At 47.3% G+C, this 116,721-nt stretch overlaps 9 protein-coding genes, 2 long non-coding RNA genes and 2 other non-coding genes across 19 annotated transcripts; 7 read left to right on the top strand and 6 right to left on the bottom strand.

The window, feature by feature from the left end:
• Positions 1–1,428: 1,428 nt before the first annotated feature.
• Positions 1,429–3,070, bottom strand: LOC115395511 (beta-crystallin A1-like). The gene is made up of 6 exons (XM_030101087.1): positions 3,037–3,070; positions 2,674–2,735; positions 2,444–2,562; positions 2,211–2,352; positions 1,983–2,125; positions 1,429–1,576 (listed from the first exon to the last, which is right to left on the bottom strand). The coding sequence occupies exons 2-6, from the start codon at positions 2,710–2,712 to the stop codon at positions 1,429–1,431; spliced, it is 591 nt and encodes a 196-aa protein (XP_029956947.1). The 5' UTR covers positions 2,713–2,735; positions 3,037–3,070.
• Positions 3,071–7,867: 4,797 nt separating this feature from the next.
• unc119a2 (unc-119 lipid binding chaperone a2) lies at positions 7,868–18,260 on the top strand. Of its 2 annotated transcripts, none has more exons than XM_030100721.1 (5): positions 7,868–8,236; positions 16,568–16,681; positions 17,498–17,597; positions 17,678–17,850; positions 18,087–18,260. In XM_030100721.1, the coding sequence occupies exons 1-5, from the start codon at positions 7,948–7,950 to the stop codon at positions 18,197–18,199; spliced, it is 789 nt and encodes a 262-aa protein (XP_029956581.1). In that variant the 5' UTR covers positions 7,868–7,947; the 3' UTR covers positions 18,200–18,260. The 2 variants fall into 2 exon arrangements, with proteins under 2 accessions (XP_029956581.1, XP_029956582.1); XM_030100722.1 differs by having other exon boundaries at positions 7,869–8,236; positions 17,507–17,597.
• A 2,581-nt stretch (positions 18,261–20,841) lies between these two features.
• On the bottom strand, positions 20,842–27,637 carry slc13a2 (solute carrier family 13 member 2). The gene is made up of 12 exons (XM_030100330.1): positions 27,536–27,637; positions 24,306–24,434; positions 23,488–23,624; positions 22,723–22,982; positions 22,471–22,648; positions 22,280–22,402; positions 21,989–22,198; positions 21,781–21,881; positions 21,565–21,680; positions 21,283–21,444; positions 21,066–21,203; positions 20,842–20,985 (listed from the first exon to the last, which is right to left on the bottom strand). Exons 1-12 carry the CDS (start codon positions 27,635–27,637, stop codon positions 20,842–20,844), a joined length of 1,800 nt encoding a protein of 599 aa, XP_029956190.1.
• Positions 27,638–28,759: 1,122 nt separating this feature from the next.
• emsy (EMSY transcriptional repressor, BRCA2 interacting) lies at positions 28,760–37,796 on the bottom strand. 4 transcript variants are annotated; one of them, XM_030100716.1, is made up of 20 exons: positions 37,570–37,796; positions 36,083–36,191; positions 35,747–35,846; positions 35,555–35,629; positions 35,234–35,409; positions 35,002–35,157; positions 34,599–34,858; positions 34,293–34,530; positions 33,969–34,196; positions 33,667–33,816; positions 33,198–33,371; positions 32,973–33,109; positions 32,480–32,677; positions 32,192–32,390; positions 31,932–32,096; positions 31,149–31,304; positions 30,922–31,076; positions 30,259–30,843; positions 29,806–30,174; positions 28,760–29,726 (listed from the first exon to the last, which is right to left on the bottom strand). In XM_030100716.1, exons 2-20 carry the CDS (start codon positions 36,186–36,188, stop codon positions 29,544–29,546), a joined length of 3,810 nt encoding a protein of 1,269 aa, XP_029956576.1. In that variant the 5' UTR covers positions 36,189–36,191; positions 37,570–37,796; the 3' UTR covers positions 28,760–29,543. The 4 variants fall into 4 exon arrangements, with proteins under 4 accessions (XP_029956576.1, XP_029956578.1, XP_029956579.1 ...); XM_030100718.1 differs by having other exon boundaries at positions 29,806–30,171; XM_030100719.1 differs by having other exon boundaries at positions 32,480–32,653.
• Positions 37,797–39,946: 2,150 nt separating this feature from the next.
• LOC115395561 (rho guanine nucleotide exchange factor 12-like) lies at positions 39,947–63,191 on the top strand. Of its 2 annotated transcripts, none has more exons than XM_030101148.1 (36): positions 39,947–40,597; positions 46,264–46,355; positions 48,381–48,479; positions 48,633–48,682; positions 48,762–48,819; positions 48,906–49,135; positions 51,493–51,609; positions 52,146–52,271; positions 52,471–52,569; positions 52,639–52,749; positions 53,568–53,666; positions 53,746–53,788; positions 54,109–54,214; positions 54,388–54,525; positions 54,636–54,668; positions 55,482–55,596; positions 55,689–55,794; positions 55,876–56,094; positions 56,239–56,383; positions 56,459–56,622; positions 56,698–56,844; positions 57,323–57,408; positions 57,495–57,620; positions 57,743–57,857; positions 57,993–58,093; positions 58,216–58,293; positions 58,359–58,434; positions 58,528–58,695; positions 58,768–58,855; positions 58,929–58,994; positions 59,104–59,198; positions 60,929–61,168; positions 61,244–61,447; positions 61,521–61,738; positions 61,870–61,942; positions 62,057–63,191. In XM_030101148.1, the coding sequence occupies exons 1-36, from the start codon at positions 40,566–40,568 to the stop codon at positions 62,068–62,070; spliced, it is 4,077 nt and encodes a 1,358-aa protein (XP_029957008.1). In that variant the 5' UTR covers positions 39,947–40,565; the 3' UTR covers positions 62,071–63,191. The 2 variants fall into 2 exon arrangements, with proteins under 2 accessions (XP_029957008.1, XP_029957007.1); XM_030101147.1 differs by having other exon boundaries at positions 56,456–56,622.
• A 274-nt stretch (positions 63,192–63,465) lies between these two features.
• Positions 63,466–64,259, bottom strand: LOC115395562 (transmembrane protein 136-like). The gene is made up of 2 exons (XM_030101150.1): positions 64,068–64,259; positions 63,466–63,968 (listed from the first exon to the last, which is right to left on the bottom strand). Exons 1-2 carry the CDS (start codon positions 64,255–64,257, stop codon positions 63,466–63,468), a joined length of 693 nt encoding a protein of 230 aa, XP_029957010.1. The 5' UTR covers positions 64,258–64,259.
• Positions 64,260–66,392: 2,133 nt separating this feature from the next.
• On the top strand, positions 66,393–72,052 carry lrwd1 (leucine-rich repeats and WD repeat domain containing 1). The gene is made up of 13 exons (XM_030101223.1): positions 66,393–66,442; positions 67,461–67,547; positions 67,629–67,863; positions 67,943–68,062; positions 68,213–68,359; positions 68,441–68,533; positions 68,676–69,023; positions 69,136–69,250; positions 69,330–69,647; positions 69,802–69,874; positions 70,216–70,466; positions 70,635–70,891; positions 71,224–72,052. The coding sequence occupies exons 2-13, from the start codon at positions 67,468–67,470 to the stop codon at positions 71,374–71,376; spliced, it is 2,190 nt and encodes a 729-aa protein (XP_029957083.1). The 5' UTR covers positions 66,393–66,442; positions 67,461–67,467; the 3' UTR covers positions 71,377–72,052.
• A 600-nt stretch (positions 72,053–72,652) lies between these two features.
• On the top strand, positions 72,653–82,902 carry bckdk (branched chain ketoacid dehydrogenase kinase). Its single transcript, XM_030101224.1, has 11 exons — positions 72,653–73,058; positions 75,243–75,311; positions 75,392–75,502; positions 76,737–76,784; positions 79,046–79,165; positions 79,293–79,391; positions 79,578–79,651; positions 80,007–80,135; positions 80,263–80,352; positions 80,472–80,627; positions 80,701–82,902. Exons 1-11 carry the CDS (start codon positions 72,792–72,794, stop codon positions 80,843–80,845), a joined length of 1,308 nt encoding a protein of 435 aa, XP_029957084.1. The 5' UTR covers positions 72,653–72,791; the 3' UTR covers positions 80,846–82,902.
• Positions 82,903–86,848: 3,946 nt separating this feature from the next.
• LOC115395630 (uncharacterized) lies at positions 86,849–87,398 on the bottom strand. The gene is made up of 2 exons (XR_003932302.1): positions 87,298–87,398; positions 86,849–87,209 (listed from the first exon to the last, which is right to left on the bottom strand). It is a non-coding gene; the product is annotated as an uncharacterized LOC115395630 (long non-coding RNA).
• Positions 87,399–88,190: 792 nt separating this feature from the next.
• Positions 88,191–89,052, bottom strand: LOC115395856 (uncharacterized). Its single transcript, XR_003932333.1, has 3 exons — positions 88,968–89,052; positions 88,607–88,816; positions 88,191–88,498 (listed from the first exon to the last, which is right to left on the bottom strand). It is a non-coding gene; the product is annotated as an uncharacterized LOC115395856 (long non-coding RNA).
• Positions 89,053–95,328: 6,276 nt separating this feature from the next.
• trnam-cau (transfer RNA methionine (anticodon CAU)) lies at positions 95,329–95,400 on the top strand. The gene has a single exon. It is a non-coding gene; the product is annotated as a tRNA-Met (tRNA).
• Positions 95,401–98,741: 3,341 nt separating this feature from the next.
• On the top strand, positions 98,742–100,952 carry LOC115395506 (GTPase IMAP family member 9-like). 2 transcript variants are annotated; one of them, XM_030101080.1, is made up of 3 exons: positions 98,742–98,812; positions 99,050–99,130; positions 100,010–100,952. In XM_030101080.1, the coding sequence occupies exons 1-3, from the start codon at positions 98,806–98,808 to the stop codon at positions 100,867–100,869; spliced, it is 948 nt and encodes a 315-aa protein (XP_029956940.1). In that variant the 5' UTR covers positions 98,742–98,805; the 3' UTR covers positions 100,870–100,952. The 2 variants fall into 2 exon arrangements, with proteins under 2 accessions (XP_029956940.1, XP_029956941.1); XM_030101081.1 differs by lacking the exon at positions 99,050–99,130 and having other exon boundaries at positions 98,769–98,812.
• A 3,130-nt stretch (positions 100,953–104,082) lies between these two features.
• Positions 104,083–104,154, top strand: trnam-cau (transfer RNA methionine (anticodon CAU)). The gene has a single exon. It is a non-coding gene; the product is annotated as a tRNA-Met (tRNA).
• Positions 104,155–116,721: the final 12,567 nt, after the last annotated feature.

Raw genomic sequence — 116,721 nt, 5'->3', positions numbered from 1 at the left:
CTTTTAGTAATATAATCTAGTATTTATGTGTTTATGTTCATCAGCAAGGTTATCAGCAAGGTTATATACATATATAAGGCAAGGTTATATATATATAACCTTAGGTTATGTTTTATATATATATATATATATATATATATATATATATATATATATATATATATATATATATATATATATATATATATATATATATATATATTGTATATATATATATATATATATATATGAGATAGAACCAATTATCCCAAGTTAAATAGATAAAACTAAAAAAACTAAAAAAATTTTCAAAGGACATTAAATAACTCTGTCGTGGTCTGTTTCTTGTGTCGTGTGACTCAGTTATTCCTTGACGTCAGACATTCACAGCAAAAGGCTTTTCCTCAGTGTTTTCATCAGAATTATGAGAAGTGGACGTGGATATTTCTCTTGGACTGTGACTCCATGCAGCACATTTTTAATCTTCTTTAAACAGTAGTTTTCAAACCCTGTGATTCTTTTCATAATTCAAAGCTTCCATAAATTCTAAAAAAGTTTATAAAGCAGTCTAATTTTCAACACAGAAAAAGTGTGATCATTCCAAAACAGTTTGTGTCCTTATTTAAATTAACTACTGACATTTTTACCCTAAAGTAAGCATTAAATAAAAAACAATAGGCCAATTCTACATGACCTTGATTTCATTTTAGATTTTCTTTTGCATTTTCACTTTCATATTGCAGATTATTAAGACTGATATGTTTGGAAAATTTTAAACTCTTTCTTTTTAAAATGTAATTCTGGGTTTAGAAGAGTTTTGAGGTATTAACAAATGTTCCACTGCATCATTATTGTGTTTCTTTGGAAAAGGGAGTTCCATGATGAATGTTCGTGTTAAACTGATTTGTATAAAGTGGGGTGTTTGCTGCTCCATCAGTGTATGAAAACCGAACGCAGGCGTGAGTGAGGCGCACGTCAGCATCGTCAGGCTCTCCGTCTCTTTGCTCATTCTCTTTATTCATCGTCTTGAACACAGGCAGTCATGGATATCACAGTTACAGCAACACTCGATGTGGTGTTGGTGTCGAAGACACTGACGACGATGAAGATGATGATGACGATGCCATCATCAACGGTGGAGATGAAAAAGAGCAAAAAAAAAAAAAAAAAAAAAAGATGTTTTCACCAATCTGTGGCCGGCCTCGGAGGAAGAGGTCTCTCTGTCACACTGATTCAGCTTTTTCTTTCTTTCCTATTTTCTGTCTTTCTCACATCTTTCATTTTTCTTGTGATGTTTTCTTAGAAAAAAAAATGCGGTGCTGGTGAACAGCTGGCACCGGTGAGCACCTGAAATCCAGTCCCAGGTTCTGGAGGTCTGCAGGGGCGGTCTGCAGGCGCGGGGGTGAGGGAGGAGGGGGAGGAGGGGCGGGAGCTGGCGGGGGGAGCCTCTCAGTGCTGGATCCTCCTGATGGACTGGATCTGGGGAGTCTGGGAGTGGGAGCCAAACTCACGGTAACACTTGTACTCTCCTCCGCGACAGTCGCACTCCATGATGTACTGGTGGCCACGGTAGCCAGGGTACTGGTAGCACACGAAGCTGCAGACACACACACACACACACACACACATCAGGCATCAGCTGAAATTACGGAAATTTACAGCATTGCTGGTTTATTTCAAGCTAAAAAAAAATATCAAATGCATGCAAATAGCATTAAGACAAGCCTCATATGTCTTAGTCATATAGAGCTGTGGTCATGAGGGTGAAAACTAGCAGCGTTGACCACGCCTGGCCGAGACAGTTCAGGATATTGAGGAAATTCCAAAGAACCCCAGCAGGCAGAGAGACAAAGCTTTACTCCAATATCATCTCAGAGACCTTTGACCTCTGCGGTATGAGCCAAAAAACACCCTGAAGATGAACTGTCAGGTGTGGAGATCAGTTTGGAAAAAGGGTTGAAATACACCAAAGATACGAATCCTCATCGTGAGGGAAGACTTACGCTCCGCTCTGGACGTGCATGGATCCAACCTGGTTGTTCATCCAGCCCATGGCCTGCAGGGAGGGGTAGTCGTCACACAGCTCGAACTGACGGCCCATCATGTTCTCCATCTCGAAGACGGTCATGCGGGACTCCTTGTGGTTCTGGAGAGAGAACAGATCTTAAGCCCGACCCCAGTGATGACCCCCGCCCCCCCCCTCCCGGTGTGGCGTCTCAGGCTGAGCTTACAGCGCAGCAGATGGGCCTGAAGGAGATCATTCTCTCGATGCGGTAGGAGTTGCTGCCGCTGTAGGCCTCGAAGCGAGGGTAGTCTCCCTTCTCCAGGACGAACTGCTGGCCGCAGAAGCTGGAGTGCTCGTAGCCAACCCAGCTGAGGGACAGTCAGGAAATAAAGCGTGCTCTTTAGCCCTTTATGAGACAACTGAAGTCTTCGAGTGAAGATGAGATCTCTGGACACCTACGCGCCACACTCGACCTTCAGGGAGCGGATGTTCTCCATGCCGCACTCCATGATGTTCTGGCAGCTGGCGGTGAACTCCATACGCCTGCCCTGGAAGAACTCCTGGTCGTACACGGTGATCTGCCGAGCACAGGGGAGCGCACGGCTCAGTATTCACCACAGCGCGGTCCCGTCTTCTCATTCGATTCAACATTTCCCCGCGATTATGGGAGTGTGAAGCTGTATGCTCACCTTCCAAGGGCCCATGGGCATGGGGTTTATCTGAGCCATGTCGTCTTCTGTCTCTGCAGTGCCTGCAGTGAAAACACACCACACACACACACACACACACACACACACACACGCACACACACACGCTGTCAGGAGGAAAATAACAAATCAAGCCACTATAGAAAAACTATTCTGACTCCTGTCGCCTCTTTTCATTTCATTTACTCCAAGCTGCAGATGAATTCTAAAACGTTGAGTCTTTCACTTTTTCTCTCCTTCATTTGCCACTAAAATGATAACTATTCCTCCATCTTATCCAGGCGGTTAACGCTCTCTGTTGTTGTGGATATATTCCTTCAGACTGAATCGTGTTGTTGGACCTACCTAAACCGGTGAGCTGTGTGTCGCAGGGTTTCACTGACGGGTCTGCGGTGGCAGTGTGTGTGGGGGTATATATACACCCCCGGGCGGCGGGGGCCGGGGGGCACGCACGCCCGGGCTCGTGTCAGCACTTTGCTTTGGACTCCATTGTTCTGTTTTCTGCGAGCCACACAGGGGTTAACGGGCAGACACAAAGAGGGAACGCCGCTGCAGCGCCGCGCAAACCCCTCCGTGGCCGCTCCACACGTTAAAAGTTAAAAAAAAAAGAAAAAGAAGCAGGCCTGTATGTGGATCTATTATCACATCGGTTTGCATAAAGTGCAGTTCTGTGCGTAACTGAATTGATTATTCAATGATTATCAAAAAGACGTTTGACCTCAACCTGGAACATGTAGGATGCTGAGAAACTCCTGAAATTAAAAAGAAAAAAAAACCTTTCCTTTACCAGGTAGGTCAATTAAGAGCCAGGTCTCAATTCCAATGACAATCTGACTAAAAGGAAGCACGGTCATCCTTTATTGTTGTTTGTATATTTGTGGAATTAATGAAGAAAGTTTCAAGATCTGTTTCACATGATTTCTGTCATTTGCAGAAAAAAAACTGGGTAACACTTTACTTGAAGCCCCTCTTTATAACACATTATAAGTAGTTATAAACACTAATACATGATCACAATGCTTTATAACTCACTATACAGCAGTATACAGCATAGGATTAAGGTTAGGGTTAGGGTTAGGGTTAGGGTTAGGGTTTGGTCCTGGCATTGTGATCATCTATGAATGTTTATAACTACAGCTACACATGTTATAATGGCATTATAATGCTTTATGAATGTACTTATAATGTGTTATGCAGGGGGGCTTCAAGTAAAGTGTTACCAAAAACTGAAACAAGGAGCGACTAAAGGAGGGGCCGGTGATCCGTGCTCAGGAGGAGTTTTCCCAACAGAAGTTTTGTGAATGACTTGAAACCAGCGAGTCTGTAGAAATGAATGCATCTCCAGACTCACTGGTCCGTCTTTCGATGGATGATCAAATTATTTTCTCTGGTATTTCATGTGATCATGTAGTTTCATGAACATGGAGGATTCCTGTCTACATGTTCTACCTGTGCATGCACGTTTTCCCAGAGTGTGATTGTGTGTTGGGGTTTGTGTTTGCCCTGTGGCGGACTCCAGGGTGCAACCTCGGTTTGCTGGGATTTGCTCTCAATCATTTTGGGATGAAAACCCTTCAACTGGTGCATGAATGTGTCTAAAAGTGTGGTGGGCCCAGGACTGAGCTCCTGCGGTGTCGAGGGACGGATCAAGGTGTTCTTCCGCTGCCTGAGAGCATCACGGAGAGCCTTCAGCACCGTCTTCAAGCTCCACCCAACGGCGCCCCGGACCCTCTGCATCAGCCGGTCCAGTCTGAAACACACACTCATAAAACACCCTCGGCACGGTCTGACCCGACCTCCTCACAAAATAAAGAGTCTTCTGACCTTTCCGTGGAGGCCATCGGTGTTTACGGTCCAGCAATCCCACTTATTTGGAATGTTCCATCAAATCAACGGATGTGGACTGAGGTCGAGGCTGAGGTCGAGGAAGTCCCAGAGAATACGAAACTGAAGAAGTCTGACCGTGAAGCTTCAAAATCCCTGAAACATTTTCTGAATACATAGTTTGTGTAAAGTTTTGTTGATTGAGTTTGGTTGCACTGCAGGAGAACTCCCCGACATGAGGGGCAGCTGGGACTCTCTCCTCTGCACGTCTGTCCAGTTTTTACTTGTGAATGAATGCACCGGCTGCTATTTTAGGAAATTCACTACAACTGAATAAATCAACCATAAAGGTTAGCGGGGGGCGATGGCACCAATTCAGAGAGCCGGCTGGCAGCTCTGGCAGAGCGTTGGCATCGAGCTCCACTTGGCTCTTCACTTTCAGACAGCTGTGAGTAACACATGATTATTAAACCGGACTGTCAGGCTGTCAACAACAACAGCCAGCAATGTTTTTACACACCAAATCCTGTCTTGACTTTTAGGTTAAAAGCTGAGTTTTAGGAAATGACTGTTCATCAGGGCTATAATGAGCAGAGCGAGCAGCTGACCGCCGGTCCTGCTCTCTCCTCCTGCCACCGCCAACAATAAACATTTAGGAATGGCCTCCTGAGGTCAGCACATTGTCCAGACTCTATGTCTGTGTCTGTGCATGTGTGTGTGTGCGCATGTGCACGTGTGTGCTTGTTTACTTGCATAACCACAGAATTTTCTGAAAAGGTTTCAAATAACATCAGAGAGAACAACAGAGAGCATCACCTGCCACAACGAATGTCACCGTATTTAATGTTAAAGTGGATTCAATGAAGCCTCAGACAGTCCGTCCAACCGTGTGTGTGTGTGTGTGTGTGTGTGTGTGTGTGTGTGTGTGTGTGTGTGTGTGTGTGTGTGTGTGTTTCTGCTGATGGCAGCAGCAGCAGCTCAGACGTAACAAAGGGTCGAGCAGACTCAGCAGGCCGGAGTGAAGAGGCTACAGTGACCATATAGCGGACTCTGAGCGAGTGTGTTCAGACATCACACACACACACACAGACACACACACACACACACACACACACACTCACACATTACCAAACCTGATACCACCTGCTGGAAAGTAGACTGCAGCAGCACGTGTGGAGTCTGACAGAAACACACTCAAAATGCAGGTGTAACACTAATTACAATGTAAATCAGTTTAGAGGAGATACGTTTTATTTAGCATGACTCAAATTTCAATCATCTGATGTAAAAATGTCTGATTTTTCATGGCAGAGAAATCAAATTAACACACAGCTTCTGGCAGTACAGATGTCTGCATTCTTTCTCCACAGCTACAAACAGTCTGGTTTCTTCGTTGACTTTGAGAGCAGAGGACCAACACTGGAGCCGTGCTGCAGTGAACGCAGGCTGCCTGCAGAGTGCAACATTTCTCCACAGGTCTCTGGGCCCTACAGCAATGTGGAGAAGGAAAGAAGGCGGTCATATTCACGGTGGAACCCTTGACGACGCGCGGCAGACCGTTGAGCTGCCGTGGAACTCTTTGGACCTGCTCGCCTCTGATCACATGCTCACTTCTCTGAGCTGCCGTCCTCAGCCAGGACACCGGTCCAGGCCTCCGGGCCGCTCACGCCGACCCTCACTGCAGGCTTTCTGTCTTTAGTGACATATTTCTTGTTGCAGGTGCTGCTAAATATAGTCAGAGTCGGTTTGTTACTGGTCTGATCAGACGTTGCCCTGCTGGGCTGTGGAGCAGTCATATGGGACTGAGTCATGAGAGAGAGAGAGAGAGAGAGAGGCATGTGTGGCAGAGCTATTTCCATCCAGCTTCTCATGGAAAAATAATTCTTTTCCTGAAAATGTAAACTGGGGAAAATACAACTGAACGGATGAGTTTTATCGAACTAATTTCATGAGTATGTTTCAGTAAAACCCCGAAGTCTTTATCTAATGTCAATTAAAACATTTGTTGAAACAAGACAATTCACTTTTCTTCTTTTTAAAGGCTACAAATCACTTCTTTTTTACTTCATTACATGAAACCCCCTCGCCTTTGGAAACCTACAGCTTCTCAAGCGACATCTCAAAATCTAATGATAATACTATTTATGCAGCAGACAATCATATCTTTTGAAGGTAAGCTCTGAGAGCAAATGTTGCCATTTGTTCTCGCTCCCTTTGACTCATACACAGGAAAGCTTCAATACTGAGACGATGGAACATCTAAAACATTTAATAATAATGAATTTCAGTTTGCATGTGTCGAGATGAGGATGTGTATGTTGTTTAATGTAGCTTCAACCCTTCTTCGGTTATTTGAATGGGGATTGTAGGCTAAAATAAAATTCCTGCCACTGTTCTTTTGTGTCGAGTCATTTCATGTCCAGTCTCTCTGCCTGTCAGGGTGTTCTCTGGCTGTGGAGGTCCAGAGTGGCTCCAGTGGTGGATGGCGTTAACCTGCTGGCTCGTCGGCTCAATACACCATCTTGTGGAGAAATCTTGCATTGCAAGAGCAACTTCTTGTGAGGAGGAAGCTCAGCTGAGTTACATTAAACCAAAGTAAAACATATTGCCTTATTAAAATAAAATTTAAAAAAACCTTCCAGGAAATCGTGGCATTTAATTGACCTTCTTGTGTGGAGTTTATGGATGTACATTAAAAGAATAATAATAAAAAAGATGGGCTCAAAGCCAAGAGCTTTGCACTATCATTAGAAGTCATGCACATATTTGCAGCGTTTTGAATGAATCAACTGTTAGTTATATTATCAATTAAAGCTCGCGCGTCAATTGAAGCGCAATTTCTGCGCGCAGCAGCAGACGAGGTGGGGGGGGGGGGAGGGGGGGGGGGGGGGAGCGGGGGGGGGGGGGGGGGGGGGGGTAGACATCAACGACCATCTGCCGCCTCTGTTTCAGTTGCAGACCCGGCAGATTATTTCCCACGAGCAGCCCGGCTTCACTGGACACAGCTGCGCAGAAAGACGGCGGAGGAGCGCGCGCTCTCCGCAGACTGCGCGAGGCGGAGAGAGAGAGAGAGAGAGAGAGAGAGAGAGAGAGAGAGAGAGAGAGAGAGAGAGAGAGAAGAGAGAGAGAGAGAGAGAGAGAGAGAGAGAGAGAGAGAGAGAGAGAGAGAGAGAGAGAGAGAGAGAGAGAGAGAGAGAGGAGAGAGAGAGAGAGGGACGGGGCTGTTCGCGTGCACGCCGTCTGCAGAGGAGACAGACCGGGATCATAAAGACGAAGCGGATTGGAATTAAGCACCGGATAACAGACAGCGGCTCTGCATCCTCCGGTGAGGGAGGAGGAGGAGGAGGAGGAGCGGGGAGGAGGGGGCCGCTGCTCGGTGTCTTGGAAGCTTTGGGTGAGGAGAGGAGGAGGAGGGGGGAGGAGGAGCGGAGAATGAGCTATTCCTGTACCGGCAGAGGCAACAGCCAGGACCCATCAAGCGCTAAGAAGCCTGCCGGCGGTAATCCGGGCAGAGACGCCGGAGGCACCGACCGCGGAGCAGACGGCACGAGCGACGGCAGCGGCAGCGGCAGCGGCAGCCCCCAGCGACCGGCGGCGATGAAAGTCAAGAAAGGCTGCAACTCCGCCGAGGTGGGCGTCCCGGTGACCACCGAGGAGGACCTGCTGGCCAGCGCGGTCATCTCCCCGGAGGACGTCCTGGGCTTGCAGAAGATCACCGACAGTGAGTGGCCGCCGCCGCCGCCGCCGAGGCTCGCGCGGTGACTCAGGGTCCGCGTCACGCGCCGCGTCCCCTCTTCTATTGAGCCCCTCTCCTCCTCTGAAGGACGCGCCGCGCACATCTTCCCCACGCCGGCATCCCGCGTGCCCTGTGACCCGTGGAGGTGCCAGCCCACCGCCGCGCGTGTGCGTGCGTGCGTGCGTATTTGCGCGCACAGACGTGGAGGTGGATGCTGGGTAACGAAACATGTGCAGCCAGGCTGATGCTGCTGGATCAGTGTGATGTTATTGAGATGCACAGGGATTGAAGTTGGGATGAATTTATTGGTGTTTCAGCCTTCTCTCTCTCTCTCTCTCTCTCTCTCTCTCTCTCTCTCTCTCTCTCTCTCTCTCTCTCTCTCTCTCTCTCTCTCTCTCTCTCTGAGCAAACAAAAGAGAATTTTACATTTGACAACAAATAAGAGATGGACTTTATTGGTCACTTGATATTTCATCCAATTAAATTACGATAGACCTGATTAGCAATTAAATGCCAAATAAATCTCAGATTAAGTCATGTGAAAACAATCAAAATAACAAAATTCACCATTTTTACCATGTAATATGTAATAACTTCCAGAAATGTAATCATTTTAGCCATTTGAATGTAATAAAAGCAATGACTCAATAATGTGGCAATGATATAATGAAATAGTAAAACTTCTGACAACCTTGATTGAGAAATTGCTGCATCCTGCTGTATCCTCAATGATTGGGTGTGAAGATATGAATGTTTCTGATAAGAAAACTGCAGAAAATGTAAAAAAAGGCTATGATTTCCCAGAAATGCAGCCATATTCATGTATTATTACAACATAGGATCCACGTTCTATATTTAGAAAGGACTTTATAACTCCTTTACTTGGTAGAATGCTTAAATCCCCCCTAAAGATTGACTGGAGTTCAGCACGGCTGCTCTCTGATGGGTGTGTTTCAAAACTGTCCCGTCACTGTTTTTCACATTTATAAGAATATGTTCCAACAAATTGCACCAACTTGATCGTGAACAGGACAGTCGTTCCCCACCTTTATTTTAGTTCCTTCAGTTTATCATCGCTGATTCAGAAACAGCATGAGAAGAAATGATAAATACTATAAAGTGGAGGGGATGGACCGAGGGGAGGGTGGAGGTGGAGAGGTCACCATTCCGAGCAGCCTCAGCCCTCATGCAGCATCGCTTCTCTCACTTCAAGTAAATGTGCTTAAAAGTAGCATCAAGCATGAAATAACCCGTGAGTTTGGCCTATTTATAATGTTGACATAAAAAGATGTGCTGATTTGACTTTGCGAGCGCGGCTGTTTTGAGTGAAGCGGGCCGCCGCTGTGACGCTGCAGGAAGCTGATCAGAACTCTCCCCTCCACCAGCAGCAGGTCTTAGTTAGCTAACAGGTGGCAGAGAGGCCATCGGGCTATTTAAAGGCGGCTGTAATACCGGACTTACACAACCCAGTGGATAACATGCAAACACCGGAGGCCGTTCTCACGGCTGCTTTTCATCAGTGTCTTCACTGAACTCAGCAAGACAGAGAAACGGCTGTGTTGCTACTCCCTCTCTTCTCATTTCCTAACGTTGCCCCTCTGGTTCAGTGTCATTGTTGTGTTCGTCTGTGGCTCCTGGAAGAAGGTAAAGCCGCCGTGATGCTCCTTCCTCGTCCACTCCAGCGTAATCACAGCTTACCCAGCTCTGGGAACATCCTTTGGCTGCACTTGCACCAAAAACTCTTTAATTCCTTTATTTATCCTTTAACCCGGTCGGCCCTTTTTAGAAACGGGAGAAATTTCAGCCGTGCGTGCACGGTGGAAGTTCATCTGTGTGTGTGTGTGTGTGTTAGTGTGTCCAGCTTGCGAGGGGACGCAGACACGTGCACTTCCTAATCGTTCCGTCTCCCACGCCGGGCCCCATCACGCTCTTGGAAACTCTCGCCTTCCTGTCTGGCAGCGTCGCTGCCGCAGGCGAGAGGAGGCCAGCGCGAATCACCACGGCAACGCGGATGCACGCTGGAGTCACCACGGCAACGTGGAGCATCTCCCCTGGGTTGCGAGCGGCGGAGCGTGCGTCTCGTTCTCCCACACGCCTCCTCCTCTCCCTGCCGTCCTCGGCGGCGGTGTGGGTGTCCAGGAGGACGGGGATGGAGCCGCATGCCGCCGCTCCCCGGCGCCGCGACTGGCTAACAGACACAGGACCACCTGAGAGCCGCCGCTGTTCTGTTGGTCTTTTCTTTTCTCTTGCTATTTTTCAACAGGATCCAAAAAATATAAACATCCTAAGTTGCTGAACCTTCTTAAATCTAAACCAGGACTCTTAAATCTGAAAAGTGAACATCCAGTTTTGGAACGCAGTGTTGGACGTTCTGGAGATCCGTCCTTGTCTGTTGGTGTGAAAGTGACGGTGTGTGTCTGTGTGTTGCTGTCTTTGGACAGGGTCTAACCTGCCTTGGCCCATGGGCAGCTGGGAATGGCTCCAGCAGTCCGTGAAAAGACACTGATCGTTCATGGTTGTTCTGTTTATGAAGGAGAGAACGTTTCTTGTTGGGTTCTCACATTTCTCACCGGCGTGGAGACGCCACTGATGATTTTAATAATCAAAGCCGGCTGCTGAGCCTGATGGAGATTTGCTTGGACAGAACAGACTTTCTGCTGTGTTCGCTCGTTTGAGCCAAATGCTCTTAAGCCAATCCTAAACTTAATCTCTGGCGGCCGCCTGGACGGGGAAGGCTCCTCCGGTTCTGCTTCACGCTGGTGTGTGATTAATCAGCTGTGCTCAAAGTATCTTTTTGATGTAAGATTGATTACCAGGATAATTTCAAATTTTGGACCAGTCACACTTATTCAAACCACATTCCCTGGCGGAGACTTTGACGGCTGGCCAGCAGTCTCCTCCTCCAGCAGAATCTGAGGCGCTCCTGAAGATTCTTTAAAAACTCCTGAAAAGTATGTTCTACATAAACATCACTGGAGAACACTCAGTAAATATATAACGGCCACAAATTGTTTATGTATCTGTGGATGGCTGGATGAACAGGTGCAACTCAAATCCTGACGTATTTCATACTTTTTCGTTCAGCTAAGTTTATAAGATGTGATACAGCATCCCAAAATATTTAAATATATCATAAGATTATATTTTTCCCTATTTCTTTGAATGTAAGCCATATTTATCACAGTCAAAACAAAAGAAAATGCTTAAAATTCACAGTTTGTATATATTTATGTGTATATTCAGCATTAAATTTGAGGATTTCACTTCAAAATTACAACTGGTAAAATGAAAAAGATCGTTAAGCGTAATATTTCTCGATTGATTTGATTTTTCTCTGCGAGCATTCTAACAAACATGACGATTTGCATTTGGATTGATGAAAGGGTAAACTCGCTTTCTCAGGCGGAGAGCTTTAACGTCAATTAGCATAAGTCACACAGACTAAAGCCCGAGGCCTCCCCATCATTTCAGCACATTTACGGCGCCGTCAAGGCTTTCTCAAATATCAGGTTTATAGAAGACCTGGAGGATGCGTCTTCGAACCTGACCTCACGGTTCAGGGAGTTACAGACGCAATAAAAATGTCATATGTTGGTTTTGCACAAATATTTGTAGTCAGTGTTTTGAGTACTTTTCACCTAAGTGTAGTTCAATTAGTTGCCATGGTTACCAGACCTCCAATCTGGAATGGAAGCCTAGGATTTATCAGTATGACATTCCGTTGCCACGGTTACCATCAGGAGGAGTTCCAGGGAAGATTTTTAACAAACTTCAAGCTTCACAGGACGTCTGATGTACCGATGGGGTCAAAGGTAAGGCCCGTGGACCAAAAGTGACCGCATTAGCACGGAGCGATGCTGGTGAATTTAAGGGAGCATGCACAAGGCTCAAGCACTTCATTAATCTTTTTTCAAGAAGTTTTATTTCACTATGATGGATTTTTTTCGGAAAAAAGAATATTAAGCAGAAAGATTTGTACAGTGTTCTAAAAGGACTCGATACTGAGAAACACAACAATCAGGCAGTGGTCAGCGTGCAACAATGACTTAGCCGTTTTATTGACTTGGCTTCTTTAAAAGTCATTTCCTGTTTCAGAAGCAGCGCTGGGCCCGGCCGCTCACACGGCCGGTCGTGTGATTGTCTCTGCGACTTGTGAAGTCTGTGGCGTGAAAGTCGAAGAACCGGGTGGCGGTGTGTCAGAATCAACTCGATTTGATGACCGCGATGCACGATGGGCTCAGACAGCCCACCATTCGGCCTGCGCTGCTGCGGCGGTTTGCTGGTGCACGTCCGCTGCGGTAAACAGCTGCATGCTGGGAGGTGGAACTGGGGAGCAGGCGATCAAACCAGGCGGTGTGCGCTCCTCAAGATCGTTGTAAAATGACACAGCTGGCTCATGTAATTATGGAGGTGCAGTTATTGTATCATTATTTCACTGAAACACGCGAAGGAACAGCCAGGACTGCTCACAGCCTGAATGTGGCGCACCACATTAAAATGGCCAAAAACCTCCAGAAAACCAGAAGTGAGGATCTTTTTTTTTCTTTTAAAGCTCCTTCTGGTCTGAAACAAGATGTGTCATTTGTAAGTTGAATTAACATTTTGCACAAAATAAAATGAAAATCTAGTCAGGTAGATGTGTTTTATGTTGAGAATGTTTATGGAGAAATAAAAATACACACACAGCCCAGTTTTATCTCAAATATGTCAAATCTACAACGAGCCCTGGACCTTTGACCCGGCGGCTGCTGGTTGAACAGTCAGTTTGATCTGAAGCAGCTACAGATTTCATCTTATTCTTCTTGCCCCCCTGCTGTTTCACCCCCCCCCCCCCCCCCCCCCCCCCCCCCCCCCCCAGTGATTAGTTGGACTAAACCAGATTAGTCCATGTGAACGGCGCGGTTCCTTTGCCCGTCCGGTCTTCCGCTGCGAGGCCTTCAAAGCGTTTGGCTCATTTCTAATTAGCGTGCTCAACTTCTCGTCATTAGACACGCAGCTCAAAGGTCAAACGCCTCGTATTTATGGCGTTGTTGTGGTCGTTGAGGACTGCTGCTACTTCCTTTCTGCGCGCTCGCCTTCCTCCGCCTTCCAGAAGATGTATAAAATGAACGTGCTGTGAGGAGGGACGGGTCTGCAGCTCAAGCGGGGCCCTGAACTAGATCCCATTATCGGCGTCAGCTGTTCTTCTCTCCATGTTGTGTTTATAAGCCTTTAATATGGTTTGATGGGCCGCTGGTGAGTTTGAACCCTGAGATGCGTCCTGTCCCGGTGCTAACTGGGTGAGCGGCTAAAATGAGCCCGGCTCGGTGTATTTTCGCCACATCTGGGTCATTTTGGTCCAGTGTGTTTTGAACTGACCCAGTGTGGCTCTGAGCCGGTGGTCCGACTCTCCTGCAGCCCACAAAGCGCTGAACGGTGGAATCGTTGGCATTTTCTGATGAACTGTACATCTTCATCCAGGAGATGTACGTTTATTGTTAACAGTAGAGGATGCTGCTTTTGGGATATTTATCAAGATGTTTGCTCGTGCAGTACTCTTAGAGTACCTGAAGAAACCAACGCATAGGGAGAACATGCAAGCTCAGCACACAGGGAAGCCTGGAAGCTCAAACTGAAAATATTCTCACTAGTTCGTGAGTCTTTGTCACTGTGGCAACACAACACCGCGCAACAGAATTACAAGGCGCAGCTTCTTTCAGTGTCGTAAAAATGTCCTTATCGTCCCTGTCATAAAATAGCGCAGAAAATAAAAACACAATTTCAAAATACGAGCCAGAAAACGGAGGGCAGACGAAGATTACAGTGCCATGTGGTGCAGTGTTTCACCGTTAATGCTCCTGACCCCTCGCAGACTGTTAACATGTTACGCTGAAACTTCCGGCATTCAGGATAAAAGCCGTCTTTTAATCTGACGGTCTTTGTTTTGAGCGTCTGCCCGAAGGCAGATGTTCATGACGGATGCTGGAGGAGGAGGGCTGTGACCGTCCGCAGACCCTCGGAAAGGCTCCGTGGAGCAGCGTCAGCAGCTGCTCGGCTGTTCTTCACAAACAGTGACGGCAGTTTGAAGACGGAGCTTCTTCTGCAGGTGTATTTTGGTGATTATTTACTGGAACTCTTTTTAAACGCAGCTACGCCGACCGTACCTGCTTCACCACTAAATCCTCCCAATAAACAACCGTAAACCATGGACACCCGTTGTTTTTTACTTTTATTGGGAAAGTGACTGTATTTAGTAACTTTGGCATTTCCTCATGTTTTGTTTATCGCTGTGCAACGAGGACATAAATACAAAGTTAAACTGTTTGGTTTCCTTCCATTCAGTCCACCTGATTGAAGCATTAAAAATGAAAATGAAGCATTAAATATACATCTGCCCACACGCTTCAATCAGTCATATTCAGAGAAATGTTTGTTGTGTGGCAACTTTTCGAGCTGAAGATGATTAAATGTGTGTTGTTTAGTTTTTTCTGGATAAAGGCCCTATAGACGGTTGATTCTACAGTAAAGAGGACCGCAGCAGCCTGAATTCTGCTTGGATCAAGGTTTTCTCAGTGTTCTTCAAACAGAAATAATTACATTTTGCGTAATATGTTATTACAAATACAATCAGAATACCTGCAATATGCAGACTCCCCAGGTTTCTGAATCAGACCCAGCTCACTTCACCATTCCAGGGTTGAAGAAGCGCTTTAGCAACCACCGAACAGCGCCGCCGTGTCACCTCAGCATCTTAGCTATGCATTCGTGTGTGTGTGTGTGTGTGTGTGTGTGTGTGTGTGTGTGTGTGTGTGTGTGTGTGTGTGTGTGTGTGTGTGTGCCATGTGCACGTGCAGGTGTTGCACAGCGTTGAACGGGACGCAGTGGCGTGTTCCGAGGAGCCGAGGTCAGCGCTCAGACTGACAGAGGAGCAAAGGCACGGCGGCGTCACGGCGAATCAGATCAGGCCCGTCAGGAGCGATCAGCTCCCGCAGTGAGAGGAGCTGACAAGGCAACGGCACCGCGGGCCGGCCGCCGCCACCGCCTCCTTCTCCTCCTCCTCCTTCTTCTTTTGGGGATGCTTCATACATAAACATGAAGAATAACATGCAGGGAGGCTCGCTGTGACGGATCCCTCCGAGGGAGGACACAAAAACAGACAAACGCCACATCCTGTTACTGTTAAATTAAACTGAACAACATTTTTAGGCCATTTTCCAGATTTCCACCATGTTGTTCATCCATCCATCTGTTTTCTGTTACAGTTCTGAAATTCCTCTTTGTTTGCTGCTCAGAATGACAGTGATTCAGTTTAAATGTTTAAATGGAATAATCGTTATAATTTGATGAATCTTGTTTGTTTGTAAAAGGTAAGGGAAATGCATTTGTGGGATGAGCAGCAGAGTGTGTGTGGAGAACGGCTTAATCTGTCGCGATCCACCAAACGCAAACTTTCTGTACGTTTGTCCAAACTCCTCCTCTCCGTGGCCGGTCGGCGCTGATGGACGCTGGGATCAGGCGGCGAGCAGGAAGTGTCTGCTCTGCTCTGCCGGGGAGCGTAATGAGGAGCGACACTGCCGGGGAAGGACAGGAAGGATTAGCGGAGTAAAAATAACTTCACTTCTCTGTCTTACTGGGTGCTTGTGTGTGTGTGTGTGTGTGTGTGTGTGTGTGTGTGTGTGTGTGTGTGTGTGTGTGTGTGTGTGGTTTCGATGAGGAAATGGCGTCTGGCCCACAGGTTGTCATCAAGATTCACGTCTCTAAGTGTTTTTAGTGCTCCTGCCAGCTGCTGCTCATTTAGAACGGACTTTAAGGGGATTTTCTTCATTCTTACGGTGTTTTTTTCTTTTTCTTTTTGGCTTAAATTCTTTGGTATGTGAACATGATTTGTTTGCAGTCATTCATTTAAAAAACAGCTCGTTCCTCTGTTTTCCTCCTTCTGAGGCGTGAGTCCTGAGAAGGGAGTGAAAGTCTGCCTGCAGGTTCATCTGGAGTCCCCCTCCTGCTGGATGGAGTGATTTCTAGTGGTAAAGATTTACATTGCAATCAGCTGATTCCCTGACTTCTCCTCCGAACATGTCATGAATCAGACAGAAAGTCCTTAAACAGGTGGATTTCTCAGTCTAAAGGTGTAATGTTGGACTGGTCACCTGTCCAGGGTGAATCCTGCTTTACTCCTTACTTCACCGGGACTTAATAGGAAAACTCTGATCAGCTTTAGTCTTCAGTCTCTGTTGTTTTTCCAGAAAAGGTGCGTCGCTCTTAATCACGTTTCAAAACCCTGCCGCAGACGCTTTCTGATCCGCCGCTCCTCTTCTTCTTCTTCTCTCTCCTTCTCAGATTATCTCTGCACCCCGAGTGAGAACATCTACAACATCGACTTCACCCGCTTCAAGATCAGAGACATGGAGACCGGCACGGTGCTGTTCGAAATCACCAAGCCTCCGTCTACAGGCCAGTCCCTCAGACATCTGCTCTAACACATAAGCAGCTCCTCACCGGGACGAGTCTGCAGAGGAGACGAGGATTTCTGGTGCAGAGAACAGAATAAACAGAAACTCATATGAATGCTCTCCAAAAAACACAAATTTAATTATTTTTGACATCAAAACAATACATGAAATAACACAAAAAGTGATTCTGAAGTCCTGAGGAGTCCCGTCGTCTCTCAGTGATTAATTCCTGCGCAGAACTGAAGAGCTTTTATCTCCCAGGAGAGAAAGTCTGGCTTCACTGGAGAAATTAAAAAAAAGATTGCCTCCAGAGAACTTTAATCGTCCCACAATCGTTCCTTAATGTTTCACAAGATAAAATCTATCGTTTTGGAACCAATTGTTTCTGTACTTGTGGTGCGCTCTTTGTGGTAATCGAACATCTTTCACTGTGAGACGTGAAACTCACGACTTCAGAAAGGACTTCAAGCGCACGGTTGTGCGTCAGTTTGTGAGCGTTTGCTATGAGTCCTCGTTATTCCGTGGAAATGAGATGGGAGGCACCGGTCGGGTTGTGAGAGGGTGTAGCCGCAGGATCTGCCGCCTCCAGCATTTCACCCACATTAAAAAAAGATCACAAACCTTTGCTCTTTCTCATTTTACTCTTTACTGCGTGGTTCGTGGTCGTAAAGAGCGATATAAACCTCAGTTGTTTTAGTGTTACTTGATTTTATTTGATTTGATTTTGGGAACATGAGTTCAATCCCAGCGTATCTGATCGTATTTTCCTTCCCTTTGTCCTTTCTGGGCCGCCGTACCAAACTGTGTTTCCCTTTAGACAAAGCAGGAGACAAGCGGGACATGGACCCGAACGCCGGCCGCTTCGTCCGCTACCAGTTCACTCCGGCGTTTCTCAGACTGCGGCAGGTCGGCGCCACGTAAGTGAGAGTGTGTGTGGCCTCGGTCTCGAGGGCTCGGTGACCGGTAAAATTAAAAGCGTGCGTCTGCGTGGGCTCAGGGTGGAGTTCACGGTGGGAGACATGCCCATAGAGAACTTCCGGATGATCGAGAGACATTACTTCAGAGAGAAGCTGCTCAAGAGCTTCGACTTCGAGTTCGGCTTCTGCATGCCCAGCAGCAAGAACACCTGCGAGCACATCTACGAGTTCCCGCCGCTGTCTGAGGACATCAGTGAGTCCAGACACACACACACACACTCACACACACACACACACACACACACACACACTGACCGGGTTCCAGGGCCGACAGCAGATCGCAGCTCTGCGTTCGACTTCAGCTCTGTGTATCCTGTGACCCTTCTCGACCCCCAGTCTGGCGCTCTAATGGGTTTGTGATGTGTGTGTGTGTGTGTGTGTGTGTGTGTGTGTGTTTGTGTGTGTGTGTGTGTGTGTGTGCTCTCGCAGTCAGAGAGATGGTCCTGCATCCCTACGAGACGCAGTCCGACAGCTTCTACTTTGTGGACAATAAGCTGGTGATGCACAACAAAGCAGACTACTCCTACAACGGCGGCACGTAGAGGTGGAGGCGGCGGCGGCGGCGGCGGCGGCGGCAGGAGGCGGGCGCATCAAAGGACTGACCCGAGGGGGGGCGGGGGTCAAAATTCACTGGTGGAGGTTCACATGCTGTCAGTCCAGTCGTCTCTTTCTCTGCATCTTTCCTCCTGTTGAGAGAACAACCTCCAAATAACAGCAGCACAAACCCCTGAGCGTGTGTGTGTGTGTGTGTGTGTGTGTGTGTGTGTGTGTGTGTGTGTGTGTGTGAGTGCGCGTGCGTGTGTGTGTTATAAAAGTGTTTTTTGTAAAATGATAAACCAGCAAGAGATCATCTTTTTCCAGAATCTCGGACAGTTTCATTGTGACGTGGAAAAAAAACAACAAAAAAACAACAAAAAAACAAAAAAACAAGTCAAACCAAACTCTTGAAGTCTTGATAGAAACTATTTTTTTCATTCCTGTTGGAGTTAGGATTTAGGAACAAGTCTGATGTCGGGAGACGTTTGTTTTTAGTTGCGTTAGAAACTGTTTGTTTCTCAGATTTGGTGAATGTGTGTGTGAGTGTGTGTGTGTCCTGTCTTCTGTGTGATCGTGTGTGTGTCATTTTGAAGCATGAGTTCCAATCTGGAGGATAGAAAACATGAATATAGATTTAAAAAACACAGTAATCATCAGGTTTGCAGTCCTCAGATAGTTTTCCAGAACCTTGTCGGCTCGTTTTCTGCCCGGTGGGTTTCGTTCTGTCTGCAGACTCTCCGGAGTCGTCTGATCTGTTCTGACTGTTCATCCTGTTTCCTCAAAGCACAACGTTTCTGAGCGAGCTCCTCCAGCCTCGTGTTGCCGTTTGGAGACTTTTCATAGGAGGAAAAGAAAAAAATAAACTTGAATATGTTGTTTTTAAGGTGGAATCACACTGAGAAAAGAAGACAGTGATTGGTGAATGTAGCAAAAAGTCGTTCAAAGATCAAACCAATGTTTAATGTTGTTTTCATGTAGGTTTTCGTGCCGTTTCTCTCTCTGTGCTGTCGACTCTTTCTCCTCGGGTGATCTTTGAGGCATTTCTCGACCAGGCCCTCTCTGGACGCCTCTCCCCTCTGATCACAGCGAGGCGAGACGCGTCCGGCCAGTTTTCCTCTCCGCTCCTCCCCAGCGGCTCTGCTGACCGGCTGAAGGAGAGCGTCACACACCGGGAGCCGATTGTTTCAACAAACGGAAGCAGATGTGTAGAGCAGATTTATGTGCGGCTGATTGTGACTCACGAATCATTTTGAACTCATGTAAAGTTTCTGACGAGACAAATGTTGGTGCGAACTGAGCCAGAGAACAAAATAAATAAAGATTTATGGGACTGTTTTTGAAATACGGCGCCGTTGTGGAGTGTCTCTGATCGGACGCTCGGTTCATCGCTTCTGCCTGATCTCCAGAATATGAATGACTCAGCCGAGCCCGCTCTGTCCTCCATATTTTCCCTTTACCACCCTCGGCTGTGATAAACTTGATAGAAACGGGCTTGTTGGCAGCGTCTTATCTCACAGTTATCCTTCAACTAACCTCTCATCTGCTCAAACACGTTCTCATTGATCCCCGCATCGCTCCCGGCGTGTTTAAGATGGACCCCGGTTAAACATTACAAGTCCGGTCGAGTGCTGATGGTCTCACACTCTAAAGCAATGGTCCCATTGTACAGAAGCTTAGGGAGGAAACCAGACGTCGCTCACAAAACAGATATTCTGTCATTTAAAATAAAGCGTAACAGTCAGAAGGCAAGCCAAATATCATATTATAAATGTATAATCTATCAAAACTGGCTTTTTTCACTAATATATAAAAAAAAGTAAAAGGTTTTTATGGTTTTGAACGCCAGCATTCCTTCATAACTTGCAGAGCAGACATGGAAACAACACCAGCGTTGTGGGTGCCAGGAGGTTTATTTCTTAAACGCAGTGCAAACAGGCTGGAAAATATGTGGGACAATATTTGCTTTTAATTTTTTTGTCTACCAACCTGTGATATCATGATCATTTCTGGGTTTTTGTTGGAGATACTCAGTCACTGGAAGACAGTCTGTTGCTTAAAATTGAAGAAAGTGACAGAAAATAAAATAAAATAAATGGATTCAATAATAAAAAAAAGAGCTTAAAAAAAACTATTTGTTTTAAATGTCTTAAAGAACTATAAATGTGTTTAAATTGTGGGGTGAGGAATATAAAGTGACAGTGGTAAAAACACGGAAAATAAAAAAAGAACACATGCAAAAAAAAAAAAAAAGAAAATTCATGGTCAAACAAAATGAACACAGTAATAACTTAAATTAATTTATACAATTATCATTCATCCAATTTACATTTATACAGTAAATACACTTTCTCTTGCAGTCATCATGAAATTAAAAAAAAAAAATCAGTCAAACACAAAGTGCAGTGTCTCATCTGTCAATGATAAATAGCGACAAGGAAGTAACCTTGGCTTTCAGATCGATATCAAACTGGTAATCAATTTTTTTTGTTCTGTCACTGCAGCGACATTCGGATTGTAAAGTTTTCTGTGTGCGACAATCAAGACGTATCAACTCCCAATCAGATTCTGCTGAAACTGCAGCACCGAGAGCAACACGGAGGTGAAATACTGAAGAATCCGACGCCGTTCCCGCGTCTCCCTCTCGGCCTCATTCAGGCCGCGTTGAGTTCGTGTCCGTGAGGTTCGCCCACTGGGGGAAAGTGCCCATATTAAACATGGAGAATCCCCAGGTGTTGATGGCCAGGTTGGTGGTCAGGATCCCGATGATGTTCAGGAAGAAGCCGGCCTTCACCTGGAGCGGCAGAAAACGCAGGTCGCACTCTTTACTCCCGGCGGTTTCAGATGAGGAGTTAGCGTTTGCACGTCTCTCACCATATCCAAGACTTTGAGGTCGCCGTAGGAGAAGGCGATGGCGTTGGGCGGCGTGGCCACAGGCAGCATGAAGGCCAGGGAGGCGGAGATGGTGCAGGGCAGCATCACGTACAGCGGGTGGAGCTCAATGGCCGTGGCCTTGGGCGAGAGGTTAGCGGCGGTTAGCGGCGGCTTCGGCTGCGAGGGCGCGGGTTTAGACGCGCGAGCGTGGGCTCACCATGGAGGCCAGGATGGGCAGGAACAGGGTGGTGGTGGCCGTGTTGCTGGAGCACTCGGTGAACGTCGCCACCAGCAGGCAGAGCAGGATGGAGATGGCGGCGGGGGGGATGCTCTGCAGGGGCGTCAGCTTTGATCCCAGCCACGTGGAAAGTTTTGACACCTGCATAACACGGTAAAGTTTCAGCCAAAGCCCTTCAGCGAGGTTTCACCGCCATGACGTGTGTGTGTGTGTGTGTGTGTGTGTGTGTGTGTGTGTGTGTGTGTGTGTGTGTGTGTGCACCTCGCTGCCTTTAGCCAGAGCGTAGCCTCCCCCCAGCAGCAGGACGATGTTCCAGGGCATCCGCTCATGGACCACCTGCCAGTTGAGCAGCGGCGGCAGCGCCTCCACCCTTTTCCCTACGAGCCCCAGCGGGGGGGGGGCGACGAAACAGTCATTAGTTTGCAGAGGCCGCGGCGTCCGACGGGACGAGACCGCCGCTACAGCTACGCCTCTCACCGTTTTCCTCGTAGCCGTGGTTGTTGAACTTGGGCAGCTGAGACGGGATGACGAAGAAGAACAGCGCCATGAATATGGCGACGGTTCCGTCTGAAACAAACCTGGAAGACACGGCCAGCTCAGCCGGATGATTTCATGACAAAATGCTACGTTTTGGAGCAGGAATATTCAGACTGCTGGTTTGGAGCTGTGGCGAGGAGACACTCACGAGCGCCCCCGGTTGAAGAGCACCGTGGCCCAGCCGTCGATGAAGCCCGGCTCCCTGGTGAACCACAGGATCACCAGCAGGATGAAGATGAACAGCACGGCGACCTCGGCAAACTTGATCCTGCCCAGCTTGGCGTACTCCTCCTTCATCACCGCGTACGCCTCCTTATCTCTGTCGGACTTCACGCCGCAGCCAAAGCTCTTCTTCAGGCTGAGGACCAAAAACACAAAGACGCTGCCGACTGAATCCAAAAATACACAAAAGCACAAAGCGCGAGGACGTGTTGCTTACTTGAAGCCCAGGAACATGAACTGCAGCCAGATCCAGGAGAGCACCAGCATGAGCACCATGTTGGGGAAAGCGAAGCCGAACCAGGTGGCGAAGTTGATCGTGTCGCCATTTTTAGGAAAGATTCTTAGAAGAAAGAGAGAGGAATCAGTACCCGATCTGGCTCTGGCTGTGCGGGCCGTCTGGCCTCTTACTCGTCGAGCTGGCCCTTCATGATGATGTTGGGCGTGGTGCCGGTGAGGGTCGCCGTGCCGCCGATGCTGGCAGAGTAGCACACGCTCAGACTCATGCCTTTGGTCAGCAGGTCGTACTTTGCCTTGATCGTTCTCCTCACCTCCTCCACCGTAGGATTTGTATGGTACTCCATCACATCTGCACACCACCCAGTTAAAGGTTAGCCGTCGGGAGCGGGGGGGGTCACGGGGTTGGACCGCAGCTCCACTCACACTCTGGGGGGTCCTCGTCCGGCACTTGCATGTCTGGCTTTCGGTGGTGCGCGTCTTCACTCTTGCGCTCGGTGACCTCCAGTTCGAAGCCGTGGTTGTCGGCGCCGGCGTCCCGGAGGTCTCGCTCCTCCGCCCGGAGCTCCGTGGCCCGGAGCTGCTGCAGCACGGCCTGGGCGATGGGCAGCATCATGGCCGTGGTGGCCGTGTTGCTGATCCACATGGACAGGAAGGACGAGACGATCATGAAGCCCATCATCAGTCTGAGCAGAGCGAGGGAGGAAGGAGGGAAGGGGACGCGTCAGCCACAACATTACGACCACTGACTCTCACACAGCGTTAGACAAAGGAAGCGGAAGGGGAACTCGCACTCCTGGTCATAATGTTAAGGCTGCCGGAGATTAAAAAAAAAAAAAAACATCTCCACCAGCAATGACTGAAACAAAAGCAACTGAAAAAATCTTAATAAAGTAGCATTAGCTTTAGAAGGTTTAGTTTGAGGAAAAATCCATTTATGTTGACCCTGACGGCTGGAAGTGGAGCGCAGCCTCAAGAACGCCACTAATGGAAAACAAATCAAGAAAATTTTAATGAAAGCACATCTGAGATGCAAGGGTCTGTTTTTTTTTTCTGTATGACACTTTTACTGGGCTTGTCTTGGATGTGGATATGCACACAAGACTGCAACTCGTCCTGTTCTCTATTGTCACAGCTCTTTGGGTCCAACAAGCCGCCACTGGGCGGAGCGATGAGGCGAGGCTCTCTTACAGCGCAGGGCGAACACCAACCAGCAGCAGGACTCGCAGGGCGATGCGTTTGTGGAGGTTCCAGTGCTCCACTGCGATGGCCACCACCAGTCCCCCGACGAACAGCATGTTGGTGTCCTTCAGATACTCGATGCTGACCTGAAACAAGATCCAGCCGGGTCCTGAACCGAGCCTTTAAAAGTCACGTCTGTGAAACTAGCTGCACAGTGAAGTGCTCTCGCTGAGTCTTAAGCATTCATGTTGACTCTGTTACTATTTCACTTGACTCCTGTTTACTGGAGGATGAGCTCCTGATTCTAACTAAATTTTCTTGACGGCCTAAGAACCACATCGCTCACATCTTCTATGCTTTTCCAGCAGTTTTTGGACTGTCTGATGTTTTTTCCAGATGATAGAATATTATTTAGTCATCAGGTAAGTTCTGTAGACTCTGTGAAGAGAACTTTTGCTATGATGTATGTAAGTTACCATGCCGCTGAGCTTCTCCGTACAAATATAAAACATTTTATAAGCAATAAATCTAAAAGTGTGGGATAGGCTGCTTCAAATATGACAATAAAAAATGTGCCCTCTGCGTTTTTTTTCTGTTCAACTTCAATAATCCTGTTTTACTGGTCATAAATTCTTTTTTTTTCCAGATCACACTGCTCTATCAAAGAGAATAAATGATGAGTTCAGCTTCTTCTGCCGGCTCGCGTGAGACACGGAGCCGCTGTCGGGACTTTGCTCTGGCTTTGTTATCAAAGGCAGATGTTTCAGATATCAGGAACAATAAGCTGAGTCACAGTGAGCCGAACGCAGGGGAACCGGGACCCGTACCTCCCCGGCCGTCATGATGCCCATCATGGGGAAGAGGACGACCGGCAGCAGGGCCGTCACGGCCAGGGGCATGCACTCCGTGCACCAGTACAGCGCCATGAGGGCGATGGCGTAGCCACATCTCGCTTCCTGCACACATACACACACACACACACACACACACACACACACACAGACACAGGAAATCAAAGGCATGAGGCAGCAGATGCAGACATACAGTCACAACACTCACTGAGCTGCCCTGACTTCTGTTTTGTATATATATTTTTTTTAAATCTCTGGCGTCTCTCTCCAGAAGGCAATAAAGGGTTTTCACATGCAGATACCGCTGAGCCGCAGCCATAAAGACGAAGTTGCTGTGGACTTATCTCCAAAGATAACTCAGGTTTCTCTGTCAGAAGAAGACTGCTTAACGACCTGACACAAAACCTTACATAAGTCTGGGAAATAAACTGTCAAACATCTGGAACACAGTTTATCTTTGACACATTTCTTGTTTTGAATGATTTTCCAAGTACATCACTCTTTTAAAGAAGTTCTAGATTTTGAATTATTCCCGCTTGACGTGTTTCTGTTGAACAGATTTTTCAGTGAGATACTTTGCAAATGCGGCACAGTGGCGCAGTGGTCGGTGGTCCTGCCGCACATCGAGAATGTCACAGGCTGAGGTGGAGTTTGCATGTTGCCTGAGGCCCCGAGGTTATGATGTGAGTGTGTGTGGACTGTGTCAGTCAGTGATGGACGGCCCACCCCCGGCTTCAGGGATCAAACCGGGGTTCTCCATCCTACGTGGCTGGTCCACTTATGTTGAACGACTAACCTGCTGTGCTCCCATAAGCTACGCGTTAAAGCTCCGCCTCCCGACCAATCAGCTGTCCTGGAAGATGACTGCCCAGTTGGACACCCTGGTTGTTGACCTCTCATCCATTCATCCATTCATCAGAGGCAGCGTGAAGAAACTAAACCCTGTCACTTTGAAGTGTGATTTTGAACTTTTTCTCGACTTGTTCCCGAGTCCGTTTGACTCCACCGTGGCTGTATCTGAATATATAAACCTGAAGGACGAAGACTGAAACATCTGTCGCCTCATAAAGATCAGAGATCAGAGATCAGAGCGCCATCTGCTCATATTGATCAAGTAATTCGTGTTGTGTGTGTGTTATGTGTTGTCTCATGAATGTACACATAAGCAGAGCGTGCAGTTCACTGCCAGTCTTCCTTCCTGGTCTCTGCTGAGCTGTTTTTGAATGATGTGTGAGAAAAAGCCGTCTGCTGCTCCTCGGTAAAGTGAGTCTGTCCATCTTTAGAGCCACTTCACGGAGGAAAACGAGACCAACATAATTAAAAACGAGCAGTGCTTCATTCTCACTTCTCATGACTTTTCCATGTTACGTCTCAGCCGACTCTGAAGCAGAACAATAATTTCCCTTTCGGTTGTTTGTTGTCTCACATCAAGAGGCAAACAGAGATTAAATGTAATCTACTGCTTAACAGCTGACATGGAGTCATACACAGTGACAGCTCAGATTAAAGACGGGTTGGCTAATTATCCCTGATAAGAGTATTTATGATATGGGACAAAGCTACTTCGCCGTCCTCTCACGAACGGAGAATTTTCAGTGTGAGTCAAAAACAAAAAGCCGTCTGATGTCTTGACCTCAAGTAAAAATAATCTAAAGAAATCCTAAAATTCTATTCTCAAAACAGAATAATTAACCAACTTCTAGAGTTTTGTCCATCTCTAAAGCACTGAAACGGACTTCATCACTTCATGACTGGTTAAAGAAAACACACGAGTGTGGAGAACATGCAAACTCCCCACAAAAAGCTGCTCCTCCACAGACAGCCATACTGTGAGACAGCAGTGCGAACCACTGCACCACTGCACCGCCTTTACATGAAATGAAGAAGGGGAAATGACGAGTATCAATACTGTAGATACCAGCTCTGTTTTGGTTCTCATGAGAGAAGGTGACTAAAAGACTTCAGACAGGCTCCATCTGTTCACCTGTGAGAAAATCTCCAAAAACACCATCATCCTGATCTTCACAGCGACATTTCAATCATAATCAGTGCAGACAGGAGCGGCAACTAGTCTGCCACTACTGCTATTAAATGCTTGTTATGGTGATGATTAGATTGTGCATGTGTAATAACGGAATCGACTGCAAATAGGCTTCATTCAATCAGAAGTTATTATTATCGTGACAAGTTGTTGTCGAGGTACAAAGTGTTCTGGGAAATGTTCTGCGATCTCATTCAGATCACAATCTAAGATGTTTCCTAAGCACAGAGATAAAACGCTGAGTTTCAACAGCGTCCATCTGGCCGCGGTTTCGACGCCCGACGCCCTTCAGGGTCGACTTCAGTCGTGAGAAGAACATTCGGACGCCTCAAATCTCATTTTGTCCGTTTCAATTCAACTCAGTCTACTGTCACTCTAACGTGTCAAACACATTCCTTTGATCCTTGACTTCATTTTATTTCCTTTCTCTCGATCGAACTGTAAAGAAAGTGAAAAAGCCGACGAGTCTGATCTTCGGTTCCTTCAGAAGTGACGCAGCGGGATGTTCTGTCTCGTGGCTTCACTGCTCGCTGCCCAGGTTCCCGTTTTCTGGCGTTCAGCTGCTGACTGTGTGCAGTCGTGTTATTCTGTCGAAACGTCTTCTTTTATCAGGGGCCCTCTGTCCTGCATGTTCACTGTATTCTATTTTACCACGCTGCCTGAAATCTCTTCAGTTTGTTTGGTATCCCACAATTCTTCACTTCAGTGTGGATTGTTTGGATTTTTCATACATGGAGAAAAGTAAAATGAGTTGAGGAAAAAAAAATAAAAATTTGCAAAGTCTTAAAAATACAATAAAATTTAATTACAGAGATTCCTGACTCGTTTTATTTGATGAGCAACGCTTTTAAAATCTATTTAAAAATAAAAAAAGAAGAAAAATATCAAATTTTAATCATAAAATATAAAATATTTTATATTTATAATTTATAAAAATATTAATGACAACTGATTTTGCCAACGTGAGACTACGGATTTCACTCATACTTTTAATTCATTGCAACATATCTGTATCTATTTATTATATATTAATATCTATTTATTCAGCCCAGTCACTGCTGACTTATTTGTTGTTGTCGAACACGTGTTTAGGAGACAAGCTGGCAGATTCATGAAACAAGTGAGCAAAATGATCAGGAACACACACACACACACAGACGCTCACCGAGGTGGGATGGACGAGGGGCAGGGGGAGCAGCAGCAGAGGAGTGAGGAAGATGATGAAGTAGTTTCTGTGGTGCCAGAGCCAGGTCAGGAAGGGAGCCATGATGCTCTCTGAGGAATCGAACCAGCGATCCGGAGGGGAGAAGAACCGCTGTCCCGAGGAGGAGGTCAAGCGAGGTGAGCGGCGGAGATGTTCTCCGCGGGGAGCATCCAGGCTGAAGGAGCGACGGGACCTACATGTGTGTTTATCTGCGGCCGCTCGTCAAACATTAACCCGATTAACCCGAAGAGATCGCACTCCTCCACAGGAGCGAGCCGGAGTTAATGGCAAACGGGGAGAGGTAAAGGTGATGAGGAGGGGGGGGGGGCAGACGAGGAGACGCGACGGACACACACACACACACCTTTTGTTATGCATGAGGAGAAAGCTCAGCGGGGTTTAACCAAAGGTCAGGAGCCACGGATGAACTGGAGTTCACCTCAGCCGATCGATACCGGGTCCGGCGTCAGGCGCTTTGTGACGAAATCAGCCAGGAAGCAGCGGCAGCGTCCAGGAGCCCCCCGGTACCGGACCAACTGGACTTATCTGGATCCCACTGACGTCAGTACGCCTGCGTTGGACCAGTTGCTTCTATCCTGAGAGACCTTCAGGTTTCAGAGTGACTTCCTGACATAAAGCGCCACTAATGACGTTCTTTTGCATCATGTCACATATTCGAACATTTACATAAAACGGACATGTATAATCGCACCTTTGAGGTGCGACTTCCAGTGTTGCATGTTTAGGTCAGTAAAGCCATAAAGATCGGCTCCTTGCTGGATTAAAGTATTACATCAAGCCTTTATGATCTCATGCAAGGACATGGCCGCAAACTTTCACTTGTTTTATAACAAGTTCGTCCGCTGCCTGCAGATAAGAGGCGACTTCAATCAAGTCGTAAAATGCATCGCAGCTCAGCGCACGGCGCTCGCCTCGCTCACACACAGAACCCAGAGGAAGCCCGGACCAACATGATCCATCGGTTTAGATAATATGAACTGGATGAATTCCAGCAGGTTTATGACTGGATGCTACAGTTCATGATGGAAGAGGACGTGCAGAGGCCCCGCCCCCTCCACTGGCAGCGCGCAGGACCCCATCCGAAACAACATTAATAACTGGCAACAGTGTAGCGGCCAGGAGCCACGCCTTCCACGAAGGCGCCTCACGGAGCCAACAAACGCCTTCTTCTCAGCTGATTTATTGTGCAGATTAAACGGTTTCTCTCAGCTAGTTTTAAAAAGTAGAAAACAAATGCATAGTTCAAACACGCTATGCAAAAAACAAAGTGTACTTGTTGGAATTCTCACAGCAAATTTCTTTTGTTGTTGTTGTTTTGTTTTTTTTTTAAACTCCAGAACGTATCTTACAAAAAAAAAACAAAAAAAAACAAAATAAAGATACAGGGCTTAAAGTTTGCTTGTTTGTTTGTTTGTTTGTTTACACTACAGTTACAGTGAGCAGTAACATTTCTTCTCCTGGAGGACCGTTCTCATCTTCAGGCCTTCGTCTGGATCCCTCGCGTGTCGGGGAGTTCTTCCTGTTCGCAAAGTCAGTCTGAAGAAAATACAGTTCATCTGATGATAAAACTCGTCCTTTGAGCAGAGCGTGAAGTTTCCCGGCCTCGATGTTTCTGAGAAGACGTGCGGCGGCTCCACACCGAGCCCAGGTATCTCATTTCATACATGTGTAAATGTCTGGCAGGTAACAATAAAAATATACTGAACAGGTGTGTTTGGAGGCTGCTTTACAGCGTTTTGAGTCTTAACTCGCTCCCACGGTCGGCAACAACGGGGAGGGGGGGGGGGGGGAAAAAAAACACCCACGTGCCGTCAGTCGTGGGAAGAAAAGAAACTAACACATATTTTATACATACAGTTTTAAAAAGACAACAAACGGCAACTGTGTCGTCCGTTCAAGCGAGTCCTTAGTCGGCTTGTTTCAAGTAAGAAGTGTGTGTGTGGGGGTGCTACGGTTGGTCGGGGGGGCTGGCGGCGGCCGCCTCGTCGTTGCTGCTGTCCACCTCCTGCTCCATGGGGCTGTCCTCCTCCAGCTGCTGGCTGGTGTAGTTGGTGATCTCCAGGAAGCCGCTGGGCTCCACCACCACGTTGGACTGGCTGGAGTCGGGCAGGATGGAGTACTGGGGGATGACCTGCGGGGGGCGCACTGCGGTCACTTCACCGTCAAAACCCGCGAGACGCACCGGGCAGCTTTGAGGAGGCGGGAATTACCTCGATGACCTCCAGGTCCTCCTTGCTCTGCGCCACGCGGCCGAACGGCGGCGGCTTGGCGTGGGAGTGACGCACCCCCGCCCCCGAGCTGCTGATGAACTGGCCCGAGTCCAGCGTCCCCGACACGGCCCGGACCTCCAGCGCCTTGCCCAGCGGGCCGCAGTCGCTGGACGAGTCCACCACCATGGGCTCCGTGCTGGGGTCGATCTCCGCCTCCATCATGGAGATCTTCAGGATGTCCGACACCGACGGCTTCTCCCCCGCCGGCCCCGAGCTGGACTCGGGCAGCAGCTTGGCCGCCGCCTCCGAGTGGTGGGAGCCGCCGAAGGTGATCTTCGTGACAGTGGCACTCTGTGTGATGATTGGCTGCTGAGAGAGGAAGAGGAGGTGAGGAGCCGTGATGCGTTCAGGAAGGCTGGGAAAGCCCGGCGTGGGTCCGTCTGCTCTGCTCACCTGGCTGGACGCCATCTTGTCGGTGCTGACGGGGTGGTGCGCCTGCAGCGGCGGCGGCTGCGACGTGGGGGCGTGCAGGGGCCTGTGGAGGGAGGTGGGGGCCTGCTGGAGCTTGGGGAGCTGTGGCGTCAGCGGGGGCTTGGCGGGCGCGCCCTGGGCCGGGCCGGGCGGCGCTCGGTCTTTGGGGCTCTGCGTTAAGGCCTGCGGTTTGGGCTGACTCGGCTCTCGCAGCTTGGGGATCTTCTTGGTCAGAGGAGGCGTGGAGGGGAAGGAGGAGGCGGAGGAGGAGGAGGAGGAGGAGGCGGGCTGGCTGATCTGAGGCTTGCTCTGCAGCTGTGGGGGCGGAGGCGGCGGCTGCTGGGCGGAGGTGGAGACGGAGGCGTGCCGGCTCTGCTCCGCCTCCGCCTGGCCGGGCGCCGGCGGCGGCGGGGGCGGCTGGGCGCCGGCGGAGTGAACCGTTTGCTTCCCGGGATCGGAGGCCTGCTGGCCGGAGCGGTAGAACAGGCCGGTCTGCGGGTCCAGGGTGTCGCCCTCCAGCTCGCCCACCTCCAGCGCCGCCTCCGCCTTGCCGTGGCCGTCGGGCGGCTGCAGCGAGACAATCGGGAGTTTACTACCAGTTCAAAACATTAAAAGGCGGTTAATCGCGGGGTTCGAGGCGCTCACCACGTGCGAAGCTGCGGCCGCCGCCGTCGAGACGGCCGCCGGTTTGGTTACCACGGTAACCTGGCTGATGCTCTTATAAGGCTTGGCCGGCGGCTGGCCGGACGACATGGCCGGGTTGTCGTCCTCCGAGGCGGCTCCCGCTCTGCCGGCTCGACCTGCCGGGGGGGGAGGAGGGCCGGGGTCAGGAGGGGACAGGCGGGACGGCTCGACGTGGGCGGAGCCAGTACCTGCCGGGGCGCAGTCGGCGCTGGGCTCGGCCTCGGACGTGGAGGGGCGGGGGGATTCCGGGGCGGGCTTCCTGTCCGGGGCCAGCTGGATGGGCACGGCCATCTGGCTCAGGTCGATGGTGTGCTGCCGCGGTTTGGACTCGCCTTTCTCCTTCACTGCTCCGACGGAGACAAAAACACTCCTAATCATATCTAAACTCAGAGGAGGGGGTTAACTGGAGAGTCTGGAGCCGCAAAACACACCGAACCTTTAAAATGAGGCTAATTTATGAAGTGTCAAATATAGCTTTAGACAAAAACTTTATCTTACGCTGCATTAACTACAGTTCAGAATAGTGAACGTTTTATTACATTAAGCTATTTTGGCACCTGACTTTCACAGTTCTACTCCTCTTTTCAAGGTTTTTTTTGGGCTGAAAGTGTTGAATTTTTAGCAGTTTTAACTATTTTACCTCTTTTAAAGCAGTTTGGCAGCTTTTTATAAACCTTTTCAATTTTCTTTTTTTAAGAAATTCTGGACATTTCAGGATTTTTAAGCCGTTCTATCACTTTTTTCCCTCCATTTCTTGTGGTTTTGCAATTTTTTCCAACCTTTTTTTTTGATATGTCTAATCTCTGTATCTCTTTTTGTCAGTTCAGATGATGAATATTCTATTTTTTTGATAAACATTAACACATTTTTTCTCATTTCAGCTTCAGCAAACGATGAATATGATCCACCGTGTCCCTCACAGGATTCTGAAGTTTCATCAGAGCGTCTGCGGCTGAAACCCGCCGTCTCACCCGTCTGCTGCAGCTCCAGCAGGGCTTTGATGGTGGAGGTGGCGGACTGCGCCTCGCTGGCAGACACCTCCTGGTAGATGATGGTGGGGCTGGACTCCACAGCCACTTCCTGCTCGGTCCAGTCCTGCTCCCTGGAGGACACCAGGTGTACTACAGGCTGAGCCTCTGAGCGGAGGGAACAGAGGGAGGGATTTTTTTAAGCTCTTCAAAGGAATGCGTGTTTTTTACGCTGTTTCTCCGGCGTGTGAGAGGAGCTGTACCTTGAGCGCCGCCCTGCGAGACGTCGCCGGCCTCCGTGAGGCCGCCGGCGTCCTCCTTGGCGGAGCCGTCGGGGCCCGGGGCCTGACCCTGACCCAGCTCCGCGGAGCGCGTCGCCTGCTGCAGCGTCTCCGTCACCAGCTGCCTGGTCTGCTCGCTGACCACCGCCGCCTGGAACACCGGCTTCGGCTTGATGAGGACCTGCAGGGGACGGGGGGACGGGGACGTGAGGAACACGGCGCTCCAGGAAACGCAGCGCGGCGCACAGAGGGGGGGGGGGGCTTCCTCACCTGCGTCTTGCCCTGCTGGCCGTAAACGATCTTGGTGGGAATGATCTTGGTGGCGGTGGACTGCGAGCCGGAGCCCAGGCCTTTGGGCTGCGTGACGATCATCTTGGTGATGGGCCTGGAGGCGGTGATGATGGCCGGCTTGGCTCCCTGGACCGCCTGCAGGCTCTTTTCGCCCTGCGGCACACACACAGCGACATGCTTTGTAAAACACATCGCAGAGGTCGTGTCAGAAGGTTACATCAAAACAAGACAATCATTCAACAAACTCCCAAAAAGACTAATTTATCCTTTACTTCAGATGATGGATCAGATTTATCTGATATTTTTCTCCAGTCTGGTAACAAAAAGGAGTATACTTCACATATTACCCTCTTGCTCTTTTACATTTTCACTTCCTTTCTGGAAACTTTATATTATTTTTTTAATTCCACACATTAAATGCATTAAAAGTCATGAATAAATCTGATCTGAGGTGGTGTGGCGTCTGACTGACCCCGGCGTTCAGCAGCGTGGTCACCACGTTCTTGCCCGGCAGTCCCTGGATGGTGGCTCCTTTCCCGGTGGTTTTCTGCACCACGATGACGTTGGGTTTGGACGTCATGGGGATGGTGGTGATTTTGGTCGTCGTGCCTGTAAGAAAAGGAGAGAGGGTTGACATTCAATCCGGGGATGAAAACAGCGGAGATGCCGCGTGGTGCGGCGCCGACGGCGTCGTCACCGGACACGATGTTGCTGCTGATTATCTTCCCGCCCAGAGTGGCCAGAGATTTGGGCACCACCGTGATGATGCTGCCGCTGGTGGTCTTGACGTAAGTGGTCCCGCCGCCGGAGGCCGATATCCTGGCGCCGATGTTGGGACTGACCGTGGGTCGAGTGTAGGTGGCTTGAGTAGCTGCGCACGAGACGAGACAGACGAGGTGATCGAAGTGTGGCAGACACTGATTCATTTCTAACATGAGTATTACATGTTAAATGAGTATCGAACTCCTGAATTAAAAAACACCTGCGTCACACTGAGCAGGGATTTTCACTCTTTTTAAGACTTCAGAAAGTCAACAGCTCAGTACTGAGAACCTGTGGTTGAATTAAAGTCGTTCACAGCCTGATAAGCAGATTTGATCACAGAGAGTCGTCACATTCCCTTCACTAGACTTGATTTCGGGGGTTTGGCGTTTCCGAGTCCCGACCTGTGGGCTGAGTGACCAGCTTGGTGGTCATAATGGCGCCGTTGCTACTGACGACCATGATGGGCGAGGAGCTGCTGCTGGACAGCGCCACCGACGACGGCTTGGGCAGGATTTTGCTGGGCTGCACCTGCTGAGTGATGATCTTCACTCCTGCACACACACACACACACACACACACTGAAGGCTCACAAAGCAGGATGCACACTCTGAAAACGCAGGATGAATAGAAGAAACTGTCTGGATACTTTAGTGTAACGATCAGTTTGGTACAAAAAGGAGGAAAAGCCCGAGGCGCCGCTCACCGGACTCCTGCTTGATCTGAATGGTGGGCTTGGCGCCCGGCGGGGTGCTGCTGCTGCTGGAGGTCTGCGTCTGGCCGATGCCCGCCGCGCCTAACGCCGAGCTCTGCTGCAGCTGTTTGGGCGACTGCTGCTTGGGGAACTGGGCGAGGATCTGAGCGGGCGAGCCCACCAGCGTCTTGGCCATGGGGAGCCTGGCCGAGGCCACCTTCACGCCGGCGGAGGCTGCGCCTGCGGCAGGAAACGGCGGCGGGAGGCACGGTGAGACGGGGGTCCCGGTAAAATCACACGTTGACACATCAAAAAGGCCGCGGATGAGCGTCTCACATGATGCCATGGTGGACATGACCACCGAGGGCGTCGAGGACACCACGGTGGTGACGGCGACGGTGCTGGCAGACGGGCTGCCGGAGCTCGCCGGGAAGACCACCGTCTGCTTCTGGGTGGGCGTGGTGAGCATGGAGGTGCAGCCCAGCTTGGACACGGCGGCGTTGTTGTGGGCGTGGGACTTGGAGAGGATGTTGGGCACGAAGTTGGAGCTGGGAGACGTCGTCACGATGATCACCTGGTGGGAAACGGGAGGGTGAGTCTGGGAGACGCGCGGCACGGCGATGCGACAGGACTGTCACCCACCTTCTGCGTGGCGGTGCTGGTGGTCTGGATGGTGGGCTTGGTGAAGGTGATCTTCACCGGGGACAGGTGGGGCGGCAGGGAGTTGGCGATGCTCTGCATGATGTTGCTCATCTTGGGGCTGCCGCTCACCGGCACCGTGATGTTCTTGGAGACCGGCGGAGACACTTTGGAGACCTCCTTCAGCATGACGGGCGAGGAGCTGGAGGAGTTCGTGCGCCGTCGCTTCCGAGGCTTCTCGTCCTCGTCAGAGCAACTCACGCCTGAGAGGACAGGAGTGAATAATAACCCCATTGGGTGAGAAAACTTTTGAAATTTATCCTTTTCTGAACTACAGTTTACCAAAGCAAATCATGTTCTTCTGATATCTAAAGCCGCCAGCCTCGGCACAGTCACTGAAACTCACTTTTCACGTAGACCGTGCTCCCGCTGGGCAGCACCACCACGTTGGACGAGGGGCTGGGCGGCCGCGGAGACTTGACCGTCGCTCCGATGGGGCCGCCGGTCGCCGTGGCGCTGGTGGAGGTGCAGGTGGTGCTGGTGTAGGAGTAACACACCACCACTGCGTGGAGGGGAGAACACATTCGTCACAGGCCCACCCACTCACAGCGCGGTGCTCGGCCGTCCCCGACCCTCACCTTCCTTGTTCCCCGTTTCGGCCGGCAGCAGCAGGGAGGCGTTCTGTGTGGCCGTGGTGCTGGCCACGGCGTTGGCGGTGACCGTGAAGGCCGTCTGGGGGACCAGCCGCGGCATCAGCGGGACGAGCCGGCGTCCTTCAATGGACCACTCCGACGAACTGTTGGGACCCGACATGCTGGAGAAGATCCAATGAATCAATCAGTATTCTGGCTCAAGACTGACTGATCTACAAAAAGCAATTTCCTCATAATCATGTTGCTGAATGTGGTGGAAAACGCGGCACACGAGTGGCGCTCAAGCACCATCAGTTCCGCACGTACTGGTATGCGATGGTGGTGAGGCGCTCATCGTTGACGGCCCTGCGGACTTCTGCACGGTGACGTTCTGTTGAGATCCTGAAACGACGACAGACGGAAAACAAAGAGGCTCATTTGTACATTTTCCGTCCTTTTTTATGACTGAAAGAATGAGTGTGAAAAACATTTGTGATATAAATATATATTTTTAATTACCCAAGGATTTTTGTGAGCTCCCCCAGCAGGTCTTTCTTGTCCTTCGTCAGGTCTCCTTGGGCTCGCAGGGCGCTGATGACTCCGGCGTAAGCCTCCAGCTCTGGAGGCAGAAACACACATGAGGAGTCCAGACAGCACTGCAGCAGCTCAGAGGCAGGATTCTCACACATGCAATGGTCTGTGTGTGTGTGTGTCTCCCACAGTTCACACATCTGATAGCTCCATGTTGTGATCCTGGACGGAAACTTTCCATGACTGTGACGAAACAACAAATCCATCCACGCTACTGATTCTCCCCCCGTAGACACGTTTGCTTCCCGTGTCCCTCTGTCTCACCCAGTTTACGGAGAATCCTCTTGCATTCGTCTCTGCCCAGGTCGAGGATGGTGGGCCATACCACCGGCATGGTACCAGTCAGCACCGGTTTCTCCAACTGAATCATGTGCTGAATGATGGGAGGAAATAGAAAAACACACTGAGATCACACTTCTTCCTCTGCTACATTCTTATATCTCACTTCCAGAGAGCTCATTTCAACCGTTTAGTTTCAAGTAATATGGCCAACTTATGTTTACGTTGAAATTCTCATGTTTTGGCATTATGCTGTGCAGGAAGCATTCATACTAAATGCTGCAGCCAAGTGGACGAAATCAAGTGTGACAAGGGTTTTTGATGTAACTTAATTGGATTTGTGTTATAGCTGTTTGGCTTGCAGAGAAAAGCTGCACTCGGAGTTATAATTATCATTACGTATTCATCTTCTATGACAGTTAATCTAATTCAGGGTCGCAGCGCACCGGAGCCAGCCCCCGCTGTCTGTGGGCGAAGGCAGGTCACACAGTGGACAGGTGGTAGTCCGTCACATTACAAACACAGAAAACCTCTCTTGTAAAAGGTTCTCACTGAACTTGTCCGCTGTTTGATTCACTGATGCTGGGTCTTTGCCACGCTCACTGTGTGTGACTTCTTTGTTTTAGCTTCTACCTTTGTCTATAATATTTACCTAAACATATTTATCTTACATACTGCACTGTATGGAGCAGGAACAGCGTAGAGGCAAGAACAGTATTCAGTGGGATATCATTCAAATTTTAGATTGTTAATAACAGAAGTCAACACTACATTTGCTGAGTGCAAAGATGCAGGTTGTCTCTGTATTCAAGTAGTTGTTGGACAGCAAAGAAAGTCACAGTCATCAGGGTTGGTAATAAATATACCAGAGCAGCGTAAACGATATGAACCATCACTACCACGATGTGATGAGTCGTCTTCTTTGAATTGAATTTAAAAAAAGAATGCCTGAATAAGCCCGTGTGTGTGAGTGACCTGGCTGGTTCCAGCCTATAGCTGTTTACAGTTAGCAGTACCCGCCCACCGGGCCTGAGGGAGGACAAGGCCGAGCAGACCCACACAACTAATGACATTTTCTCACATTGAGGAGCAGCCGCGTCCACAATGCACGAGCCCAAAGCACAAGGAGACACTGTCGATTGTACACGCACGTCTGCTGTTCTTGTCAGGTTTGGGCGTTTCAGTGAAAGGACGGAGTTTAGCGCGTTGCCTTTTGTGGCTCCAATTCTGACAGTAGAGCGAAAAGCGGTTCGTCCAGCCGGCTCGACGTTTTCATTCCTTTATCTAATGACCCGCTGCGATGTGAAAACACACAATGCTATCAAAACACCGCAGTAAAAATGTCCCAAGCATGGCGTCAGGATCGAGCATCGATAAATGTACATGACATTTTAAAATCCCAAATAATCAACCTTTGTGAGAGCTGTTGTTAGCTTAGCTTAACCTAGCTCCGAGCCCCATCAATGTCTTACCGTCCGTTAGCAGGGCGACTTTAGGGCCTCCGTAAATTCCACATGGAAGCAAACATGGCTGATCAAAAGACGTGCAGTTAAACGATCACATCGTGTTTTGGATTTCCAGTCAAAAACGTGAAGAAATTTTGAGCCGAACTGTTAAAAATCTCCCGATCCAGCCGGAGATGTGGCAGTGTTTATGTTATCCGCTGAGCGGCTACAGCAGCTAGCCTGTGGATGGAGGGTTTTCTTCTTCGTGGTTCAATATTGGTGTGGCATCCGCTGAGTAAGTGGTCTGCTGCCAACTGCAGGTGGAAACGTGTAACTGCAGGTGAACTCCAATCAAATGTTGCTATCATCAAATCAACATCATGTGTCATGTGGTACTGTAGAAATACCGCCAATCAATGTAAAAAAAAATCAATTTCATTTGTTATTTTATTAAATAGTTATATTTCACATATTTGTTGTGTTGTATTTTTGGATATGTGTTATTGTTATTATTGTTAATACAAAATCTGTGTAACTCAGATAGATAGATAGATAGATAGATAGATAGATAGATAGATAGATAGATAGATAGATAGATAGATAGATAGATAGATAGAAAATGGCTTTACTTTAGCCAACCAAAACATAGAGGTAAAAAAGGCTTTTGTTGAAAAACCACAAAGAAGTAAAGTCATAAAAAGTGATTTCAAGTGACCTGTCAAAAGTTATATGTCAGAACCACTTCAGATTTACCACACAACCATGATATGTCACAAAAGAGACTCCAAATATATGTGAAAATAGCTCATAAGAAACAATGAAAACCCACCTAAAACAACATTATTTAAACTGACCAAAAAGTACTCTGAGTTTAGAGGCCCGCTGAAGAGCTGCAAAGAAGAAAAGAAATATTTAAAATGCATGCTAAGCAACTACAGAGATGTAGAGTGGGAAAAGTATGGTGCCCCAGAAGATCCAAAGGCACAGCAGCAGCAAATGCCACAGCACAATAGCATAGTGCCACTGAGCAACAGCAAAGACACAAAAAACAAACGGCGAAAAGTCACAACATAACAGTTTTACTGTTGAAATGACCACTAAAACATAAATTTACGCAATAGGGATAAGAATATAAGGTCATATATATGCACATAACACATAATAAACATGGGGTGCAGGGACCACTCCTGAACATCACTCTGTGGCGGTCTCAGTCATTTCCTATGGCATGGTCTTGCTGGGGCAGCAGCATCTCAGCTGCTGACAGGAGGAAGCTTGATCGGCTGATCAAGGTCGGCTCTGTCGTGGGGTGTCCCCTGGACCCAGTAGGGGTGGTGGGAGAAAGGAGGACAGGGTCTCCCACCCCATGCAGGACACCCTGAGGGCCCTGGAGAGCTGTGTGAGTGACAGGCTGTGTCAGCCCAGCTGAGTGAGAGAGTGTTGCTGCAGGTTCTCCTCCCTGCTGCCATCAGACTCTACAACCAAACACACACCACACGTTCTTCTAGACCAAACACACAACTCACGCTCTCCTAAATGTCAAAACAATCTGCACTTTAATTTATCAATGTGCAATCATCCATCATCCATTCAGCTCAGTGAAACTCCTGTGTAGCTGTATATAGCTTTTGTGTTTCTCACATTTTTCTGTTATATTTTACATATGTGTCTGCCTTAAATGTATATTTAAATGTGTGTCTAATTTATATCTGTTAGTGTATATCTGTTGTTTATTTAATTATTTATTTAATTATATCTGTCTTAGGCTTATATGTAAATTATATTTAATTTATATCTGTTAGTATATATATGTTATTTAATTATATCAGTCTTAAATTTATATTTAAATTATATTTAATCGTGTCTGTTAATTCATACCTGTGACTCAATTATATCTGTCCTAAATTTATATTTAAATTTTTTTTTTTTTTCTATGTATGGTTGGGCAATTCAAATTTTCAAATTTCACATTTCTATTGTATTTATATTTCTTTTCTCTGTGCTGCTGAAACACTGCAATTTCCCCCTGTGGAACAAATAAAGGACTTTCAATTTCTATTTCAAAAGACTCACCAGAAATCTTAATAACAAATAAATTATAACTACATTTATAATCATGTAAAAGTCAACAAAAGAGTTTGAAAATCACAAATGTGTTTGTAACAATTAGGTAATATGAATGAAAACTAGTTTGAATGGCGATTAAAGCTTTGTGGTGTGTTGCCTGGTTTTGCATTAATATATTCAAAATAATTAAAGAACAGTTTTGCAAACAGATCCGAGGTGAAGTCCAATAACCTTGACGATTTAGCAAACTCCGAGGCGGCCCTGAACGCAACAGAACGGAAGGTGGGTTTTTCCTCCACTTTTTTTTTCCTTCTTCTTAACTCTTTTGGGGAGGGGGCGCAAAGCATTTCCTTTTCTCCTCATTTGCATCACACAGCGGAGAAACAATCGAGGCAGTTTGCAGGAATTAGTGATCTTTAAAGTGCGCGGATCCGGAGGATGCAGCAGACGTGCGTCGCCGCGGCGGACTGCGCAAACCGCCGCTCGAAAAGTTCATTCTGGGCTTCAGCGGCCAAACTTTGACGTAATTCTTTCCCGGATCGCAGGAATGGGCAGGAGTATCATCATGGAAACATTTCCCAGGGAGAAATTAGAAGATTTTATCATCTCTGAACTTGGACGTATTTTTAGAAGTTGAGAAATGAGCGCTTCGCAGCCCGCTTCGCAGCAGTTTCCACATTTCCCCATCTGATGCAAACTGCGGCTGTTTTTTTGAGATGCATTCACACCCCGAGACAAAAATACCACTTTTCTTCCACATGTCTGGATGTTAGACAGCCCCATCCGTCAATTGTGTTTGAGTTTAATAGGACTTTTAGAAATCTTGATGGTGGATGTATCGTGGACATGGACGAGGAGACGAGATAAAGACGCTGCTTTGATTATTAACAAATAATCAGATTTTATGACAACAATGTTAATCGGGTGAAGTCCTCGGAAACACACAGGGAAACCCAATGAGTGGCACACAGTCGACACTCACTGACAGGTAGGCCAAATGTCCTATTTTCTATTTTTTTATGTGTTTTAGCACCACGCAGAGCTCAGTTGTAAAACAACCAAATTTAATGTTTCACGTGTTATTAGAAAACACTCATAAGTATCTCAACTGGAAATTACATCACAGAATACAGATTAGTTATTGGTGCAATACGGCTCCAAAATTAATCAATATAGAGCTTCATACTTTCCTCTCAGTTAGGTTTTAAAACTTTTTAACAGCTGGCTGCCCTCGCGACCCACCGTGGCAGGAGCCTATGGACGTTTGAGAATAACATTTAAAAGGGTGATTAAAGTACATTTTTAAATCTAATTTTAGTCATTATTTCCAAGCCGATTTAAATACAAGGATGCCGTGATTTAGTCTCTCTCGTTTCTGATTCAAAAACCATGCAAAATGCAAAGAAATAATCAAAATTCAGATTTTGCCTTTTTGGTAATGGAGTTCGGAAAGTCAAAGTCCTAACAGGACAGGGCTGGGTTTTCTCCCTGTTTTCCCAACAATGTGGTTGGCACAGTTGAGCCTGTAGGGGGCAATTTCCTTTCATGACATTTCTTTTTTTTTTAAAGGTGCCCCCCTCATATATTTCCTGAATTAATAACTTCATTTCTTTTTCATTGAGTCCAGGATGAAGAAGAAAATGTGAGCACATATCTCAGAAACACATAAGTGTTAATTCAGAAACAAAGCTGACACCTAAAACATGCTTTCATTGACACTATAATCATACAATCAGTATTTTCATTTTTTGAAATCCAGAACTTTACTCAACATCACCTTTTAATCTGATCACAAAAAAGAGAGCCTCGCGATAAGAAGTGACCTTTTTAAGCATACTTACGAAATCTAACAGTTTCTGTTTTGTTTTTGAAACAAGCTGAGCTAATTTGGGAAACCTTGTCTTTATATAAGAATCATGTGATGTGGATTATTGTGAAAACATCAATAATTGACTTTGTGGTTAGATTCCATCCCACTAAGTCACTTGTATATTTTTACGTTCAGCCGTCAGGCGGCTCCTTTGATGAATAGCCAGAATAAAAGCACACATGACTTCCTCAGAAAGTCAAACAGAGTCATTTGATTTCTGGAGCTCCAGCCTGCAGAAAGCGCGCTCTACAACAATGGGCCTCTTCTGTGTTTTCATTGCAGGAACCACATAAAATGGGTTCAGTTCGAGAAACCTTTGACAGACTTTCTGCATCGATCAGCCTCACATGGATGAATTATCTAAATAAAGAACTCTGTGAGCAGACACAGGTTTATCAATGATCCAGAAGTCTTTCAGCATGACACAGAAAGCACAGCACAAGATGCAAATTATTACCATTTGAAGAAGTTAATGAATCAACTGACTGAGCTCCTCTCGGAGTTGGATTAAAAGATAAAGGAACATTGTTATAGACACAATTTTCTCTATGATGTGATTCAACCGAGCGATGTTTCTTCAGTTTTCAAAAGGTTTTTAGTGTGAAACAAGAGCCTCCGTCTCTATGAAACCTTCACTCTCCTCCCAGTGGACGTCCTTCAGGAAGCCTTTTTTCAGTGCGCAGCACCAGTCGCTCATCATTTGACACCAGCCTCGTAGCTTCTCATAAGATGAGAGCAGAAGCCATCAAGGTTATGAGGCTGGCGTCAAACTACGAGCCCCATAACACTGCTGGCTGCAGCCCTGACCTTATGAAACTGAACGAATGTGAGCGGCGTGAGCTCGTTTCAGGGACCTGCACTGAATAAACTACAGCGTGTTTCTGGGTCGATCAGCTGGTTCCACAACACCTGCATGAGGGCAGACTCCGAAGTCTGTGACAGGCTTATCTGAAGCAGAAAGAAATGAAAAGAGATGGACTGAACCAAAAAAAACGTGGTGTTCCTGATGCGTCCCCCCAAAACACAGTGAGTGTGAAACCCAAAACTCTGAGAAACAAAGTGTCTGGAATATATTTTTATTTCTGCGATGCAGTTTCTGTGACAGCTTGTGTAAAAATGGAGCTGCTGAATAATTTACTATCAGTATTTCTTCCACTTTTTTTGGATTTCTTGTTCACCAACAATATTCTTGAGTTAAAATTCACCTCACTAATTGCTTCTTTAGCTGTGAAATCTTTCTGCGCCCTTGACCCTGATCACAGTTTGATTGCCTTGAAGTGTTTCTTGCTTCATATATCTGAAGTTATGCAGCTTTTGTTGGTTCTGCTGAACAAAATGAAACACATGACTGTGAATCTCTCCATGCAGGTTTTTTTCCTTCCTTCTCTCTGCTGAGCTTGATGTGGTCTGAATCCCTCCTGAAACAACAGAGAGGCTCCCGACTCTCTGTGAATCCATAAATCTTTTCGCTTAGGCGGTTTTGCTGCGAGCTGACTCGGCTTTTTTATCTAAACAACACACTCATCTGTGGATTCGGAAGGTTATTACTCAAGCCTATTTTGTGTGTGTGTGTGTGTTTTCACATTATTCGAGGTGTTGTTGGCGGTTTGCTCACGTCTTGGACGTTGAATCTGAGAAGTTTCTGTCAAACTTGGTGGGAGTTGACTGCTGTGGTGATGGTTCCGTGCAGTTGCTGGCATCACGCTGTGGTTTTTCGCTGAGCTGGGTGTCTTCCCGCCCGTCGCCGTCCCGCCGGCCCCCCCTTCCTCCAGGCGAGATGGACCCGGACCCCGACAGGAAGCGCTGACTTCACCGTCAAACAATGTGGTGGCACATCAGAGCGGCGGGCCGGCCAGTCAGGGGACAGACGAAGGCTCGGATCAGCTCCGGTTAACTGATTCTCACTGCACACACAGGGAGAACATGCAAACTGACACAGGCCTGCGCCTCCGTGTTTTATACAAAGTAACTCAGTCGCTTTAAAGCAGATTGATAAGCTCGATCGCTCCATTCTGATTCTGAACTGTCCTCAGACAGGATCTAGTCTTCCTCTGATCTGAATTCAACTTTCGGGAGATTCAATGTCTCATCTGACAGGAAACACTCCAGCGGTCCATATTTAGCACATTGTGCTCGCCGCGGACTTCCTGGAGACTTTCCCGTCATCCACAAAGTTTAAAGGAAGCAGACACTGCAGGTTGCTCGTCCTGATGAGCTGCATTCTCCTCTCAGATCGCTGCTCCATGTGCAGATGCCTGAAAGATCTGCTGTATCAATGAAACGCTTCGCCCTGCAGGCAGACAGAAAGAGGTTTCTCAGCTATGGAACCTCTGAAACGTGGCTTTTCGTCTTCTGATTGAAGTGGGATTAGATAGAAAGTCAGTGTTTTCTCACAGGAACGGCAGATATCAGCGGGTTTGGTTACCGATAGTGAGATTCGCTATCAGATAAGGCTAAAGCCGAAATGTTTTGTGTCTTTTGCTTCCATAATAAGTGGAGAGTTCTTCTATATTTGGAGTTTGAGCTTGATTGTCGTCGGCGCTGCGGCTCTCCAGGCCGCCGCTCTCACTTCGCCGTTATCTTCCCAGAGGAATCGTCTGGTATTTTTGGCATCCCGGGGCCAGAGTGGACCGCTGGTGTTCTCTGGTCCCGCTTTGATAACGACGCACAAAGTAATTGAAGAGAAACAGACGTGGATCCCGGCTGCTCGGACTGTGTGCCAGTGCTCACAGGAACTGATAGGTTCCTCCTGAAGCTCCTGAGGGTGAAGAGACTCTGGCATGAAGAGCTTTTATTGTGCTCTTAGCACAAAAGTAAATGCAACAGTGTTGTGCTTTTATTAAAATGTTTCCAATTATTAACTTTTTTTTTTTTTTTGCACAAAATTCAACCTCAGTTTTTCATTCATCGTCTCAGTTTACAGTTTGCTCAGAAATAATTTGGAATAATAAAGAGATGAATAATCTGATGGATTTTTACTTTGGGAATCAAAGCTGTGGTGCAGTTCTAGACACACACTGAAACAGCTGCAGCTTCTTCAGTGAAGGTTTTACACGAGAATCAATCCCACATTTTTAATTTGACTGCGTTTCCTGACATGTCGTTATTGAGCCAGAACCGTCAGTGAAGGGAAGAGAACCAAAGACGCCTGAATCACAGGCCCGAGGATCAGAGAGCTGAACTCCGAGTTCCTCCTCCTTATCTGTGGACTACCGGTGTGCCGTCGAGCAGGACGCCGGCCGCCGGCCGCCCCCGTCTCCCTGGGTCTTATCAGCCGCCCATCTGGGACGACCCGGCCTAAACGTTCCTCCAGGAGCCTTTAAACCCCAGCGCCCCTCTGGACTGTCTCTGCTCGTCTCTTTGCTGATCTGCTGCATGTTTCTTCTGCTGGACTAAAAGAAAACGTGAGTCTTTTTCCTGTTTTCCTGTCAGAAGCTGGGTTCTTGTTTAGACATGGCCGCTCTCTCCGGGTGCTCACTTGAAGTTTCCTCTGTGTTCCCTCACAGACGCCCCCCTTCCTCCTCCTCCTCCTCCTCGTGCTTCTTTCCCAGCCTCCTCTCGCATTCAGGAAGCTGAAGCCGAGCCAAAAAGGCCCGGAGTCTCTGTTTCCGGGAACGGGTCCCACAGAGCGGCGGCACAGCGAGCCGGCTCTGACGTGGGGGCCATTGTCCGGAGCCCGGGGCCCCCATTGTCCCCAGGAGAAGCAGCAGCACAAACAAAACCCCCTCTTCTGCAGCGGGGAGGAGCCGGAGCGAGGGAACCTCTGCTATTAATACTCCGGCCTCCGTCCAGCAGAAAGCCGCCTCCACACAGGGAGGCCGACTTTTAGAGAAGCCAGCAGCAGCTTTTTCAGCCTTCGGGGGGAATTTTCGGATGTTTTAATATAAAACGGCTGACTTTCCAAACCTTTCAGGTCCGATCTTTTTCCTTTTTGAAAACACAATAAGCTAATTAGCTCAAAAACACACTAGTAGACTCAATTACTCTGGTTCCTGTTTGTTCCTATTTTAAGATGACAGTTTTTTTCTTGACTTCCTCTTAATTGATTTAAATTCATTCACTTTTAAAATTACTTGTCAGCCAGTGAAAAAAGGCTGAGATCAAAACCTGCTGAATGGAGCTCATCAACTCTTCTTGTTAAGTTATTTACATTTTTAAAAAATGAAGAAAACTGAGATAGCAGGTTCTAGAGATTGTTTTTTGGTTTCCTGATTATCGTTTCATTTATTGACACATGTCAGGTTTACAAACCCTCATTAAATATAATGTTCTTGTGTTTTAGTATTCAATATTTATAAATGATTTAAATACTAGTTTGCTTTTCACATTGTTTTTAATTTAAAAGCCAGACCTGAAATAAATGTATCAGTGAACTGGTAGAGGAATATGTGTCTCCAGGGAAAATACAAAAAAAAATAATAAAAAAAGATGCAAAAACTCATTAAAATGTTGGGGTTTTTTTCCAGCTTGATTTTTTTCCCTTTCAATTTTTGAGAAGAAATCAAACCAATGGAGTCTGAACTGATTACTGTCACTAATTGAAAGCGTTGTGCTTTCGGTTGGCTTTGGGTCTTCACAGCCGCTGATAACAGGAATCATTTTCCCTCAGTGTGAAAACTCCTCAGTCAGTCTTTACACCTCAACCGTACGAATGTTTTGATGATCAAAATCAGAGTTTCGCGGTTTGATTTGTTTCTTGGTGGGCAGATTTTTAATTTTCCCTTTCCTCTCTCTCTCTCTCTCTCTCTCTCTCTCTCTCTCTCTCTCTCTCTCTCTCTCTTCAGGACCCCAAACTTCCTCAACAAGGAGCCAACAGACAAGAAGCCAAAGAATGAGAAATCCTCCGTTTCCCTCAAAAATGAGTTCGACCCAACAGGTGAGCGCCTCCACCGAGCCGCTCCGGTGTTTCTGGATCCCAGTGAAGCCGTCATGGCAGGACGAGTGTTTCTGTTCCAGCCTGGATCCTCCAGGTGTGATCGGCAGTGCGAGGCCCGCCGGTGTCGGAGGCTCTCAGGGACGAGTTGTTGAGCCGGTTGCCCGGGCTGCGGCGCTGACATTAATCCTCGCTGCCCTTTAGTTCACCCTGGAGACTCGAGGCTCCTCACGGAGCGCAGAGGACAGCCGGTTATCCTCTCAGCTGCATCTGATCCCCGTTTGAAGAGGGAGAAGGGAAGAAGAGTGAGAAACCGGACGCGGGCAGGTTGCGAATCGCTGAACTTGTGCAGAAGGAAGGTGGAGTTTGTCTTGATCCTGCAGGTGATCTGCAGAGAGGGAAGTCGGTTTGAGGATCCACTCGTCCTCGAAGGTCACAGCGTCTCTTCAGCCTCGGATCCATTCAGACAATCGCAACCTTTTCATTTACATTCAGGGCTGAGTTTTGTCTGCGCGGTTTGTGTTTGATTTTACTGAAGTGATTTCCCAGAATGCTCCTCTGTGAAGCCTGTTTCATGACGCCTCACGTCGTTCAATCAGAGCAGGTTCAAACATTTAGTTTCGGTCCGGCGCCGAGGTTTTCACAGTGTTTCATGACTGAGGTCATGTTTTCCGCCAACTGCGGACACACAGGAATGTATGTCGTCCTTTTGTTTTGAAGTGTTTGGCTCTTTGTTTATTTCTTTTGAATTATTAAATCACTTCAGAATCAAATTGAATTTTAAAATAGTCGGTTCCAGCTGATCTGAGGACATTTTAACCGGAAGATCTGACAGCAGCAGATGCCAGCAGATCGCATGCTCACCTTTTTTCTTTGTGTTTTCTTTTCCTGTGTGAGACTTGGAGAGCAAAACAGACTTCAATTACTGTTTGAATGCCACAAAATTCACCACTTTGACATTTAAATGTCGTTCCGCCTTTAGTTCAGAGTCTTTAGTTTCTGTATAAAGTTTGAGGAGTTTTTAAAATGTATACAGACAGTGTACAAACCCAGACGTATCGGCTTGTTGGAATCAACATGCTGCAACGGTTCAAGACCTGTCAAATCAGTCGGTTCAGTCTCCAACGCTTGACAGAAGAAAACTTGTCAACATGCTGCGTCACTGGCGAGTTATTAGAGGAAGAAATATGGAGACTATATTACACAGAGCTGCTTCTGGTTGTCCATCCATCTGCCGTGTGCTAATCCACAAATTAACGTTTTCATTACTTAAAGGCATCTGGCTATTAGTGCTTGCTGTATTTCCGCTGCCTCTTATAAATGTGATATATATAGTAACAGGAGTCATTTCTCCAGGTTGAAGAATATACCAAAGTGCCCAATTTGACCTGAGGGTGACGTGTATAAATGAGGGCGTCGTCTGCGTAATATATGTATAAAATCCTAGTTCAAATGCTGAATGAGCTTTTCCGGACGAGTGTATGATCAACTCCTGACTGTCGAGACAGACATGAAACAACTTCAAGGGGATCTTTCTTCACTCTCACTATCTGCACGGTTTCCTTTTTGTTCAGTTGAGATCGAAGATGAAATTGAAAAGTGACGAAATGACGGCTTTCTGTGGCGAACCATCGATGGATTTATCTCTAGTGTGGCAGTGAGCTGCGTGTTGAGCCTCTCCGGTCGTGTCGCATGTTGGAGGATTCACGGCGATGAGTCGGCGTCAGGACGTCTCTCTGGTGAACGGCGCTCTCAGCAGAGCGAGCGACTGAGTGAGCTGTTTCTGCGTCCTGATTTGTCACTTCCTGCGTGGAGAGACTTTTCCCACAAGTGGCTGAATCAGAGCGAAGCCGCCGCCGCCGCTGGAGAGTGATTAAAAGCTTTGCCATTACAGTTATGTTGATGTGAAAGTGAAAATCCACTGCTAATGTGAGAACTCTTGTGGCTCTAATGAAACATTTTCCCGCGTGTGTGTGTGTGTGTGTGTGTGTGTGTGTGTGTGTGTGTGTGTGTGTTGGCGAACGGCAGGCCTGGTCCAGCGCTGTGTGATAATCCAGAGAGATGAGAACGGCTTTGGGCTGACAGTGAGTGGAGACAACCCCGTGTTTGTGCAGCTGGTGAAAGAAGGTGAGGCACACACACACACACACACACACACACACGCACACACACACACACACACACACACACACACACACACACACACACACACACTCACCCAGCCACTGCTGGAGACTGTGGCGCTCCTAACAGGTGTGTATTCTGTTTACTGCGCGACAGATGGAGCCGCGATGCGAGCTGGCGTCCAGACGGGAGACCGGATTATTAAGGTTCGGAGGAAAACCGATTTTCAGCCACAAGCAGTCGCGACCAGGCGGCCATCTTTCCTCTCACATGTTGTCTTGACAGGTTAATGGGACGCTGGTCACACATTCCAACCACATCGAGGTCGTGAAGTTGATCAAATGTAAGTTCTTCTTTCAGGCTTTGTTATTAAAGCAGGTTTTGATCACTTGTACGCTGAAACGAAACCCTCCTGCCCTGCTCTCCCAGCGGGGTCGTATGTGGCCCTGACGGTGCTCGGGAGGCCGCCGGGCCTTCCTCAGATGACCCTGGAGGAGGAGGAGGAAGAGGAGGACGAGGCGGCGGCGGCTGAGGAGGAGGAGGATGAGGATGAAGGAGGAGAGGCCGGCGCCGCCTCCTCTCCGTCGGCGCCTCACTCACCTGTGCTGTCGGGTGGGGGGCGGAGTCCGGACCGGCCCACCTCCTCCCCGCCTGAAGGGGTAAGAAAGAAAATTCAAAATAGGAAAAGAAATATGAAAGCTGTTCTTCTAATGGGAATACATTCCCCCAGTAAAGAATCCACGCTTCCTGTTCGGCTTCATCAGGCTCTTAGAAACCAAAGACTTCAGAGAAGATTCACAGTTACTGTCGTAGTTTGACCGGAGTGCGGTCGTCGTTAAAGCTCTCTCTATTTGTCATAAAAGTCGACGGCACTGCCGCCCGGCGCTCTCAGACCTCTTGAGTTTCCCTTTTGTAGACTGTAATCTAAATAAACCTCCTTCCAGTTGCCTCCACTCCGGCAGCCTGACATGTAAATAAGCTGCAGTGTGCTCGGCTCGAGGAAAAGGCCGCAGTCGCCTCTCAAGATGTGCTAAAAAAAATCATTTTTGAAGCCTTTATAGGCTGCGGCTCTGAGGCCAGAGATATTTATGCCCATATATGTTGTTTTGTTTAACAAGATCCTAGAGTCTGGGATAGTCCCTGAGGACCGGTTGCTGGGCCTAATTGTTCCCATTTACAAGAACAGAGGAGATGTGAGGGACAGTAGCAGCTATAGGGGTGTCACGCTGCTCAGCTGTCTTGGTAAATTATTTACAAATGTCCTAAATGAGAGGCTCTGTATGTTCTGTGAAGAAAAGTCTATCTTGTCTGAAAAGCAAGCAGGCTTTAGAAAAATAATTACTCATCTGCGGATCACAGATTTCTTCTGAAACAGCTGATTGACCTGTACTGTTTTAATAAGAAAAGATCATTTGTTGCTTTCATTGATTATAGTAAGGCCTTCGACAGCGTTTGGCGCGAGGCTCTGTGGTATAAACTCTCCTTAGCTACTATTAAGGGTAAATTGTTAGAGGTGGTCAAAAATATGTTTAAAAATGTTAAATTATGTGTTTATATCAATGGAACTAAATCTGAATTCTTTGTGAGTCTGAAGGGAGGAAGGCAAGGTAAAAATTTATCCCCATTGCTCTTCGCCTTGCTTATCAATGACCTGGAATCCTGCCTGTTGCAGAGAGGATGTCAACCAGTTGAAACTGAAGACGCTGCCAGAAGTCTTTATATGAAGCTGTTGGTCCTGATATATGCAGACGACACAATTATGTCCACGACAAACACAGGTCTTCAACCAGCCATAAGTTACATGAGTGAATATTGTGATAAATGGAAGTTAAAGATGATTAATGATGAAATTACAATTTCAGTATTCGGCCACAGGGAGGCTAACGCTAATCAATTAAATTTTTTGTTTGATGGACATCAGTTGGAGGTTGTGACTTGTGTCAAATATTTAGGAATTACGTTTAAACATAGCGGGTCATGCAAGCCAGCTATTAAAGAGTTGCATGATGCAGCTGATAGAGGAGCGCTCGCTGTCCTCGCAAAGGGCAGAAAACATGATTTGTCACTAGAGGTCATTCTGGGCTGGTTACCCCGGTTATGCTGTATGCCTGCGAAGTGTGGGGGATTTGAAAATATCGATTTACTTGAAAGACTGCACCTGCGCTTTTTAAAGTTATTCCAAGAGTGAAAACAGAGATAAAAGGAAATTATAATTTAGATAAATATTTCCTTTGTGAAAACGCTAGGCATAGGCAGGCCATCTGCAACTTTAGAACAAATAATACAAGGATTCCAACGGTCATTGGTAGGTATAAAGGACTGGAAAGAAAACTAAGAATCTGTAATCTATGTAATGCTAATTGTTGCTAATGCTATAGATGATGCTAACTAATCAGAGAGGGAACAGATTCTTCCTGAGCCGCCTGCAGATGTGCGTGATTCCTCTTGCATTCCTCTTTTGAGCCAGAAAACTGGGAACACAAAGGTCTGAGGGGTCCTCTGTACTCCAGGATTCAGATGTAGGGGTCAAGGTCACAGTGAAGGTGAAGTTAGTGAAACTTGAAATCTGATATTTTTAGATCTAGACATGTTTCTGGTAAAGCTCAGGGCGAAGCAGCTTCACGTTATGAGTACCTTCACTTTAAAATTGCAGGTATTTGAGTTTTATAGGAAGCAGATTTATCTCGGTATCAGCACGCGTGTCGCAAGACGGACCGAACTGTGATAAACTGGGTTTCAGTGCAGTGTGAATTCACACAACTCAGAAACAGGCTGCTGCTTCAAAAAGAAATGAGTTTTCAACCAACTGACAAGGGAAAGTAAAACAGCTGATTTTACTTTTTTCAAACTTTTTTCAAACTCTAACACTAGAAGAAGTCAAAAAAGAAGAAAACTGGCTCAACGAGCCCGATAATAAAAAAATGGCAAAACCATTTGAAATTCAAATTAAAGTGTGTGTGTGTGTGTGTGTGTGTGTGTGTGTGTGTGTGTGTGTGTGTGTGTGTGTGCGTGTCAGGACTCGGGGTGCAGGACCGGCGATGCAGACGACAGAGGCGGCGGGCCTCCTGCCGCTCGGGGGCAACAGGCGTCGCCCCCGCTGTGTGAAAGTGGGAATGTGACCAACAACAGCTCTGTGAGTGGAACAACACAACTTTGATATTTGTCTATTTTACGCCCTCGAAAAATCACCATGTCTAGCTTTTTTCGATTTTGCTCAGAAACACATGAGAACACAGGACGGGTTACAGAAGTTCCTCTCCTCTGTTTCCAGCTCTGCTCTCCTGGACGACAATAACGCAGAAATTAACAGTGTTTGGTGTAAAAACCTTTTATGTTTTATGTGGATCTCTTCTGGCCGCTTCTCCCCAGACTTTGTTGATAATAATATGTAGCTGGCTGCGGCACAAAGCCGCCCTGAACCCTCTGCCCACGCAGCCTCCTTTGTAGCAGCAGCCTGTTTTATCACAGCTGCTATAAATAGGGATGAAATGCCCCCACTTTGCAATCTCAGGGGATTTCCCAGCATTCAACTCCAGACTAAACAATCAATTTGCTTTAAGTGTGCTGTTTTCCTTGTGCATGTGTGCCGATGTGGATGCTTATCTGTGTGTGTGTGTGTGTGTGTGTGTGTGTGTGTGTGTGTGTGTGTGTGTGTGTGTGTGAGTGTAGGTGCACAGCAGCCCCCCACCGGAGAGTCCCGGCACAAAAGAGACGCCCTGTCAGAGTCCGGACATCAGCCGGCGAGACGGCCTCAACGTCTGCTCGTCACCGGACGCCGAGGACACGCCTGACACTGTACCACACACACACACACACACACACACACTTGCAGGCTTACTTTAACATTTTCCAAGCATAAGTGACTATTTCCATGTATTCAGACAATAGATCACTTGCGTGAATCAAGTGTGTTTTTGATAATAATAATAATAATAATAAAGTCTGTCCCATAGTTTCAGGTTCTGAAGTTTCCTTCCTGTTTGTTTTCGCTCAGGAATCCAGCCCGCAGAGCATTGTGGGTAGTCCTCCCTACCACCTCAACCTGCAGATCATAGGAGCAGAAGACGATTACTTCGACTCGCAGCAGGAGCAGGTATGGGTCTCGGCCCGGGCGCCGCCTGATCGGGGGGCGATCGGTGGATCAATGGATCTCTCTCCGCAGATCAACGGACAGTGCAGCTGCTTCCAGAGCATCGACTTGCTGAAGGCTCGCCCCGCCCACCTGGCCGTCTTCCTCCATCATGTGGTCTCACAGTTTGACCCCGCCCCTCTGGTACAAACACATCACACAGCCAGTGGAGAAAACAACAACAACAACAAAACGGCTTTATTTTTAAAGCGGATTACCAGACATCATGGCCCTGCTGAGAGGTTCCAGAAGCAGGGAAGTGCATGTTACTCTTCCTAAAGAGGCCGAGTGTCGCTCAGTAACGGCAGCGTGTTAAACGTGATTCAGAGGGACCGGCCTCAAAACGTGAAGCTTATAATTTTAATAGTAAATACACTGAAACAAAATCACACCAGACAGAGACATCTCAGATGACTTCAATAAAAATAAAATATAGATATTAATTTAGAAAGCTTAACTAGCTTTGACTTTTTAACATATTTTACACATATTTACTTCATCTTCCTCTTGTCTGTATATATAAATTATTTTAAGCTAAAACGTACATCCAAATAAATAGACATAATTTAGAAAAAGTATATATTTAATAGAAAAAAAGGCAGACTGTAATAGTATTGATGACGATAATAATCAACAAGAGAAAATCAAGAATGTTGGGGGAAAAAAATGTGAGAAGCTGATTTAAAATCATGACAGTTGAGATAAAGAGCACAAGACTACATGAATAAATGATTACTTGACAGTGAGGGCACTTAAAAATGCGATGAATGCTTTCTTTAATGAGCCATGTTTTTGAAGAGGCAGTGAATAACATTATGTGAGAAAATCTTATTTTATTTGAAATATAAGCGGGCCAAGGATGGAACCTTGGGGAACCCCGCACAGTTGCTCATGTCTAAATAAGTTCAGAGACTACATGGCGATGGTTGAAAAGCCCTTCCTGTCCTCTGCTCCTCGTCCAGCTGTGTTATCTCTACGCCGACATGCACAAACAAACCAGCTCCAAAGAGAGTCGGCGCTTCTTCATGGAGTTCCACTCGCTCTTCATGGATCGGACGGCCGTAAGTGGCGTCACCTCCGTCAGTCTGCGGCTCCGTGACGTGATGTATTCAGAGCTCTCGTTTACGTTTTTTCTTCCAGAATCTGAAAGTCCCCATACCAGAGGCGGTTGCAGCTGAACTGGGTAAGAAAAACACAACGACAAGAAAAAACACACCTTCAGTAAATATAATGCAAATTATGAAAAGAAAAAATTCATTTTCAGTCTATATTGAAGGAATTTCTTAAAGTCTGATCAGAAATCCAGTCTCTTTTCAATGTGATCAGTTTTTGCCGTAAAATGCACATCCCATGTGTCAGACAGAAATGAGAGAATTAGAAGAAACCACAGAAGAAGCATCAGAAGCCGGACTGTATTTTAGTTATTTTCAGTTTCAACATGCTCCAAACTGCTTTATGAGTGTGGGGTTTCGGGTTATCTTGTGTTTTGGTGGCGTGTCTCAGAGAGGCGGAGGCTGGAGCTGATCCCGGAGGAGCTGTGTAAGCAGTACACTCAGACCCTGCAGGACACACTCCTGCCAGACCTGCACAGGAACCTGGAGGACTTCAGGTAACATCTGTACTCCATCAACGTGGAGATTAGTCCAGCACGCTGAGATGAGTCTAAAAGCCTGTCAGTAACATGACAGAAGGTTAAAATCACTGAAGGAGTGGTGTGTAAGCTGGTGTGTGTGTGTGTGTGTGTGTGTGTGTGTGTGTGTGTGTGTGTGTGTGTGTGCGCAGGCAGAAGCGCAGCATGGGGCTGACGCTGGCCGAAGACGAGCTGTCCAAACTGGACTGGGAGGGCAGCAGAGAGCAGCAGGCTCTGGAGAGGGAGTGCTGCTGCGCCGAGCACATCCTGTCCAAGATCGAGGACATCCTGTGAGTCCGCAGCCTCACACACACACACACACACACACACACACACACACACACACACACACACACACACGTCGCCGTGTCTCTGACGTGCGCGCCGTGTCCCGTTGCAGGCTGACGTCACAGCCGTCGGAGGAGGAGAAGTGGTGAGAAGATCTCTGTTAAATTCATTATGTGATGAGTCTCACTGCAGGTGATGTCCGCTGGAATCAACAGACAATAAACTTAAAAAAAACTTAGCTCAAAGCTTTAAATTTGAAATATGTTTTGATAATTACTAATCCACATTTTTTTCCATCTTATAAACACGTTCTACCTCAATATTTATTAGTTTCACCAGTGCTGTGATTTTTTTTTTGTAAATGTAATCAAACCAGTTTTCTAATAACTTGCCAACAGTGTAACAAGATATTTGATCAGTTTTTACAACATTTTAAATATATGTTATGAAGTTTTTTCAAAATGTAATAACTGCAGCCAGTAATGTAATCTATCATAAATAAAACTAAACTTCTTGGAAATAAAATATATATTTTAGTACTTTCTGTGTAGTTTGCTTATCTATCATCGGTAAAGTGGATGGGACAGTGAAAACGTTAAGTTTATCGAATAATACTTTTCTAAATTGTTTCATTGTCTTAAAGTTATTATTTCAAATTTTTGCATTTATTACATTTAAAATTTCAAAAATTGTTTCATTTTAGGCAATTGTATCAGTCTGTAGCTACATCTTTTTGTATATTTATATATTTTTTGTTATTTATTGTTATTTAATTATTTCTTTTTAAAAATTGAAAGTGATAAAACGTTGGCTGGAAGTGGTTTCCCTCCAGGTGAGCAGACGGTCGGCTCGTCCTCCCGTCTTTCGCCCTGGGATGGACCTTCAGCGTCGGGTGGCGCTCCGCCTCGTCCCCCGTTGGTCCAGAATCCTCTGTGACTGTGTGTTTGCTCTGCTGCAGCCAGACCATGCAGTACGTCATCCTCACCTACATGAAGCACCTGGGGGTGAAGGTGAAGGAGCCCCGCGGCCTCGAGCATAAACGTGCGCGCATCAACTTCCTGCCCAAAATCAAGGTTGGTTCTCCTCCTCGTCCCTCTGTGGGATTTCTCCGTATCCCCGGTCCAGACTCTCGCTGATGGAAACCTTCGCTCTGTTCTGCGAGCAGAAAAGCATCAAGCCTGAGAAGGAGGGCGAGGAGAAGGTGAAAAAGCCTCGATTTCCCAACATCCTCGGCCCGCCGCGGCGCCTGAGCAGGGTGGACTCCACCTCAGGTGAGGAGGAGGAGGAGCGGCCGGCGGCTCGCGGCGTGGAGCGAGCGCCGCCTCATCCCCGCTCTGTCCTGCCGTCCGCAGTGGGGAAAGCCGTGGAGCTCAACAAGCAGCGCTCGCCCAAGTTGTCCCAGCCGGCGCTCGGCATCCCCGAGCTGTCCGACCCGCCCGCCTGCGCCCCCGCGCGGGGCCGGCCCAGCCAGACCGGCGAGGGATCGGACGGCGGCGGCGGCCAGCCGGTGACGTCCGCCGCCTCCCCGCCAGGACACGCCTCCGACGCCAGCGGACAGGAGTCCGACTCCAGTAAGACATGAGAAAAAGCTTTTTGCTGAGAACAGAGTCTTCATGCGACGCTCGCAGCTGGAAACAGACGAGACAGCAGCTCTGCGACCGGCGTGTCTCGTCCGTCCTCCAGTCAGCAGCCTCGTTTTCTCCTCTGCTCCACAGATCTGTCTCCGTTCTGCGTCCAGCCCCGACCCGGCGACGCCCCGCCGTCCGCCGACCATCAGGACGCCTCCGGTCCCGCCGGCACTCAGTTCGACTTCAGTCCGTCCGGCCTGGAGCAGCGCGAGGACGACCAGGACGCCTTCAGGTGCGCCACCGGTCGACCCAGCGGAGACTTTCTTTTTTTGCCGGTTTCTTCCACGGCGCCCGTCTCTCCCAGCAGGATGGAGCTGCAGTGCGCCAGTCCGGCCGACTTCCACAGCGAGGACGACCAGGCGGGCGAGGCGGAGTACGAGGAGGACCCCCTCAACTGGCAGCGGCTGGTCAGCCGCGGCGTCCTGGCCAGCCTGAGACCGCAGGAGATCAAGCGGCAGGAGGTCATCAACGGTGAGCGGCCGGCGTCCCGCGGAGCGCGGCGTGACCTCTGACCCCCTCACACCACGCCCTCCGCCCTCCGTCCAGAGCTCTTCTACACCGAGCGGGCCCACCTGCGCATGCTGAAGGTGCTGGACTGCGTCTTCCACCAGAGGCTGAGCCGGGACGCCGTCCTGCCCCCGGAGGACGTCAGGCACATCTTCAGCAACCTGGAGGAGATCATCCAGATGCACGGTGAGCGGGCGGCGTGAGCGACGCCACGAAATCGATCGAATTTACCAGGTTTAAAGGTGCTGGAGGCAGGATTCCGCATCTCCGCCATCTTGCTTAGGGTTACCTAAGCAAGATGGCGATTTGAAACCCAGCACAGCCAATCCTGTCCTGTTTTCTCCGACATCACGCCCTCACGCAAGTTAAGCCCCTCCCACAAGAACGTGCGACGAACGCCCCTCGGCCAATCATGGTTAGAGCCTCATGGGCTCTTCTGATTGGTCAAAGATACCTGGAGCTGTCGAGATTCCTTTTCAGCTCAGAACAGAGACAGATGGAAAAGCTGCGCCCTCGCGATAGTGCAATTATGCTACACTCCTAAAGGATTATCAATGGATACTCTAACATTTAATCCAAAGAAAACACAGAAAAATTAGCATTGACGAGCAAAATCCTGCCTACAGCACCTTTAACCGGGGACGTTCCCCGCTCTGCTCCGCAGTTTCTATAACGGAGCAAATGACGGCGATCAGGAAGAGGAGCGACACGTCGGTGATCGGTCAGATCGGAGACGACCTCCTGGCCTGGGTGGGAGAAGAGCCGGCGTTTCAGATGAGATGAGTTCTGGATGAGCCGTCAGTAGAAGGACCTAACAGCTGTGCTGCTGATTCCAGTTCAGCGAGGAGGAAGAGGAGAAGATCCGGAGCGCCTTGGGAACCTTCTGCAGTAACCAGCCGTCGGCGCTGGAGCTCATCAAGACGAGGCAGAAGAAGGACCAGAGGTTCAACCTCTTCATGCAGGTCAGACGGCGCCGCCGCCGGACGGGAGGAGAGTTCACTGAAGAGACCTGAGATGTTCCAGTCGCAGTGCACGTTTAAACCACCCGCTCCGTCTCCTAAACACTCCCTGTTCTGCTCTTCAGGAAGCTGAAAGCAACCGTTTGTGTCGCAGGCTGCAGCTCAAAGACATCATCCCTGTGGAAATGCAGAGAGTCACCAAGTACCCACTCCTGCTGGACAACATCGCCAAGTACACCGGTAGAAACGCCCCGACGCCCGGCCGCTCGGCTCCCCGTGTGTGTTGTTTCTCAGCCCTGTGTGTGTGTGTGTGTCTGTGTGTGTGTGTGTGTGTGTGTGTGTGTGTGTGTGTGTGTGTGTGTTTTGGCCCTTCAGAGGACGGTGAGGAGAGGGAGAAGGTGAAGAGAGCCGCCGAGTGCTGCAAGAAGGTCCTCAATCACGTCAATCAGGCAGTGAAGGAGGCGGAAAACAAGCAGGTGCTGGCGTGAAGCCGTCTTTAAACCAGTGTGTTGCTGTGACGTTTGTGGGAACGAGCCGCCGATCCGGCGCCCGTCTGCCCGGTGGGTCTGAGCGATGCTGTGCTCGTCGTTTTCCTCAGAGGCTGGAGGAGTACCAGCGGCGGTTGGACTTCTCGTCCCTCAAGCAGAGCGAAAACCCCGTGATCCTGGAGCTGAAGGTAACACAGACGTCACATCCAGGATGTTCGAGCTCACGTTTAAAGTTCCTTCTCCGGTTCTGCAGAATCTGGATCTGACCAAGAGGAAGATGGTTCATGAGGGACCGCTGTCCTGGAAGGTCAACAAGGACAAGATGATCGGTACACACACACTCACACACACACCGATCAGTGATATCAAATATTTTAAACATGTAAAAACTCCGTCCATTTGTCTTGGCGTGTCTTCTCCAGAGCTTTACACCCTCCTCCTGGAGGACATCATGGTTCTGCTGCAGAAGCAGGACGAGCGCCTCGTCCTCAAGTTCCACGGGAAAAATCTGGCCAGCGCCACCGACGCCAAGCACATCTTCAGCCCCATCATCAAACTCGGCAGCGTCCTGGTCCGTCCCGTGGCTACAGGTAAGAGCGGGACGCTTCGGTCCGCTGTTTTTCTCAGGACTTTTCTTCATCGGTACGTTTCGTCTCCACCAGACAACAAGTCGTTCTTCGTCCTGTCCATGTCGGAGAACGGCGCTCAGATCTACGAGCTGACGGCGCAGACGGTGTCCGACCAGAGAACGTGAGTCTCGGAAAACGCCGCCTTGCTTCGGTTCCCCTCCGGCTTTGCTCACGGCGCCGCTCCGTCCGTTCAGGTGGCAGTGCCTCATCACGCAGTGCGCCGACGCCATGAAGGCCAAACCCCGCGGTGCCGCCTCCGAGTGAGTCCTCCCACCATGCCGCTGGGCTCACCGCCGCCTCAAAGCTTTTCTCTCGTTTCACTGTGTGTGTGTGTGTGTGTGTGTGTGTGTGTGTGTGTGTGTGTTGCAGTGCTGAGCGAGATGCGATCGAGATCATCAACGGAGGGATTCCCAAGCCCAGTAAAGAACAGAGCGAGACGCCGGCTGGAGGGATCCAGTCTCCAGGTACCAGGAGGACGGGACTTTATATCAAGGACGTCTACTGAAATAGTCTTAAAGGGGCTGTATCATGCTTTTTTAGCTAGTCCAAACCCTGGCTTTGGCATTAACATGGTAATAGTTTATTTTTGGCGCTAAGGAAAAGTAATTTTGTGTGAAATAAAAGATTTTCTGGGGCTAATTCTGAAACCCGGAAGAGAAAACTCTGTTTCACTGAAATCCCGCCTCTCCCCCTGTGGACTTTGACTGACAGCTACTTCAACCAATCGGAGCTTCAAAACAAACACGTCATGATTAGCTTCTCTTTAGCACTTTAGCTCTAGCTTCTCTACATGCAAAGACACGCGAAAACGTCTTTTCCTGTTAGAAACTCACCAAGCGCAGACCCTTCAGACCCTTCAGACCCTCCAGACCCTCCAGACCCTCCAGACCCTCCAGACCCTTCAGACCCTTCAGACTCTTGCTCTTGCTTGACTGTTGCTTTCAGACGATGGTTAAAGTTTATCTCCGTAATCAGAGTTACAAAAAGCGGCAACGCTGATTGCTGAGGGCCTGCGGGAGGGGGGCTCAGGGGAGCCATCTTCTCCGTGTGACGTGAACGTGGGAAAACAGAGCGTTTTCACAGTGCGGTAGGGGCTGCCTCTCTGAGCAGCACAACAAGGAGGAAAGCTCAAACACGCAGGCACGAAGGAAAAAAAAATGCTTTGGGGTGTTTTGATGAGTACATAACTATATAACAAGGTTAAAACATACAAAAAGTGAATTCTGCATGATACAGCCCCTTTAAACTGGAAGTCACGTTCACAATAATCTACATCAACTCTGCTCCAGTTAATGATTCATTTCATTTTTTGATTTCATAAATGACCTTTCATGCTGTTAAACGTATCTTGACTCGGTTTTTTTTGAGGGTTTCATTTTTTTTTCTTTTCCGCAAAAGTGTGAGGGGGCGACAGTAGCTCAGATGGTAGAGTGGGTTGTCTCATAATCGCAATGTTGGCGGTTTGATCCCCTGTCGTTGTGTCCTTGGGCAAGACACTTCACCCACCTTGCCCAAGTATGAAAGTTGTGAGAGTGAATGGTTGGTGGTGGTCGGAGGGGCCGATGGTGCAGAAGGCAGCCTCGCTTCCGTCAGTCTGCCCCAGGGCAGCTGTGGCTACAGTAGTACCACCACCCAGTATGGAGAGAATGAATGTAAAGCATCTTTGAGTGTCCAAAAAAGCACTATATATTATTATTATTATTAGAGAATGTACGATGAGTGATTTGCTTCTTCTCCTTTTTCCAAGATAACTTCAACTTCAGTAGTTCTTCATTATTAATTTGTGTTTCTGAAGTGTTTTTCATTTTAATGCTGCAGCTTTGTTTCAGTAATAATCGCAAATACCTAAAGATTATTTCTGTTTGATGACAACTGTAGCAGAAAACAGCGTAGAATTTTTTTTTTCCTAATAAAAAAGCCAAATTTGATTACAAAGTGAATTTTACCCAGAATTATCTTTGAAGAGACAAAATTTAAAACGCAAACCTAAGTAAACCACATTGGATCCATGGTCCAATATCTTTCAGTATAAAAATATGTCGTTAAGTATGTCAGTGTGTAGATTAAAGAATGTTTTTCACTGTGGAGCCTAGACACGAATTTCCTGAAACCCTTTCAGTGTTCCATGTTGAATGATTTTCTTTTGCGTTGTTTGAGTTTTATTCCAGATTAAAAGGAGTCTTTTTTTTCCCAGACATCCGAGCGGCGGCCGGCGTCAGCCCCTTTGACGGCTTGAAGTCGGAGGATGAGGAGGAGGACTCGGCCTCGGCGAGCCGGCGGGACGGAGAGGAGGATGAGGAGGAGGAGGAAGAGGAGGAGGTGGACGAAGCCGAGCTGGAGGCCTTCCTGGACGGCCGGCTGGCGGAGATGGAAAACGACGGGCGCGACTCGCCGGCGGCGCCTTCCTCCAAGGCCGAAGAAGCTCTGAAAACACGTGAGGCCGCACGTCTCCTCTGCGTTCGGTTTCTCCTGCAGGAGCGGAGAGGCTGAAGCTTCCTGTCTGTCTCAGTGGCGACGCTGAAACAGGCTCTGTTCACCCACCTGATGAGCCGAGAGGCGGAGGAGGACCGGGAGGAGGCGGAGGACGGCAGGAGGCGGGGTCAGCAGGGAGCGTCTCCGCCCCCGTCCGCTCCGGGCGGCGAGAGTTCAGGCAAGGAGGAGCCGACGCCGACGCCGGGGGTCCCCGCTCTGCCCGACGCCGCCGAACGCAACGGTACGCCTCCGCCCGCCTCCGCCCGGCCGGCCGGGCAGCCGTACCCATCCTGCTTCCTCCGTCCTCCGTCCAGGTGGCTTCGTGGTCCTGGATGTGGGGCCGGGCTCCGAGGAGAGCGGCACGGACGACGACGGCGGCGGCGGGGCGCCGTGCGACGTGGGGATCGACATGAGGAAGCTGCTGTCCTCCTCCTCGCAGGCGGGCGGCAGCGGCGGCGGCGGCGGCCCCAACCTGAGCCGGCAGCTGATGACCCACCTGCGCCTGCTGCAGGCCGACCTGCAGTACCTGAAGGTGCTCCAGCTCCCGCCTCTCCTATCCTCACACACGAGGATCATTTCCTGAAATATTCTGTATCGACGTGAAAAATCTGAATTTCCAGACGTCGTTCAGTTTTAACTCCAGTCCTCACTCTGTGCTTCCAGGACGTGGAGACCAAGTACAACGAGCTGCGGCACCTGCATCCTGACGCCACTACTGACTCGGACGACAACGCCGGTGCGTCTGCGAGCCACGTCGAACCGTCCTGCACCGTCCTGCACCGTCCTGCACCGTCCTGCACCGTCCTGCACCACAGTGCAATCTCAGACTCTCCCTCTTGTTTCGTTCCAGATGGGATCCATTGAGGACGGATGTCTCTGCGTCCTCCGGCCAAATTTCACATGCCGAGAGCTCGAACTCGGTGGAAGGACGCCCGAGATGTGAGGACTGGTCCCTCGTCAGGACACTTCCTGCTCTAATAATAGAAGATAATACTCAACTGCATAACTTATCTGAAACACTGGATTCACGGCATCGAATGGAAAAAGGGGAACGGTAATCGTCTGCAGTCGCACACATGAACGGAACGGAAGGTAGAATTCAGGTCGAAGTCTGCAAATGAGTAGAAAACGATTCACTTTTTTACCTTCTAAACAGAATTTCTCTGGGGATTGGCCACGAATTTGCATTTAAAGAGACGACGCAGCTGTTCAGCACCGGCTTTAATCTTCCTGCAGTACTTGAATGTAGCATAAACAGTTGTTCAGTGAGATCCAGATAATCTAACGGGGAGGACGAGCGAGACGGCGTCGTCTCCTCCAGTCAGACGGATTTCTGCTCAGCCGACGGGAGTTCTAAGTTAGGGGAAAAAGAGTTGATAACTTAAGCTTTTCAATGACCAGAAAGCACTTTTCATCAAATGAAATATCTTTCACCAATCGTGCACATGTGGTCTGAAACTTTAAATATTTAAATTATGACTTCAGTGGTGATTTGGACATTAATCTGCATCCTGCGTCCAAGTTTCTCTACTTTAAGTTCCTAATTTCCCAAACTCAGTTTTAGTGGCCGCTAAATGGCAGAACCTGAAAAGCGAGCAGTGACCATGAAGTTGTGTTTCCACAGAAAAAGGCACATGAGATTTAACGACTCCACTCGATTCTCCACCCGTTTTTCCGTTTGTGCACCCTGAAATCATTTATTGTTTTAACACAAACTACTTCAAAAGAGGAGAAGATATGCAGCGGTATTAATCGGTTTTCTAAATGTACTTTTGAATGTTATATTTTTATTCCATTGTTATTAACCCTGTTAACACGTGTGCTGACACACACACACACATACACACACACACACACACACACACACACACAAAAGAATAGAGAAAAGTATCGTTGCGTTGATGATTTATGGTGGAAAAGTGTTGGATTGTGTCCACAGGAAGCATTAAAGGACCAATAAAAAAGAGAACATGAGAGCAAACTGTCACAGTGTGTCGGCTGTTTCCTGAAAGTGGATTGAAATATTTCACCTTCACACCCGGGGGAGGAAAAAGGTTCCAGTCTTGCGAACAGTTTGATCCCACAAATGCTCGTTCTTTGGCGATGTGGCTGCTGCGTTAGTCATCTACCAAACCCATACTCGCTTCCTTCTTGTTCAGTATTTAGTAGGTGTTTACGGTGCGTCGCCCTCCAGAGCCTTCCTCTGGACTGCATAAACCTTGGTTTTCAGTCCGTCTTGTCGGATCGTCCGCCCGCCGCTTATTTCAGCTCGTGCTTCTCCGTCCACTTCCTGTACTTGGCTCTGCTTTTCTTGTAGCCAAACCTGGCGATGTCCACCATGAAGACCCAGGCCAGGCCGTACATGACCACGCCGCCCAGCTTCATGACGGCGGTGGTCCTGGGGGAGGTGAGCTCGCAGTAGAACATGGCCGTGCCCACGCCCACGCGCACGCCGGCGAAGAGCAGGATGAAGAGCAGGTCCACGGCGTCGCCCAGCGGGCCGTCGTAGAGCTGCAGCTGGCGGAGGAACCAGCGGGCCTGCAGCAGGGGGTTGGTCAGCTCGCTGCCGAAGATGACGGCGCAGGTCTCGCAGGCCGACACCCCCATGGCGAGGGCCAGCAGGATGCCGGCGATGCTGGCGGCGTGGTGGGCCAGCATGACGGGGCCCTCGGTGCGGTGGCGCACGCACCACGCCATGTCGAACAGGAAGTAGCCCAGGCAGACGCACAGCGCCGAGGTCTGGAGCTCCGTGTTCTCTGTGCCTGGGTGGAGAGGCGGCGATCAAACATGGGCAAGGCACACGGGCTAAGACGGAGTCAAACTACCAGCCTCTACGTGGGACGTGCGAATGAGCCACTGACCTGCGTGCGTGAGCGGCCAGGGCCCGTCCACGAAGACGACGTACGCCGTGAGCAGCACGATGAGCACGCCGTGGGACAGCGTGACCAGGCGGCAGCTCCACTCGGGCCCCCGCCGGGCGAAGGCGCAGCAGAACAGCCAGTAGAGGCCCAGCCAGCCAATCAGGCTGCAGAACACCTGCAGCAGAGGCATGGCCGCCTCAGACCATCACCCGCCGCTCTGGCTTCACCTGCAGTCCTCCTCTCACTGATCCTCTCTGTCAGGACACATGTGTCTCAGCCCTCCAGCGTCCATCCGTCCCCTCAGCGTCCATCGCCGTTCACAAACACAGGCCCCGGCGAAGCGCTCAGCACACAGGATGACAGAGCGCCATGTGCAGCGGTCTGTGAATAGTCAGCATCGGCCGAGTGGCTCCCTCCGCCTGGATCTCTAACTTGATCCTCTTAAAGGATTACAGTCCCTGCAGATACCTGCTTTCAGACGGGACGGCCGAGACCCGGCTGCAGACCCGCTTCCCACTCAAGTGGCACAAAATTTAAGTCTGATCATGAAGCAGGCCTCGGTGTTTCGGGGTTAGGGTTCCATCACACTGATTCACACTTGTTCTCTTAATAAAACCATGACTGGTTATATGGTGCATTATTTTTGCAGAAGAGTTGAACTGGAAGGCAGGAGTTATAGAAATTACAGTCATTTATTTTTGTGCTTTGAGGGACGATGCTGGAGAAAAGCCACTCACACACCGAGGAAACATGCAAACTCCACACAGGAAAACCTCAAATCTTTTTTCTGTGTAGGAAACGTGTTGATCATTATAAACCACACAGACTATGCAGGTATTAACAAAAGAAAAATGTCTGTCAGCTCAAAGATTGGAATCAACGAACTGATTATTAGTTAAACATTTCAAATAAATAATTCAGCCCAGCTTCTCAGACAGTTTATTTTACTTCATCTGGTCTTTTTTTAAGTGTCTGTCGACTGTTTTTTGTCAGTTACCCGTGAAGATTTCTCTGGACTGAATGAAGCTCGTATGGTTTTGTGTAAATCTGAATGAATGAGTAGTATATATATATTTTTTTTTCATGGATTAAACTTTATTGGAGACAGACTGCAGTGTGTAACACCTCAGGATTAGTATCCAAACTCTGTGACGTAATGTAGAGATTAGGCCTCACAAACACAAGAGATCGACAGTCTTGTCCACTGACATTCATACCCTGCCGACATGGCGATTATGTCCTCATGCAACATGTCTGATTCCCCAGTTTGGTCAGATTTATAGACATGATTCTGATAATATTGGAATTAAGTGAAGATCAGTGTAATGTCACTCTAGGATCATCCTGTTTGAAGACATCAACAAGAAATCAAATATTCATATGTAGAAAGACACACACGGCTACACACTGCAGCAGATTTGTCGTCTGCAGGTCATGAACCGGTCAGACGTTTTCATGAGTCACTCAGCGGACGATTTATTTGCCTCAAAGTCGCGGCGAACATCAGATCCCTCACCTGACAGTCATGTGGAATTGACCTACTTCCAGATCAGCTCTAATCCCACTTGTGAGCAGATTATTGGCCTGGACAAGGTAAAGACGGCCAAAAGAGAAGCAGATACAGATTCATCTCATGGCAAATTTCTATTAACTTCAGTGGTCATAAGTGTAGAGGAACATTGCAGTAAAAGTGGTTTTGGATGTGACGTAATATGTTTGAAATATTGAACGTTTAAAGTAAGAAGATGAAGTGAGCTCGTTCTATTGAGATGTCAGAAGCTGCAACAATAACAAGACACATTTTCATTAGAACTAATTCGTTAAAAATGTTGAAAAAAGATTCATTATGAGTAAAACACGAGCACAGTAAATTCCATAATTTGCAAGGAGTCAGGCCTAATGCATCAGTACTGGAATAAAGACAACATAATGATGCATGAATGAACCTTGATTATCATGCAAAAGTTTATTACTCATTTATATGGTGCAGAAAAATTAATTCTGACACTAATATCTCAGTGTGAAGACTGCGTCTAATTCAGCAGACGATTCAACAAGATGGTATGAATGACTACTGAAATAAAGATGCAAAGATAAATAGATTTAAGTTTTTAAAGTCCTCAAGAATGTCTCCAAAACACATTTCAAAGCCCGAAACACCAGCAGCGCTTCTAACTCTCTAAGCAGAGGTCAACTGATGAGTGAATGAAGCAGGTAGGATTTGAACTCAGGTCTGATTTGAACGCTAGGCGGCGCTGTCTTGCGGGAAGCTCTCTGTAAGCCACACCCACCGGAAGTACGTCACATTTTCCCGGGAAAACTCGGTTCATCCGGCTGCAGCAAGCCCTCTTCAAACCGTGGAAGCGCAGGAGGCAGTAAGTACTCTTTAACTCCATTAAGGGCGACAGAAATGATTTTTTCATGTTTTTTTTTTTTATTTATTTCAAAGATCAAACTTTGACGTGTGATGACCCGGAAGCGAAAGTGGTTCTTATGACTGTTAAATTAGCAGAAAGTCTGCAGGGCGTGGGTTTCTGATGAGAAGCGTAATGTTTTTCCTCAAGAAAGATACTTTACCTCATCTAACACGTCCGATTGTCGCTTGGTGTATCTTGTACACAGTAAAAACGAGACGTTTGTCCGGTGAAAAGCGGTCGACGCAGAGCTCAGAAAACACGTGTGATGTTGTTTATTGTCTGATCTCGGGCCGTTCACTTCCCCCACATCTGCTCTGGTGGGTCAGTGTAGCAACTGTGAGAAAAACACGACTGTTGTGATTTTTGCATTTGAAAGCGGTGTGTGTGTGTGTGTGTGTGTGTGTGTGTGTGTGTGTGTGTGTGTGTGTGTGTGTGTGTGTTTCAGATTCTCATTGTTAAGTGAAGCTCAGAGACTCCAGACTGATGAAATCAGACCGTTCATTGTTGAAACTCCTGATTGCTTTAAGCTCCTTATTGTTTAATCAACGTGCAAAGTGATAACATTTTAATTTGTAACACTTAATACAAGATGATTGTAAATCAGTATTCAGTGATACCTTTTCATCTCCTTAAACCTTTTCAGTTTTTATTGTTTTTTTTGTAAAGAAATCCTGCAGGATATTTGGTTAAATCACATTTTAGAAAGAATCCCAGCAGGGGTGGATGCAGATTGGCTGAAACTCCCAGACCCAGTCCCTGCTGGTCTGTGGGAATCGTCTCAAGGTTTATGTTCCATCAGTCCTGTGTCTGATCACATCGGCTGCACTCTGCTGCAGAGCGAATTGGACGCTTTCCTTCCTAAATATCTACAGTGTAATGCTCTTTATGATCTGCATTCGGTAAATTCTGAAGCAGTTTGATCATCAGTGCTATTTTTTAATGTATTCTTCTTGTGTATGTGTATTTCTTATTGCAGGGCAGCAATGGAGAAAATAAGTGAGAAGCTCCTGCTGGAGAGAGGCTCTCCAAAAACCAGCAAACTGGAGCAAATCAAGACGCTCAAGTAAGTTACTTTTTTTTTTTTTAATGCTCCCTGTGAGGCTTTGCGTGTTGTAATGTTTGATCTCCACCGTCTGCCCTTCAGTCTCTCCAAGCTGGGGCTGAAACAGCAGGACCTGCCGGTGAAGCTGCTGTCTCGCCTTCGCTCGCTGGAGCGCTGGGATCTGTCCGGGAACCGGTTGAAGGAGTTTCCGAAGAGCTTGCAGCTGCCCGCGCTCCGGTGCCTCGACCTCAGCGACAACCAGATGGAGGACGTGACCACGCTGGAGGGCCTGGGCGGCCTGGAGGAGCTCAGCATGGAGGACAACCTCTACGTCACGGTGAGGACGCCGCCTCCTCTGTTAATGTCATCGTTCGCGGCCACACAGTCGTTCCTCAGCGGGGGTGTCTCTCTGCCAGGTGAGTGATAACTACAAGCTGATGGTGCTGTTGCCCAAGCTGAGGATTTACAACGGCAAGGACGTCACGGCCAACGCCAACCACTTGCGCTTCGTCTACAGCGACAACCTGCTGACCAGGGTAGGAGCCGGAATGACCGACCGCTGTAGTCTTTTCTGTCATCCAGTCAGAGTTCCGCTTTCATATCAAGTGGAAAAGAATATTCAGCATCTTTCAGGGGCAAGGCCGCGATGGAGAAATGCTAAAATGCCAATTCGCCGCTGATTCCAGATCGTGGCGGTTTGGGAGAAGAGCTTCTGTCTTCCGGATCCCGTCACAGAGCGGGAGATGTCGGCTCTGGAGAGCAGCTTCGTCGCTGCTGCCCGACAGCAGGTGAAATACGGACCCAGCTCCGTCAGCGACTTCACCAGATGGAGGGTACGGCCCGCTCGTCTGACGCTCCGCCTGTCTTCAGTCAGTGAGCTTTAGTAAATGCATGTCTGCCTTCTTCGGTTTCAGGTGGAGATCCTCGCCAAGGAGTATCTGCACTGCCTGGAAAAACCCCGAGAAGACGAAGAGAGTAGGAAGACGACTCGGACTGCGAAGAGCTGTGTGAGACTTTCAGCATAAACAGACGAACATGTGGCTAAAATAAGACTTCTTAAACTTTCATTTTGTCTCATATCAAACAGAATGAGTGAATTGAACTGCATGTAATTTAACCATCACACTCATGTACTTGTTGTTTTTTCAGGACGGCTTAACGCCCGCCAAGAGGAAACACCCCGACCCGGAGACGAACCCGGGCGTCAGCCTGACGCCCCTGAAGAAGCTGCGCTCCGCCCTCCCGGCCGCCTCGCCCCAGGAAAGCCCTCTCCGGTCCCCCGGCGTCCTCCTCAGGTCTCGCACGCCGGCGCAGCCCGACGGCGGCGTCAGGATGAGCCCCCGCAAGGCCATCCGGCCCCCGGCCGCCCCCGCCGGGACGGAGACGCCCGGCAGACGCTCTCAGGCCTCCAGAGAGGAGCGGGCGAGCCAGCAGGGCGGCGCTAAAGCTGCACAGCTGCAGAGAGACGCCGGCGCCACCCTGCTACCGAAGACACAGGTGGTGTGAATGTTGCGTTTTCAGTGTGAAGATCATTTTATTGCCACCGCTCCGTTGAATTCATGACGTTTTTGAGAGAATTTGAAACAAGCTATACGTCTCCCTCCCGCAGCCGGTGCGTTTGAAGCCGCTGCACGTCCTCCAGTGCCACAGCAAGCAGGACAGCGCCGACGACTTCTCCACCCAGCTGTGGGCCTGCGCCTTCCAGCCGCCGCCGGCCTCCTCGGGTACTGCTGGACGCGTGCAGAGAGCGCTGAAGGGTCGCAGTCGTTAAACGTCTTTAAACGTCAGTTTCTGTGTGAGCAGACGGCGGCGGCGGCGGCCGGCTGGTGGCCACCTGCGGAGGAGACTCGCTCTGTGTGATCGACTGTGAAGCTGGGATGGTGATGAAGAAGTACAAAGTCCCTGGAGAGGAGTTCTTCACGCTGGCCTGGTCCACCGTGCTCATGTCCAGAGGGCAGAAGGCTTCGGCTCAGCCCTGCAGCATCCTGGCGGCCGGGGGGAAGAGGGGCCTGGTGAAGCTCCTCCACCCCAGAAACAACGTGGCGTACGGCGAGTTCCGGGCCAGCCGCAAGGCGCTGTCCATCCTGCGGTTCAGCCGCCACCAGGGGAACTTCCTCTTCGGTGAGTCTGAGGCCATGATGGTCCAGCAACGGAGAAACAATCGGCCGAAAGTGAAGGAATGTTGGGAGAATAACCGATGGACTCTCGGATCAGGTGGATGTTGTCCTGATTTGCCTCGCTGTTCGGTGCTCACGTCTCACCGTCTCTCTCGCAGTGGGATCGTACGATAATAAAATCGGGATGTGGGACATCGGGGGGCTGGACAGCAAGTACAACTTCAGAGCGGTGTAAGTATTTCAACCCTGCCTCCCAACACATTCCTGATGGATCGAGTTCAGAGAATTCGGCTTTAAAGAGTCTGCGTTCAGTTTGAATGGGAGGAGTCACCAGGTCTCCTGAAAAACATCGACTGTAATTCAGCTTTGACATGTCTGCTTTGAGTTGAGGATTTTAATATTTTAACCTCGGAAGTCGGACGTGTTGCACTGCGGAGTTAAATTCTAATTAAGTTCTAAAGAAACCATCCGTCTTGCAGTGAGCGAACGCCAGCCGCACGTCAGCATTTGACGCTTTCAGCAGATCCAGAATGTGAAATGAGGAAACCTCCTGCTCCGTTGTGTCCCTGCAGGCAGCTGTTGACGTTAGAGACCAGCTCCACGCCGCTGCAGGTGTGCCTGCCTCCCACGCCGCCCGGCGCCAGCCTGCTGATGGCCGGCGAGGACGGCCTGTTCTGCTACGACACGCGGCTCGGCGCCGTCAACTCCTCCAAGAGTCGCTCGAAGGACCTGGAGATCACGTTCCCCAAAAGTAAGAAGGAGGACAAAAACGGAGACGACCTCACCGTGGACGGACTGAGTTTCCTCTCAGATGATATCGTCGGTAAGTGGAGCTTTTCACTGATGTCTGCTTTGGCTTGAAGTGATTCTATTTCACCACAAGGTGGTGCTGTGACCTCTCATGTAAAATCATCTAATTATTCACTTGTTGGCAGAAACAAATGCAAGCTTTTTGTTGATGGACAAAGTGTGTGTGTGTGTGTGTGCGCAGCCTCCAAGAACTGCATGCGCGGCTGCATCTACCTGTGGAGCTGGAGCAGGACCCGGGCTCAGCGGCCGGACAGGAAGCGGCGGGCGGTGTGCGCCGTGCTGCTGGCCGAGCTGCAGTGGGCCGACACCGACGTGCCCTACCTGGCCCTCTGCACCTGCCCGGGCCGGGCCTACGTGGCGTGCGGGGACGACGAGGGCCGGGTGTGGACGTACCACGTCAGCGGCCTGGAGAGCGGGAAACGCATCAAACCCACCGAGGTAACGGAGCCCGGCGTTTTGGACCGGCGTCCTTGGTGAAGCTGCTCGTACCTTGGATTATCTTTCAGCAGAGTATCTTAGTTCCACTGGAGAAAATAAACTTTAAGCTCCGTGAAGATTTCATCTGTTCTTTACAGATGAAATGTAAAATCAGATTTATATGCATAAAGCCGTTTTTTTTGTCAGCTCACACAGTTCACAAGAAAATGTAGAACTAGTGTTTAAAAAGTGAAATTAAAGCACAACGAAAACATACACACACAAGTTCAGGAAAACCCTCCTCCAGAGGTGTTTCTCATTGTTCTCCTCCGTCTCATTGTTTCCCCGGTCAGGTTCTGGAGTGGCCGGCCCCGCTGAGGACCGGCCGGGGCCCGGTGGACGGCCCCTCCATCAACAGCGTGGCGGCCGACCCCGAGCTGCGCTACCTGGTGGCGCTCAGCGACAGGAACATGGTGATCGTGTGGAAAAGAGAGGACGGCCCGTGAGGGGCTGAGGCCCGCTCACAAATGATGTTACACAAAACAGACTGGTTTGCTCCAGATGTCGGTAACGTTCCAAGATTTGTCAGACGACATATTTTCTGTTATGTTGTCTTCACAGTGTGTGAAGGAAAAGTGAGTTCAGAATAGAATCTGTTTTTGAAGTTGTGTAAATTTGCTGCTGCTTGTACCTTATTTACTGATCTGTTGTTACAAGTCTGTACAGTTATTCATCAGGATGTAGCAACTGTTTGATTAATCGGGTAATTTAAGAATTACTAAATTGAGTTGAATTGATTTCTAATTGAGTTTATCCTTTTGTGATACTTTGATTGCTTGGCATTTGGCCATTTTAAAAGCTGAAAAGATGTGAAGTTAAAAATGTAATTCCATGTTTTTCATTTGAAATGTTATTTTTCAAGTTATATGCACAGTATTTTGTTTTGTGCAGTTTTTTTAATACCTTGCTTTCAGCTAAACAGGACAAAGTGAATATAAAACAAGACAAAAAGCTTCTTGTTGAGGGGTGTAATGGTATAAATGACAGAAAGATTCTTCTGACTGTGAATTTATCTTTTACTAAAAACTGCTCCAGTCAGCATGTGTTTTTCTGTTTGTTTTTTGGTTTTCTGAGATATCAGCTGGATGTCTAATATGTTTTGTAATAAATACAAACACCGAAGTAGTGTTTTAATGTGTGTTTGCTTTATTTCCCCCCCTAAATAACACTACTCTTCACAGTTGATACCAGCTGTGAGTTTTTTTTGGTCTGGTTTTCCATCGTGTGCAAAAACTGACATCCACACCTTCGTGCTGAAATGTTTGCTTTTGGACTGTGGACTCACACATTACCAGGAAAAACATGCAAACTCCACACAGAGCAAGCCCAACCTGTGCAACATGCAGCAGCTTAATGGAATTTGAGTCGGATCTCTCAGCACAGTGAGGATGAATGGAGCCAGGGGTGGACAAAGCGACCACTTCTGCTGATTTCTGATAAATGGATCAGTAAAAAGTAACTTCTGTTCCTTGATTCTTGATTTAAGGCGACAGTTTGGGGTCTTGTCTCTTGTTTTCATGTTTCAGAGGTTTTGAGCGGCAGCTCGGGCCTTCTCCACATGTTTGGAGGAATGTAAACCATCCAGGACTGAAGTACGGCGGCCCGGAAGGGTCATACGGTGTGGATGCTGCCTGGCCCCGCCCCCCGGCAGCTGATTGGCCCGGCCGGCACGTCGCTGCCCGGCTCCCTCCCCGCGCCGGCCAATGCAGACAAAGCCCCGGCTCCCTGCGCCCCCCTCGCCCCCTCATCCGTGCCTTTGTGCAGCTGCGGCAGTCCAGCGCGACCCCGATGGCCTCGTAGCAGCCGCCGGACTCCGGGCAGCCCTGTTCACGCGCGCGGACACACACGGCCCGTCTTCCACATGCATCCGGGACTGGCGGGACTCGCGGCGGAGATGCTGAGCGGCGTCACCTGCAGGGCCAGGCCGAGGATCGGCAGCCTCCTGCTGGCCCCGGCCAGCGCCGCACTGCCGCCGCCGCCGCCGCAGCCGCTGTCGCTGTCGGTGACGGGGAGCCGCAGGTTTCGCTCCACGTCCTCCATGCAGGGCTTTTCGGAGCTGGCCAGAGAGCGCTCCAAGACCGTCACGTCCTTCTACAACCAGTCCGCCATCGACGCCTCGGCGGAGAAGGTGAGCGCGAGCCGCTCATAACGGAGCTAGCGTTAGCTGTTAGCATGGGCTCTGCTGCGTTCACGGGCACGGAAAAACACACACGTCGCACTCAAATGTATTTAATTGTAAAGATTTTCGCTTTGGAAACGAGAAACATCCATTTATTTTATCGTTGTTTATTACTTTACAAGACTATCGACGTTCTCGTCAGCTCCCGGGTGACCTAATATTCTCATGTTTAGTGCGTTAAACCTATGTTACCATTTTCTCCCCTGAACGTGAACGCAGCGTCACGGCGTTTCCCAGGAACATTTTGTTTTGCCGGCTGACAGACTTCCAGGCACAACAACCTCAGCACATGCAGGGTTTCTGGTCATTTCTCAGGCTTTTAGTCGTTTCAAAATGAGATTTTTTTTTTAAAGCTCCGTGGGAGAGTCCAGTGGCGCCATTAGTGCGGAGGGTGCTGATGGTGTAAAGTTTCAGGGATGAGTGTGAGTTGACCCACTTCTGGAGGCTGTAACGTAACGACTGGCTCTCCTCCAAGTGGTTCACATGGACGGCATTCTCCAAATGTGTTCCTCTGAAGAACAACGCGGCGCCCAGATATCACTCCACAGTATTATTAGTCCAAGCATGTCTTCATTGTGTCATTGAGACGAATTTTGTTTCAGTCACACGCATATAAATGTGTAATTTTATTTAAAAGAAGTCCCCAGGCTCATGTGTTCTTTATATTAGGGCCTCAACATATGTTTTCACTTTCAGACAGAAACTGGCACTAATCCATTTAGCTGTTGGGACAAAATGTTCAAATTGTTTTCTCAGCTCGTATTCACAGTGAAACGGAGAAGATAAAAATAGCAAAAGAAAGAAAAAGAACAACCCTACAAACCTGCTATTTTAAGAGAGAGTGAAATCTGTGTGGGCTCAGGAAAGAACAAGACTTCAGCCTGCCAAGAAAGTCAGCCTGACTCAGCATGGATGTAACCGGGTGAAGGTCCTGATCCAGCAGATCTCCGTCCACTGCAGCGCACGTCCTGTGCCTGGTGGTCACACATTAATCCCCCACACTGGTTCCAGCCATGGGGTGGGGGGGGGGTGGGCTGTCACGAGATCGGTAATGGGACAGAGAGGCACGGTCAAGATTAAGACTGAGTCTGCTGTGCACTTGTCCCGGCCTGCAGGGAGAGTGGGGTCAAGCCTGTGCAGCAGAGCACACATCTGGCTGTCTGCGCTCACACCAGGGTAAACACACAAACGCTTTACTAAGTAAGAGCGTGTTTGACATTGGTGTGGCTGCTCTTGATGGAGACACAAGATGTAGAATTTTACCATAAACACTTCAGCTGCTTTAGTAGTTATTGATCATACACACCGCTCTGTGCTCCATTCAGACTGTCAGTCGCGGCTCTGATTGTACGGTGATTACCTGGTTAAAAACATCAACAGGATTAGATACACACTGTGCAACAGCAGGGTCTCCAGAAGACAGTGCGATCACAATCGCACTAAGCTCTCATAATGATTCAATCAACAATTTCATTTAATCTTTATCTCGGTGTGATTGATATAACCTGGCTTTTGAACCTTCGTCTTCTGTGGTCAGTTCATTCTGATCAGCTTTGAAGATAAAGATCCTGTTAAAGTGTAGACAGGCCAAAAGGAAGGATGTTTAAACGGCAATAAACATGAACATTAACATAAATTTATATAAATGTGACAATACTTCAGAAAAATAGGACTATTTTATTCTTTTTTTTTTATCACTTGCTCTGACCTCTTGGTCCATGTGGGTTTGAAGTGTTTTTTTCCTTCCACGCATTATTCTTTTGTGTCAGTTTAGTAGTCGTGATAGCAACAACATAACAACCATCCACAGCGAAGTGTTAAAGGTCAAGGTCCCCGTAACTGCTGACTGGTTTCCTCTCCACGGATCAATGGCCGCTCGCTCGTCTGAACGGTTCGGTGCCATTCCTGGCGAATTTCCAGCACAAACCACCACTTCCTGATCGTGGTTGTTTCTTTTGGCGACACACACTGTAACGGTGATTGGTCAATTTGTGTAATTTAGCTGAATCTGGGAGTAATACGGACCGGCTAACGCTGCTCCCCGTGAACATTAAACCTGAGCTTAAGAGGATTATCGTTTTACAAACTGAGGATCCCAGATCGCCGCTGACTGACCTCAACTTGTCTCCTCAGGCCTCTGTGCGGCTGACCTTAGCGACCCTGCTGTATTCTGGGAAATCTCCCGATGGGCACCACGTCTTGGTAAATTTATCCGCCACAAGTTCATGTTCAATGAGACACTTCACGAACTCACCGTTCATCCTGTGTGTGTGTGATCCCAGAGCAGTGCCAAGTACCTCCACAAGGAGCTTCCTGTGCGGATCGCCCATCGCATCAAGGGTTTCCGCAGCCTGCCCTTCATCATCGGGTGTAACCCCACCATCCTGCAAGTGGTAAGGACGCCGCTCTTCAGATACTTACTTCAGTTAAATTAACAGCGCATGGGCTCTTACAAACACACCTCGACACGAGGTTTCAGTGTTCGGATTAAATGATGGTGTCTTTCAAAACACTGCAACACTGATCTCTGATGATAAGCAGGAACTAATTGATCGAACACGTTAAATCAATCTGGATCGATTTGATGACAGTCTGAGATAATCTACACTGCAGCAAGGAGGTCGACACCTGCGCTGTTCCAACCACAAGACAAGCAGAGAGACAGCTAAACACACACACGCAGTTTTGATTAGTTTCCAATCCCATGCGCAGTGAGAACATGCAAACTCCACGCAAAAACCCCCAACGCCCAAACCTGACCGGGGAATATTGTGTTAGTGAGGCAGGCGTTGCTCACCGTGAGGAAACGAACCCCTAAAGAACTCATGAGGTTGTGTTTTTCAGTAGTTGAATGTGAATGTGTTTGATACTGGAGCATGACACTGAACCTCGGTTTCCCTCAGAATGAGGTAGTTTCCCACAGAATCTGGCCTCCACTGTGCTTGTTACGTTTTTTTTTTTTTTCAAACTCCTCCTGAGACAAACGGTCTCATTGTGCCGTGGAGAGAAAAGCTTTAATTCCTCCAATCCTCAGCCTGAAAAGAGGAAGTGAATGTCGCCGTGGAACCGGAGTGCCCTCGGCGTCGAGGTCGTCTGCGCCGGGATCAGCATGTGCCGTGGTTTCTTTTCTTTTTTTTATTTCCAGAGCCGTGCCCCGGCCTGTTCCCGGCTCGGGTACCCCGCCCTCCTTCCCCACACGTCTCCCTGCTGCTGAACTTTCACCCACATTCCTCCTTCTCTGGCATCGCTCTGCTCCTCTGTGCCGATTGCATAAAGCCGGACTCCTTTTGTTACAGCTGCCAGCTGAAATGTAGGTCGGCGCGGATTCCCCCCGCAGCGCCGTCATGAGGGGCGATAGAAGTCCTGAACGCCGCAGATCTGGACCACACGTCCACGTTATCACCTTCGTTGTGATTTGAACCTGGATTTAGAGAAGAATTCCGGGTATTCTGTGAAGTCGTTGAACTAACAGTCCGCTGCAGTCCCCCCTGCTGGACTGAGTTTGGGGGATGAGCGCCACCGAGGGGCCCAGTCGGGCGCCACGGCCGCTCTGATGCTGTGCGGCTGAGCGGATGATCACAGGGAATCGGTCCAACTTCTAACCCCCGCCTCTGCTCTCTCCCGCAGCATGAACTCTACATCAGAGCCTACCACATGCTCAGCGACTTCCCCCAGGTGAGTCTCACACTCAGGAAGAGCGTCGGCACGTAGACCCGCCGGGGTCGGCAGTTCAGGTTCCTCCTTTGTGAAGGATGGGGCTTGAGTCATGAAACAAAACAGGATGTGCGAACAGTGAGCGTCAGCTTCCGGTTAATTACACGAAGCGGTGCAGTAAATGATCTGTTAACCACTGAAGCTCGGTTTGTTGTTCAGCTGATGACTTGTGAAAGATTAAAACAGGCTGTGCTAAACTTTTAGTGTGGCTCAACTTGATCCACAGTCCAGGAACAAAAAACAAAAAAACTGCTGACACAACAGGAAGCTCAGGACTGAGTTGATATCCCATGTTTTGCCCCTTTTTTCCGCAGAGTTTGAGTTGCGATACTTTCTTTTTCTCTTGGTATTTGTCTTAAATGAGTTACATAAGGTGAAAAGTATCAGGCCATATAAGTAACCGGCGTGGCAGCAGCGTGCAGAGACCGTCAGTCATCCAGGACGCGCAGAGCAATGTGGTTTACGCACCGTCCACTCAGCCGTGCTGGCTCATCTGGAGCAGGAGAGACGTTGGCTTTGAGGGAGGCGTGAATGAAGCAGTCTGCGTCGGGACTGGTCCCGAACTTCTGGTCTCCATGACGACTCCCAGCTTTTCGTATAAACCTGGGGATTATCGTCGTTTCTGTAAAATGATCCACGGTGAGCCACACCTGACTGAGGGTGAGGAAGGGATCCAGCTGTGTTCCATACATGGACAGTTTAAAGGAATCTGACTCTTATGCTTGTACTTAAAAAAAAAAAAAAAAAAAAAGACTTTTGGCGTTTCCATGTGTGCCGAGACTGTTTCCCAAACTTCTTAAGAAAAGGTGAAAAGGTTTGAGAAGCACCCTGCGAGAGTAGTAGTAGAATTTTAAACAGAAAGCTTAAGGAGTATTCTAGAAGAATCTGTCATCTTTAATGCCATTTAGGTTTTGCTGCAGCTTTTAGCCTTTAACCTTCACATGACCTTGAACATGGATCTCATAAAATGAGTTTGAAAGACGTCTTTGAACAGAAAGGTCCTCTGCCTTGACGGGAATGTCGATGGGAGCCGTGCAGCAGGTTCCTCTGTTTGATTTGAATGTGACTCTGAAGAGATCCGCTCTCAAGTTTTCCATCGTTGGAAACGGCTTTTGTTTAACGCGACCTGAGGAATCGGCTTTCCTCCGCTGATTTGTTTGACTGTTACACTGAACAGCCTCCACCTTCAGCTCTTCGTTTCCTGTTTAACCTTCTGACGCCGACGGTAAATGATCTTCTGCTGTTGGTTCTAGTGGAGGTGCAGACGGAGGCAGACCTGTTCAGCATGGTGTTCATTCTGGTCTATGTGAGAAAGAGGGCTTAAAGAACATTTTTATTTCAGAACAGGGATGACAGGAGATACATGGCCTGTTTGAGTATGAACCTTTTAACTTCAATTTTTCATCTGTCATGTGACTCCCTCATTCCGTGCATTTTTACATAGGACTTTTTATTCCTCTATGAATCTGAATAAAGCCTAATTTTACTATAAAATAAGCATTTAAATGTCTGAAAATATATTCAGAATTGAGTTTAAATCTGGATATTCTCCTTCGGAAACCAAATTATATGCTAATTGGGCGCGACTTCATTCAGGTCATTCTGTGCATGCGCCGTCGTGATGACGCAATTTTCCAAGATGGCGGCCCGCGGTCCGCGTTTCTACTCGTCTGGAGACGATTTATTTAATGGCAGTTTTAGAAGAATTGGATCTAGTGAAACAAGCAGATCGACGAGCACTAAACAACGCGGACATTTTCAAGGTCAATCTAGAAAGACGAGAAAAACGCTGTTTACTTCCGGGATACGACAGCACGTCACGGCTGCCCCGTCCAATCAGAACGCTTCGCTGATCCCGGCGTGAGAGAGGATTTAATCCTTCGTTTTCCCCATGTAAACGCCAACCTCATGAATATAATTCCGAATTACTTAATACAGAATAAACCAGTTCCGAGTTAAAAACAGAATTTAAAGTCCTTTGAGTTGTGATGATGGGTCTGAAAGGTTAAAGGTCAGACGAATAAGATTTAGGATGAAGTTCATGTGGTTTTTGTGCTTACAAGACAAAAGCACACAGATATGTCCAGATGTTACAAGAGGGACAAAAAAACGGAATAAAAACTCAGAAAATGTTCAAGAAAATGAGGGAAAAACTCAGATTAACGCTTGGTAAATAATCCAGAGCTTTGACATGTTGACCAATGGAGTCTTTCTTCTGACAGATCAAGGACCAGGACATGGAGGCTCGCTTCTGTAAACTGGTGCAGCAGCTGCTGGACGACCATAAAGACGTGGTGACCATGCTGGCCCAGGGCTTCAGGGAGTGTCGCCGCCACATCCAGGTAACGGCCCGATGGTCTAAGAGCCGACACGTCTCCACACATCCAAGTTTCCCGCTGATCTGCGTCAGGAAAAGCTGTGAAACAAGTTTTGCGTGGGAGCTTCACTCAGTTTCTCTTCACGCTTCAGGACGAGACGATCATCCGCAACTTCCTGGACACGACGCTGTGCTCCCGCCTGGGGATCCGGATGCTGGCCACGCACCACCTCGCCCTCCAGGAGGATAACGTACGTGTCACACGCCGGTTTTTCACCTTTCATCTGTGTTGTTCACACGGAGCAGGAGGGATTACACTGATCGACTTCATTCTTAAATTACTGAAAGCTTGCTGAATTCGTGAGTTTCGTACAGACGCCTGTCAAATGCTTGATTTCTTAAAATGAGTTAAAAAGTGATGCTTGTCTTGCTTTCAGCCTGATTTTGTGGGAATCATCTGCCGACGCCTGTCTCCCAAAAAGATCATCGAGAAGTGGGTGGACTTTGCCAGGTGAGAGTTTGGAGCCGATTCGTCAGTTTATCACCTTCCAATGACTTCCTGCTCCCCAACGAGCTGCTCTGTTGACCGAGCGGGGTCAGAGTTCAGCTGATAAACCCGCCGGATTTAGTATCTCTAACCGTGAGTGAGATATGAGCTATCGCCTCTGTTTACATTGTGTAATCTTATCAGACGACCTTTCGAGGGGTCACCCGTCTTCATGGAGTCAAGAGAAAAAGAAGAGAATGCTTCAGCGTTATGTTAGCATGGACTGTTAATCTATTTTAAACTGCTGGAACGCCCTCATTCACGTCGTAGCCACGCAGACTGTAAGATAGCTTTCTGTTGTTGTCCCGGCGGCCCGCAGACGTCTGTGCGAACACCAGTACGGAAACTCCCCCCGGGTGAGGATCAACGGCCACGTGGCGGCCCGCTTCCCCTTCATCCCGCTGCCTCTGGACTACATCCTGCCGGAGCTGCTGAAGAACGCCATGAGGTAACCACTGAGGATTCCAGCTCCGGTAGATGTCCCTGAACTCACCGTTGATCCTCCTGAAGCCGGTTCAGCATCAGGAAGGCTCTTCTCCCTTGTCACTTAGAGTTTGTCACGTTTCACTTTTCAGGGCAACGATGGAGAGCCACCTGGACACGCCCTACAACGTTCCCGACGTGGTCGTCACCATCGCCAATAACGACATCGATTTTGTCATCAGGTGAGCGAGCGAGTAAGCGAGCGAGGGCTCTCTCATGCTGAACTCTCTCTTCACCACTGAGATTCAAGCTTCGGTCTCGGGGAGTGGGTTTGTAAAGAGAGCCTTCCCTCCTCGTTCAGGATCTCCGATCGCGGCGGAGGCATCCCCCACCACATCATCGACAAGGTGATGGATTACCACTTCAGCACGGCCGAGGAGAGCGCGCAGGACCCCCGCATGAGCAACATCTTCAACAACATCACCAACAGCGGGAACCAGTCCAGCCCCATGCACGGGTAAAGATCCGCACGCCGCCGGCTTCTTCTCCTCTGCTCACGGAGCCGCTAACCGAACCGCTCCCTTCCCCAGGTTCGGCTTCGGCCTGCCCACCTCCAGGGCCTACGCCGAGTACCTGGGCGGCTCGCTGTCCATCCAGTCCATGCAGGGCATCGGCACCGACGTCTACCTGCGCCTGCGCCACATAGACGGCAAGGGGGAGAGCTTCAGAGTGTAGGCCGCGGAAAATCCCTCCCATTTCACGGCGCGGGGCCGTGCCGCGCAGCAGCGCCGAGGGGCCCCCCGCCCTGAGGCCCGGGGGCCAGAATGAGGCGTTTGGGCCACCAAACCCCCCCCCTCCGAGAATCCATCATCCCCACGACTCGTTCTCTCCGTTCTGTTTGGCCGTAGACGGATTGTAAGCTATGTTAGCTCTCAGATCGATGGTTTCAGCTGTTTCTCCTCCGTGTTTTCCGCGCCCTCAGTCGGGCGGATGAACTTCTGAGTTTCTGGTTTATCGGGACAAACTGTGCATGAAAGTGGGACGACGGCGAGACGAGAGCGAAGAACTTCAGTTTTAAGGAAGTTCACTTTGAAGTTACTTATTCTTTAGCCTCAAACTAGAAACCTTTTGGTGGTCTGTGTATCAAATGAATCTTCTGAGACACTCCAGCTTCGCCTGTCTACATCTCCTGAAACATCAGCAGGATGTTCAGTTTCGAACTTTTTATTTTTTTCTTTGTGTTGCTTTTTTGTTCTTTCAAGTAGAGATGGTGTCGGTGTTATCATGCCGTGAAAACCTCATCTGCCGCGGCTCTCGCACGCAGAAAACTGCCAAAACACCAAAAGCTCATTAAGGCGCGGTTCAGCAGTGTTCCTGTGGAAGCCAACCGAGTCCCGCTGCCTCGCTGCGGGACTCCACTCCTCCAACTGCATGCTCTGCATTTGATTTCTCGTCTTCCTCTTGTTGCCTTTTGTTGGTTTTCAGAGATGCACACCTTGTTAGTCGGTCAATTTCATAACATTTTTTTGCACAATGAAAAGATTCCCAGTTGTTAAAGCTCGACATTTGCACCTGTAAAGCAGCTTTTTTTTTCCTTCATTTTTTTGAAAACTTTGTGACAACTTTAAAATTAACAATATACCAGAAAAGTATTGTCTAATATTTTGTCCTTTTTTCAGTTTTATCTAAACAAAGTGTGTTAGGTGTGTTTTAAATTGACGTTAAGGTCACATTTCAGAGTTCCTGGATGTTCGGCTGTGGGGGAACTGGACTGACTGAGGCGATTTCATTGTTTTTGATCCGTTTTCATCCAGGTCGCAGCTTGATAGTGTCATATCTCCCTTAGTTTCTAAATGTTTCCAGCTCTGTGTGCTTTTTTTACCGCTGTGGGAGAGAAGTATCTGAATGAAGCAGTGATCCTGTGGCACATCTGACTTGGCCCTATACTGATCTTTTGTGTTAGCCAGTCTTGTTGCAGTAAGTTAAAATTGTGGCTACAGAAAAAAAAACTTTAGAATTCTAAACATCTCCGGATATGACACAAACACTCACCTTTTTTGTTTGTTTGTTTTATTTTGTTTTGTTATTTTATTGTTTCCTTCTGTGAACGCAGCGAGCCTCTGCGGCCTTCAGCTCTCAACACATGAAATCTTACACTTTTCCCACTTCAACACTCCTGAAGTTCCTAAAATTTGTTTCGTCGCCACAAACACTCCTCGCATTCTGTTGCACATTCCCCAGAGGGAGGCAGATGTCAAATAACAGGTCAGCTTTTACGTTAGTTTTGGTTTTCATTCAGGAAAAAAAAATGTTCAAGGTACTCTTAGCATTTTTTCTTTTTAACCTGAAGGGGCATTTGGAATAAAAAGCAGCTTTTATCAAGACTTTGTAAGATCTCGCAAGTTGTATGAACTACCTTCTTAAAAACACAAGATTTTCTTAGCCTCGTTTTAGACGTTTATATTCGAAGATGTTTAAATGTTATAAATTGTAGACATTACAAGAGCACTATGATGTCTCCGCTGTATCGCGAATTATGAACGTTTTCATTTATTTTGAGTATTTTTAAACATGCATCTAACTGTAATCCTGCTAAAGTTTCAGCTCAGATGAAAGCGTCGCTTCTAGTTTGAGGGTCTCGGGTTTAGTTTGAGGGAGGAACCCCCCACTGGTCCACGGTGAAGGTAGTTTCTACATTTAGCGTTTGCCAGTCGATCTGAAGGCTGAGGGAGGCAGACGCGCTGCGGTCGGCCTTCGGCTGGCCTCAGACGGCGGAGCGGACCACTGAACTGTTCTGAATGATCTTCTGTACAAAGTCAGATATTGGAGCCTTGTTACTGATGAAATGTGCTGCCATGGCGTGTCTTATCTTCGACTGAATTTGTCTTGTCCCACGTGGCTTCTGTTGTGTCCAGGACTCTGTAGGCATAAAATCTCACTTGGATCAAACTCGAGTCCGCTTCGTTTTTACAACCATGAAACTGTGGGAGTCATTCTTACTTTGAAAAAATATGAAAATATCAGTATGGAGTACATAATAATGAAGGGTTTTCTTTTCTGTGCTTTTTATGTAATTCTATTTCTTCTGAAAATAATACATCATATATGTAAAGACAACACACTGAATTCCAATATTAACTTCAGGCATTCTGATAGCATATTGTACAAATGCAACAATGCTGAGTGTTGCTGCAGCGCCCTCTTGTGGCAGAAACCAAAAAGTACATCAGAATGGACAAGAAGCCCCAAACGGTGCCTGGCTGTAACCGTGCCAGTGTTTATAATGCGGTGAATGTTATATTCTCTTTAACTGACTTCAGAACCACGTGTGAAGGAGAGTAGAGTTTTCCTATTGAGCTTTATTGCCCTTCTCTTTCCTCACTCTCCATCAAAATATCAATTCTAATTCAAAAATGCCGAATTGGACAACAAAATACATTTTCAGAAAAAAGTGAAAGTCCAGGATGATGAAACGTGGCGCTGTAACAGTCTGGGCGTCTTTCCTGACATGTCTACGATCTGTGCTGTGGACCAAACTTAGCTATTACACCATTTGGAGTGAAACTGGGTTGGTTGATAAATGGAGATTGTCTGGAGAAAAAAAAAAAAGATATCCTGGTTTGAGCCTCCAATTTTGTACTATGAGGCTGTGAACGTGGAAAATTTGGTCACCGTAGTACGTGACTAGACAATTTCTAGAATTGTTTCTTCTGGGCAACCACCTGCTGAATTTCAACTTCATACAGCAATGCTCGCTCAGTTCCGAAGATGGTTTAATCTTTACTCCTACAAGTACATCTCATATTATATGAACAGTTGTGATCGACCAGGAGGTCGCTTGATATCTTAAAGATTAAAAGTGATGTAATAACCATTTATGAGTGAGGCCTATATTTATGTAACGTAATGACTACGAATACAATGGAATAAGAGTTGTCAATGCAGACAAACACATTTTAGAAGATATTGAAAGTTGAAAAATGCTCACATTCGGCTTCAAGCAGTGAAAATACAGACAACTCAACAGCTCTGAGTTGAAAAGTTACGGCTTGTTCACTGAGTGAATGTCCATGTCTGACAGCTTGGACACAGCAGAGTGGCGCAGTGAAAGCGTGCTGGGCCCATAACCCAGAGGCCGATGGATCGAAACCATCCTCTGCTAGCAGTATTAGCTTACAACTTCAATCTCAATTCAACTGAAAGTACTGGACTAATGCATCAATAATGGTTGTTTATTTGACTTTCATAGTGAGTCATCAGTCAAAACCACTGACTGTTTAAAAAGATGGACCAAAATTATGTGACGTCACCCACAGCTTTCTGAAATCCGTGTTGTTATTTTGAGCAGGATGTTTTCGTATTGAACATTTGAAACTGAATGTAGAGGTGATTGGTCAAGCCTGTGAAGTGACTGCATCACGTGGACAGAGGAGGAGCTGTGACAGGGCCATTTATGCAAAACTTTAACTGTTAACAACAAATCAGCAGATGATTCATGTGAAAATTACCATTGTTTGACTGTACAGGCCACAGAGAACACAGAGGTAAGGATGCTGATTTCAGCCTTCTGTGAAACAAATTAAAGTGTCCAAGATGTAAAAATCAGACTGCAATCCCAGAGAAATCTGTTTCAAACAGTCACAACCCAAAGTGATGCAGAGGTGAAAGCAGCTGTATTGTGGCAGAGGACACTCAGACATCCAGATGCTTTTCTGGGAAGTGTTTGAATGCTGAAAGCTTGATAAACACAGAAAATTGCACCATTACTAAGTTAGTTTTGTCTTTCTCCTCATCCTCTGTGTAGTAATTCTTTCTGGAATCACTGTTGTTTTCCTACAAGTCCAGCAGGGGTCGACACTGCCTTTTAAGGGCTTCCACCAGATGTTTTGCTCCTTTCTTCAAACCTTAGTCAAGGTGGATGTTATATCAGCTGTATTAAAAGGTAGTCGGGTTTTGAAAGATGAATCAAACGGTGATTCTTATAAACAACTGTAACTGAATCATTTGTCCAGTATGAGACATGAGAATGTTTCTGCTTAATTAAAAGCTGCTAGCAGAGGATGGTTTCGATCCATCGACCTCTGGGTTATGGGCCCAGCACGCTTCCGCTGCGCCAAAGCTGGGGAACAATAGTCTGTCTAGGGGGGGGAAGAAGGGAAAAGAAGGGGAAGAAGAGGGGGAGAAAGGGGGAGAAGGAAAAAGGAGGAAAAGAAGGAAAAAATGGAGAAAAATGGAGAATTGAGCACTTCTTTCAATTTTGCTTGTCTTTTTGCTGCTTTTATGATCTACTTGGAGCCAATTTCTTCCTGAAATTTCAAATATACAGGGAAAATTTTTCAGTGCCTGTGTGCTTGATGGGGAAGATGTGACTCCGAAAGTCACAGGTTCAAGCCCCGCTGATGACACAAATATGTGAACTACTTTTAAGCAGCTGTTGCTAAACTTTGACATAAAACTAAGTTTGTTATGAAAATATTATTCACTTTTTGTACATTTATTGTCTGGTCAGACTTGCTTTTATAACTGTGATATTTACAAAGCTATATAAGAAGACAGGCTTTCTTTAAAAAGCTTTTCTAGTTGTAATGATACCCTCATAAAGAACAAGGTAAATTTTATCAGTTACAAAATGATTTTAAATACATGATCTTGGCCTGTCATATTATCTCTACATTGCAAAAAGGTCTGTTTGTTTTACTTTACTAAACAGATATTTATGTGAATAACAAACCGAAAGCACTGCTGCAAAAATAAAGGCCAGATTTATTGAAAAATACAAACATATTATTTGAGTATGACACAAAGAGCTAACTATGCACACCAAAGTATTTCCACACAATTATATACAACACTATTAAAACAAAAAAAAAGATTAATAATAATTGAATAATTGAACATATAAAACTATTTACAACATTCAGAGTCCCAGACTCCATCACTCCTTGGTCCTCTTCTGCCGCATCTCTTGCATCCACTGGTCAAGTGGCACACCAGCATTCTGTGGGCAGTACACATGACCATAGTACTGGCTGTGCCCACTTTCCTTGGTGCGGGGCTGGTGACACTGGCCACATTTGTTTTTTTCAACCGTCCGTTTGTAAGCCCTGCGAGTGGGGGGAGGAGGAGGAAGAGGGCCAGCAGATGCAATTGGTCCCGGCATATGGACTAGTGGAGCCCGGAATATGGAGGGGCTTGTGGAAAGTGTGGGATTGAAAACAACAGGTACAGGGATCAACATAGGCTGTGGTAGCTGTGGTGGAAGTGGTTGTGGTTGTTGTTGTTGTTGTGGTGGTGGTGGTGGTGGTGGTGCTGCCTGCCTGGGAAAGATCTGCCTCTGAGCAGACAGCCTTGGGCGAACTGCTGGTGGAGCACTCACAGATGGCGATGCAGGGTGTCTTCTCTTGAGTACAGCCTGCCCTGCTGTGCTTTCAGGGAAGTTGTACAAAAGTTTCGGGCCAGGATGTATTGGTGCAGCAGTGGGTCGTACCTGAGGTGGTAGCAGAGGCGTGGAAGCTACAGGAATTGGGGCAGGCAGATTGACCCCCTGCAGCAAAATTCTGCAGTCCTGTCGCTTTAGTCTTTTATTGTGCCACTGCGTCAGAGTTGTTTGGTTGACTGCATACAGCTGAATGGTGGTATCCTGCATTACCATGCCGTTCCCAAGGACCAGCTGCCTAATTTTGTTGTAGTCCCTGAGAATCAATGTCCACCTCGTGAGAGCATGTCCATCCTTTTTTTGGGGGCTCTTGTGAATGTTGCAGAGCTTTATGAAGACTGATTCCACCAGGCGACAACAGTCTGGCCACTGGGCAGGAGATCCCGAGGAACCGAGGACACAGCGGGTCATGCTCTCCACCCCTGGTGTAAATTCTGCTTTGGACTTGGGTTGTTTATACCGCCCGGTGGTCAGGCGCACTTGGTGCCGAGCGGCGTAGGCCACACGCTGCTGATCATGTGGCAGTAAATTTTGCCACAGAGCAATGATGGTGCTGGCCTGCTGATTAGAAAGGGTCTGTGCATTTTCAGTCCGCAGTGCCACCAAGTACTCTGCCAGGCTGTTCACTCGGTCCATCCCTGGAATATTATGCTCATCCACAGCCTGACAATGTAACAGTAAATGGACAATTAAAAACAATCCTATTACAAGCAAAAACATAACATTTAAGTGCAATATAACCTGATATTACCTCCTGTTCAGGTGCTGCTGGGCTCATAGCTGGTGGCCTGCAAGGAACATCAGCTGAAGCAGTGGAGACAGAGGTGGTGATGGTGGTGGGAAGAGGAGCAGCAGAGGCTTTGCTGGAGGTGGAACATGATGCACCAGTGGACTGTTACAGAAGATAAGATGACCATTAGTAATAGACCGTTGTAATAAAAAAAATATGGTATCCAAAGATTAACAAGATTATCCCACCTGTCTGTGAGAGTGTGCCCGGCTCTTTGCAAATGGAGCAGAGGAAGTAGCAGAGGGAGCAGAGAGAGCAGCAGAGGGAGCAGAGAGAGCAGCAGAGGGAGCAGAGAGAGCAGCAGAGGGAGCAGAGAGAGCAGCAGAGGGAGCAGAGAGAGCAGCAGAGGGAGCAGAGAGAGCAGCAGAGAGAGCAGCAGAGGGAGCAGCAGAGGGAGTAGCAGAGGGAGCAGAGAGAGCAGCAGAGGGAGCAGAGAGAGCAGCAGAGGGAGCAGAGAGAGCAGCAGAGAGAGCAACAGAGGGAGCAGAGAGAGCAGCAGAGAGAGCAACAGAGGGAGCAGAGAGAGCAGCAGAGAGAGCAACAGAGGGAGCAGAGAGAGCAGCAGAGAGAGCAGCAGAGGGAGCAGAGAGAGCAGCAGAGGGAGCAGAGAGAGTAGCAGGTGGATCTGTGGCAGTGGCAACAGCAGTGGTGACAGTGGGAGGGAGAGGCGCAGAGTCTGAGCTGGTGGTACTCAAATCCACAGTCTGAAAATGATTGTATCACAAATAAAAATTTATACTCAACCAAAATTAAAACACATTAAAAGTCATTTTAGAATATCATAAATAGCAGGTGTTCCAGATAAGACTATCACCAATACTCACAGCAACTGTAGAGGTCAGCAGAGCAGCTGGAAGGTGGGTGGGAGCAGGGAGGCATGGGGCAGACGAGATGGGATCAGATGCAGGAGGTTGGGGAAAGGTGGGGCTTTCCACAACACAGACTGGGGAGGTGATGGTTGGTGGTGGCTGAGAAGATGGGCTTGTGGTGTCCAAGGATCCTACGGTGGGGTCTACATCTGCATCTTCAAAGCCTTCGTCTTCAAACTCCCCCTCTGTGCCAATGTCCTCCAGCAGCTGGTCGGTCTCCTCTGTGTCAGGCTCTGTGTTCTGCATGGCCCTTCCTGTCTGCCTGAACAGGTAATCGATACCTATCAGCTCTCCTGGGATAGAAAGTAGAAAATAAAATTGATAAAAAAAACAATGGCAACTAATTAATCATGTTGTTTTTTATGTATTTAAGAGCACATGAGGGTAAATTCTGAACTCACCCGTGTACACAGACGGAGGTTGGAAAGAAGGGACGAGTTTCCTTCCAAGCACCTTGGTACTGTAGGTGTTGACACAGTGAACAAGGTCACCTGAGTAGCTTCGCAGTGACGAGGTCTGGACTGCCAGAGAGGCAGCTTCTCTGTCCTGGTTCCATCTGTTGAGGCCATCCAGGAGGTACAGCTGGAAATTCAGACTGTTGGCACTCGTTCCTAAAAATAGATTAAAACAAATAAACACTGTAAGCAGTTGATTTATTATTTTTTTTTTTTTTGAGTTTGCAATACAGACACTGTGTCTCCATTGCAATAATGTAAAGCTTATCACATTTACCTTGCTGATGAATAAGGGATTAATACAAACCTGGAATGAACCTCTGTAGATGACAGTGGAAAGATTCCAGTGACGACGACCCCCTGGCACATCGGTATTTTGGGAGAATGATGCCCTCCTTGGTGGTGGTACTTCCAGTCTGGGTGTACAGGAGCACACCTGGTTGGTCTTGAATGCATTTTATGTGCCTTTTCTGGACTCTCCAAATGTTCTGCATCCTCTCCTGGTCTAAGAGAGGCACACCAAGAAGGTCTCTGCCCTTCACACCCATCAGCTCGTTAAGCAGCCCCTCAATCATGATGACGGTCTGTGGCTCTCCTCTTGTCCGTCTTCTGCAGTGCAGGGCCAGGTCCTCTTTGGTGATCTGCTGGTCCACCAATTTATCAGTGATACCAGGAACACCTTCTCTCCTCAGCTGCTCCCTCTTGGCCCTCCGCAGCAAGGAAACATCACCGCTATCCCACTCAAAGATGCAGCAGGACAGCTTGGCCATGAAGGTGGGGTACAGGGGATGTGCCTCATTTGTGCATCCAGATGCCAGCCGCCGCATGAAGTGGTAGATGTCAAGTTTTACAACAACATCTGGCCACCCACCAAACCTCTCTTTCAGCTTTGTCTGTTCTCCTTGCTGCGTGCAGCAGTCAGTGTCAACATAGAGGAGCTGAGGAGCAGCCACTCCAGCATCACTGTAGCGCCGGATGAGCCCAGCAGCCATCATGTCGAGCCCAGGACCCTCCTGAGCAGTCAAGACACTGATGAGGATTTGGCCCACCTCATTACTCACTGATGAGAGCCACAGACCAGTCCCTCTGGCAACGCCAGACAGTTTTTTGGTGATCTATAATGACACAAAAGCCCACATACAGTGTTGTGATTTCAGATGGGACAAAGCACATTAGTATCACATTTCATCTTCATAAAAAAACACAGCATTCAGAGTTGAGTTTAATATTTAGTGTTGTCATATATGACTGAAAATAATAATTTCATATCGGAAGGATGTCCATCAAAGTGATCTACCTTTTTGGTGGAGTCCATTTTCAGGATGGTGCCAAATGTGGACGTTATTGTGGCTTTGATGTGGTCCAGCCTGCTCAGAATGTCTCGCCCATACAGAGCCAACATCCAGCGGTGACTTGGTACTGCTATTGGCTCAGGGGGCTCCTGGAATGTGACGGGGAGCAAGCTGGGCCGAGCTGCAAAGTCAGAGCATGCCCCAAGATATCGGCAGAGGCGCTTCAGCCACTCCTCGCTGTGGTTTTCTTTCAGCTGTTTAACCAAACGTGTGGGGCTGTTTCCCAGCGTCCTCTCCCTCAAAAACCTAATGACACGGATGTCACATGCAAATCTGTTGAAAGAAAGAGAAAGATAAACAAAAGAGACACGCAGAATTAATAAACACAGTTAACGATCAATCTGCTTTGATTTCAAACATTTATCAATCTGGTTTACTCACTTCTGCGTCAGGATCAGCCTGAACTCCAGCCTGTGAGCCATATCCAGCTGGTCAAGGATGGTCTTGCTGGAGGAGATGTAATTTGTTTTGCACCCAACTGAGTTGCATCTCAGAGTCTCTGTGATTAAAATGTAATAACTGTCAATATCCAAGACTTTGCGCGCTCTCTTGTGGACACCGGCACCTGTGAGCTGCTTTCTGCACACAGGGCAGTGCAGCCTCACTTTCCACAAGTGATACGGCATCCACAGGAGGAGCTTGTGGGTGAAAAACCGCTCTGGAGTAGGAGCCTGATGATAAATAAGAGCAGGCTCTGGTGGTGTGTACCACAACTTCAGGTCTACTCGCAGTCGCTGGTTTTTCCAGATGGCAGCCGAAATCCATCTCTGATCCTGAGCTGGTATATTTTTTTTCATCTCCGCTGGCAGCCAGTAAAGCTCAGAACCTGGAGCTGTCTGTGCTTCTCCTGCTGGAGCGTGAACAGGGTCGGATGTGGAGAGCTCAGAGGGAGCAGTCGGAGGTGGAGCAGTCAGGGGTGGAGCAGATGGACACGCAGAGGTCGTAGTAGAGGACAGTGGGATTGGAGGAGCTGAGGATGAGGCTGATGCTTCCTAATTGTTTCAAGACAGCAATGTAAAGACAAAATAATGAGGATGCCATTATTACTTTAAGTTTTGTAAAACATCAATGGAAAGAAAGTAACTGGAGTGAAAACTTCCTCACCGCTCTCTCAGTCGCTGGTGGGATGGAGGTGGCAGAGGGCCGCTTTGCCACAGGTGAGGGAGGAAGAGACAGAGGAGAGACCGTCTGAATAAATGTCCTGGGACTGCGGGCAGGTGACTGTGCTCTGCTTGTTGTGGCACTTGCAGGGGTGCTGGAGGACACAGAAGAGCTGGAGGCCTGATGAGAGAGGGAGAGAGAACAGCTAAAAACATCATCCATTGAAATGAGCCGGACAACACCGTGCTGCTGCTACATTACCTTGCTGACATGTTTTCTCGCCAAACTCAGGTTTGGTGTCAAGGCAGCACCATGAGACGTGGCAAACCTTGACTTTGTAAACTGCAGAAAAAGTTTGATAGTGTTTCCTTCAACATGTTTTCTCTAAATATTTTTGCAATTACCAACACCTGTAACATCATTAATATTTACCGATGCCAAAGTCAAAGGGGCTCTGGGAGCAGTCTGTCCAGATGATGTTGTTGACGGACCTGGACAATCTGGAGCGCTGGGGGATGTGACCGGGACACTGGCGGAAGGCTGCAAGAGCACAGGGAAGAAAAATTCATTCATTCATACAGAATAAAACACATTCATTTCACGAGATACCAACATACCTTATTTGCATGGAAACCGCAGCTACAAGTTTGCGTCTGGCCAAATAAAGACGATTGTCCCCTCCGCTGCATAGGGCATTTCTCAATCTAGAATGCAATTTGAATATATCTTAATGCCTCACACTTTTTTAAATTAAGTTTATTCTTAATAAGTGCACACTAAATGCTGATTATTATGTCCAACATACCTTGACATAAAGATCATGCCACTTTTTCTGGCGTGGTGCTGGTCTATTGCCCGCCTCAGAGGGCCAAACGCCAGAAGCAGCAAACCTTCGTAGGCGGGAAACCCATTCGTCATCCCCCATCGCTCTGTGTTTCTTGTGTTTGGAAGCCATCTACCATTAACAGAGGAATACATGCACACGTTACACCAAGAAGTCCAGTGAGAGTTTATACCTAATAAATAGCTACTACTAATATGTGTTAAATTGCTGTCATTATTATTTGTAGGTACATAAGTTCAAAAAGCACAAATTCTATTATATCGTATGCATATACTGCAAATTAATTAAAGATTGTCAATGAAATTTCTCAGCTGATATTTTTGCTAATAAAACAGCACAATGAAGCTGCAGTAAAAAAAGACTTCAGTCATTGCAGTTACAGGCGAGTCGGGCCTGTAATATGTGTCCCTGCAGCTCAGAGAAGCTCTCCGAAATTGTAATATATAAAAACTGTATAGTTTAATTGGCACACTGCATAATCAAACAATACTCACATGGCTATGATAATAATTGCAACAAAAACAGAACTTTAAATAGCTAAAACAGCTGAAAAACCTCGACGTATTCTGAAGTGGAAAAAAACAAGCATCGAAATAACAGAATAAAAACAAGCATGGATAACACGAATGAATGAAAAAACTCTCCAGAGTCATCACGTCATGTCACCACGATGCCACGACTGTTTCTTTCTTGTGATTATAACAGTGTCGTATGTGTAGCTTATTAATATAGACTAAATGAAAGTTAATATCAACTTACCTTGATGTGCAAATCCACTGTGTTTTTCCACGGAGTTTGAGGAGGGGGAAAAGGGGGAGGGGGGCGCACACCGGGAGCGGGTCCCATCCTGACTTGATACGTGTCCTGTCATTGGTTGTTTAGCGAGCTCGTAGTAAGCTGGACACCGATTGGTCAAGAGAAGCACGTGCTCTACGTGGGCCAGAAGAGACGTCGGTTGGCTGAACAATTCTGGGGATGGAGAGACGCGATTGGCTGCTTTGAGAAATTCTGGACAATCGAGATGTGGATTGGGTCGGCAATTCTGGGCAATTCTGGGCAATTCTGGGCTGGAGAGAAGGAGATTGGCTGAAAAAGCTGGAGACGCGGAGACGCGATTCGACGAGGAAAAGCAGCCGGACGGCTCCCAGGTAGCGCCACTCTGCTGTGTTTTTCCAAGTCACGTCAACTTGTAATCCACAGTATCAGTAACTTAACCTCAAGGAGCCGTACAGCAGCAGTGGTGGTCTTTACAGGCCTTTATCAGGGTTGGGGAGTAACGGATTACATGTAACGGCGTTACGTAATCAGGATACAAAAAAATGTAACTGTAATCCGTTACAGTACACACAAAAAATATGCAATCTCGTTACAGGTACTTCTGATAAAAACACGGATTACTGAGCGGGATCACTTGAAAATCAGACGGAATAAAGCAGCAACAACAGACATCCGCGCCGTATAAAGACATTGTGACACTTTACGACACTTTACAGCACTTTACGGCACAAACCGCCACATCGTAGATCTATAAACAACAGACACCGTAGATATATAAATGATAGACGACGCATCGACCGCTGTCTTGGAGCAGCCTCCCGCTCTACTGATATGTTTAACCGTGAATAAACAACCCGCGATGCCATCAATTTTACCCCCTGCTGCTGGAGTCATGGCTGCTCCAGAGAGAAACTCTTTCTTTGGCTGGAAACGTAGACATTTTGTATTGAAGTCAGATGAGGCCCAGAACTTCTCTGGACATTGTAAACTCTGCCTCCAGCTGTGAAAACGCTCTCAACATCCAGGAACTCATCAAACCTGAAGACACATCTCCAGGTATGAAACACACCTGAACTCACAGTGAAGCTAAAGTGTTGTTAGCCTGCTAACCTGTCAGTAACCTGCTGCTGAGAACCACAGCCTCACCAGGCTGAACTCAGAAGAGTCTGATGGAGGGAACAATACCTTCAGCCTGGATGGAGGATTTATTGGAGACTGCATGTTTCCTTCTGTCACTGAGGAATGAATCAACTCTGAACTCTTGAAAAAATACTTTGCATGGCCGACCTGAAGACAAAACACTGCTCCTCACTGCAGCAGTACAGCTACACAGCAGACTGAGTATATAATATAAATGTGTGTTAACACTGTCAATGCGGCTCCTGGTGCTGCTGCTGGACTGTAGAGCTACCAGAGGAACACAGTCTGAACTGATGGAGCTGATCCTGAGTCAGAAAGAAAGAAAGTCAGATTCTCAGTAGGTTTAGAGGTTAAAGGTCATGTTGTTGGTATTAATTGGGGCTGAACACACAGAGTTCAGCAGAGTTCAGAACACTCAGAGCATTTAGGGTTTACTGTGTAGAGTTGTCAATACACTGAGGATGACACATTGTCTTCATTTTTTATGTTTGCTGGTGAAGTAATCTAAAAGTAACTTAAAGTAATCTGGTCCATTCCTTTTATTTGAAGTAATTAGAGTAAGTTACTGATTAAATTTTTTGACAGGTAACTTGTAATTGTACCAGATTACAATTTTAAAGTAACCCTCCCAACCCTGGCCTTTATATATATCAGGTATGTTTTCACCCATCTGCAGTTTATAATGTGAAATGGTAGTAAATCCAGTGTATAAGTGAGGCCTGGGACTGATCAACACTCAGCATGTCAGATCAACTTAAATGATGTGGCTTAAAAAGGTAACAAACATGGATTAGATATTAAATGTAAAGTCAAATAACTCGAGCTGAAAACTGTAAAAATGAGGAGAAAAACTTCCGGGAGAGACCCCCTAAGCACCTGGTGAGTCTTTTCTGCATCTGAAAGTAAAGGTAGCCACTCCACTGGGTCAGTTGTTGCTGATCCAGAAGAAAGAGTGGAGATTGATGAAGAAGTAGAAGTTTGATGAGCCTCAGTGACCACAGAAGAAGGCCTACAGGGAAGATACAGGAAAATCTAATTAAATTAAAAGCCCTTTGAACCTTGAAATTCCGAACTTTTCCAAATTCTAAATTCTGACTCTGGCACAAGGTAGACTTGGTGTCTGGTGCAAAATTTGTTGTTGTTATTGAGAACAATTCAGGCATTGTGAAAGCTCATGCACTTGAGGACACATTTTTGGTGTTCCTTCAATATCGACTCGTTGAGGATGTTGTTTGGTAAGCAAACAATGCCCATAAACAAACAAAAAAACAACAGCAGAAATGCTATAAAGCAGCACGTTATCGCCGTTAACGGCCCAGCTGTAATATTTATCTGTATTTGTGTTGTTCACATACCTGTTTATGTTGTCTGAGCTCTCCATCCACCGTAGACGCACAAGGACAAAGACGTGACATGTTAACACAATAAATGTCCATTTACATCAGTTTATCCGCAGCAGAGTGGCGCAGCGGAAGCGTGCTGGGCCCATAACCCAGAGGTCGATGGATCGAAACCATCCTCTGCTAGCAGATTTTGTAACTCTCCATGTGATTCCTCACTCAAAACCATTATCACGATTATTTCACAAAGCAGCTGATGTTATATCCACCTTGACTCGGGTTCAAAGAAAGCAGCAAAACATCTGGAAGAAGCATTGAAACTCTGTGGCTGCCCCTGCTGGACTTGTAGGAAAACAACAGTGACTCCAGACAGAGTCACGATACAGAAGATGAGGGGAAAGAGAAAACGAACGTAGCAACGTTTCAGTTTTCTGTGTTTCTACTTTCAGCATGCACGGCTTCAAACACTTCCCAGAAAAGCATTTGGATGTCTGAATGTTGTCCTCTGCCACAATACAGCTGCTTTCACCTCTGCATCGCTTTGGGTTGTGACTGTTTGAAACAGATGTCTCTGGGATTGCAGTCCGCTTTTTACATCTTGGACTGTTTCTTTCCGAAGGTTAAAACCAGCATCCTTGTCTCTGTGTTCTGTATGAAAGTGCAGATGTCAAGTGTACTGCTCCATCACTGACCTCCCCTGGTAACACAGAACACAAAGAGCTTTTCTCCTTGATGTATTGTTGATTCTTGTCTTTTGAGGAACTTCTTTCCTTCTGCATTAGTTTTTCTTGTTGTGGTCATTTGTGTAACATTGAGCATATTTCAGTATATAGTTTGAATATAACAATTGTAATTTGTAGTGGCATGTGTGGTTTCAAGATGGACTTGATATTTGTTGAATATGTGAGCCTTTCCTCTTTCAGTCTGTTAGAATACCTTTATTTCTCCCCAGTGTGACATGGACCTTTTAAGTTCTGAGTTGAAAAGTTGTGGCTTGTTCAGTGAGTGAATGTCCATTTCTGACATCTTGTGCATAGCAGAGTGGCGCAGCGGAAGCGTGCTAGGCCCATAACCCAGAGGTCGATGGATCGAAACCATCCTCTGCTAGCAGTACTAGTTTTTCTTGTTGTGGTCATTTGTGTAACATCGAGCATAATGCAGTATATAGTTTGATAGTACTTTGGTCTGTCATTATTATCAATGGCCCAGTTTACATGGGTGTTTTTTTCAATCGGATTGTAAACAATCGTATTAAACGGAGTGTATTCATGAAGTGATCCACGATGAATTCTCGTTTACAAGGACCCTTGGTGAAGCGGATTATACAGCGTCCTGTGACATGTGCACAAAGTCTCACGAGGAACTTGCAGGTCTTTAGCTCCGCAGCAGCAGTCCTCAGCGCCGAGCAGAGAGTTTTTATCTGCTAATATCTGCTCAAATAATGTCCCAAAAGTCCATAAAACGCTGCTGGAGGAGCGCTGCTCCCCTGGCTGCAGCACCGCTGCACCGAGCGGCACGTCTCGTTGTGAGCTCTGCTCCGCGTGTCGATGTTTCGAATTAACTGGTGACCAATACATGATTGAAAAATGTAGTCGTTCTTGCGAACGTCGGTTATCGACAGTTACAGTGAGTGTATACGTTTAAAATCATTTGTGAGTCTTACTTTAACAGCTGCTGTAATCAGCCTGTGTTTACACAGACCTCCGCCGTCATTCGTTAACACGGGAACCAGTTAATCCATAACACCAGCCGGCGATGGCTTGTATTCTGCTATAGAGCTCTTTATACAACTCGCTATTGCGCGATTTGGTTCCATCTCGCCTCTCCAATGTTTTTTCTGTCGGGGTTTTTTTTACTAAAAAAGTGTTTTTCAACCACCTGCTGGTTTTTTGACTGTGCTGCTTCCCGTTTACTGGCACGTCACACGTCACTAGATGCATGCGCAGAACAAACACTCCCCCAGTACAATCTGCTCCGCTGTCAGACTCGTTTATAAGGGACACAGAGTGGATTGTCGATCGGCGTAGACCACCTCATACAATCGGCTCCAAATTACAATCCGCTCCGAGTGAAGCGGATCCACTCGGTCGTTTACATGACACATTTTACAATCCGCTCCATGTACAATCCGCTTATAGTGGTCCATGTAAACGTGCCCAATGAGTTCTGGAAGTGTTTTTGATGGTAGATTGGTTTTGGTGGTAAAGCTGCTTTTCATGCCCCAGTGTCCTCATGGATAAGGCCCTGGCCTCCTAAGCTAGGGATTGTGGGTTCTAGTCCCATCTGGGGTGGTGGACATTGAGTCACATCAGTAAGGTCAACATTGTTGGCAGCATGAACGATGGACAAAAGAAAGTAGACAATTACTGACAGGAAAACGTCCATCAGAACCACTGATGGCACAAATAGGCCGCAAGGTGTAGTCGTCTTCGTGTCATGTCCGCTTCACTAAAGTGAATCTAATCCAACACAAAAAAATTGTACAGTTCAAGCCGCCCAACACTCTGTGCTTCACTGACATTCAGATCCTCTGAAGTAGGAGGCCAAGGGCAAGACATGCCAGTAGAGTCATGAATCAGTGTTTTCAGGAACAATGCTGCTGTATACTGTGCTCTTATTATTGTCTGGTGTATTAAGGCGCTCTGTTGTTGTAGGCGTACCGTCAGGCTCGCTGTCAGTCTGACTCGGCTCTCTGGACTGGGCAGCTTCTCCACCGGATGAGCATGGCAGCATGTCCACCAACTTTTCATTGAACATTGTTTAGTTTCCACAAAAACCATCTCGCCGATGTTGCGCTTCGTGGTAGTGTGGAAAATCTTGCTGAACCCTGCCAGAAACACAACAGAGGAATAGATAAACATTACCTATCTTACACAGCATTGTATTGAGCACCAAAATCATTTTTTCTGTCACAGCTGATCTATCGGTGTAAATGAGTGTCATTGTGCTCCTGTTTTGTGGCAAAAGCAGAAAAATCCAAAGCTGTTATTGTGTGTGTTCATGAAGCAAAGACACCACATGAAGATTTGACATTTTAATACAGAGTTGATGAAAGTTTAGTGAGTTGATAAAAGTTGAAATAGGTAATGAAATATTTGCACATCTCCCTGGAGATGACACATTGGATGTTCCTGTTGACACTGAAATGTGATGATAAGTGAGTTTGTCCAGTGGCTCAGGCCCATACCAAGGAATCGCAGGTGTCCCACATTTAATGGCCGTATGGACATTGGGGTAACGGCGTGGATTGAGGAGCTTGAGGCGTGCATGTGCACCATGACCATGGCCATGACCATACCCAGGAGAACCGGCCCACTGATAAGTCCAGGCTGGTGGTTTTCAGACGTCATGCTGGACATGGTCCACTCCACGCCTGGGAAATGGAGACGGGGAGAGGACACCCACCTGGGGAAGCTCAGCCAGTGGAGAAAAGAAGTTAATGAAGGCAAGGGCATCACCGTCAGAGCCAAGAACCAAGGAAATGATTCAGGGAGGAGACTATCACACTCAGGGAGGAGACAAACAGATTTTCACTGTTCAGAAAAGCAGAACAGTTGCACAGAAAGCAGCGACCTGCAGAAGAGGACAAACATGAGCAGTAAGAACTTTTAATCCATTCAGTGTCTAGCTCTTTCATCTCCTTTAAATGGTGACTTTTTTTTACTACTATCATTGTTTAAAGATTCATAGTGTGAAATATTTCTTATCTACACAATCAGTCAGGTTCAGATTCAGGTAGATGTCAATGAAGCTGCTGTCACAGACAGTTATTGTAGAAGTGTCCTGTTTTAAAATCAGAACGTGGTGATAATGCTTCACTGCAATTTCTCTGCAGAATTTCGAGGTTCTTCACTGAAAGCAAAACTTAAGATTTTCAAAAAGAGATCAAAAAAAAACTTGTCGGGCAAGTCGGACGGTAAGAGACATTCCAACTTTCTTACAGGAATTTGATGTGGAGTTTTATTTCCTGCAAACACTGCCTGCATACACACACACGCACACGCTCAGTCTTGTATTTCTATCCTTGTGGGGACCGTCCATTGACTCCCATTCATGTCTAGCCCCTAACCCTGACCCTTACCCTAACCCTAACCCACACCACAACAAAGCCTAACCCTAAAGAAATGTTTTTGCACTTTTACTTTTTTCAGTAACAACAACATGGTCAAGAAAACACTGTTTCTCCTACTTAGGACCGGAAAAAGGTCCCCACAAGGCACGTCGTTCCACGTTTTGCTATCCTTGTGGGGACATTTGGCCCCAACAAGGATAGAAATACGAGAACGCACACACACATACACACACACACACACACACACACACACACACACACACACACACACACACACACACACACACACACACACAAAGTAACTTGGAGAACATGGGTGATTTTGTGGAAGTATCCGTGTCCATGCCTGTGCCTGTGAGTTACAGAAAGCAGCTCAGCTATTTAGAAAATTTACCGCCGATACTATGGAGGATTGAACTGATCACAGATCAGAAGATATTGTTTAACATACTGATTTTAAATCAGTCAGACATTTTTAGAATTTTGAAGCCATCTCCTATGTCATGTTTCCACTTTAGTCAACGTTATTTTGTTTCCTTGAAAATTTGAAAACAGATTGAGCGCCTTGAATGGCAGCTGCCTCCACCGGTGTGTGAATGTGATAATGCAGTGTAAAAAGTGTAGTCCATTTAACATTTTCTCTGTTGAAATTTGCTTGTTGCTGGAAGTTTGGCTGATTGTGTAGATTTCTGCTCTGTAACATTACCCGTGTGTCTGTGTCAGACTGTCTTGCAGATCAAGCTCACCTCAGGATGGTGTTGGTTGGGAAAACTGGAGTTGGAAAAAGTGCAACTGGAAACACCATCTTAGGAAAAAAAGTGTTTCAGTCGAAGATGTCGACGTGTTCGCTGACGTACAAGTGTCAGAAAGAAACGGGAGAGTTCGGCGCTCAGACTCTGGCAGTGGTCGACACTCCCGGTCTGTTCGACACCAAGAGGAGTGAGGACGAGGTGAGGAAGGAGATCGGCAGGTGCATCTCGTTTGCTGCTCCCGGTCCTCACGTCTTCCTGGTGGTCATCCAGCCCGGCAGATTCACCAAAGAAGAAAGAGAGACGGTGAGAATGCTGCAAAAGCTTTTTGGGGAGAAGGCAGCAGAGTACACGATGACTGTGTTCACCCACGGAGATGACCTTCAGCTGGAAAGCTGCAACATCCAGGATCTGATTGACGAAAACGAGGACCTGAGGGTCTTTGTCAGTCAGTGCGGTGGAGGACACCACATCCTCAACAACCGAGAGAGGAATCCAGATGAAGTCTGTTCGCTCCTGAAGAAGATCAACAGCATGGTGCAGAGAAACGGGGGCGGGTACTACAACAGCGAGCTGTTCGAGGCGGCCGAGAGGGCCATCAAGGAGGAGACGGAGCACCTCCTTCTAGAAAACCCCGACATGGAGCCTGGTGTGGCCAGGAAACAAGCCGAGGAGGAGAACCCCTTCAACTATTACGTCCGGAGAGGTGCTATGATCGGCGCCGCCATGGGCTTTGTGGGCGGTCCAGTGGCCAGTGGATTGGGAGCTACAGTGGGGGCCGCTATAGGGGCCATAACAGGGGCCATTAGAAGAAACCACTGCACCACACAGTAATCATAAGCTCACTGTACATCTCACTAAAGCTCCTGAGAATGTGTTTCTGTGCCTCAGTTGATTTAATAAAAATGATTCAAAGTTACAGGCTTCAGTGTTGCTGATAGGAAATACACTCTCAGTCACTGGTTTCTATCCAAAAAAACATCAATACACAGTCAGTCAGTCAGTCAGGTGACTCAAAGCCCACAGACGGGTTTCTGATCGTATCTACCAGAGAGATGTTTAAAATACCTGTTTTTAAATCCTGGATCATGCTTTCCACGTCCGTGTGTCCGCTTGGAGTGTATGCGCGCTGCTGATGTGCACGAGCTTCCTCTTATGCTGCACGGGCTCATGCAGGACGTGTGATCCATGCATCCTCCGAGCAACTTTTCCGGTGCTTCAAGCTATTTATCTGCTATATTTCTGCAGGTTATTTATAGAAAATGAAGTACATACCTTCTTAGTATATTATTATTCTTTGTGCCTTCCTCTGGCAAGGCACAAAATTAAGACTATGAGTACGGAGAGAGCAGACTGACCTTTATGGTGACTTCAGTCGAAATTATTAGAGGTAAAGCTGCACAAACGGTTGATGTTATCAGACAGAACAGCACCACCATGTGAACAATAGTATTACTGCAATCCCGAGCTGTGTTCTATTTCAAATGCCACATTTTTTGCACATTTCAACCTCCCCGACTCTACTCTGCCCGACTCTACTCGACTTGACTCGACTCGGTTTTGTTGCGTTTCCGCCGCCTTGTTTGACTCCATGGTTGATGTCTTGCCTGGTGACATTTTAAAATATTAAAGAGATTATCATTTTAAAGCAGTACTGTGCAACTTTTGCTCTCGCACTCCCCCTACTGGTCTGTGAAAGCTCACTGTCTGTGAATGTAAACATTCTCTGCATCACCAACAATTTCGTCATATTGTTTACAACAGCAGCGAGTAAACTGAGCTTTAATAAAAACTTTATTGATAATTAAGATCAATTACAGCTCCACAACAAAAACAAATCCACAGTTAGGATATTAATGGAGCTCATGGTTCCCGGCCTCCTCCCGTGTTGAGCAGGTCCTGTCAGAACCCCAGAACGGCCTGATTGAAAGCAGCATGGCGTCACTCTCTTCCCTCCTGCTCCCTGGATTCTCCAGCATCACTGACGAGCGGTTCAGAAGTTCATGGCGCTGGATCCGGTTTAGCCTCTGCTGCTGCGGAAGTCCGGCTTCTCCAGCTTGTCCAAGACCAGGCGGGGTGGGTCATAATATGCACACGTTTAGCGCCAAAATGAAAGAAACATCCGTGCTAAGTACTAAAATATGGAAAGGTGGCCCCGGTGTCAGCACCTGGGCTGACCCTGCTCATGTACAAGTACACTTCAGTCATCCTGTGTTTGCCAGATGATGGAGGAGAACGTCTACCTCTGCACTTAAATGTCCTTTACAAGAAGAAAAAGGTACTGAAATTGATCGAATCACAGCTGACCACTCCTCCAATATCAATCTAATTTAGTTTGCATTGCATTTTTTGTCCACTCATTTCACTCATGCAGTGAAGACGTTGCCAAGATGAGCGTAATAACATGTAATGTGTTTGTAGTAATGTGATAGCTGTTGTTGTTTTTTGTTTGCTTAATCATACAACATCCTCGACTAGTAGACATGGAGGGAGCACCACAACGTGGACCTAAGTAAAGCTGCTTTCACAATCCCTGTGTTGTTCTCAGTAACAACATCAAAGTTTACACCAGACACCAAGTCCTCCTCGTGCCAGAGCCGGCCCAAGGGAGCGGCTGCTTAGGGCCGCGGTGACCAGCAGGGGGCCCCCAAGAGAATCTAACGTTTAAAAAATTATTTTTACACTTTTGTTATCAAAATTACTTTGAAATTTTTATTTCTTGATTTTTTGCATGTTTGGGTGGTGATCACGCATCATCAAATTTATTTAATTGTATAAAAACCCAATATAATGTAAACAGAGCTCTGCTGGTTTTGTGATTCTCCTCCCTCTGAGCTCCGTGTTGCACACAGTGCGCATGCGCAGTGAGCATCCCAGCAGCAGGCTGACAGTCAACATGTGGCAGAAACGGAGTTGAAGAGGAAAGAAAACCAAACTCCAAGATAGAGGTACATTTAGTCCATTAGGTAAAGTCCATGGATACGAAATCATGTAGGTTTCAGCTTTAATTATTTGACTCTATATTTATTATCCAAACCATGTTTGTTGCTTTTTATAAGCCACATCTGTTTATGTACATAAGTTTTAAGTATTTATATTTTCTGTTTTTGTAGATTTCCATTTTAATGAGGCGCTGCTTGTAAGTTCAGTGATTTCATTTTTATTTTTTGTTTACAGTTTTTTTTAAACCAAATATTAAGCAGTTTATATGTTTACTGTGAATACATTTAATTTTCATTTATTTGATGCTTTTAGTTGACCAATGTATCTCAGTATATCAGTATCACAGTTAAATAACCGGTTTTACATATTGAGTGTTAGTCAATCCCAGGCCTCACTTGTACGTTGAATTTACTTCCATTTCTTTTTATAAACTGCAGATGGGTGAAAACATACCTGATCCATAAAAGGTCACTGTAAAGACCACTGCGGCTGCTGTGCAGCTCTTTCAGGCTGAGATACTGCTCCTCTGTGCAGCCAGTTGGGAGAGCTGCTGACTTTTGACAAATATGTTGAGAATTTTCTGCGAGTTTGTAAATCTGCTTCCACAACCTTTATCGCTGCAGATTGCAGCCAAACAAACAAACAAACAAACAAAAAGTCTCACAATGAGTTTTATGAGTGTATTCATAATAACAAATTAGAAAATGAGATGTTTTCTGTAGTTGGGTGAATGATCGTTGATCGGAATTATTACCATTTATGGAGGGCCCAAAAAATCATATCCACACAGATGTTAGTTCATTTCTCAGCACTTCATTAGAGTGACGATGGAATAATTGGAAACATGAGGTGAGGGAGACGAGGGACAAGGGGAGAGACCGTGACAGCAGGTGAGGATAGGAGACACACACAGACCAGTGGGAGGGAAGCGAGGATCAGAGGGAACCCTGACAACCACAGTGTGCTCCAGAAAGAATTAATATGTATTTATCTGTATCTGTGTTGTTCATATACCTGTTAATGTCTGAACTCTCCGTCCACCACGGACACAAAAGGGCAAAAGTGTGGCATGTTCACCATGTCCATTTTTGACAGTTTGACCCCAGCAGAGTGGCGCAGCGGAAGCGTGCTGGGCCCATAACCCAGAGGTCGATGGATCGAAACCATCCTCTGCTAGCAGATTTTAAGTAAGCAGGAACATTCTCATATACCCCTTTCCCACTGCAACTAGCGGGTCGTCCAGTGTCTGCGACCAGCTAACTATCGCCTTTCGCCTTTCCCACCTCCTGCAGACCCAGGTCTCACCTCCTGCTGGCGAGCCGCGTCGCTGCATTTTCCCGCACTGATGGTGTCCCACGTTGATGACATCATCAGCGCGACGGAGCAAAACGAAAGTAAACAATGCAGCGGAAAACGGTCCCTGTTACCTGTAGACGAATCTCCTCTTCCCCACGGATCAGGGGAAGCTCTCTGGTCTCGCTATCTTGCTACTGCTGGGTCATGTTGACGAAGGAAATCTCACGCTGTGTCCAGAAACAACAACTAGCGCGCTAACGTAGCCGCGCTGCGTCGACGTCATCATGTAAGTTCCTCCCACTAAAAGCCGGGAGAAAGCTGACCCGGGAATTTACCGGGTCGATTGCAGGGTGAACGACCCGGGTCGAAATCCCGGGTCAAACCTTTTCCCACTGCCACGAATTAGCGGGTTTAAACGGGTTTTTTGGCCAGTGGGAAAGGGGTAATATTTACCGTATTGCCCCGAATATAAGACGACTCCGATTATAACACGACCTCTATTTTTCAAAGATCATTTTGTGAAAAAAAATTCTCTAGACAGTAAGGTCACTCATAAAACAACTTTTTATGATACAATTATTATAAACTCAAAAACTCACAACTGAGATAACATTTCACGAGATATAAAATGAAAAAATATATTCTCTTTCTCAAAATAAGAAACAATACGCAACAAATAAGAAGCCTCAAGGGGTCAAAACTCCATAAATGATGTAAATAACTTTCCAGTGCCTTCAGCTGAATCAGGCTTTGGTGGTGGGCATTCCGTCTTTCTGTTTTTCAGAGACGTATTCACTCACCCTTCTATCAGTCTCTCTGAAGCGTCGCACTTGGGACCACGGAAAGCTTTTCTCATAGCGTTAGCATCTGTAGGCGTTTTTTCTGTGCTCTCCAATAAGAACGAGGCTCTGCTCCACCAGATCTCCTGGCGGCTTGGCAGTAGTTTGATGACTCTACTGCGTTGATCAGCATCAGTTTAAAGTTGGTATCATAACTTCGCCTCTGTTGTTTGCTCAGTTGTCCAGCATTGGAGCCCCTTTGTTCCAGATGATCCGCCATTTTTCATCAGATCATTTCATCTCATTTCATCGCTCCACTCGCTCTCTGGTCAGTGATACTTTGGCTCCATCTAGCGGCGCGGATGCGTACTGACCATCTACCGTAAGTCCGCGATTATAACACGACCCCACTTTTGAGGATGCAATTTCTGGAAAAAAACATCGTCTTATATTCGGGCCAATACGGTACTTAATGCACTGGACAAATGATTTAGTCACAGATGTTCTTCAGCAGAGCAATATTCTGAATTCCACTGAACTAAAGCCGGGTTCACACTGGAGACTGCAGCTAATCCGTAGTCATTAAAATCAATGCTGTGGCTCACACCGGCCACGGTCCAGCTGCGGTCCGGCTACGGGCAGGCTGTAGCCCTACCGCGTCTATCCAGACAGAATTAACTCGGGTGCTGGAAGGAAATGTGTTAAAAAATAAGTGATTTCAAAATAAAATCTGTGTCGTGTTGTTGCCTTAATATTCCATTTTTTTAATTCTTCTGGTAGAATACAGAACAAACAACATGTGGTCATTCGCATTAGAAGAAAGAATGGTTCTGTACTTCGTCACTGCAGGAAAGTCAAACGACACCAAAATTGCACTAAACAGCTCTATGACGGGAGCGGCTCTGTGATGCCAGATTGGGCGGGTTTCTGCCAAATGAAGCTTCTTTTTTAACACGTCTGGTGGGTTGATGAAATGGTTTCGTGTTGTGACGTGTTTTTTATTATACAAATACGGTTTTTATGGTTGTGACGTGCATTTTCAACAGAGATGACAATTTGGACTGCTTTCTATTGAGTTAAACGGGTTTCATATTGTTTGGGGGATAGAGCGACGGATCTGGCAACCTCCTCCAGCGGACTGCAGCTGCACCGGAGGCGGTGTGAGTCACTGTGCTGCGGTAATTCCGTACTGTAGACGGAACACAGCCGGAACGGATCCAGTGTGAGCCCGCCGTCATGCTTCAGTCACAGGTGTTTACATGATTTACCATGTGATTCATCAGCCAAAGCCAAACTCCCTCCAGCATTGTAATACAGCTGATGCTGTACCCACCTTTATCTTCAAAGAAAGGAACAAAAACATCTGGGGGAAGCATTTAAAAACTGTCTACCCCTGGTGAACTTTTAGGAAACAGCAGTGGCTCCAGAAAGCATTATAACACAGTGGCTGAGGAGAAAGAGAAAACTAAAATTCTATGTCTGACAAACTTCATCAAGCAATACTTCAAACACTTCCCAGAAAAGCATCTGGATGTCTGAGTGATGTCCTCTGCCACAATACAGCTGCTTTCACCACTGCATCACTTTGGGTTGTCACTGAAACAGATTTCTCTGGGATTGCAGTCTGCTTTTTACATCTTGGGCAGTCTGGTTTGATCCCAGGAAGCTGAAATCAGCATCCTTTTCTCTGTGTTCCGTATGAAAGTGCAGATGTCAAGTGTAGTCCTCGATAACTGACATTACCTGGTAACACAGAACACAAAGAGTTTTTCTCCTTGAAGCACAACCATGTATTGTTGCTTCTTGTCTTTTCATAAACTTGCTTCCCTCTGCACTAGTTGTTGTTTTGGTTGTTTGTTTAACATTGAGCATAATGCAGTGTGTAGTTTGAATATGACAATGGGAATTTGTATTGGCACTTGTGGTTTGAAGATAAAGTTGGTATTTGTTGAATATGTGAGCCTCGTCTCTTTCATTCTGTGTGAACAGCATGTCTTGCACGCCAGTGGCCGCACCCGCCAGTGAATGGACTGTTTCAAGATCCTAACACCTTTCTAAAGGTCCGAACGGGAGTCCAAACGAGGTCCGAACACGATCCTAACAACATCAAAGGGCTTCGGGCGAGCTCTGAACACGATCCTAACAGGTTCTAACGGGCCGTGACGTAAGACGGGGGCGTGACCAGAGAGTTTCGAGTGGCGGCCATCTTTTCTTCCACAGTTACACAAATTTAGGGAAAGCAGTAACTTTTATTGATTAATGCTCATAAAGGCAACACGACATGTAAGCTGAATGTTAAATTGTGTGAGAAAGAACTAAATCATGGGATTTTCCATGCTGTCAGAATGATATTCTGCTTGTGATGTGGAATAATGCTTTGTTTTCAAAGTTCTCAGGAACACAGTGTGAAGGCCGCTCTGTTTTGTCTGAAGTCACTTGGAAACAGCGTCTGCTAGTCTCATGAGATCTCGCTATATGAGATGGCGTGGCCGGAAGTCATGCCAGAGTCGGGTTGGATTCTCCCCGGAGCAACAGCCTTGCTCTCAATCAGCTGATTTGTGTGTGCTTCCTCTGCAATCCTCAATAAATCCTCCTTGTGCAGCGTCAACACCTTGACTCGTCATCTTTGGCTCTGATTCACCAAAAATTCCACAACAGCTTGTATTTAAACTTTCATGTTATGTAGTCGCTTTGCTGCGTGAGTTTTTGACTCTGTATGTAGTAGCACTCCACGTCTGAAGGCACAACCGACATGAAGGAGGTGGTCACTCTGGATGTCCAGCAGTCTGTTGTTAGACAGATAGTCAAGTGTGCATTTGTACTATTAAATACTCATGCTTTATTTCCATATTGAATGCACATCAAGGAATTATGGAGGACTGCAAAAAAAAAAAAGCTGGCTTCAAGACAATGGTCATCTGTTTGCTGCAAAGGAGTTGCCAGAAGCCCTGTAGATAGGGGAGCTGGCAGATGCCCTGAAAGAGTACGAAGGGCTTTTGGGCGAGTCTTCACATGAAACCATAGAACTTGAGAACAAAGAATTGATTCCGGAGCCATTCAAGTTTGTTTTTCACACCGTGGAAGATATGTGGAAATTCCTTGACAAAATTGTTCATATCAGGGAATATCGTGCTTATTGCGAGTGTAAAATGAACGAATAAAGGCAATTAAGACAAAACAAATGTCTTTCTTAATGTCATGGGGTTTTACGCATAATTATGAGCACGTAACTGCAGCCCAGTAAAATGTTAAACCTACCTCAAGTCCCTGTTTTTGTAAATCCTGTTTAAACTGCACTATTTTGCATAATTAGAGAATGAAAGTCGTTAACACTAATAGCATTTGATAAAATGTACCTGCCAAAAGCGTCTTGAACCTTTGTAGCATTAGACAATTATTCTGGATTGTAGGAATTACTCTAATCACCATCACATAAACAATAACTAAAACTAATACCCATAAAGAGTGATTTTGACTTATTTTACCTGTTTTGCATATAAGAAATTAATATCCTTAAAGCTTCAATTGATGCTATCTCCGTTGTACAGTTAAAAAACAGCAGTAAATATAAAAACAAAGATTGTGATAGGACTGTCAGGCAGATAAAACAATTGTGTGTCTCTCTCCAGGAAATGAAAACGTCAAGATCATTACATAAGACAGAAGAGCCCACACACTTGCGTTGCTCTGCTGATAGCCTGCATTTTATAATTCCTATTTTAATGAATCAAGTTAACCAAGGTAACGCGCGGAAAAATACGCATGTCCGCCCAAATTCACTGTTAAGACAATAATCTATAGTGTTTTCATTTTGTGTACTTAGTAATACGCCATCTCCTTCTGACAGTGGAGGAGTGTATGACGTCACTTCCGTATGACGATGGAGGTGTAGCGTCTCCAAGATGGTTCGGTTAAGAGAGGGCTGCCGCTAGACACTCCTCCCAAAGGAGGAGGAGCTGGAGGTGGAAGAGCCAATCAGACATGTAATACTGGAAAAAAGGAATAGATTGACGTCATGTTTGTCTCACAGTGGAGGTGACTTCTGATTCACAGTGGAGCAGCTGTTAGCCGGCTGAGAGTGGAGGTCTGTAGCGAGACACTCCTGTTTTTTGCCAACCCACTTTTCGTGTGGATGCTATATAAGTTGTGGAAGATGAGGTTGGTCTGTCCTCACCGCACCTGTGGACAACACCAACGAACTGGTGGAGGGTTGCACAGTAGAGTACGGCAGGTCTTAGATGAGGACCGCATTTAAAAATTGTTAGGGGAGACCTTGATTTGCAATAAATGCAAGTCTAGCCAGGTCTCCTGGAGTCAGACCGTCCTCAGTCAGCTGGACTTGGCTCACTGCTCAGAATTTAGTGTCATCTTCACACAAAAGTGAGTAAATCTTTTCTGTTGCGCCATAATAAATACAATCAAGTATTTCTCAAAACATCCCTCTTTGTCATTAAGGTATGCATGTGACATCAGGGTGATCCGACTTCTGCCAGAGAGAGGCCTGGGTAACAGCCAACACTGCTTCTCAAACAACTGCAGGAGAATCACACCGAGGAGTGGCTTCATCGTGTAGCGCAGTACACCACAGAGTGCCAGGACTTTATCCAGCGCCCAGGACTGTTACCGATCACCTTCCCTGAGCCTCCAGAGCCTGCTGTGTTGCCCAGTTGTAAGTGAACCATTACGGTCAGGACATCCTTACTAGGCTTGAGGAGCTAAAGGAAAGAATAGCATCAGTGTATGGCAGCATCTTAAAAATTCCACAAAGAAGGTTTGAAAAATCATTTGTTTTTAACAAAAGTTTTTATTTACCACTGTCTTTGGTTATATATATTTTTTTTCTGATTAATGCGTTTTCTTTAGATGACTAAGAAGCTGGCTGGAACAGCCAAAGGCACAGCACTCTGGGCCACATCAGTGGGTTACTCTGTACATTAAAACAGGGGAGCTCTAAACCCTACCCCTATATATTTTTTTTATTTATTCATTTTCTTTCTGCAATGCCATCTTTCTGTGATACCATTATTAGGCAGAGCAGGGGTGCTTCTCCTTTACAGAACACTGTGTCTGTGCCACTTTGCTGCTGGTAGACAGGTTTGAAGCCAATGCTCAATGGAAGCAAGGTGCTGAGATGCTGTGGATCATTTCAGCTGTTTAAGGATAAAATCTTGAAGTCTTTTCACGAACTCTGTCTTAAAGGTTTTCATTACTACACCCATATGTTTCTCAACTTTGAAAAGAATAAAGACTTTTCTTAGAAACACCATGAGCGACTAAATGCATTGGCCATGCCGCCCATGGAAAAAATGCTTTCTATTCTTCAGTTCTATGATGTGCCACTGACAGCTCTGGATAAAAAGAATCTTCAGCAAATGGTCTTTATGGAGTTTATTTGGAGCACAAGAGTTATTCAGACAGCTGGTCTGCCTGCATGACCAAATCACTCTGAGAGACAAACACACAGAGGAAAAAACTTATACACCTCTCAAAGTCGGAGGATTTCACAGCAGGTGCTGAGCAGTTAAGAGGAAAACAACCTTGGAAGACAATGCATTCATATTAGACATCCACAACTCTGCAGAAAACTGGACATCTTATCAGAATATTTGTTTCGCTTTGTTGCGTCCTCTGCAGTGGTCTTGCTCTTTTACCAACCCCAAAAAATCCATACGTTTTCATCAATTGAGTTAATTTCTGTGTATTTTGAACTACTAGGGCTGCCTTAGTGCGGATGGATACCAGGCATTGTGAGTATTGAAGCTGATGTTCAGCGGTCAGGTGAGTCCCTATGTAAGTTTGGGGCACATACTGATAAATGGTTCAACGGCAACCTGAGTTCATAACATGTTGATGTTGGGAAGAAGATGTGAAGACATGACAGTTAACGATGTGTAGTACATTGTTGGACTGTCGTCTGTGTGTTAACGATGTGGTCAAAGACCCGAGGTGTGTTTTGTTAGTATACAGGAAAAAATACAAATTAGGAGCAGGTCAGGAGAAAGAGGATCCAGAAGGGACTCCCCTGCTGTGTGCACTCATATTTATTTGTTGTTCAGTTCAGCACAATTGCTGTTTTTACCCTTGACTATTTCACAAAATATTCAGTTCTTGCCATGGGGTACTGGTCAAAGGATTAAACACGCAGGCAGCCGGGTTGAGTCTTAACTCTTTCTTTGACAACATGAGAACAAGACCAGGATCAGTGCTCTCGAAGGAGAGCTCACAGAAAATTACACTGATTCTACAGAATTACAGAGAAACAACACAGGTGGAGAGCAGGACATAAATAGGGAAGACACAGGTGCAGCACATGAGAGTGATGAGCACACGGGGAAGGCCATTGGTCAGGAGATCATGAGGTGAGGCACCGACACAGACAGCAGCTGGGTCTGATAACGAGGGAAAGGCATGAACACAGGAGACCTAGTCAGGGGGGCAGGACCCAAAGAGTCCTGACTGGTCCATTTATCCAGTATAACTGAATAGAGTTAACATGGGAAATGCTGCCAGGGTCCAAAAAAATCCTGATCCACCTGGCATTATTAGCCTGAAGCTTTTGATCTGTCAAGGTCTTTTTTTTTTCATTTTGAATAGCACAAAATAGCAGTTCCATCCAACATATATTTTCCTTTTTTTTCTTTCTGTAACCCACAATTTTTCTGTGCACAATTTTGAATTGAAGCACCAAATGTTTGAGGCATATAGAGGATGTTAAGATTCTCCGTATTATCTGTTGCCAGAGCTCATCTGAAAATTGTTCACCTATGTCCCTCTCCCACTTAGTCTTCAATGACTCCAGTACCGTTAGATTGTGTGTGTCTAATAATTAAAAAATGGTACTTATAATGGGTTTTTCCCACGGTTTATAGTTAAATATTGAGTCTACCACGGGTGGAGAGGGATAAGAGGGGAAAGAATCAGTTATGAGTGACAAACCTCATCTGCAGAAATCTATACAAATAGGGCCGAGGAAGACACAATTTTTTTTTACTAGTTGTTCAAAAGTGCCAAAGACACTGTCACAATAAAGATCATACATTGATGTAATTCCATGCTTTGACCATATACAAAAAAGCTTCATCTGTATTTGATGGAGGAAACATGCAAGGATAAGGTGTTAAGGGTAAAATTATGTTTGAACTGGTACCATATTTTCGGCAAGTGTATGACGACAGGGTTTGAAGTGAAGCTAGAGACAGGCTGTGACAGCGGGAGTCTAGAACACAATGACAAAAGTGAGACCAGTTGAGTAGATGCTCTTTCAATGGCTGCCCAAGTAGGATCAATTTATTTCCAAAACAACGTTCCTCTGTTTGCAGACCAGTAGTAAGATAAAAAATTTAGGAGTGCCATACCACCTGCTCTCTGAGATTGCTCTGAGATTAATTCAAGGAGGTTTCCTATTCCAAATAATGTAAGAGATAAGACTGTTGAAATAAAAAAAGAAATAAGAAATTTAGTTAAGAATATTGGGAGTCACTGAAAGAGGTATACAAATTTGGAGATGTTCATTTGAACAATGTTTTTTTTTTCTACTCAATGAAAGTAGTTGCAAGTCCCATTTTTCAAAATCCTGCTTTATTTTTGAAAGTAGAGGTTGATAATTTGCTTTAATACTTTAATGCTTGTCATGAGTTTTACTCATGTGCGTGGAAATGAGGACTCAGTTGATCGGCTGCGGCATTCAGTGCCATTTATTGAACTCACAATGACTCTCGAACGTGTCCACAACGGCGGCTCGGTACACGGGTGACGTCACACTCCCGCGACTACGGAAGCCCGTGATCGCGTTTCACCACATCTCCCCTTCTTGAGAGAATAAACACACATTTACAAATAATCTTTGAGCACATACATGAATGCATAAAACATAACATTCACAACTAGGACGTTGGGGTAGACTGCCCTCAGTCCACAGCATCGTAGGGATTATTCTGCCCTCGATAGATGCTGTTCCTATAATCGTAACTGCTCCAAAGTCCTTTGCAGTCTTGGGATTAACAGTGCAAACATACAATGAAGATTAGTTTTGAACATCCACTGAAAATCACATTAATGCCAACACATAACATTTTGCACACTCAAATTTCTTTTTTTTTTTTTTTTTTTTTTTTTTTTTTTTTTTTTTTAACCTAAAGAACTACATAGGTGTAATTGTCACAATAACCAAAGTTATTATTCTCAACTCACACAGTCAAACTATAAACATAGGACAGAGGTAAACACTCTTAAAGGTTTTTGTCTCTAAACCTTATTGGAACTCTGACCACTCGACCTCTGGATGTCACCTGCATGCCTCCGCGTGGGGTTGAAGGTTGAGGTGTGCACTTAACAGCTGGATCAGAATGTCCTTGGACAGGGGCACTGTCTGTGCGACTTGGACTGCCCACAGGTAGAGTATCGCTGGGCTGCTGAGCAAGGGATCCGGACGGCTGCAACTGCTGTTGTTGCTCAGGTGGGTCCCTGAGCTGTGGAACGGCCTGCAGATGCCTCCTATTGCGCCGCAGAACAGCTCCATTGTCCGTCTCCACCATGTAGGATCGTGGCTCTGTGCACTTGCTGATGACTTTGGCAGGTGTTCTCCAACCTTTCTCCCCATCCAGTTTCACTCTGACATCCTGCCCAGGTTGTAGGACAGGAAGCGGTCGTGCAGAATGACGACGATCGTAGAAAAACCGGTAACCCGACTTGGCCTGGCTGTCGTTCTGCTGAACCACATGTCTGTCAACAGGAGCATCATGGAGTTTGTGCTCCAGCGTAGGAACCGTAGTTCGAATCTCCCTCCCAGTCATGAGCACGGCTGGGCTTGCCCCCGTTGCAGCACTGGGGGTCGCTCTGTAGCTCATGAGAGCGAGATGTGGGTCAGGCTGTTTCAGGATGTGCTTCGCTGTTTGGACGGCACGCTCCACAGCACCGTTAGCCTGAGGATAATGTGGGCTAGAGGTTGTGTGCAGAAACCCATACTCCCGGCTGAAATCCTGAAACTCCGTAGAAGAGAACTGTGTGGCATTGTCACTCAACAGCTCCGTCGGGATGCCCCACCTCACGAACATGCTCTTGAGCTTATCGATGACTTGACGGCTCGCAGATGACGACAGGTGGGCGATCTCAATGTCCCTCGAATAATAATCTGTCACAACGAGGTATTGATCCCTCCCATACTCACACAAGTCTGCAGCTATCCGCTGCCAGGGACCTGCTGGAAGAGGAGTGGTTAGGAGAGGTTCACGTCTTTGGGTTGGTTTGTTTGCAATGCAGAATTTGCATGTTGAAACTGTCTGTGTGACTTGGGCACCAATGCACGGCCACCACACTGACATCTTGGCACGTGCTCGGCACCGCGTGAGACCTTGGTGCCCGTGGTGTAGTTGCTTCAGCACATCGGCCCTTAGTGCCACCGGAATGACCAGCCGGTCCTGGTATAGCACAAAGCCGTCACTTTCTGAAAGATGTGCTCTCGCTGCGTAGTATCCGTGGAGAGATGGAGACAGCGTTGTTTTGTGTGGCCAGCCATTTGTGATGAACTTCACTACACTCTGCAGCTCTTTGTCCTGCTGCGTGGCTGCACGAATTTCACTCAGCTTCCGTGGCGTAACAGGTGCGTTTGATACAATGGATTCGATGTATGCTTGTACCACGTGTTCTGTGCTGTCATCGCATACATCAGTTAGCGGGCTCCTGGAGAGTACATCGGCAATGACCAGTTGCTTGCCTGGAACATGTTCAGCAACCACATGAAACCTCAAAAGTCTCATGAGGAGTCTCTGGCACCTGGGAGGTGCTTTGTCAAGGTCGTACGTGTTTATGAGCGGTACAAGTGGTTTGTGGTCTGTCTGTAGGCGAAAGCTTCCCATGCCCTGCACGTAGCGTGCAAAACGCTCACATGCCCAAACGCCTGCTAGACACTCCTTCTCAATCTGGGAGTATCGCCGCTCTGAGTCTGTCAACGTGCGGGAGCAGAATGCCACTGGCCTTAGTCCATCTTCATGTTCTTGGAGGAGAGCAGCTCCTAAGCCGTAACTACTAGCATCAGCACTGACGACAGTTTTCAGGTTAACATCGTAATAAGCCAGTGATGGTGCTGACACGAGCATAGCTTTGACGGCTGAAAACGCCTGCTCCTGCGCATCACTCCATATCCACTCACTCTCTCTCCGCAGCAGACTGGTGATTGGATGCAGCGTTGTGGAGAGACCTGGCAGGAACCTCCCCACGTAGTTGATCAGACCCAGGACCTGACGTAATTCCTCCACATTGGTCGGACTTGGCATGTTTGTGATGGCTTTCACTTTAGCCGGGTCTGGTCTCATGCCCTCTGCACTGATGATGTGACCGAAGTATTGTATTTCTGACTTGCTGAAATGGCACTTCGCTCTGTTCAGCTTCAGGCCACTGTCTTTGATGGTCCTCAGCACGGCGTTGAGACGGCTGTCATGCTCTGTTTTTGTTGCCCCAAAGACCAGTATGTCGTCCATGACCACAACGACCCCTTCATGATCTTTCAACAAGGCAGACATTTGTCTTTGGAAAATCTCTGGAGCGGACGTGATCCCGAAGGGCAGACGTCGGAAACAGAACCTCCCAAGGGGTGTTATGAACGTCGTTAGCTTTTGACTGCTAGTGTCCAACGGGATCTGCCAAAATCCGCAAGAAGCGTCAAGTGTGGAGAAAACTTTTGCACCCGTCAGCTTTGGAGCGATGTCCTCCAGCGTAGGCAAAATGTAGTGCTCGCGTTTCACTGCCTTGTTGAGGCGCTTCAAATCCACACATACTCTCACTTGTTCCCTGTTTCTCTTTTCCACCGGAACCATCGGGGCACACCAATCAGTGGGCTCGGTGACCTCTTCAATTATGCCCATGTTCAGCATACGTTTCAACTCAGCCTCAACTTTTGACAGGAGTGGAAAAGGGATGCGGCGTGGCGTAGTCAGTACATACGGCTCTGCGTCTGCTTTAAGTTCGATTTTCACTGGTTCACACTTAAGCAGACCGATGTCCCCAAACACATTGTCCAGCACGCCCATGTCTATGTTCTCAATGCGCTTGACGAGCCCCATCTTTGTAGCAACACTCCCACCTAGGAGGTTGTGAGCATATGGCCCTCTTATTACGGTGACCCAGTACTTGTATTTCTGTCCTTTAAACTGGGTTGTGGCCAGGAATTTGCCCACACACTGCACCTCACCCCCGGGACTTGTGATCAGCTGAGTTTTTTGTGCTTTGATTAATTTTGGGCTCAGTGGCAGTTTGTGGAATGTTGTCTGTGACATTACGGTGATGTCGGCCCCCGTGTCTATCTTAAACTCAACGACACAGCCATTAACAGGTAACTCCACTAGCCATTCATCTTCTGAATCTGGCTGCTTAATGATGGCTGCCCCAGGTTCAGTGACTGCTCCCAGAAAGAACACATCGTCTTCATTCATTGTCTCATCAGAGGCCACAGTCACTTCTTTCAACATTTTGGTTTTACAGGCCGCTTCAAAATGTCCCATTTTACCACACTTTCTGCACTTCTTATTCCTAGCTGGGCAGGGCTGTGTTTTCCCATGTTGTCTGTTGCAACGTGTACAAGTGTCGCCAGGTTTTGACTCACCGAGCACTTGCTGTCTCCGCCATCTTCCTTCATTGTCGCTCCTTTTGGCTCGAAACTGGCGTCCTCCTTGTC

Source organism: Salarias fasciatus, chromosome 10, assembly GCF_902148845.1.
Source record: "Salarias fasciatus chromosome 10, fSalaFa1.1, whole genome shotgun sequence".
NCBI lineage: Eukaryota > Metazoa > Chordata > Actinopteri > Blenniiformes > Blenniidae > Salarias > Salarias fasciatus.
This window is presented reverse-complemented; position numbering and strand designations above follow the sequence as displayed.

What these genes read in the sequence shown, in the direction of transcription:
- LOC115395511 (XM_030101087.1), bottom strand. Translation starts at nt 2,712, where the DNA reads ATGGCTCAGATAAACCCCATGCCCATGGGCCCTTGGAAG. An exon ending in TGCCCATGGGCCCTTGGAAG is followed by an intron (nt 2,563 to 2,673) that starts GTGAGCATACAG and finishes TGTGCTCGGCAG; the next exon opens with ATCACCGTGTACGACCAGGA. An exon ending in ATGCACGTCCAGAGCGGAGC is followed by an intron (nt 1,577 to 1,982) that starts GTAAGTCTTCCC and finishes GTGTGTCTGCAG; the next exon opens with CTTCGTGTGCTACCAGTACC.
- unc119a2 (XM_030100721.1), top strand. Translation starts at nt 7,948, where the DNA reads ATGAGCTATTCCTGTACCGGCAGAGGCAACAGCCAGGACCCATCAAGC. An exon ending in CTGCGGCAGGTCGGCGCCAC is followed by an intron (nt 17,598 to 17,677) that starts GTAAGTGAGAGT and finishes GCGTGGGCTCAG; the next exon opens with GGTGGAGTTCACGGTGGGAG. An exon ending in GCCGCTGTCTGAGGACATCA is followed by an intron (nt 17,851 to 18,086) that starts GTGAGTCCAGAC and finishes GTGCTCTCGCAG; the next exon opens with TCAGAGAGATGGTCCTGCAT.
- slc13a2 (XM_030100330.1), bottom strand. Translation starts at nt 27,637, where the DNA reads ATGGCTCCCTTCCTGACCTGGCTCTGGCACCACAGAAACTACTTCATC. An exon ending in CCACGGCTACGAGGAAAACG is followed by an intron (nt 21,681 to 21,780) that starts GTGAGAGGCGTA and finishes TGGGGCTCGTAG; the next exon opens with GGAAAAGGGTGGAGGCGCTG. An exon ending in ACCTCAAAGTCTTGGATATG is followed by an intron (nt 20,986 to 21,065) that starts GTGAGAGACGTG and finishes CTGCCGCTCCAG; the next exon opens with GTGAAGGCCGGCTTCTTCCT.
- emsy (XM_030100716.1), bottom strand. Translation starts at nt 36,188, where the DNA reads ATGATTCAGTTGGAGAAACCGGTGCTGACTGGTACCATGCCGGTGGTA. An exon ending in CTCACCACCATCGCATACCA is followed by an intron (nt 35,410 to 35,554) that starts GTACGTGCGGAA and finishes GATCTTCTCCAG; the next exon opens with CATGTCGGGTCCCAACAGTT. An exon ending in CGCCGACTGCGCCCCGGCAG is followed by an intron (nt 31,077 to 31,148) that starts GTACTGGCTCCG and finishes CCCCCCCGGCAG; the next exon opens with GTCGAGCCGGCAGAGCGGGA.
- LOC115395561 (XM_030101147.1), top strand. Translation starts at nt 40,566, where the DNA reads ATGAGTGGCACACAGTCGACACTCACTGACAG. An exon ending in GGCGGTTGCAGCTGAACTGG is followed by an intron (nt 53,789 to 54,108) that starts GTAAGAAAAACA and finishes GGCGTGTCTCAG; the next exon opens with AGAGGCGGAGGCTGGAGCTG. An exon ending in CGGACAGGAGTCCGACTCCA is followed by an intron (nt 56,095 to 56,238) that starts GTAAGACATGAG and finishes TCTGCTCCACAG; the next exon opens with ATCTGTCTCCGTTCTGCGTC.
- LOC115395562 (XM_030101150.1), bottom strand. Translation starts at nt 64,257, where the DNA reads ATGCCTCTGCTGCAGGTGTTCTGCAGCCTGATTGGCTGGCTGGGCCTC. An exon ending in CTGGCCGCTCACGCACGCAG is followed by an intron (nt 63,969 to 64,067) that starts GTCAGTGGCTCA and finishes CTCTCCACCCAG; the next exon opens with GCACAGAGAACACGGAGCTC.
- lrwd1 (XM_030101223.1), top strand. Translation starts at nt 67,468, where the DNA reads ATGGAGAAAATAAGTGAGAAGCTCCTGCTGGAGAGAGGCTCTCCAAAA. An exon ending in GAGCAAATCAAGACGCTCAA is followed by an intron (nt 67,548 to 67,628) that starts GTAAGTTACTTT and finishes TCTGCCCTTCAG; the next exon opens with TCTCTCCAAGCTGGGGCTGA. An exon ending in CCAGGGGAACTTCCTCTTCG is followed by an intron (nt 69,648 to 69,801) that starts GTGAGTCTGAGG and finishes TCTCTCTCGCAG; the next exon opens with TGGGATCGTACGATAATAAA.
- bckdk (XM_030101224.1), top strand. Translation starts at nt 72,792, where the DNA reads ATGCATCCGGGACTGGCGGGACTCGCGGCGGAGATGCTGAGCGGCGTC. An exon ending in AGTGTCGCCGCCACATCCAG is followed by an intron (nt 79,166 to 79,292) that starts GTAACGGCCCGA and finishes TTCACGCTTCAG; the next exon opens with GACGAGACGATCATCCGCAA. An exon ending in AAGTGGGTGGACTTTGCCAG is followed by an intron (nt 79,652 to 80,006) that starts GTGAGAGTTTGG and finishes GGCGGCCCGCAG; the next exon opens with ACGTCTGTGCGAACACCAGT.
- LOC115395506 (XM_030101080.1), top strand. An exon ending in CTTGTCGGGCAAGTCGGACG is followed by an intron (nt 99,131 to 100,009) that starts GTAAGAGACATT and finishes TGTCTGTGTCAG; the next exon opens with ACTGTCTTGCAGATCAAGCT.